The sequence below is a fragment of the Natator depressus genome, chromosome 8 (assembly GCF_965152275.1).
Source record: "Natator depressus isolate rNatDep1 chromosome 8, rNatDep2.hap1, whole genome shotgun sequence".
NCBI classification, from domain to species: Eukaryota; Metazoa; Chordata; order Testudines; family Cheloniidae; genus Natator; species Natator depressus.
Window position 1 is genome coordinate 26742609 of NC_134241.1, and position 144179 is coordinate 26886787.

A 144179-nucleotide genomic window follows, 5' to 3' on the forward strand; every position below is an offset into this window, starting at 1 on the left:
TGTGGAGGACTATTACTAGGATATCTGTTACTGTTACATCCTCATGCGTAGAATAATCGCTATCATCACAAGATATGTAATGACACTACTGAAAGCAGAAAGGAGCAGAGACTAAAACATACCACACTCTCCCGCCCCCACTATATATCTTAATTCTCACCACCTCAAGCCAGGTAAAGAGCACCACATTCGTAGAAGTGGTTCACCATGGCCTACAAAGGTGTATTTTCTGAGAGATTGATATAATTCCTGAATGTACAGCTTTTCAAGAAGACTCTGCTCATAAGAGTGAAATATACAAGTATTTTGTAGAGTGTATGGTCAACAGTCCTGTCCGAACCACCGCGCTGTGCTTCCCTTTCTTCTTGAAAGGGTGGAAGGAGGATGGAGCTTACTGTTTCAAGCCAAGAAACCTTTTGCTGAATCTTTATATTCTGAAACAGTGACCATGACATTGAATAATATTTTCTCATATAATAAGAATATAGTAGATCAAATTATTATTTGGAGCTATCAAAAGATACTTTGAATGCACACAATATAGTAGATCAAATTATTATTTGGAGCTATCAACAGATACTTTGAATGCACACTTCATTCACTACCTTAGGTTTTGGTCAGATTTCCAGTATTATTCATATTAACAATTTTATGGATGTATTACATTCAAACTATGTATTTATTTAGAAGAATATGTTCATTTTGCTTGAGGCAATCACTGAATACCTCTACATAGAAACATACTTCCTGTTTACAAAAGTCTCTAACACCATTTTAAATAGATGGTAATTAATTACAAAGCCTGTAAAATGAAGTGATTATTAACTGATCATACTGATTATCTCAGTTTTCAGTGAGCTTGAAATCAATCAACAATATATTTTCTCCACTGTAAATTCATCAGAATAAAATTAAAGCCTCAGTAGGTCCAGTAATCCTGTTCTTGACATGATAGTAGAAGGAGTGAAAGAGTGATCCAAGTGTTTGTTTCTTTAAGATATATTACTTTGGTTCAACAGACTACTATATCCTCTTATCAGTGGTGAAAGTAAGTTAAAGGACTTACTGCTACGCCGGAGTCCTGAGCAGGGAACGTGGCTTCACCCAGAAGAGACGTAGCCTCAACCGGAAGAGGCAGGGCCTTAAATCCCCAGGCCCTTTAAATGTTGATTTAACAGGCCCTGGGATCCAGCTGCGGTAGTGGCGGCTGGGAGCCCCAGGCCCTTTAAATCACCCCTGAGCTACCAGCTGCAGAGGCGGCTGGGAGCCCCCGGGTTTGGGGGCGATTTAAAGGGCCCACGGCTCCAGCTGCCACTAACACAGCAGAGCCCCGGGCCCTTAAATCACTGAGGAGCCCTGGGGGCTCCCGGCTGCCACCGCTACCCCAGGGCTCTGGCAGAGCTTTAAAGGGCCTGGGGCTCCACTGTGGTAGTGGCTGCCAGAGCCCCGAGCCCTTTAAATCCCCGCCTGAGCCCTGCTGCCTGAGCCCTGGGGTAGCAGCGGCCGGGCTCCACTGGGAATTTAAAGGGCCCCGGGGCTCCAGCCGCCACTACTGCCCCAGCCCTTTAAATCGCCCCCGGAGCCCCACCGCCGCTACCCTAGGGCTTTGGCACCAGGGCTCCAGCAGGGATTTAAAGTGCCAGGGTGGTAGCAGTGGCTGGAGCTCCAGTGCCCTTTAAATGCCCACCGGAGCCCCACCGCCGCTACCCCAGGGCTCGGGCAGCAGGGCTCAGGCAGGGATTTAAAGGGCCCCGGGGCAGTAGCGGGGGCTGGAGCCCCGGCACCCATTAAATCCCCGCCGGAGCCCTGCCGCCACTACCCCAGGGCTCAGGTGGAGATTTAAAGGGCTTGGGGCTCCGGCAGCCGCTACCGCACCCACCCTTTAAATCCCCTCCCGAGCCCCGCCGCCACTACCCTAGGGCTTCGGCAGCAGGGCTCCGGCAAGGATTTAAAGGGCCGGGGCAGTAGCGGCGGCTGGAGCTCCGGGGCCCTTTAAATCCCCGCTGGAAACCCGCCACCACTACCCCAGGGCTTTCAATTGCCGTCTGGGAAAGCCGGTCCCGGTACAGCACACCGGCTCTTGCCGGTACGCCGTACCAGGGCGTACCGGCTTACTTTCACCTCTACCTCTTATTGCCAATTAAGGACACAGTGTAAGGCGTCCCAGTATGGAGCATGTTTTGTCTTCTTTTCTGAAATACTGTAAGTAGTAGACTTTCTGTGTTAGGAATGAAGCAAGTATATTAATAGTGCATGAGTCTTCTGTGTGCCTGAAATTAGCTATCATCAGAAAATGCCCCAAATTTGTAAGAGGACTACTTAAAACCTTGGGGTGATGGCAGGTATAGTGAAAAGTGCTAAGAATCTTTTATGGACGAGTAGGATGAATCTTTGCAAAGTTTATTCATTCCTTCACCCATCAGATGTAGATGAATTGATTTCCCTGAATTGTATTGTGACTCTGTATGTGTGTCTTTAAGATGAGTGGAGATTCAATAGCATTAAAAAAAAATAATGAACACATTCTCTTTCCTCTCAACCTGACTCCAAGGCTGCTGCCTTTCAGCAGTTGCAGCATTTCAATAATGAAGTAAATGTTTAATTTATAAAGCACTTTGGAATCCTTTGACATGGAAGGAATACATACTTACAATCAGCACCGGGTTTTATTACTGTACGCATGCAGAAGCTTGACATTGTTTTGTCAGGGGATAGTATAGAAAAAAACAAAGGACTTCATGAAAATGAGACTGTCCCTGACTGTAAAGAGTTTGAGAAGATTTCTCTATTTTTCTATGAAATGTCCAGTTAAATTCTAAATATCCATTTGGAGTGAAGTCCCTTGTGTAACGCTTTTGGTGGATACTGAGAATAAAAATGGAGTTTTCCCTCAAAAGTAGAGGTTTCAGGTCTAATGGTTGCTACTACCCCTTAAATCAGCCTTGTACCTCCATTATGTAACTCTGGGAGACCGGGTTTATCCAGGGATTCTTACAAATACCACAGTCTTAAGTTCTGACACTTCAAACTTAAGCTATGTGCATAACTTCACATACATAAGTAGTGTCATAGACTTCACAGAACTTTTTATCAGCATAAAGTTACACATGCACTTAAGTCTTTGCAGGATCAGGGCCTAAATTCTAATTGCACCTCATTCCTGAAAGAGGAGTAACTGTTTTGAAGAGTTGGACTAGTGGGGTGTTAAAATAAAATAATCCTCAATTATGTATACTATACAAATCATGCTATATTCTTCTGTCAGTTATACCAGTGTAAGGGCCAGTTTCTGCTGACATCAATGGAAAGAACCTAAGTGACTTCAATGGAAGTTGAATAGATAGGTTCCTAAATGTGGAGTAATTCCAGTGCAGTCAATGGAATTTGCATTGCTTTGGTGTAAGTGACAGAAGAATCTAGCCAATAATGTGTACTTGTTGGCTAATAAAGATGTATTTTTCAATAATTAAAAAGTGACATTTTCTACTACCTGAAATCTTACAGAGCAAATTTCATGAGAAATTGTATTGCTTAGCAATTTTAGGAAAAATAACAATCTCTGGGAAGCATCTTCATGACATGCTGAGCTTGTTTGCAGCTCTTTCAACCATTACTGGAAAGTCTGATTTAGAATGCCGAGGGGGCAACATGTCCATATATTAGTAAGACCTTTCATTAAAACTTTACTTTTAAAAATAATTGCTTCTTTTAATCTATAATGGAACATGGACTTACAGGCTGCCTGTGATTAAAATTAAACCTTATTTGTCTTTTAATATGGTGCTATGTTCTTCTGTAATTGACTAGGGATCGATGCCAGCTCTGTGATGGACAGTAAGCTTATCCAACATGACAGAGATAGATTTCAGGGAGGACAGACTTCGCTGTTTCTGTGTACAAGGGGGATGAGTAGGGCATATCAGCAACATTTAATTATTTTGTAGGTAATTATTCATTTGAGGGACCCAAGTTTCAGAGCAATATCAGAATAGAAGAAAGACCAATACAATTACTGTTTGTCTAAATGCACTGTTTGCATCGCTTAGTGGGAAACCATTATTAGTTTTTCATTATATTTGCATAAAATAATGTTTTATATAATGAGGAAGTTGAGTTTATGCTTAAATCAATGTGAAAAAATGTATTTTATTTTTCCACAATAACACTGCCTTGGGTGTGGGGGAAACAATAACAAAACCAGTCTGATTTGTTGTGGGGTGTTTGGTTGTTTGGTCAGTTTTTTGTTGATAGATATTTGTTTTTCCAGAAAAAAATTGATCATTGTAAAGGAGTCAGTGCTCGAAAACTAGATGGCATGTGGGTAAGGTCTACCAGATACAGGGTTTCATATCATAAATATGTTTTGGCTTCAGTAGACTTACTTGAGAATGTGTTTGTATATAGGATTATTGATCAGGAAAACTGGATTTCTTTTGCTGCATTATCTATGTCCCTTGCACCATAAACAATTGACATCTCTATGCTGGTTGCTAAGCTATAAATATTAATATACCACCACCACCAATATTAACAGAGGTAAAACTCAGCTTTATTGGCAGTGTTTGTGAACTGGAAGGACTATGTCCAAAGCAGTATGACTCAACTTTTAGGATTTCCATTTTACAGAACAGAGAATGTTGAGGCCCTCCATTTATCTTTTCCATAGTAAAATGCAGATGGATGCATTGGAATACACATGTTGTTAAATGAATGAATTTCAATCTTGGCTATATCATATATTCACTAGGGTTTCAGTTTTTCTATTCAGATATTTCTAAGCATCTTTGGACCACAGACTACCAACTCTATCTCTGTGTCTGTCTAACTACAATATCCACTGAGATAGCATACATCATTTTCTTCGTTAGTGCAATGTGGCATGTGATTTTGCACAATTTGTCATGCTGTCCTATGGATAATCTGAAGACCATTGTTCCCTTAGTTCAGAATTCTGTCACTCTTGATTCCTAAGTTTCTCTTATGTTATTTCTCTTCTATAATACTGAAAATGGGCATCATTAGCAGTACATATGTGATAAATGAAGGGGGGAGCTCCCTTTTTTGGACAGCCAGCCAGCCAGTAGCTATAAAATCCCTCTTAGTAGCTATTCTCTAATTGCTCTTCCTGTAAAGGGTTAAAAGTCTCACTGCTAGGCACAGAGAAAAGGAATTGAGTGGGCACCTGGCCAAAAGAGCCAGTGGGAAAGCTAAAACTTTTTTAAAATTGAAACAAGACTCCCCTTTAGTCTGTCGGTTGTTGTTCTTCTGGGGAGAGGCAGACAGTGTAGTAGTTATACTGTAAGAAGCCTGGGCCAGGTATGAAAAATCATCAGTATCATACCTACAAAGTACTCATTTAAAACCCCAGATATGTAAGTAGATCAGGAAATGTCTAGGAAGACACAATGAGGTTTATCCCTTTTATTTCATTATGGCTTGTGGATTCCTGTATGCTTTTGGTGCTTTTGTTTTGCTATTTCGTTATGGCTTGTGGATTCCTCTATGCATTTGGTGCTTTTGTTTTGCTTGTAACCTTTAAGCTGGACCTCAAGAAAGTTATTCTTGGTGCTTAATCCTTGTAGTTGCTCTTTTAAAATCTACCAATAGCCTGAGTTCCCAGATGTATTTTCTTTCCTTTTTTTAATTAATAAAATTTACCTTTTTAAAGAACAGAATTGGATTTAAGAGGTTTGTGCACATGTTGTTTAGTTAGCTGGTGGCAACAGCTGATTTCCCTTTTTTTTCTTTCTCAACTCTTCCTTCCTGTGGGGGTGAAAGGGCTTGAGGGTACCCCACAGGAAGGAATTCCCACGTGTGCCTTCCTGGGCTCTCAAAGGGGTTCTGTACTTGGGTGGTGGCAGTATCTACTAATCCAAGGTCAGAGAGAAGCTGTAACCTTGAGAGTTTAATACAACCCTGGAGTGGCCAGCATTAATTTTTAGAGTCCTTGCAGGGCCCCATCTTCTGCATTCAAAGTGCCAAAGTGGGGAATTAGCCTTGACAACAGAATAGTATAGTTATTAATCTGATTGTCCGGAGTACAGTTAATAAACTAAGTAATTTATTTTATGATGGTCAGAAATATTCTAATATGTGTTAGCCTGTGGATATGGGCAATTTAAAATTCTTGAGACATAACAAAATGGAATAGAATTTGGTTTTCCATTACAGCATTATCCTAAGCAACTTTACAGAGCAATGAATTAGACAGCCTAGTGCAGTGGCTCTGTATGCAAAAGCAGCCTTCAAATAATCAGGACTAGTTCATCTGACACGTAGCTCAGCCCACTACAATATGTTGTTTAAGAAGAAGCAATTCTGGGCAGTACTGTTACGAATTACACCTTGTAGGACACGCACACAACTGCTGCGAATTATACCTGGTAGGACACGCACACAAATGCTACGAATTACACCTGGTAGGACACGCACACAAATGCTACGAATTACACCTGGTAGGACACGCACACAAGTGCTACGAATTATACCTTGTAGGACACGCACACAAGTGCTACGAATTACACCTTGTAGGACACGCACACAAGTGCTACGAATTACACCTGATAGGACACGCACACCAATGCTGCGAATTATACCTGATAGGTCACGCACAGTTCGAATCTAGGCTGAGGCACAGAAATAAAGTCCACAACTGCAGAGTTCCCAAAAGACACTAAGTTTATTACGCTCGAGCGTGGTGCCCCCCTGCTAGCCAGGAGGGGACCCTGACTGCAAATTATACAAAGGTTATATACTTTTTAGCAAAGCATGTTTCCCTCGTGCATCGGAAACCTTAGCCAATAAACAAACCCTTGTCTTATTTACCACCTATCCCTGCTTGGTGCATTCCTCGTGCTATACCAGTATGTTAATTACACAGCATGGTCCTAAAGCCATGCATCAATAACTTTTATTATCAGGATGGGAGGCCTCACATCAAGGCCAAGAGACAGGGAGTTAGAGACTGACAAAAAACAGATACTGCAAATCAAGGCAGGCTGGAGACAAGGAGGAGGATTTTCACATGGATTCAGTATCTAAGGATTACTCCTCCTGGTGTATGATGTGCTGGCATTTAAACAATGGTGGGTCCCAAACCAAAATGGAGTCACATGTGCTAACTTTTCCTTAACAGTCCTCCCTTTCTTTTTGTATGTCAGTAAGCTATATTGGGGCTGAGTAACCGCGCTGCAGGGTTAGCAACTGCCGACAGCACATACTGCAGCATTGTAGGCATACAAAAAATAACGCAAAAACAATAACAGTCAAAAAAAGTAAATACAAAATACGCCGTCCCCAAGTCCCCACATCCAGTAGCCATGAGGTGAGCCAGTCCCAGACCTCCTGGAATCCGGCGCTGGTAGTGTCGAGGCTGATGTGGTGGAATAGGGCTGCCTGTTGCTTGAGGATGTGGATGTCAGTTTCCATCCTATGGTGCTGATTTACAAAAACACAACAGCTTGAGTTGACCAGAGCACAAACCCCGCCTTGATTTGCAAGGAGATAATCCAGGGCTAGGCAGTTTTGCAATGTAGTTTGGGATAGCTGAGTGACTTCAATTTGAAGGGCAGATAGAGCATCTGCAGTAACATTTGCCATTAATTCCAAAGCAGCTGAAATGTTAACTATAGCTTTTTCCAGCTCGCTTACTCCCAACCATGGCAGAAACCAACGCACAAAGGAGTGAAAGCCTTTGGGCCGATAAGAAAGGGGGTTTAAAGGAATACTTCGTCGGTCCCTCCATACCAGATTGCGGATCTCTCCCCGGGTCAGGTTCTGGTGTACTGTCACGGCGGGTACTATAGCCCCTAAGGTACATGTACCACACCATCCTGCTGGGAGAACCTTATAGGCTGTGTGATTGCATAACCAATACCAGCCAGACCCCTTGGGGACTGGCCACGGGGTTCTGGAGTAGGTAGAGGGGCCTCCCGCACCAGAGCTGATTTGGGTGGTGTCCTTGCACCCCACAAAATTCCCTACAAAAACTGTATTTTTATACCCTTACGTCGTGACACACATAAAGCATAATTACCCTGGGCCACCATATCAATAGACCATATTTGGATTGTAACATTTTAGTTAAATGTAGTGTTTGCCCATAGCTTAGCTTGGAGTGTTCGATTAAGGGGGATAGGTACCCCTACCAACGGGACCCCCTGACCTAAATACGTGGGGGTATGAATACAAATCCAACACTGCGTTCGATTTACACCCTGTTTGATAGCACGGGTTAAATTTAAGAAGCTATTGCCCTCCCATCCTTGTACTGGACTTGGAAATAGGGAGAGGACCCCCCAGGCAAACCATACCAATGTCGACATCCTCCCCTGTACCATACAAAAAACACTACCCCTAATGTAAGTCCAATAAACAGGAACACAAAAAGTCCTGGTGGGCTGTGAAGGTTCCAGTAGCTGGAAAGCTCAGTCCATGGGTTGGTTGTAGTGTTCATTCGTGAAGTGGCTCGTCTGCTGGCTCGCCAGGGTCAGGTGGGGGTTCTGTTGCCAACTTGACGTAGCTATGGTGAATCCAGGAACCTTTACCTGCAACTTTTAAAGCAGAATAAGTACATGACAGAACCTGGTACAGCCCCTCCCACCGGGGTTCCAGGGGGTCGGTGCAGGGGATCTTTTTTACCATTACCCAATCCCCTGGATTAAAGGAATGAACCTGTAACCCTAAGGGTGCGGTTTGAAACAACTGAGCTTCAGACTGGTTGTCAGTCAGCTCCTTTTGCAGTCTAGCAACATATCTGGCCAAAGTTTCATCTCCATCCAAGAGGCTAGCATGTACAGGAACATAAGTTCCCGGGACTAAAGCTGGTCTCCCAAACAGCACCTCAAATGGGGACAGGCCTAGGGGCATGCGTGGCGTTCGTCTTATATGCCATAAAACTATAGGCAGGGCCTCTGGTCACTTAAGTCCGGTTTCCTTACAAAACTTTGCTACCATTGTCTTTATTGTTCGGTTCTTGCGTTTCACCTGGCCTGCAGACTGGGGGTGGTACGGGGTGTGTAATTGTCGAATAATCCCCAAGCACCGGTACAGTTCCTCCAAAATCTTTGCAGTAAAGTGTGAGCCCCGATCTGAATCAATGACTTCAGGGACACCAAACCTAGGTACAATGTCTTTCATTAAGAACTTGACCACAGATCTTGCATCTGCCTTTCTGGTTGGTATTGCTTCAGGCCATCTGGAAAGTTGGTCCACTATAACAAGGAGGTGGTGAAACCCTGAGCATTTAGGCATTTCTGCGTAGTCCATCTGCAAGCGCTGAAACGGGAAGTTTGCCCAGGGTCTCCCCCCTTTTGAGTTGGCATCGAGCCGAGTCTTAGCAGAGAAGGCCAGGCAAGTAGGGCAGGAGCCAAGAACTCGCTTTACCGCGGGATAAACATGCGGTGCTGCCCAGAACTTTAGTATGGCAGCCACCGTGCCCTGAATACCAGCGTGACCCAGGGAATGAAAATAATGAGCAGCTGCGAGTAGATAACGACGGGGGAGAATAGGTTTGTTCCCGATTCGCCAAACCTTATCGGAGCCCTTAGATCCTTCCCAGCATTTCCAGTCATGCAGCTCCTCCAAGGATACGTCAGCATACAGCAGTGTCCAGTCAGCAGGTGGGAAGGACACATCCAGGGGGAGGGAAGCCGAAACCAGAAGGGGCTGTAGAGCTGCAGCCTTTGCGGCTGAATCAGCTAATGCATTGCCCTGAGATACAACACTGTTAGACTGCCTGTGCGCATAACAATGAACCACCGCCACCTGACGAGGGGCCTGAATAGCTTCCAAAAGGGCAGAGATTAGAGGGCCATTAGCGATTTTCGTGCCTGAGGAGGTTAAAAATCCTCCTTGCTTCCAGAGCTGGCCTGTAGCATGACAAACGCCAAAAGCATACTTAGAGTCCGTATAAATGGTAACAGTTTTCCCTGAAGACAATAAGCAAGCCCTTGTAAGCGCGTGTAACTCTGCACCCTGGGCGCTGAAGGAAGGTGGTAGGGGGGCAGCCTTGATAACGTCTGTCTGAGAGATAACCGAATAGCCCGAGACCCGGTGGCCATCTAAATAGTACGAGGACCCATCTGTAAAAAGAAGTAAATCGGGCTCAACTAAAGGGGAGTCCGCTAAATCCGGGCGGGGCTTACCATCCTGCGCGACGACATCCATGCATACATGGTGAGGGGTACCGTCCTCCGGGTGGGGTAGCATTGTGGCTGGATTGAGGACGTTACAGCGGCGTAAAGTAACGTTGTCAGCGGCCAACAGGATTAGTTCATATTTGTGAGCCCGCTGTGGAGACAATGCCTGTGTAGAATGCTGTTTTAAAAGAATTTCAACCTCATGAGGGACCCACACAGTCAGAGGGTGCCCCAAAACAATAGGTCGTGACCATTCAACCATGACAGCAGCAGCAGCAACAGACCGTACACAGGAGACAGAGCCCTGAATTACAGGGTCCAGTTGTACTGAATAATAGGCTACGGGGCGTGGGCGACCCCCCAGGTATTGCAAAAGGACGCCGCTAGCCACTCCCTGCCGTTCGTGAGTAAAAAGAGAAAATGGTTTACCGTAATCCAGGAATCCCAAGGCGGGCGCAGAGATCAGAGCCTTCTTGATGGATTTAAAAGCATTGTCCATTTCCGGGGTCCAGGAGACAGGTTCGAGGGTCAGTGTTGTAGTAGCTTGAACTAACGGTTTTACCAATTCCCCGAAAGCCACAACCCAGGGTCGGCAGAACCCCGCAGCCCCCAGGAAAGCCCGTAACTGCCTTTTTGTAGTCGGACGCGGGTAATCCTGGATTGCCCGCACCCTATCAGGGGATAGTAAACGCTCCCCAGGCCTAATTACAAAGCCCAAATAAATTACCTGATCTAGGCACAGCTGCAACTTGGATGGAGATGCACGATGACCCTTATTAGCTAATGCAGTAAGCAAAACAACAGAGTCAATTAAACATGCGTTATAATCTGAGGCAGCAATTAGCAAATCATCCATATACTGAACCAGGACAGACGAACTAGGCAAAACAATGTCTTTTAAATCCTCGGTGAGAATCCGGGAAAAAATAGTAGGGGATCCTGAGAACCCCCGGGGAAGACGCGTCCATGTTAGCTGCTGACCCTTCCAGGTAAATGCAAATAAATATTGAGAATCAGGGTGCAAAGGGATACTGAAAAATGCTGCACACAAATCTATGACAGTAAAGCAAGTGGCTGACTGAGGAATTAGCGTTAGAATAGTGCTCGGATCAGGGACAACTGGATGGGGGGCTATAACATAACCATTTATAGCCCGTAGATCCTGAACAAATCGATAGACTGGATGCCCGTCTGGTCCCGGTTTAGGCTTCCTTACTGGAAGAATGGGAGTATTACAGGGCGAACTGCAGGGGACTAAAACCCCCTGAGTCAAATAGCTGTCAATAAGGAGTGAGATGCCTTCCTCCGCCTCCCTCGGCAAGGGGTATTGTTTTACGGACGGAGGCAGTCTGCCCCCTGTTTTCAGACTCACTGGAACTGCTGATTTAAGAAGACCCACATCAGTAGGATTTGTGCTCCACAAAGTGTGGGGAACACTGGACAATTCAGAGGGCACACCAGGAATAGGGGTAACCGATGCCATAAGAGAAGCAACCGCCGAGTCCGGGACGGACATGCGGAGCCCCTCGGGGGCACAATGTATGTGTGCCCCCAATTTGCCCAGCACATCCCGCCCGAGGAGGTTCGCAGGGCCCTCCGGCATTACAACAAACCTATGTGATAGCTTTAAAGAACCAAGCTCGATAGGGACAGGGTAGGATAAAGGAGCCGGGCAAGGATTCCCTTCTATACCCTGCACCCAAACCCTAATATCGGACAGAGAGCCTGGAACAAAAGTTAAAGTGGAGAGGGTGGCCCCAGTATCTACTAGAAAAGGCACAAGGTGTCCCCCAACTTTCAAATAAATTTGTGACTGTAATTCCAAGTCCCATTCCAACTCTCCCAAAGTCCCCAAAACCTCCGCCTCTAGTCACTGGGGGTTAACAAGGTTCTGGGGGGCGTTAGGGGGAAAAGAAGGATTAGCCTCTACCTGGCTCTTCCAAGGAGCCCCTTGGGGAATCAGGGGACACTCCCTCCTCCAGTGCCCTGGTTGTTTACAATAATTACAATTCCCTTCCCTCATTCTATCCCAACCTCCCCCTCCTCCTGTCCCCCGTCCATGCCCCCTTCCCCTCATCTCTCCGCGCCCTTGCCACTGCTGGTTTCCCGAAGGAGCCTGCAAGGCAGCAGCTAACATACTTACCTCCTCCTTCTTCTGTTTACGTTTTTCCCATGCTTTTTCCTCATCCCTGCCGTTAAACACAAAGGTAGCCAGGCGGACAACCTCCTGGAGGGGTTTTCCTGGCCAATCGGGCACATGCTTAGAAAAGTATTTTTTTATATTTGATGCTGCCTGATCAACATAAAAGGAGACCATCATAGGACGGTTTTCCTCTGCCTCAGGGTTTATACCGCCCCCGTATACACGAACTTGTTTGGACAACCGGGCCAAAAAGGCGGAGGGGTGCTCAGTAAGCTCTTGCTGGCATTCACGAATTTTAGACCAGTTGGCCGTTTTACTACCAGCTTTACGTACAGCTTCTAAAAGGCCGTCTCTACCCGCCTTTAAAAGGCCCATTTGAGTGGGCACATTAGGATTCCAATTGGGATCAGTCAGGGGCCAAGAAGCCCGGGTACTATCCTCCCCTGCCCAGCGCCTATTAGCATCCAAAATGGAATATTTCTCGTCAGGGGTAAAAAGTGTGTCCAGGATTACCTGGACATCTCCCCATGTAGGATTAAATGCGGTAAATACAGACCGAATGGTTTGCAGAACCTTCTCTGGATCGTCACGCAGGCGAGGCATCTGCTGTTGCCATGTTACTAAATCGCCTGGGCCAAAAGGGCGGTGAACATAGGGGAAAGCAAACCGTTCACTCCCGTCTGTACCATGAGTAACAAGGGGTTGCTGAATGAGGGGAGCTTGCAGAGTAACCGGTGGGTCAATGGTGGGCCCGCACGGGCAGGGGGGTGGCGAGCAAGGAGATGATAGGCATAAGTCAGAAAGCCGAGAGTAAGCCGGGGGAGGGGCAGAAGCAGGCCGGGGAGGAGAAGAGACAGGCATAGCACAGAGTGGGGCTGAAGACCCCTGAGATAGATAGGAAAAGGAGGAGGAAAGAGGACGTCCTTTCGCACACGCATAAGCCCAGTTGTCCCATACATACCAATAATCCATCTGGGCTGGAGCTTTGTCCTCCAGCCTTCTTCTAAGCGCCGTTAATGTATCCCCAGCAAAAGACCCATCCGGTGGCCATTCAACAGAGGTCTGAGTTGTTAGTGCTGGCCACTCAACCTTATACAAAATAACAGCTTTTTTCCTACCTAACCCATGGGTTCCAGAAATATTTCCCCAATTCTCGAGAATTTCAGCCAAAGGGGTCCCCTTACTTACACTCTGCCCAGAACCCATAGTGGGCTACCAAAAGAACACAAAATGTGCCACCTTATCGCCTAAGCGACGGCTCACACCCCCCCCTCCTCGGAGTTCTCAAAGGTGAACTCACCCTGTGCCGGCTGGAGCTCTCCGAGAGGAGGAGTGTAGTCTCGCTTGTTGGGGCGAGCCTAGAGTCCCATCTGGGTCGCCAAAACTGTTACGAATTACACCTTGTAGGACACGCACACAACTGCTGCGAATTATACCTGGTAGGACACGCACACAAGTGCTACGAATTACACCTGATAGGACACGCACACAAGTGCTACGAATTACACCTTGTAGGACACGCACACAAGTGCTACAAATTATACCTGATAGGACACGCACACCAATGCTGCGAATTATACCTGATAGGTCACGCACAGTTCGAATCTAGGCTGAGGCACAGAAATAAAGTCCACAACTGCAAAATTCCCAAAAGACACTAAGTTTATTACGCTCGAGCGTGGTGCCCCCCTGCTAGCCAGGAGGGGACCCTGACTGCAAATTATACAAAGGTTATATACTTTTTAGCAAAGCATGTTGCCCTCGTGCATCAGAAACCTTAGCCAATAAACAAACCCTTGTCTTATCTACCACCTATCCCTGCTTGGTGCATTCCTCGTGCTATACCGGTATGTTAATTACACAGCATGGTCCTAAAGCCATGCATCAGTAACTTTTATTATCAGGATGGAAGGCCTCACATCAAGGCCAAGAAACAGGAAGTTAAAGACTAACAAAAACCAAATACTGCAAATCAAGGCAGGCTGGAAACAAGAAGGAGAATTTTCACATAGATTCAGTATCTAAGGATTACTCCTCCTGGTGTATAATGTGCTGGCATTTAAACAATGGTGGGTCCCAAACCAAAATGGAGTCACATGTGCTAACTTTTCCTTAACAGTACAGCATGTTTTTTTTTTCCCCTTCGTTCTTTTTAAACAATGCCACAGAAGTTTTCATATCCTCTAGATTTAGGCAGAAGGAGCCTCCATCTAATGTCTCATTCAAAGGATGGCACTATAAATATTACAGTAACTTTTTTGGATTCCACTCTGGCATTGTCACTGTGTCTCAGCCTAAGAACTGTTCAGAATCCTTGTGTGGGGGTTGAATGTACAACATTCTGGCTTAGAGGGAATAGTGCTACCACAATAAGAATGGTCTCAAGCCTTTAATAAGTAACAACAATCTTCACCAAATCAGAAAGAATTGAACGTATTGTTTTGGAGTTGCTGTATCTATCCAGAGACAGTACATGAAAACATGTTACTAACAGAGCTGGAGGAGTTGATTTTTGTATTGACTGAACAGAGTTCATTTCGAAGACTAAGTTTCTTCTGCTTTTTAGTACTGTTTTGTACACTGTTTGAGATTCTCAAAACCATCTCTGGGATTTAGGAGCATAGCAGTTATCTATTACAATGGGAACTGGGCATCTAAATCTCCCATGTGGCTTTGAAATATCAGCTTATGGACATAATTTTCTAAAGTGTGCACACACACGATTGCACACAGAAAAAAATACACGTGTGTCTGCACATCTTATTTGGGCAGGGTCTGCCTGCATGGGATCCATTTGCATGAGCTGCGTCTTAATCTGAATACATACAATGGTGCTGCCTTTGCTCTGGAGGTACTGCTGCTTTACTACCTCATTCAACTGTTACTGTTTTGAGTTGGAGTACCTTATCTGTATTCCGGATTACAGAAACCTGTGGTGGCAGAAAGTAAACCTGGAACTGTCCTACTATCTTAGTGCATTCAGTATAGTTGTAGCTGTGTCAGGCCCAGGATATTAGAGAGACAAGGTGGTTGAGGTAATATCTTTTGTCTCTACTATCTTGGTGTTTTTCATAATGATTCCAATTTTGTCCAGTTTTCTGTAAAGTCAGCATTTGATCAAACAGTGGCCTGGGTAACTCTGAATGTTGCACTTCTTTGAAACATTAATTGGAGATATTCATTGTCCAGTGATGAAAGAGTAAATCTTGAACCCACCTTGAAGACCAGTCCCTTATTTTATTGTTAATATGTCTAAGCAAAACAGCACCTTTTTCTAACAAAAGCTATAGTGCATCAGTAATTCCAGGGTATGCATTGGTACATTTTTGCATATTACCAGAGCTATAGTTTGTTAGCAAAAATGTTGTGGCAGTAACAGTAACCTTTCAGAAGTAGCTTTAGAACTTTTTACACAAATGGAACTTTCTGGTTGTCTGCCAGAGATGTCATTCCCCAACTCAGTAATCCCTGTTTAATGCATAGGTATGATTTCACGTCCTAAAATAAGTTCCATTTTATAATAACAATATGACACTCTGGGCAGTGCAATTCTGGGGGATTATTGCAGTTCTCGAATGGCTGAAGTCACACAGCCTTCACCCTCCTGTTTCCCAGCACACCTGAAGCTTGCAATAATAACTTAGAAGTGCACTGTCTGGAGTGTCTATCACTTAATATTCATTAATTCTGGTTATGCATATTAACTCATTCATGCAATTTCCATAACTTCCAAGGGATAAATTACCCATAATTTACACAGATAAATTGTAAGCAGATGTGGATGTTAAACACTTGCAGTGTTGGGCCAAGTTACTGCTGGAAAGATTCCATGGAGAAGTTCTAAAAAAAATTTCTTGGTCATCTTTCATGTGTTATGTGGAACAAGGACAGTATAACATGAAATAATACATGACAAAGTGACAATTCATAGGAAGGATAAAAAGAAAAGAACCAGCTCTTTTGGAAATTATAGCTGTAATATTTTAAGCAAACTTTGTTCTTGAAAATTTTATTGGATCGCTAAGCGCTTAGTTTCAAAGGCTTGCTAAAAGCAATCATTACATATTGCTTGTGCAGTTCTGAAACTCAACTACATTTCAGATTAATGTGAGGGGAGGTTCCTAAATACCACCTACATTGGAAAGATGTCATAGGGAAAGAGTGATTGTACACAGAGTTCAAATTCCTTTTGCAACCATCAAGAATTATCTAACCAGAAGCGAATTACTTTTGTAAATTCCAGCCTTGAATTCACACACTTTACCTTGTGAGTGACAATGATGTTTTTTTTTTTAAAGAATCAGTTATTCAAAGAGTTCATGACAACAGTTTGAAGTAGCCTAGATGGAAGGATGAATGCTTACACTTTCCTGGGCCTGATTCTCCATTATGGTGTTATTTAAACCAGTCAACATGAGTGTGAAGCAGATGTAGAAAGCTACCCAATCAGAATGGTAAATCATGATTCTCATTCATATTCAGAACCCTTTCCACACTGGCAGTGTAAAGGGGAACTTAAAGTGAGTGTAAATGACTGCCTAGGTGGCCTGATTCTTAGTTATGCCAATGTCCTTTTTTGCTGTTCTGACATTTTCCCCTTTAAAATGATGAGTGTTAAAGAGTTGTTAGTGTAAATGAGAATTAAGCCCCTGGCTCAGGCCAATGGAGAGTTGGGCCTGTTAACTTTGTTTATAAAGGAGTTCTGACACAGATCAGTTCAAATGAAGGAATTTTACAAATAGGAAGTTAACTTATTATTTTCAATGGGCCTACATGTGCCTAAAATTGGGAAATCCAGTGGTGAAACATACCTAACGTAATGAAACTGAAGAAAGCTGTTTTCCCCATGGATGTGATATATCTAATTTAGAGTCAGAAAAAATTTAAAGTTCTGGTAAGGCCCAAAATATTCATGTTTCTATCCATATGATTACAGCCTTCAGAGATGGCCCTTGGTCACCACACGGAGCAGACTGACTGTGCAACACTGTCAGTTTTCACAGAAGAAAACTGAGATTTTAATAAGGATTCTCAGATCTGTTCTTACGTCTAAGTCCAGTTCTCTAATGAAAAGGACCAAATGCCACCCTCAGATAGACTCAACAAACCAGTTGTAGAAATTTCCAGTAAAGTCAATGACTGACTATAAGATGTGGGGGTCTTTAAATTATTAATCAGAGCATTTTTTTTCTTTAAAGCAAACCAGCTTTTCACTCTGTGGTGTTAGTTCTCCCTCCAAAAAACAGTTCATTTTTGTTTTCATGGAAAATGAAAAAAAAACAACAACTTGAGGTGAAACCATAAGTATTTAGCATGAAAATTTATTTTTAAGAGTTTTACCACTTTCTAAACAGCTACAGTGCCTTTGGCAGTGCTTAGGGCTATTTTTTTTTTTTTGACAAGCTTTCAACACTAGATTACCAGGTCACCCAGGGAAATTCTGGTAAATTGCAAGGCAAAATAAAAGTAAAAAAGCCATCATGTAATAGATTTGGTAACTGAACTATCCTCTTGCCCTTTGAAGTACAACCTGTGGGCCAGAGCTGAGGAAGACTGTCAGGCTGGTGCAGGTGTGTCTGCTAATGTTCTTTTTTTGATAAATACAGGATTTCAGTTACCAACTAATAAGGGTAGCACATTCTCTAAGAGATACATCCTTTAAAAAATTTAAAATATTGGAATATTACCTCCTCTGTCTAAGCTGGCACATATCAGGCCTATACTTAAACATTCTTTTGTGTTTCACTAATAATGAAAATTCTATTGAATCAGCCTAGGGTAGAACATTGTCTGGGTCAGGTGCTAAGGTGGTCATTTAGCTTTATTATTTTAATCCGGTCATGATCAAGATACAGGGATTTTGTAAGGATTCATTAACATTTGATGGCTTTGTCCATTGATTAACAACTCCCCTCAGGAAAAATTTTGAATACTGTTCTCATTGATATTTTAATTTGAAAATGAAACCAATAAGCAGCCATACAAATCTGTTTTTCTGGATGATGTCATTTCACTTAGTTGGTACAGAGAGAACTGGTTGGAAATTTTTGAAAGTTTCATAATTTCTCTGGGAGGCAGAGAACATCTTTCATGGATTTCTGCTTCTCCCACACATTTTTCAATCAGCTCTACCTTCAAGTCATATCTGGAAACTTAATTCCTGGAACATAAGCAAGTCAGATTTTTAAGCCATCTGTTAGTATTCCATTCACGTTATAATAATGAATTTGTGTTGGAAGGCCATGTGAGTTGAAAGGTGGGGTACCTTCAGTTACATACTTTGAGGGATATCCTGCTGTACATCACCCATAACTAACAAGGTTTCTTCATTAAACTTTACAAGGAGGGTCAAGCCTATCACCCATTTGATTTAAATCAGTAAGTCAGGTGAAAGTTTGTGATTTTTCTAAAAACTTTGATAAAAGTTGGGAGGGGATTCTTGCACAGAGCATGGCAAAAATACATACTAGAAACAAGACTCAGAGGATATTGACAACAGAAAGCATGGATGAAGTAATTTTTTGTTGCACAGAAAGACAGTTAATTAGACAGGAAGATACAATATGTTCCATCCAGTTTTCTGGATATAGCTACTTGTCCCCATAGCCATTATAGTTAGGGGTACATTCAGCAAAATATGTCTCTGGACAATAACATGCAGTTATAAGAGAAATATTTTAGGATAGGAGTATAGTAACAAATATTGGGAGAGCCTCAGAAAAAAATGGAAGGTAAATCAGACAAGCAGTATAATATTAGACTACTTTCTTGACCACAATACATCCCCTGTGCCATTCAGGTTGCTGAGGCCATCCAGGATTCTTCCATCATAGAGACATCCCAAAGAATGGGGAGGCGCTATGCTACCCTGTCACATGTGGCCAAAGCACTGTGACACTAAGGATTCCTGCTCCAGAACAGCCCCTTAGTGAAGTTGGCAGTCAGGAGCAAATTAGAGGAGCCTCAAAGGTACTTATCTATATTTGTATGCCAGGGTCTGAATGAGCTATTTCCTGCCATCTACTGATGAACTTAGGTAAAAGACCTCAAGAGCAGACCATATTTGCCTAGATACGTATCAGCAGACTGACCTGCTTTGCCAAGCTAATCAGTTTTGGCTATTTGGGTTAAAATGCACTTTCAACTTGGATGCATGGGTAATGAAATGTTATCCTTACTGTATAACTAATGGGCAGCAGAACTGTACTTAATATGCCCTAATTGAGGGGAGGTCACCCTACCTTTAACCTCACTCATTAAATGGGGGGTAGTGATGCCAAATCAGAGTGAAAGGTGTACCTGGTGGTGTGGACTTATTTAAAGGATCCTAAAAACCATTTGACTCTCCCTCAAGATAGAGCTGACCAGACTCAACTGAGAGTCTTGGTTTCTTCTCAGTGCTTACTAGTGCTGATATGACTGATAAGCGGGCCTATGGGCTGAGCCTTAGACTTGGTGGTGTGGATGGTGTTGCAGTGAAAGACAACACAGAGGAGACAGCAGCAGTGATGTTTCCCACTACCCAGTGAATCAACAGGAGCCGAAATCACTAAGGTCTGGGGTATGTGGCAGGATGTGACGCAGAATGTGGCATCGCAGCTGAAGGCAGTGGCAGCTACTCAGGCAGGAAGTGGCAGCATTGAGCAGTGGCAGAGACAGCAGCAACAAAGTTGAGCAGTGGCAGAGGCGACAGTGACAGCGACAGCAGAAGCAGAGGTGGAGGCATTGCAGGACTACCCTTTCCCTCCGGAGTGGTGGGAGCTGAATCCACCTGAATGCACCACTGGACCCTAAGACTTTGCTGGCCTTGGATAACAAACTGTGAGTAGCCAGCAGTGGAGGGAAAAGGGAAGAGACATATGAAAAGGGACTTTGATCTGTCTGACTTTCATAACATAAGGTGGGAAACTGAGGCAAAGGATTACTGCCCAAGATATTGTGGGTTAGGTGTTTTACTTACAGTTTGCATAATTCTGAGACATTGTTGCAGTTGTGTTTTGTTCTCATAGTAAGTTTTCTTTTGTCATACACAAACTCAGTGCTTATGAGTGGGGAAATATGGCCTCTAAAGGTACCCACCAGTGGTGAGTAGTTTTCCCAGATTTATGGGTGGGCTTAAGCCTTTTCTGTTTTGTATGCTAACAGGAACCTCTAGGTATTAAAGCTCACCCTTGTTGCTGCTGATATTACCTGGCAGAAAGGTTACATATTTGTTACATTTTCAAGTATATATCGTAATATCATCAGTGACTAATCTATGAAGGCATCAGTGTGTGTATACACAATATATATATATTTTTAAGTGAGAAAGTAAAGAAACATATTATGAAAGTGCCATACTTCAGGCAAGAATTTAGTAGCAAGGGGCTCTGCACTAAAAAGGTTAAAACTATCTGACCTGCCTCCAAGCAGTAGTATTTACAGGATTCTAAAAGATAAATGTACCATGGTTGTGGGTTGAGCAAGATTTTTTTCACAAGCAATGTTTATTGTGATGTTGTAACTTATAAAAAGAGAAGAATAAATAAAACAAAGCAACTTGGAAAAAGAAAAAGGGGGAGAAGGAGCATTGAGACACTCAGAGTATTATTTCCAAAGTTGGAATTTTGCCAGGACTTCAGAGCCAACGATTTACTCTTAAGAATAAGAAACCCTACTCATAACATGTTTAATGATTACAACTGGAAAACCAGTACTACAGAATTATCCAGCTCTGTAGGGCAAATTAGCATGTCACTGTCATGTAGTTTCAGATATCTCATTTATCTACAGAAATTACATCGTCAGTTATTTCATCCTATGTCTATTACAAAGAACTGTTCTATGAGAGAAAAAGAGGAACAAGGACTGGATTCAGTCTTGACAAGTGCCTTTACCAAGGGGAAAACAGTTCACTGATGACCTTAACAAGAGAGGCTTGTAGAATGTGTAACAGTTGTGCATTCTACAGTTAAACTTGCAGTCTCCAATACCTGGCACCTACCTCACAAACACACACACACACACTGTTATCCTTCATTATCATAATTATATTCATTCTCTGCATCAATTAAATTTAAAAAAAGGAGGTGCCATATTCCTGGGAAGCATGAATCGTATAAATTAACCTTCATGCTCTATTGTGGGAGACTGATACTAACACATCTCTCTTGATTTACTTAAGGATTGTCTGTGTGTGACATTCTAGGACCTAGACCAAAAATGTTTTATTACAGTATGGTTTCATATAAACCAAAGAACTCAAACGTTTGCCTCTTTGTTTTGCGCAGTTAATGTAATTTGGACATGCAAAGCTGTTTGGAAAAAAAATATATTAAACAAAACCCGTAAACTTGGCTAGTATTCAGAGTCCACTAAGGACTGGATAAGCATTTTATAACACTCATTGGTAAAGGCATCTGGCCTGGTTGCTTATCAGCTTGGTAACTTCGTAAAACTTCAGTGTTTTTGTAAAGGCATATTGATTTCATCCTAAAGAGCACTATCAACATCAGTCTGAAGAGGAGCTTCCAAGAGAATCAGAGATAATGGGTATTTCCATGATGAGGGACACGGTTCATGCTTGTGCATGGATATTGTTAGAAATATTTCAAAAGCCGGCTCATCTCTCCAAAATCTCTGAACTTAGTACCTGAGTCATTTTAAATTGCAGCAGTTGTGAGATGGTCATTGTCCTGCCTAAGACTCTTGGATCTAAGCCTGCCAGTTTTAATGCCCCATTAGAACAGTGCTGGCTTTGCATATTATATAGAAATGTCTAAAATACTTGTTAAATATGGCTTCTGTTAAGGTTAATTTTGCAACAATGAGGGGTAATGTGGTTTCTCTGTCAGTCAACTTTCTAAAGGGGGGTCTCTATGCTCTTTTTTTCTTAGCTACTTAAAGCATAATTGAGTTTCTAATAGACTTTTATTGTAGCTACATCAGGCTAGGGGAGAAGTTAGGGGAGAAGTGAGTTTAGTAAAAGAGGGGCATTGTTGCTGGCTCAATAGATTTTTGTAAAGACTTTATCCCTTAAGAATGAATGATAGCTATCTCCACACACTGGTGAAATTGAAAGAGGATCCTTATTTGCAAAAGTCTTGAATACTGCAACATGATGAGATATAGATATTTTTCAGCCTGTGAAACATGGATTTTTTTGTTTGGTTGGTAGTGTGGAAGAGAGGAAAGGAGAGGGGGGTGGCAAGAAATGTCCCATACTTGAGTGTTATTGCTTTATTTAAAAAAAAAATCAGAGTAAAATGAAAATAATTGACCTCTTCAGTGTGAAAACTGAGCACAAAAGAGATCAGCAAGGAATCCTTCCAGGCACAGTTTTGCAAAATTGGCTCTGTTGCTTCTTTCCAGAAGTGACCCATATTGGCTTCAACCAGACTCAGTGCAATGGATTTCAAAGATCAGTTAGCTGGTGTGCTATGGCAAATTCAGTGCTCAGAAAAGAAACAAATCTCTCTCTCTCTTTTTTTCAGTTATACAAACATTCAATATGTGTTACACATGTTTAGGGCTGATCTTGAAGTTTTTAGGTGCCCCACATATCTCAGGAGAATATATAATGGATCATATTGTGTCTTTAAGTCACAGAGCAATATTACTGAGTTAGGTAGTCACCACCATCAAAACAGAAGCTCTTGGAAATTTAGTCCCCAGGCTGCTTCCCTATCAGCAGCCAGCTGGATTCATAGTATGGTATGAAGGCAGATGGCTTTTCCTTTTGAGGGTTGATTTGCTTCCCCTGTGGCACATGGAAGGGGTAGTCATCAAGTATGTAGTGAAACATTGTAGTTCCACTTATTAATGCAGACTGAACAATTTTCCTAGCCATTTTTGGAAAGTCCTTTTATGCGCTTGAGCATCAGCAAACATCATCATTTTCGGCCCTTAATGTTTGGGTCATATTCAGTGACAATGGCTGAAATTATAGGGGAAGTCAAATGGCCAAGGCAGGTAAATGGAAATGGCTGACGTCTTGATGATCACAGTTGGTCAAAAAACAACAAAACAAACAAACAAAACTTCCTCAAAATATTTGGATGAGAAAAAGGAAGATGTTTTGTTGAATTTTCATCCCATTCCTCCCCCCACCCTCCGCTCGCAGCTATAGGGTGAGCTGGCCAAATGTTTTTGAGTTTTAATTTTTTTTGATGAAGAAAAAGGGAAATATTTCGAAAAAAATTGCAAAATATTTTCCCATTTTCTGACTAATTCTACTGATGACTGTTCTGTACTCAAATTCATGTCACTCAATGTACATAGCAGACATATTTGCATGTGTGTGTCTGGCAGACAGATGAAAATGGCAAAGAAAATAGACAACTGGTAGAATAGGTTAATTTAATAACTTTCTGCAGGAAAGCTATCCTGAAAATTTGCACTTTATTTTGCACATTTTTGTTTTGAATTTTTAGCCCAAGATGTGTCATTTTTGCCTGGCAATAATTTTATCTGTGTAGAGGATTTAAATTATTAAAATAGGTTTAGGTTGGATATTAGGAAAAACTTTTTCACTAGGAGGGTGGTGAAACACTGGAATGTGTTACCTAGGGAGGTGGTAGAATCTCCTTCCTTAGAAGTTTTTAAGGTCAGGCTTGACAAAGCCCTGGCTGGGATGATTTAATTGGGGATTGGTCCTGTTTTGAGCAGGGGGTTGGACTAGATGACCTCCTGAGGTCCCTTCCAACCCTGATATTCTATGATTCTATGATTCTATAATAGTTAAGAATCCCAATCAGCATGTGCTTAACTTTAGTCTCATGACATTGACAGGACTACTCATGTGCTTAAAGTTAAGCATGCATTTAGGTGTTTTGCCAGATCAGAGCCAGAGTGATCAGCACTCTGCAGGATCAAGGATTTGGAAACTGCAAAATAGGATTTAGTCCATTCCTAGTGAAAATGGAAAATAAAGGCAGTCAAACACTGTTGTATCTCTAGAGCAGTGGTGGGCAACCTGTGGGCTGCACATGGCCCGTCAGGGTAATCCACTGGTGGGCCGCCAGACAGTTTGCTCACATTTGCACGGCCACCCACAGCTCCCAGTGGTTCACTGCTCCCTGCCAATGGGAGCTGCGGGAAGCAGAAGCCAGCACGTCCCTGTGGCCTGCACCGCTTCCCACAGCTCCCCTCGGCCAGGAGCAACGAACCGCAGCCGCTGGGAGCTGGGAGCGGCTGTGCAAATGTAAACAAACTCTCTGGCTGCCCACCAGCGGATTACCCTGATGGGTCACATGCAGCCCGCGGGCTGCAGGTTACCTACCATTGCTCTAGAGAAAGACTTAGTTCAAATTCTGGTTGAAGACTAAATGTCAACGAAGTATTAAAACCAACCAATCCAGACATGAGATGTTTGAATAATTTATGTGTAATATACAAAAACACTTTCACATTGGCAAGTAACAGGCTGTATTCCTGACATGTCAAATATAATGCATTGCACCTTGACAAAAGTTAGATGATTTTAAAATAATTTAAATGCAATAAGATTTTCAGTACATCAAAACTTCTTTATACTGTTTATTGCTAGCTACACCATTGAGGATGTTCCCATAAATACTGCACATTTTTGTGTTGAAATTGTATCATCTAAGTTCTGTATGATTTAAAGTTTAATCTTGGACCTGAAATATTCAATTCCATCTCACGTATTCTCTCTCAGCATCAACAAGGACAGTACTTGAGGTTTTATTTATTCAGCGCTGGTTAATATTGTAATTTCAATATCACTGTCATGTTACATTGCCACAAATATCACATATTTGATAAAGCAACAGCACATCCAAGATAGTTGTATTCTTTTGATTAATTAGAGAGAGTTGATAAATTGATTAGCTTGTTTGGTAAACAAGTACTTGACATGTAGGGAAATACAAATGAGTCATTAATGCACAATTCCTGATTTACAGTTCATATTATCTGGAATTTTGTTCTTTCTTACACCTATCTTCCAACAGACACACACACACATCCTTCCCTTTATGGTTCTCATTTACATTGCATGTTGCTTTATGAAGAAATAGTCCCATACTATTTGTGCATAATACTATAACTTCTTCTTGAACAATACATCTTAATAATATATGTACTGAATGGGTTCAGTAAGATTTTTCATTTGCATACTTCATTTGCCACGATACTAGACTATCAAGGTGATTCTAATTTCCATTTTTAATCACTCTTGTTTGCAATTTGCACTGGTTGAAAACTATTTGCTGAATAATTCATTTGCGGAGTCCTTCATTTTTTAAATTATATATTATTTAATTCATTTTTTCATCCTTTTCCATCTTATTTTCTTCACCCATTTGATATTTTATTCAGTTTTGTTTTTGTAGGGTTGCAGCTATGCATGAGAGAGATTGACTTGTAAGGAATATTTTTAAACATATGCGGAGATAAACACGGGCTATTCATAGATATGAGAGAGTAAGGGAGTTAAATTTGCTGCTAATCTTTCTTTGTGCTCACTATTTTTTGGAAGCAACTGGTACTGGCCACTGTAAGAGCAGGATGCTGTACTGGAAAGACCCTGATCTGACCCAGTACCATAATCTCTTTGCAATTATTTTCACTGCCATAATGTCCCCCAGAGTGCATGCTCTGAAAAAGAAGGTAAAAAGCTCCCAGGGTTGCTTGTCCCCTTTACACTGATTGGGGAGGGGGTGAGGGAGAAGCAGCAGAGTACAAGCAATGGGAGAATGGAAGGCCACCAGGAGGCAGGAAAACTAGCATATGCCTGCTTCTGCTGCACAGGCTCATCCCTCCTACAACCAGGAAAGCCACAGGTGCAATCCTGCATGTTCCTTTTCCAAGGTAACAGATACAACCTGTAGACATCACTCTGGAGCAGCACAGATAACTCAACTCAGTTGGGGCATGGAACAAAGAGGGAGGACTAGGTGTGACAGACTATACAAAGATGAATGGGACTACAAAGAGGGAAGTAGGTTTTTTTGGGTGGGAAAGATAGGGAATTAGATGTGTTAGGATTAGTTCCAAGTGAAATTTTTTGACAAAATATTTTTCACTGAAAAGAGCAGATTCAAATTTGTGTTGAATTTTTCAAATTATTTTGATTTAAAAACATTAAAATAAATCAAAACATTTCATCTGGTCATTTTAAAAACAACACATTTTTATTTTTCATTTTGAAATCACTTTTTGTTTCAAATTTATCTTCAATTTTATTTTGTAAAAAGCAAAAAGAACTCAAACAAAATATTTAGTTTCAGGCCAATTGAAATATTTGGTCAATCCAAAATGATTTTTGTTTACCTTTGGTTTGGCCATTAAACAAACAAATCAGTTATTCACACATCCCTAGTTAGGTGAGGAGCCATCAGGTGAAGAATGGGGTGTATGTAGATGTGAAGGAACATGGTTATATGAAGGAAAGGGGAATGAGGAAATAATGTGTGGATTAGGATGAAGAAGCAGCGAGCAGGAATAAGACCACATCAAATCTGGGGTGGGGGGGGGGTACATTTTGTAAATATGTGTTTGGTGGTCCATTTTGAGTGATCACCCATCCATTATTTTAAGGCAATTCTTTATTTGATGCCTAGTGTCCACATATCAGGTAAATATAGGATTCTCTTTGTCCCATATTTCCCTCAATGAACAATCAAAGGCTCCTACCCATTGGTTCAAATGCAGGAGTTTATGCCACAGATTGGGGGCTGCTGCTATCCCCGAAAAAGAAGTTTTGTGCTTTCCCTCTCCTTCCCCCAAACACTCACCTTTTCTTTTCTTCAACTATAAGTGGTCAGTTTAGTCCCATTGAAACACTGTTTCATGACTGTGCCCTTGTAACAGAAGTTAGGCTGCTTTCAATATAAACTTTTAATTGTCTTGTTATTTTCTATTATAATCGGTCCGTTTTATAAGTGAGCTTCTCCATATGTGAATAGAAATTATTCTGGTCCAAGCAGTGGTTTTAAAGATGTAAATGTATTGCAGGTTTTACAATAGCAACTTGTTCCATCGCGCGCACAGACACACACACACACACACACACACACACAAAGAGAAAGAAAGAAAGAAAGAAAGAAAGATATATAGTTTAATTCAGCAGCTTATCAAAGGAAATTTTAGACTACTACAACCCTTCCTACCCCTTCGTCCTCCCCCTCCCACACCACATATACAAAAGACACCTTCCTAATCCCAAGCCAGAGGTTGGAGCTATAAAGGCTAAATAATTCACACTTTTCCATATGATGTACCCAAATCTAAAGATAACCTGACTTGACTGTGAAAAGGGGTCATGGTTCATGCTTCAATATAGACCTGTGGTTCAGGCTACTGAGAAATTTATAGATCATGCTACAGGAAGGTCTGTCTGAAGTAAGAACCCTGACTCTTCTTCCTAAATAACTCTCAGCATAAAGTTTGATTCATTCTTGGCACGAGGGGGAATGTTTTAGTTTTAGGATTTCAAGCAGAATTTCCCAATGGTTAATAAAATTTTTATCATCCCATGTCTTTATAGCTGATAAAGTTTATGACCTTGATCAATAAATGATACTTAGTTTATCCCTAATTATTTATTGCCTCCTAATTACGCTTCCCTTGGATATTGTTATCTTGATCTATCGTTGATTGAGACATGGTGAAAATCAGCCCATCTTTTCTTCCAAGTGGCTCATTGTTCCTTTTTACAGAGATTTCTCTTGTAACAGGTGTAATATCCCAGTATTTTTTTATCTCCAATTTTTAATACACTGCTTTCTTCTTTCTAGAGTCATGCTAAACACCTGGTTAGATGGCTATCTTTAACATTAATATTTCTTACATATCTCTACCTGCAGTAGATTTTTAAAATCTAAATAATAATCCAGACTGGACGTGGCATCTGTATAACTCTAAGATACTACCCAACCTTGATTTAAAATGTGATGTACCTTTTTGAGAGCATACAATTTTATATTTCTTTATCAATGATCACTTTCATATTTCATGAAGTCATCCTGAGTCCAGTACCATTTTGCCACATTGTATAAGTTTCTGAGCTTGTGAAAAAACAATCTCTGCATTTAATTAGCTCTGTTACTACCAATGAACCAAAACCTGTCTACCTGTCTAAGGTACATATATTGTCCCCATTATTCAAGTATCTGAGCTTCTCACAATCTTTAATGTGTTTATCCTCACAACACCCTTATGAGGTAGGTAAATGATATGGTGGACTGAAGCACAGGGTGACAAAGGGACAGATTTTGAAGGTAGTTAGGCACTTTGTGGGGATTTCAAAAGCATTTAGGCCTTGAAATCAATGGGAGTTAGGTGGTTAGGTATCTGTCTGCATTCCTAAACACCTAAATGCCTTTATAAACCAGGCCCTAAGTAACTTGACTAAGGTCACACAAGAAGTCTGTGAGGGAGCAAAGAATTGAACCTAGATCTATGGCTAGTAACCTAACTATTGGTTTATTGTTCCTCTTGCTGTCTGCTCCTGTTATACACCTGGGTAGTAACACTGAAGCTGATGAACCTACGCAGTTAAATAAAGGATTTTCATCCTAAGACATTGCTAGCACTGATATATCTCTATGATGATTAGAAATGTGTTCGTTTTAAACATATATGGTTTTAAAGTATTTTCTAGAATTAAAAAAAAATGCCCCCAATTTTAGTGGATGTTCAACTACTACTTACCACAAATATGGTTGCTTCTTGGGACACTTCAGCACCTTACACAAATGAGAAACTTCTGTCAATATTATCAGCATGAGAATAAGTGCATTAGCAATCAGTAATAAACCCTGAAAACAACAATGCTAGATGTTTTATGCATCATTTATGTATGTGTCACTGCAGAAGGTTGAATAGCTCTTTAGTTCTGAATGCCAAGGGCATGAGGGGCTATTTCCCCTTCTATAATTTAGTGAATTTTGATATCTTTTCACCTTGCAGTAGTTGCATTGCAGTAGATATACAACCAGCAAATATTTCATAATAGAAGAGGAAGTAGTATTGGTACAAAACCTGCTTGAGAAAATTTGAGTAAACTCTGACAGAAACTCTGATAGAAACTACCTTTCCTTTTCTTGTCCTTTTTAATTTTCAACTTGTTTTACAGAACTAGGAGATAATAAAGAGAGAAAATATCCTGATAATTACTGAGGGTTCCTATTTCTGTACTAAGTATTAGAAGCCATGGTAAATTAAACCACCAAAGTACAGTGCCAACTTATAAAAGGAAAGAAAAAAATGAAGGCTGAATCAGTCTTGTTTATTGTTTAAGGCTGTCCAGGGGCAGTGAGTTGAATTGTGAATCCTCTTAAGCCAGTAGTAAGGCCCAGAATTAGCTTTATGGGTTTGGAACGTAACTGTAGGTTTCTTTTTTGAGCTTTACCTTAACAGATCTATATTATGGAGATGGACATGTGGACATCCCATTGCCTAAGATGATGAAAAGGGACAGCCCATATGCAATTAATTATTCTTTTTTTGCTATTTGGGGGCAAATCCTGTTCCTGTCTGAGCTACAGAAGAACCAATGTGCTTTCAATCGTGCAAGAGGAGATTTGCAAAACAACATATAGGGGGTCTACACTGCTGTTCTCCATAGGGTTTTCCTAGCCAGAAGCAGGGTTGAGGAGGAGGAGAGCAAGCCATAGGCAGGTATAGTTGCAGACTTCTCTGGCTACTCCCTGATCACTATGGAGCAAGGGCTGCTGTAGCCCTGAGGCTTCAGTAGTGGTGATGAAGTTACTTTGTTGCCACTCTGTGCTTCAGGGGTTAGTGTAAGGAAGGATGAGTAGGCATGCTTATTTCTTTGGCTTGGTTAAAGAGCCCTCCCCCACAGTTCCTTCTCCTTTGTGACTGGTGTGGCGGAAGCTTCCCCTCCTATTGCTGTTCTTTGTCCTCAGCCTCTGGAATTTCTTCAGTATATAACTAGCTAATTATTTGGGAGATGTTGTGTTATTGGGCCTTAGTGAATAAATAGTCCGCTCATATGATACTCTCTCAATACTAGTCCTTCACTGTAGGTGATTTTACTGATTTACAGGTTTCAGAGTAGCAGCCGTGTTAGTCTGTATCCGCAAAAAGAAAAGGAGTACTTGTGGCACCTTAGAGACAAACAAATTTATTTGACCATAAGCTTTCATGAGCTACAGCTCACTTCATCGGATGCATTCAATGGAAAATACAGTGGGGAGATTTTATATACGCAGAGAACATGAAACAATTGGTGTTACCATACACACTGTAACAAGAGTGATCAGGTAAGGTGAGCTATTACCAGCAGGAGAGCTGGGGGTGCGGGGGAGAACCTTTTGTAGTGATAATCAAGGTGGGCCATTTCCAACAGTTGACAAGAATGCGTGAGGAACAGTGGGGGGGCGGGGATAAACATGGGGAAATAATTTTACTTTTTGCAATGACACATCCACTCCCAGTCTTTATTCAAGCCTAAGTTAGTTGTATCCAGTTTGCAAATTAATTCCAATTCAGCAGTCTCTCGTTGGAGTCTGTTTCTGAAGTTTTTTTGTTGAAGAATTGCCACTTTTAGGTCTGTAATCGAGTGACCAAAGAGATTGAAGTGTTCTCTGACTGGTTTTTGAAAGTTATAATTCTTGAAGTCTGATTTGTGTCCATTTATTCTTTTACACAGAGACTGTCCAGTTTGGCCAATGTACAAGGCAGAGGGGCATTGCTGGCACATGATGGCATATATCACATTGGTGGATGCGCAGGTGAACGAGCCTCTGATAGTGTGGCTGATGTGATTAGGCCCTGGTGTCCCCGAACAGATATGTGGACACAGTTGGCAACGGGCTTTGTTGAAGGATAGGTTCCTGCGTTAGTGTTTTTGTTGCGTGGTGTGTGGTTGCTGGTGAGTATTTGCTTCAGGTTGGGGGGCTGTCTGTAAGCAAGGACTGGCCTGTCTCCCAAGATCTGTGAGAGTGATGGGTCATCCTTCAGGATAGGTTGTAGATCCTTGATGATGCATTGGAGAAGTTTTAGTTGGGGGCCGAAGGTGACAGCTAGTGGTGTTCTGTTAGTTTCTTTGTTGGGCCTGTCCTGTAGTAGGTAACTTCTGAGTACTCTTCTGGCTCTGTCAATCTGTTTCTTCACTTCAGCAGGTGGGTATTGTAGTTGTAAGAATGCTTGATAGAGATCTTGTAGGTGTTTGTCTCTTTCTGAGGGGTTAGAGCAAATGTGGTTGTATCGTAGAGCTTGGCTGTAGACAATGGATCGTGTGGTGTGGTCTGGATGAAAGCTGGAGGCATGTAGGTAGGCATAGGAGTCAATAGGTTTCCGGTATCGGGTGGTGTTTATGTGACCATCGCTTATTAGCACCGTATTGTCCAGGAAGTGGATCTCTTCTGCAGACTGGTCCAGTCTGAGGTTGATGGTGGGATGGAAATTGTTGAAATCATGGTGGAATTCCTCAAGGGCTTCTTTTCCATGGGTCCCGATGATGAAGGTGTCATCAATGTAGCGCAAGTAGAGTAGGGGCATTAGGGGACGAGAGCTGAGGAAGCATTGTTCTAAGTCAGCCATAAAAATGTTGGCATACTGTGGGGCCTTGCGGGTACCCATAGCAGTGCCACTGATTTGAAGGTATACATTGTCCCCAGATGTGAAATAGTTATGGGTGAGGACAAAGTCACAAAGTTCAGCCACCAGGTTTGCCGTGACATTATCTGGGATACTGTTCCTGATGGCTTGTAGTCCATCTTTGTGTGATTTACAGCATCTTATAATGAAACATCTACAGTGAGTCACTTCCAACTAACTTTAGAAACACCTGTCAGCTCTCCAGAATCACACACAATCACCATCCGTGGTGACCACTTAATATTATGGCTAAGAATATCAGATGTTATATTAGTCATTCACTGGTAACAATTAGCCAATTTATTACAGAAGCCTAAAATATGGATTGTATTTCTTTGCCATTAGCCTACACCTTGCCATGCAACCTTGTGGAACAATCCCTTCTTGGAGTCTGGCTCCTTATCTGAAGGTATGGATACTCATGTTTTCATCCCTGGAGAGTCCCCAGTTCAGTCCTTGGTGTTGGCCCAGATAATTGCCATCACATTTGCAAGCCCTGCGCACTAGCACTAGGGAATTACAGTACTACTAGTGGTGTCAGTCAGCTCAAAGGGTATATCATGATGGGTTGGGTTAAGGGCAATCAGAGCCTGGCAACCTTCCACACCATCTGAGAGCATGGGGTTGGACTGGGGTAAGCACATTTTGCCACTCCAAAAACGAATTGTAGGGGTGGCTCCTCAGCACTCCCCCAACACAGTCTTTTTGTTTTCTTATCCCATGAGTAGGTCGAATGTCTCTGAGGACTGCCATCGGTATGTTACTTCTCCATCCATCCTTTTTTCACAACACAGCTTTGGCTTCTAAATGTCACAGCATAGCTCTTAATGTCCTGATGCAGTCATGTCCAGTAGCAATAAGCCAAGGGAATGTGGAAGATGCATCAGACTGTATGATTTTCCTTCACAGTTAGTATCATCCATTTTTGAAGACTCTGACTACAGCACCTCATCGCAGAAAAGAGCCCTCATAAAATATATCTCCACTTGTTTTAATACCAGGTAGTAGCCAGGCTTTTCCATATGCCCCAATGTATTTCATGAGCATGCTTTCAAACATTTTTGTTGTACACGAAGACATGCAGAATTAGTAAATAATGAAAACAAATTAACACAAGTACTATATTCGGGACACTCACTGACATGGGAAGGAGACAGGCTAATTCTCTAAAATCCTTCACCATAGTTCAGAAGCAAAGCAATAAGTTAGATAAAGATCTGACCACACCTTTCACAAATTGTATCATTCAGTATGTGCTATTACTTCGTGTGAGTGTATGAAGGAAAAATTAAATTTAAACTTCAGTCGCCAGATTTACAGTAATTTTATTTTTAAAGAGTGATACCTTTAAGCCTTTGTTGGTCTAACTTATTTTTTCAGGTATCATCAGTGATAATACAGAAGATATAATTAAATCTTAATTCTAGCATCACTAATTTTCACTTTTATCCAAAGTAAGCTCTCCTGCCCTGCTCTCCCCTTGGGCCAGAGCTGCTCAGTAAGGAAATGTACCTTCTTGGACATCATAGGTTGCAGTCCATTTTTAAACAATTTTTTTAAATACTAAAGCTGTGTGAAATACACAATTTTTGTTTCATGGAATTTCACAGGAAAATTGTTGCTCATTTTTGTTTTTTCACACAAAATGACACACATTGGATTTCAAGTTTTTGTTTTTGCATTTAAAATGCCCAGAAATATGATTTTTTTCCTATCTTTATGATGTGAAAAATTGACCCATTTGGGTACAAGTACACTGTACTGAAACAGCTAGTCTAATGGAAGTCATGCAGAAGTTTGTGAAATGCTTAAAATTCCACTGGCTAAACCTGTCTGTTGAATCACTACTGATCAGGGTGAAATAATTTTGGCTTGCAAAACTTCATATTAATAATTGTTTTTAAAATTGTGTTTTGGGAGGCAGTAACATGCACACAGTTTTCTGAAACAGATAATTTCCTGGAGGATCATACAAGTTACATCCCTATATCCTATAATATGACTACTTTATAAAACTAAACTTACTCCCAAGGTGGAGAGTTGGCATGCCAAATTTCAGCCAAGAGTGAATTTTATAGCCAAGTTATAAACCTTTGAAAAATGGATTTTATAATAGAAGTGCTGACAGACTCTTAGTTAAAATGGCATTAGCAAATGCTGCCATAATAAAAGAAGATTTTCTAGTATTCAAAAATTATGCATTACTGTAAAGACTCTAGTAGTAAGCCAAGAACATATTTGCCATAATCAAAAATTCACACCTGCAGTATGAGTCAATTGGGTCTCCTGACTCCAATTTACTTAAAAGTCAATGACAGCTTTAGTAGAAGTGTTGTTATAATCTGAACAACCCATACAGTTTCAAACATAAACACTATCAGTGGAACATGAAATCTGGCATTTCTGTCTTTCCTATTACCCAAATCATCAAAGGTGAAGTATTAAAACCACCATCTTTTGTTACTGTTTTCAGGCATTTACTGGTGCCCATCAGGCACAGTGACCGTTACAGACTGTAATGATCTACACCACTTGCATTGCCTGACACACAAATGTCACTCAAGACAGGATAGATGGATGATTGCTGGTCAGAGTTGTGTACCTCTGAGAAGGAAAACACCACGAGAGATAAAAGGGATTGACACAGCTAAACAGAAAGTGTTGAATGATTGAAAAGATGATCAGGAAGAGGTGAAACTAACCCCTATATACATTTACTTCAATATTCTACAATAATGGACTCAGCACAGTATAGCTTACAGTACAGTGTTGGCGTACATTTCTGCATAATAATAATAATTAATAATAAAACCTACGTCTTTTATAGAATACTAATTTGTTTTTTAAAAAAAGAGGTGGTGTGGATAGAGTGGGGGAAGAGAGCTTTTGGCTTTAAACCAGCAACTCCTTCCTCAGTGCGGAGCAAAAAGTGCAGGGGTGTTGCACAATGCCACAACTAAGGTTTTGTGTTAAGCATATGCCTTAATATCCCTGTGTGCCCATTATTCTACTCTCAAAATTTCAGGGTAACAAAAATGGGAAAAAAGAACAGGAGTACTTGTGGCACCTTAGAGACTAACAAATTTATTTGAGCATAAGCTTTTGTGGGCTACAGCCCACTTCATCGGATGCTTCAGTGGAAAATACAGTAGGACGATTTTATATACACAGAGAACATGAAACAATAGGTGTTACCATACACACTATAACGAGAGTGATCAGTTAAGGTGAGCTGTTACCAGCAGGAGAGATAAAAAACGTTTTGTAGTGATAGGGCAAGGTGTTGGAAAAGCATGAACGTGTCTGAGACATAGATTTAAGTGTGACCTTCTACATGTAAATAAGGTGCTTAGCTATACCCCCCCCCCTTTGGCCTTAAGCCTCCTCCTAGAGAGGAGTACTGTATTAGTCATAAAGCAGCACTCTCATTAATACAGGGCTGTGTTCCCTGTGCTGCTCATAAACTTGTGTATACGTGTGCAGCACTCCACACCAGCACATTGCAAGATCAAGCCCTTGGAGGGAATACCTTTAACACCTTTCATAAATCATCACAAGTTTCTTCTTATTCTTGCCCACATTAATATTAATATGGAAGTGTCTAAATAACCAGCTTCACACATGATGAAACTGAAAGAAAGCTGGTATTTAAAATAAACATGAAATCTGCTTCAGCTAGATTATTGCCTGAGGAAAGTCAATTGGCACTTACTGAAACTGCCCAGTAAAAATATTCCTTATTATTCAGATGGCCAGTCACTGGAGTTTTGAAGCATTTGTAGGCCAGTTAATGCTTGAATATTCTTCCTTTTTAAAAATACAAATCTTTCAAAAATATGTTATTAGTTGTTCGAGAAATCCACTTACCTGACTCGCTTTCCATTTATAAATGCGCTTTTCATACACATTATAGAGCATCAGCAGTCACTCCATAGTTAAGACTGGAACTAGAGTTGGTCAGATAATGGGTCTTTTAGTTTGTTGGCAATTTTAAAAAGTACAAAAAAAAGTGTTTCAGGTCATACCAAAATGATTTTTGTAGAAAAATTCAGTAAATCTAAAGGTAGTAAAATCATTTTGCATTGAACAAAATATTTTGTTTCAACAAATTAAAAATAATTTGAGTTGACCATTTTTAAGTGTTGATGTTAAGTTGTTTCAGACTAAAAGATTGAAATGCTTCATTTTGAAAAAAACACTTCATTTAGATTTTTTGGAGGATGGGGGTTGGGCTTGGAAACAATTAGGCAAAATCAACACAAATTCATGAAACATGTTGGTGTTGCCGAATCTGTATTTTTCATACAAATCAAGATTTGGATGAAAAAAATTTGGCTACCTGTAGTTGGGAGTAACTTTCCAGTATAATCCCAATTTTGTCACTCCTCTGAAATACACTTAGATGTGGATCGAGTCAAATTTTAGAACAAAATGAATATAATGAGAGTTCTTTAGTTATGACACCCTAAAAATACAGTGGTGATTATAGATCAAAAATGTTGCCAGTTTCTAGCAAAAATGCTAAAAGAGGGAGAAAGATAAAACTTACTTCATTTTGTTTCTCCATCAGAGATCTAATGCCCAGGACTATAATTTTTACAGTAAACTCACCTATCAACAGTTAATAAGGTATTTAGTAAGTTTGTCTGGGAACATCTGGGATGGGAGAAATTAAGAGCGATGTGTGTGCGTGGCTTGTGCAGGTCCTCAGTATGTTAGTGCACCAAAGTAGCAGTGTTGGAGAAGCCAGGTGTCCATGGGCTAAAGTATTAGCATATCAATGACTAGCCATGGTACTGTTAAGGCAGTGTACCAAGGAGCCAACACAGCCATGTTGTGAGAAGCTCTGGATGTGCCAATATTTTAGCACAGTGGCAATGGGCTCCTGCTCCCCCCAGGCTCCTGCATAGCTCTAGTCTTTCCTGATCATTCACTAGGTCTCCTGCACATCACAGCTCAATCCCCAGTCTTCCCAAACTCCATTCACTCTGCCTGCTCTTCTACATATCCACTCATCTCTAGCATGTCTACTCCCACTGCCACTCAAACAAAGCCCATCCTCCCCTTGTAGGTTTCCCCACAACCAACATATAATTAAGAGTAAGGGCTTTTAGTCTCTATGATCAGTAGTAAAATAAGTCTTTGACAGGGATAGTATGAGTTTGATTATTCTGAGGACATTCCTGTGGAGGTAGGAATAATCTAGTTTGGGGACCTTGTTGAGAAGTGCAACCATAGCTCTTTGTTGCCTGGGTTTCTGATATTTGAGGTATGTGTAATGTCCCTAAAAGTGCTCACAACCTGATATATGCCCAAGAATTTAACTTCATCTGAGCAAAGTTTATAATATTGGAATATAGTACAGTAAAAATATCAGAGTGGTGCATAACAGGGCAAATCCAGTGCCCTTCCAGTGACCACGAAGAACCTCTCAACACGGTTTTGATGTGCTGTGATGGTGCTGTATGCGAGCACTCAGGTGATGCTCACTGTCTGCATGGTGCCAAATCCTGCTCTGTGTGACAACCTTAAGGGATCAGGACAGAGCCAGGGATGAAGCAGTATCCACAGGGCATGTGTGAATCGATTCTATGATTCAGGAAGTAAATAGCACCCTCTTCTAACCTTCTGCTCATCTCCCAAGTAAATAAGTTAACTGCTTTGGTTGAGTGCCAGGGTGCAGCTTTTAGCCAACGTGAAAAGGGCTCTGAATTCAACTCACCAGCTTAGTAAAACACCATGGGGCAGGACAATGCTATGTTTAGAAAGTGCAACACATTCAAAGGAAAGCTTGCAGCATTTTCCATAAAAATATTGGAGAGGTGACCATTGTAAAAAAATATACTGTGGATGGAGAATTAAAATATTGTTCTGTGATACAACTCTATGTTCCCTGGTTGCTATTATTACTATTTGATTATAATGGAGCTGGTAGTGCCACCAGAGTGGAGGAGGTAGAAAAGACAGATTGGACAAAAAATCTGAAAAATAAGCCTTTGGGAATTTCACACATGCAGAGGTCGAGTGGAGAAAACTAAAGACTGTATCGCAATGTGTGCTCACAAGTGGGTAGTGAATTAAGGCAATCTTAATTCTGACATGTCCCAGCTTTCGAGTCCTTGACTTTGCAACCCTAACATTCTTTTAACATAGGAGTGTGTGTATGTGTGTGTGAGAGAGAGAGAGAGAGAGATTGTATTTATTCATAGCAGGCTTTGTGCCAATAAAATAAAACTATAGAAGTTGCTGTGCTTGTAGGGTGATTTCAGCCCACTTTAGATTTGCTCTTCACCGACTTAGTGGATAATAACTAAGCAATTAAAATTATTTTAGAGTTGACATATAAAATGTGTGTCTGCTACAGTCCTCCTTTCAATACTAGGAAAAAATCCTACCGAAGCTGCAGCTGGAAAACAATTTGCTGAAAATCAGCTGAAGCGGGAGGTTCCAGCTCATTGGAACTCAATTTATTACATGCTTAAATACTCCTGGAACAACAGAATATGTGGCCAAGCACAGAGAAGACACGGCAAATTTTGTGCTGATAACAGTGTGCCAAACTACAGTATCTACTGGAGAACTGATAGCAGCTAAGATCTTATACTCCTCAACTAGTGGGATATACGAGCTTGTGAGATCAATACCATTTTTCTCATTAAAAAGATTTCTGACACTGGACATTCTTGCCCTTTCTAGAAATGAAAAATCTGAAAGATCCAAACTGGTAGAGAAGTTTTCAAGAATGGGACTCCATTGTGCTGCTGGGTGCTGTATAAACAGATAGCAGAAGATAGTTCCTGCTTTGAGGAGTTTACAATTTTAAATTGCACTATCTCCAGAATTGATTCAGCTGGCCAAAAGCATTCTGCAATAAACAGGATTTACTGTTTGTCGTACATCTCTTTATTCTACTGGAGTTCACATTTCCTCTTCATGAAGCCACAAGCAATTTGGCTAGTGGAAACATTATTTTGTTTATAGTGAAAATACAAGGAAGTACATTGATGAAAGGGTGTTTCTTCTTTTCTTTATGCAAATGAAATGTTCAAGGGTAACAAGTGGCTCAGGGGATTGATAGTAGGATAATAGAACCTTTAATCTTTGGCTCCCAATTAAAATCCAAAACTGTAGACTATAAAATACAATCACCTTGATGCTATTTTGTGGCCTATATTAAATTAATCTGATTATCTTTGTCCAGTTCCCAGTGGGCTGGTATTCCTTACACCAACGCACTACAACACTGGCACCAATCCATTGTTAGTAATCTCAGCAGTATGGCCAAGGACTCTTATTCCCAGAAGAGATCCCACAGGGTTGAGCAACACTTTCAGAGATGTCTCTGGAATGCTTCACCACTTCTCCCTGCAGTGTAACTGTTCTGAGGATAATAAGAACATGTAGCTCACCAAGCTATTGAATTACACACTAAAATTCATTTATTTATTTTTAATGCAAAAGTTTTGCCAGTCTTTCTTTGTAAGTAATGCTTTTCACGCAGATGCACAAGCAATTATTGTCTCTCAGACATTCCTTAACTTTCAGTAGCAGCAGTTCCCTTATGGTCCATCAAAATGGTTACCTTTTCACAATAAAAGCCGAAACATGGAACCCAGGAGGCCAATCCTCTGGCATTACTTGCAGTGGGAGAAGTTGCAGGCCCTGTCTGTGTAGATACCAAACGTCTTCTGAATTTACCTGAGTATATCTTTACAGTCTGCACACTTTTTTTCTACAGCTTTTCAGTTCTCAACACTAGTATGAGATTCAGGGGGGCAAAAAGCAAAATGCCTGCTCCTAAACTCTACCTTTTACTAATGAAAAGCAAACATTTTCAAATAAAGGTAACTTGCTCCCCAAGTCATTGGCATCTCCTTGTGTTATCCATCTCAGCATCTCATTTTGTTACATTATAAACTAAATGGAATGTCCAGCAATGCTTCATTATATAACTTATCAATATGGTACTGAATAAGATAATATAAGGCCTAATCTAAAGCCCTGTGAAGTCAGTGGAAGTCTTTTGCTTATATCAAAGAGCTTTACATCAGGACCTTTTGTTTAAAAGGGTTACAAAACTGCAGGGGTATCAAAATATCACTCATGTTTAACAGAATGTGAATAATGAACACATAGTTTTGGGATCTTGTCAGTTAGAAAGCATTCAGGTCTACAGTTCAGGCTGTTTCTGAAAGGAGGGATTGCTCTAGCAGTGTAAAATAGGTCGATGTCAACCTTCATCCCAGCCATATCTCAGATTTCATTTAAATGTGCTCTGTCATAAATGTGATTCTGACCTCTGTTTGCTAAATTTAAGAGGTCTGAAAGGAAGCAAGCATTTTAGAACTGACCTTTCCTAGATTAATTACCAACTTCTGAACATGATTATGTTTCATATGTCATTCTCCACTATTAATTCCCTGTACAACATGGTTGAATGCATGTGTACTTGTCAGTCTTGTTTTGTAAGAATTAATTAATGGGAGATGCATGTATGAATTTTAACATTTTTGCAACTGATTATCATCTTTATTTAATTTTATACTCGGCAACCCTTACCTTGATGCTTTAAATGTTCCATATATATTTGTATTTTTCTCTGTCCAAATTAAATATATGCTGTCTATATAACTACATGTGAAAATAAATGAAAAAATTCAAAATTAAAATGAAACACACTTGGCTTATTAGCAGCATTACACAAGAGGTTTTAAAATTATTTATCAAGATAAGTTGGGTTCAAATTAAATGTCAAATATAATTTGGTGTAAGAAGTTTGAAACGTATGATTGTCCTTAGAGAAAATCTAAGCACTCTGGTCTCCTTGCCAAAGTGTTACTTGCATAATAGTGAGCTACAAGGTATAGACCACAATGTGGCAGAATGCCAGACTATAAACTGCACGCTAAAGCTACTAAAACCTTCAATCTGAAACACATTCATCTTAGTAAGGAGTTTGAAGCTTCCATATAATATGAAGCGTATTGACATTTTCTTAGCTCTTGAGCAAATAGAGAGAGAGACTTCTGAATCCTATTTATTTCAGCATTCCTCTAGTTTAGCTGGGGCAGACACAAAACATTCATATACAAACGAATGCTGACATATTTATTTAACATCCCTGAACAGATTAGACTGCTTTAGAAGTTCTTTAGTAATCAGCCTTGAAAAATAAAAACTAACGCTCACATCCCTAGATAGATTAAATGGTTTCAAAATTTCTTCATTAATCAGCCAAGAAAAATGGTATTAAAAAAGTAACAGCAAGATCTTTGAAAATATTTTTAATTCACCCCCTGACAAAATCAAACAACTTCACCATCTAGTATCTGTCTTCTTACACATACACAATTTAAAAAACACCTTTGAACTTGGGAGACAAGGGGCTTTATAGTTCAATGACAGTGTCAGTCTGATCAGGAAACTACTTGTGAACCTGTTCAAAAATAACTGACTTGCATGCACATAGCTTTTACTGTCTTCCTTCCTTCCTTCCTTCCCTCCTTCCTTCCTGTGGATTTTCTACATTGTCAGATGGATGCATTGGTTGCATGTTATGCATCACAAAACACTCTCAAAATACACAGTAGAGTATTGGTTTCAAAGTCTTACCTACAATAAGTGGGATTTTGTCACCTGTAACCTTGAGAGCAGGTGTCAAGAATGGGCAGAGGGATTTTCCTCCTTTTGTTCATTTCCAATTCCATGTACTCCAAAGCTACTGTAAGACCATTAAAGGTTGAAACGAACCGGCAAAGGACAGGAGATTCGTGGTCAAAAGTATAACATACCATGTCCTTCAAGGGTAAGACATTATGAACCACAATAAGAAAACTGATTAGGTGATATCCTGTGGTTTAATCAAGCAATTAGAATGTGTGCATAGTGTGTGTATAATATGTAACATAATACACACACATAAAATGATGCACTGCAGGCAAGTCAGTTTCAAAACTTTTGTATAATATCAAAACAAAGATTTATTCATGTAATAGGCTAAGCAACTGGAAATTGTGTTTAACAGCTTTTGAGTGTAAAAAATCGTGATAATTTTGAGTTACTCAAAAAATCTGAAAATTATAGATTTTACTATTAATATTATTTATTATTGCTATAACACTGTGCTTTGCGCTGTAGGCAATATGTCTAACCAAAGATATCAAAGCATTCAATGTAAACACCACAGTACTTCTGTGAGATAGGGGAAGTCTTGTTATCACCATACTATAGAGGAGAAATTGAATCACAGAGAGGTTAAATAACATGTTCAGGGTCACAAAGAAAGTTTGTAGCACAGCTAGGAATTAAAACCAGGGATTTTTTTAAAATTTCCTGTGTCGTGATTTAGCCATGATTTTGTCATTCCCATCATAATAAAAAAAATCATCATCATCATCATCATCATCATCATCGTCATCTCAGGCTGAGACTTTCTATTCCTAGTTACGATATGAACAATGTTTTCAAACCTGAGTTATAAACCTTAGACAAACTTAAACAGGCTGTTCTAACAGAAATGTCTGCGTTTGTTTAGCTTCATTTTATGGAAACTTTAAAAGCCTGCACATTTTAACATTTAAACCTCTGCCATGCTTTGGAGTGAGGAATACATGCCATTCCCCTTCACAGTGTAGAGAACACAAACACTTCCAGTTGTCCAAAAACAGAATGCCCAAAATTCACTTTTTTAGGCAATTTTCAGACTTCCAGTCATATGAATGTTCAGGTGTATTGTGTCTTTATTCCCCTATATATATGTGTGTCTATGTCCATCAAAAGTCACATTCTGGTTCCAAAATAAAGGGGGAAAGGGGGCGAGGGAAGGAATCCTGGTTCTATTGAAGTCAAAAGCAAAACTCTCATTGAGTTCAGTAGGACCAGCATCCATTCCAATGTTCTGTATTGGAGTATTATAGTACTAGAGAAAGTAAATAAACTTTACTAGCTTTTAAATATCAGTTGCTTTTAGTTGAAGAGTCCTAACACAATATAAGATTTCAGCTTGCTATCTTTTTCACATTGGAAAAGTGCTAGTTTTATCTTTAGGGTAGATTAACTTGGTGAACTTGAACTACCATACAAGTAATTTGTTAAACAACATGATCCAAAACTAGAAATACTACCAAAAATATTTCTCTCATGAGACTACCAGACAAGCTTCTCAGAGGCCTGGATAATTTTGGATGAGCTTTGCATAGGTAGCCAAGCATCTAGGTGTTTAGCCCATCATCTGGGGTTGGGTAATCAGGCAAATATCCTCCATCTTCATTTGTCCAGGCAGCACCAAGATCCACCTGCCAACTGTATTCTTTGATGCAGTCAATCCATCATTTCCTTTGGCTTTTGGCAGCGTTTTTTCCCCTAATACTCTCTCCTGCTATGATATCTTCACTGGGTCCTCTTCATTCATTCTCTGTATGTATCCAAACCAGTGAAGTTGTGCTTCCTGAATTTTGTCAGCCACGTCGCTGACTTTGTAATTTAAAATGGTGTATAGGCCCAGTAAAATTTTTCCAAAATTCAATTTTCTGTCAAAAATTTTCATAATGATTTTCATGTTTTTCAAACAAAGCCACAGAGCTTGTGTGTCCCCTCTGACCCACCTCCAACTTCAGTCAGTTTTAGATTTTGACCCCCAAAATTGGGGGAGGGAATTGACAAATTTTTCACGTTTCTGACCATTTCTAATGGTGTGGCTCTTAAATTGAGTGTCTACAAGAAAGGAGCAAACCCCTAATCCTACTTTAACTTACACCTTCTTATAAATTCTTTTAGCTCTTCATCTCATAAATTGCATGAACGTAGACCCCTCTTCCACATACTCATATGTTAGCGAGTTGAAATAGTGCTAAGTGGCTGTGACTGAGGGGAAGGGAGTCTGTTAGGGTGAAAAAGATCTAACTTCTAATACACCAACTTGTTCATCACCTTTGGAATTTGTGCAGGTGACTAAGCAGGGATGAACGTTACCCCATCAGCACATGAGCCCAGGCCTTCCATGGATGTCATACCAGCTGACAGGCAGCAGTAGTGACTACTACCCCTCTGTGTGGTGGTTTTGTCTGAGTAGATACTCAAAAAACATGGATACAGTGGGTGAAATCCAACTTCAACTTCAGTGGGTCCAAGTTTTCACTCAGTAGCACCTCTTCATGTACTACTGTGTACTTGATCTATTCAAGATTGGGAAAGAATCCTTCTGCATTGCTCATGCAGTTCAGCGGCATAGTTCCTACCACTTATCACAAAGTAGAGGGGAATCATGAGGTTTAAAAGGCCTTCTAGAGTTCAGTGAATGTCACCACAAGTGTGCTCTGATATTACCAGTTTCTTGGGGGCAGCACATCAAAAGTTGTGTTGTGGGCAAAATGGGTCCAAATCCTGAAAATTGTTCTAATAAATATCTCTTTTCCAATTTCCTCAGTACGATATATCATGTTGGGCTGTTGACATCCAACCATACAATAGGTCATCAATTTTAATAGGACAAAAATGGCACTAACTAATTTATGGGTAAATTGTCCCTTGATGGACACCCCATTCATCCCCACTAAGCCAAATTCATTGATGATGTAATTCTATTGACTTCAGTGGATGTCTCCACACTAGGGAACAGCTGGGTCATTCAGCTTCAATGGAGTTACATGAGCTCTAGCTGAAGATTTATGAGCCTATAGTTACTAACCACCAAGAGTTCTGCAAGACTATGCTGGTGAAAATGATAATAGATGTTTAGTAATGCGGCATAATCTGCAGTTATTCACACATTTTGATTCTCACCTCTAAAACACTGTTGTCACATATTCCTACTGCAGTCATTGCTCAAAAATAAATAAATAAAAATAATCCTCAACACTTTCAATTGTACTAACCTTGGTTGTCCAGAAAATTAGGTTATTCTCTTTCTTTATTCTGGCAATTGAATAAAATGTTAACAATGATATATGGCTCAAAACTATCTATTTCACAGTTAAAAAAATCAAGAATATTTTACATGGACAGAAAACTCCATTAAAAGTCCTTTAAAACATATCAAATTTATTTCAGGAATTGGGAGTTACTTTCGCTCAGAATGAAGACATAGCAGCAGGTGTCTTATACTGCACTGTTGCCAGGAGTTATTAGTATTTTTCCAAATAAGTTAGTTCACTTGTTACTTTAACTACAGTAAGTTGATAACACACCTAGGATATCCAAAGGCAATTTGAACTCTTTATTCAACAGCAGTACCACTGAGATGTGTAATTATATGGAACAACTTTATATCAATTCATTAGGCTTGCCAGGAAATTCTAGTATTAAGTACATCATGGTTGAACCCTTTCAAGAGAGGTTGTTTAGGTGTTTTTTTTAATTAATGATACTTTCTAGAAAGATTTATGCACATTTAAGCTTTTGTAATATTTTAAAAGAGAATTATGTTTTCTCCAAGGTAGTTAAGAGACTCTGCATTCAAAAAATAATTATTAAAACTTTAAAAAAAATCCTTTTGAATCAAAATTTAGCTCTTTTACAGAATGTAATTGCAGAGAAGGAGATGCTGTGGTAAGTTCTTTAAACAAGATTAGTGCAATTCTTTGTCTATTAGTACTGCCTTACCCATAAGTTTCAGGACTCTGCAGTAATGTGTACCATTTCAGAGCACTGTTTTTTTTAACAAAATATATATACTTTAAGAGTTATTTCAAAGTTTTTAAAAATAAAATTATTAAAGTCTGAATCTGATTCAAATGTAAAAGACTTAAAACAATCCTATTCATAGCGGAGATGAGCCAAACTGGTTAGAAAGGGTCTGAATTCTTTCAAATATTATTAAAGTCAATGAAAGATAAGCTAAATATGTGCTTATACATGTTACTGAACTAAGACTTCAAACCTTTCAAACCAGGGCTCATGCACACTTTCCTAGAAAATGATCTTTTTTATTGGTCTTACTGGAAAAGACTTGCTGAGGTTAGTTTCTGAGCTGCTACAGTAATATCATCATCATCTTATATTAGTATAATAGTTTATCATTATATCTCATCATATTTTTGGTGACTTACATCTTGAACGGTCCCCAAGTGCTTTCCTGCCTTTATATACACAGTTTGTTAACCATTCCATAAATGATACACTTCTTTGACAACAAAACAGATTAAAACAGGAAGTGAAAAATAACACTGTAACCAGATGAAATAGCAGGTGACTTCTTTGAGAGGTAGAATCTAACTAGCCTGATAGAAATTTGTCAAGGACATCCATCAGATAGAGTTCAGTATTTCTAGGGGCAAATCTTTTTGCCTTACTGGCATGTGCAGTCCAAGTGGCTTGAGCAAGCAGATAAAATAAGCAGGATTTGATCTAAAGTTGCAGGGTATCTTGAATGAAGGTCACTATTGCTACCTCCAGATATGGGCAGATCCAACTGCATGCATATATCTGTGGTGGTGGCTATTGCTTCTATTAGCAGTGATAGTATCAGTTTGGATACAATAACTGGTTTAAATTGAGTCAAACCATTTTTAAGGCTTGAAAAGTTCAGTTAATTTCTACACACACACCACTCTACACATCCTGATTTTGGCTAAAACAGAAGCAGCAAGCTGAAAGAATGGCTACTCCTGCATTATTTGAGATGCAAAGTCCATCCTGTTCTGGTGAGCTTCCAAATGCACATTCTCTACCCAAACAGGTCTGAATATATTTCTAGAAGCTTTGGATATATGACATGAAATGTCCAGTTGCTCACCATATGACATCCACTTTTTGGCCCCAGTAAATCAAGTAGTTTAGACTACCCTATCCAAACAGGAAGTGTAGGAGTCTTGATTTTGACTCACGCTTCATCTTCTGACTCAGGTCAAACAGACTATTATCCCCCCCCATGACATACATAAATGTTGTTTTAAAGTGGTTTGTGATATTTATGGGGAAGGATATTGTATACACAGCAGATCCCCCACTCATACCCCAATGTCCCCAGTTTAGCCAAACCGTTTAAATACATGCTTAAATCTATCTTAACAAAGCACCTAATTCTGCTTAACTTTAAGGATATGCTCCACTCCTGTTGAAGTCAATCAGACATATTTATATGTAAAATCAAGCACATGCTTTACTGAATAAAGCTGGACTGCTGAGTCAGGGGCACAGTTTTGAGCTTGATTTCTAACTTCCACAGGTGATTGTCTGAGCAAAGGACAAAATACAACTTTAATAATTATCAGTTAAAGGCTTCCTTCTTGAGCTCAAAAATGAAGTTTGATGTCCAGTATATTGGTGCCCATAACTATCCCCAGACAAGATAAACACACTCTCCCAGTACTCATAATTGCTTCATCCAAGAGTTTTGACACTCTCCTTTCCATCTCATGGTGACTAAGGACACCATAGCCTGTTTTGTACATCTTTGCAGACCCCAGCTTATTCTTACTGATTGTACACTCTTCTTCTGAGTGAGATGGCTGCCACAAACAACCAGCAGATCTGGCCTAACTTGATAATTTGCATAAACTGTGGTCATTGCCACTCAGAAAGCCTCAGATACAACAAACTGAAAGAACAAGCATTCTAATCCCTCACTGCAAATGCTCCACTGCTTGCACTTTCTCTCTCACACACACATACAGCAGCAAAGCAATATTGCTCAGAGGTCACCATAGGTTTGTGATGTCTCTCAAACATGTGCTGCGTCAGGAAGTTTCTGTACAAACTGACTTTCATGACCAGGAAAAACATCTTAGTCATGTAAGGAATGGGCAGTTGAATTCCAGCCCAACACATCCTTTTGGGATAGGCCACTGAGCTGGCAGCCCTCTCTGAAGGCCACGTGCTTCCTAGTCCGTCAAAGTACTCATGCTACCAGAGAATTCTCTGTAATCCCATGACACATGTACAGCAGGGAGTATTAAACTCAGCTGGGTTTTTCTAGCACGCGGACAGCAGGATTAGCCCCCTGACTTAGCTCCCTTTTCCCTCTTTGTATGTCATCTTAGCATTGCTCGGAGCACTGTGTGGTACTTGTTAACATTTATTTTTAATACAATTTTTTGAACTCAAAAGAAGAAAAAATTCAATTAAATGTAACTTGCAGAGTTAAGTAGACAGTGATGTTAAATAAATACCAATTGATTATTAAAACATGTTTGAGCATTAATTATGTAATAGATGGATGTCAGTGTCCATTAAATTGCTGTTAAACCTTAATAAGTATGTTTTCAAAAGTCAATTATAATTCTGCTAACATAAAACACCTGTCTTATTAGATCTGAATTAAATGCATGTTTGTGAACTTTTATTCAAATCTTTTGTTCTTTTCTCCCTCTTGAAACGTGATAACTCTAGTAACTAGTAGTTCTGCAAACAGCCTCTAATAAGCCATGCACATCGTCTACCTCACCCCATCCTTCTAATTGAGATTTTTTTCAAATAAAAGCTTCCACCAAAGGAAACAGTAACCAAGTCCAAATCCTAACATCTCTAATACATACTTCTCCAGTAGAAGGGGAGTGTGTCTGTGTGTGTGTGTGTTTTGAATTACTAATTAAAAGCCTTTTAATGAAAGGCAGCATGAGTCTGAATCTGTCAGTTCTCCCCTTGTCCTTGATACATACAAAAAGAGAGAGAGAGAGATTTTACTTTTAAAGAAGCTCCAGTTTCTTGAGACATTTGTATTCAAATATTACTTTCTCCTTCCCTCTCTTTCTCATGGGAGCACAGCTCTACTCTCCAAATGAAAAAGAAATAATAAAAGACATCAGGAACAGTGGACCTCAGACCTAGTGTTTCTCTCCTTGTCTTGGAATGTTATTTCCATATAGAAAGCTACTCTAATGGGACACTTGTAAATGGCAGGGAATTTAGCCCTTGTGGAGCCTTCTCCAGAAATTGGATTTTTGCTTAAGCAAACAGTAAGCCATGCAGCAGGGAAAAAGCTATTTATTTGGCTGCCTGTTGAAGAGCCTTACAAAAATACAATTCAGTCCGCTATGATCAGCCAAGTCAATCTAGCATGCACTGAAAACAGGAATCTAGCTTCTTCAGCTAGATTTGAGGCAGCAGTTTAAAGTGCAGTGAAAGTTAATATCAACAAGTCCTACATTTAAAACTATTTCAGTGTGTGCATTTCAGAGAGATTGTGCAAACTATCTTTTGACATTAAGATGAAGATTACATGAACCTTAATCAACAACTTGTTTGCTGCAAGGACATTCTTAGCATCTGTCCAGTTTATGGAGCAAATTATAATTTAAAAATCCAAGCAAACAGGAAAATCTGGTTCCTTTTCCGTCTTCATGCTTTTTGTTGAAATCTCCAGTAAGTTAAGTCTGAATGATAAGAAATGGACATTTCTGTGCATCAGGGAATGCAGTTAGTATGAACTATCTACAATCCTTACATTATTTTTATACTCCAAAGCATAGTTTTGCTTAATTTAGGGAACAATGCTGACTAAGATAGTTGGGGAAAATGTTGATTTTTTTTTCAAAAAATTCAGCTAATCCAACTAATTAAACACCTGCCAATGTACACAGATAGTACCAAAGACTTCATAGCCTATGACACAATCTGGAGCCCTTCCTCAATGAGGACTGTGAATGCTCAGCATCTCTGAATATCAGACCATTTCCCCCAGGTTTGTAAATACAGATTTAATCCTCAGTCTTGCCAGTTGTTCTACACTGAAGAAACCTTGTGCCATGAAGAACCTTATTGAAGTCAAAGGTTCCCCCAAGCTACATGGAATATTTTTCAAAATCGTCATGTAATATGCTCAATTTTTGACACCAAACACTGGCCCTCAGTCTTTTTAGATATGGAAATACAGATCTTAATTTATATTGTTTTAATTGACTGGTATTTAGGGTGGAAATCTGGCCCCATTAAAGTTAATGGGAGTTTCGCCATTGATTTCAAAGGAGCCAGAATCTCACCTTTCGTCTTGGAAAGATCATACTTTGTTGGGAGTTCCAGAATTCGTACATGATATTGATACACATTAGGTTTCATTAAATTGGTACAACAATTTATTCACTTTCACTCTGAAATAGAAGAATGTCCTACTGACTGTTAAACTCTGTGACTATGAATATGATACATAATGTAGTTTGTCACAGGCACTACAATTTTCACTATTTTCTTGTGTATATCTTGGGTGACTCCTACGCTGGAGATTTTTACAAAGGAGAAGAGATGTTTAATATAGTTAATCCATAGTGAAATTTTTGTATATATATGTAGGGTAATTATTGTTGGTTACAGTGAGATGTGCATAAGTATGGCACAACAAATATATTTTTTCTTTGAAAATATAGTTTGCTGGTACAATATTTCCAGGTTGTAAATCAATTGCTATGAAAACTATAGTTCAATCAATTTGGTTTCAGGTTCTGCTATCTAACAGAGACTTGTGCATAAACTTCTGCACAAGTAGAGATAGACATACTGTATTCATTTTGCATTGTTTATTTATAAAGCAACCTTTTCTGGTGGATGTAAACAGAATGCATCTTTAAATGTAATTTTTTACATAAAGATTGGTTGGGTTGGTTGGAAGGCAAAATATTCTAGCCATTCGGTTCTGTGCTCATGTGAGACCTGTGCATAGGGTCTTTTTATGAGTGAGGAAGGATAGGCATAAGAATTATATCCTGGGTGTTTTTCTCTCTAGCTGCTTCCAAACATACTAAGTTGTGCAGCAGACCATATAGTTGTAAGCAATGTAAAGTTTTTCCTCTTCAAATATTAAAATATAAAAACTGATATTGTCATGACTGAATTTGATCCAGGACCAAATGCTGCCATTTCCAGCATTTTTCTGAAGGTAAATATGGAGAAAATGCTTCTCCTTTGCAAAACAGTGAATTTTCCCATGCCCATTTCCTGAGGAGAAATGTCAGCATGTCATGGAGTCAAATCCTGATGTTCTTCATCAGATCTAACTGCTTTTCCCGTATTAATATGCTCAGGACTGTGTCTGATCTCCTTATAGGGACGTTCCCCCACGTCATTCCAGGCAGAATTAGCCCTTGTGTGAAAGCTGGGAGGTCAGTAATCTACACAGAACACTATTACACAAGCTTGGGCACCTGACCTCCCGCTTCCATTTCTTTGCAATCTCTCTCTTGGCTATGGCTGCCCTTGAGCTGTATTACCATGTCTCTGTAATTCCATAAGGCCACTGTATAGATGTGTTTCACTCTCTGGCCACAACTCGATGTGAACCCCCAGCAAACGGTTCTCAATCCCCTATGCAGATCTTGATTCCACCTTCAACCATGGAGGAGAGAAATCTGAGTAGTCAAGTCAGTCCCTTATGTGCATGAATTATAGTCAACAGTCTGGGCCCCAGTTTTTTATTGATTTTGTTTTTCCTCAAGAGGAGTCTACAGAGTAAGGCCTGAATAAAACCTGAGTAAGGACTTCTAGCACATACAGCTTTTTGAAGTACAGATGACAGTTTATCTCTTGTCTTTCATGAAGAATTGGAGGTGGAGAGGAAGAATCTTTCTCATTTACTGTACAGTGAGGTTTCCCTCCCACCTAGTTCCACTTTAGTACTGCCTTACATGCCACAAACAACCTAAATTTTCAAAGATGTGAATGGTATGTTAATGGAACCCCAGCAATCACTGTGAGAGTTAACATCTACTTCTTGTTCTTTTGCTTTTGGGCTGTGAATACAATATTACAAACACAGGTACTAAATAAGGCAGGAGCACCCATCATGAAGTTACAAAAATCTATCTATCAATCAATCAATCATCATTTGCTAATACCTTGCAACTGTAAATGAGCTACCATGCTAAAATATTTTTATATACAGTACCTCAAACACTTCATTTTATGTATTAAATGAAAAAAATCCTATGTTAAAAGAACATTAAGATGCTAAGTCAAGCACTCAAAAGTTGGGATATGAAAGAATTGAGGTAACCTGCCAAGCCCAGCCTCACACTCACCAGCCAAATTGCTGCTAGGTAGTGCAGCAGCAGCAGCACTAAGCCCTCTCCCCTCTCCTCCCAGGGAAGCTGTTTGACAGCTGATGAGCAGGGAGAAGAGCTTCGCTCTCCATTTTCAAGTGGCAGCCAGCATGGGGAGTCAGAAGGGAGAATCAAGCTGCCCTCTTTGCTGGCTGCATTCGCAGGGATGGAAGGAAATGTTCCTGCAAGTCTGAGGCACATAGCAGATGGTTGAGAACACCCACCAGCCTTATTCCAATATGGGGGAGGGAAGATAGTGCTGGGATGGGGGGAGAGAAATATCCTCTACCGGGGAGACAAGACCCAAAGGGCAAAGGACAGAGACAGTTGAGGAAGGGGTATGAGTGTTCACAGAGCACTGGTGTAATGGGAGCTGGGGGGACACAGGGACAAAGAGGGTTGGATGGACACAGAGCTGTTAAGGAACACAGGGGTTTTCAGAGAACAAGGGCATACCAAGTACTACGGGACTAGAGGGAACACAACATTGGGGGAAATACAGCAGGGGGACATAATAGAGAAGTAGAGAATACTGGAGCACAGTGCTGTAGACTCACAGACAGGGCCATGCACACATTCACTTCAATGCACACATGCTCAGATTCACACTTATGGTATAAACATGGTGCTATTTGGGGTGGCTTTTTGGACAAGAGGAACTGAACTCTTCTGTGCAATTGCTTGTGCAAGGGTCTTGAAAATCTGTCCCAAAATATAAAGCCCAAGTTTTGTCTCTCTCTCTCTTTCTCTCTCTATGAGTTGGAAAGTGCAGAAACGCCTGTGGCTCTCTCCCTTTATCTGCATCAACAGTACAGGCCAAGTGCCCCAGCCCCTAAACTATTAGCTTCTTAGATAGCTAGTAAATACATAATTAAAGAACAATGTGCTAGATCTGATCTGTGCAGAGTTGTATATATGCCATTGCTGGGACATCTGGAAAATGCACAACATGCCAGTTCTATTATTTATCTTGTATTATGAGTGGAGAAAGCCAATAGTCTAAATAAGGACCTATCCAGGCCAAAAAAGCCTCTGTGGCTACTAGCTCTCAGAAGTTCTGTAAACTTCCAAGGATCAGAAACTGCAAACGTCTGCCTGTCCTCCTCAAAAACAGCTGCATAATGCCACCATGGCCAGGTTGCCATGGTTGGAGGCATAGAGATGATATTACAATCATGCTCACTGAATTTAAATGGGAGAGACACATGAAAATGTGTTCATTGAACATTCCTGCCTCCTAATAAAAGGGATGGTCCAGATTTTGCTCTGAATTAAAACAGTGTATTTCCTCAGTAATGATCCATTAACTTCAGTGGGGATCGATGGAGGTTACTTTGAATTTACACCAGGATGACTTTTAGCAGCATTTGATTTGGAGGGCTCTTCTCTGTCTGACATTAGTCATGGAAAATATCACAGTGACTGTGCTACAGTTGGTCCAGTATTGGCTCTCTTAGATGGAGTTCTGAAGCAAAGCTGTCATCAAGGAGCTGAAAAGGTAGAAGGAGCAAGCACATTCTTACGCTGTATAAGTCAGCCTGTTGCAAAACAGCCATCTGTGGCCTTTTGGATCTTGCCCACCTTAGAAGTGCATAGATATTTTCTGGTGGACTAGGCTCTTAAGAAACAACTTGCTTGTGTTTCTTCCTAATTCTGATCTATTGGGGTTACACTTTAGAGGGTAGGTTGTTTCCCGGATCCCACAGACCTACTAAGTATTTTTTACATTAAAAAAAGACACACCTATTAAAAAAGGTACATTAACATGATACCCATCCGTGCTGATATTGTATATGTAGATATTTTGGTGGTATTAAGCATACATATACATGACATTTCTTGAGGAAAGCAAACATCTGGCATTTTTTTTCTTCCTTACAACTACATAATCTGTATTGGTTTAGCTGGAACTAAATCATTTTTTTAAAATATCCTCTGTACTTTATGTTACTTGGTCTACAGTTTTAAAATAATGGCTATATTATTTGATTTTAAATTACTTTTTAAAAAATTTCTGAACCTAAATTTGTTCTATTTGATATTGTAATTTGCTAGTAGTCCTCTGATTTATTTTTTTAAATTGTCAGCTGCTGTATTATGCCAGTTTCAAAAACATTATGAAAAATTTATTTCATTTATTTTTCATGTTTTATATTAAGCTCCGCTTGTGGATATGCATTTTGTATTTCAAAACAGATTAGCAGAGTGAGAGCAATGACAAAAATCTCATTTCATTTCTAACTGTCCTTCCTGTATCACTTGCATTCCATCCATACACATTGTAACAGCAGTAAAAATGCATGACAAGTTTATGCTGTACATTGAATTTAAAGCAGAAAACATTTTAATGGGCGATGGAAGGGGTGACAAGCTGGGTATGGGGGAGAACGCCAAATGAGAATTGTTCTATTGTGGTATTTAAGTGCTTATTCAATTAAGGCGAAATGAATATTCACAATGAACAAAACTGGCCTTTATAGTTTTAACTAGAAGCCAGGTGATGATTAATTCTTTGGCATCTTTCTCTGCAGCCAGATATAGAATTGACTCAAGTGCATTATAGAAGACTAAATGGCTCAGTGAATTATGCTTCATCTCCTTTATGGAGTGAAGAAATGACATTAAGTAAATGCTGGAGTGAAAGTCATGGTATTTGGGTGTTCTCTAAGCATTCAGTTCATGATCATTCAGGAATCATTCACTGGAGACAGTTGTACATACCCATTAATTTGTGGTCTGGGAGCCTCTAAGTAGTATGTGATTCCTACTTGATATTTTTCAATTACCCATACTGTGAAGGATGTGAAACCCTTTACTTGACACCTTTTTAGTGTTTGTGGAGGTTTGGCATGCTTTTCTGTCAATTAAAACTTTCACAGTGACTTACAATGATTATGCTGCTCTCTGTCTCTTAATATGTTGTTGTGAACACGTGTGTTTTTCCTTTGTCCTGTGTGTATCCATTGGAGGAGAGATGAATAATGATCCCAGAAAGATCCATTAGCAACCACACAGGAAAACTTTACAGGACCTACAGTATATAATGTGGTCATGTTTTGTCTATTCTATGTATGTTAAATGGAGCAACAGTGAAGCCTTAACACTGCAGCAATCATCATGTGTTTGATGATGATGGCATGTGCTATAAAGTATGGAGTGTAGGTCAGAGAATCACAGAATCATAGGACTGGAAGGGACCTCAGGAGGTCATCTAGTCCAGTCCCCTACACTCACAGAAGGACTAAGTGTTATCTAAACCATCTCTGACAGGTGTTTGTCTAACCTGCTCTTAAAAATCTCCAATAATGGAGCTTCCACAACCTCCCTAGGAAATTTATTTCAGTGCTTAACCATCCTGATTGTCCAACTTAAACTTCCCTTGCTGCAATTTAAGCCCATTGCTTCTTGTCCTATCCACAGAGGTTAAGAAAAACATTTTTTCTTCCTCCTCCTTGTAACAACGCTTTACGTACTTGAAAACTGTTATCATGTCCCCTCTCAGTCTTCTCTTTTCCAGCTTAAACAAACCCAATTTTTTCAATCTTCCCTCATAGGTCATGTTTTCTAGACCTTTAAACATGTTTGTTGCTCTTCTCTGGACTCTCTCCAATTTGTCCACATCCTTCCTAAAATGTGGTGCCCAGGACTTGACACAGTACTCCAACTGAGGCCTAATCAGTGCAGAGTAGAGTGGAAGAATTACTTCTTGTGTCTTACTTACAACACTCCTGCTAATACATCCCAGAATTATGCTTGCTTTTTTTTTTTGCAACAGCGTTACACTGTTGACTCATATTTAGCTTGTGGTCCACTAATACCCCCAGATCCCTTTCCACAGTACTCTTTCCTAAGCAGTCATTTCCCATTTTGTATGTGTGCAACTGATTGTTCTTTCCTAAATGGAGTACTTTGTATTTGTCCTAATTGAATTTCATCCTATTTTCTTCAGACCATTTCTCCAGTTTGTCCAGATCATTTTGAATTTTAATCCTATCCTCCAAAGCACTTGCAAACCCTCCCAGCTTGGTATCATCCGCAAAATTTATAAGTGTACTCTCTATGCCATTATCTAAATCATTGATAAAGATATTGAACAGAACTGGATCCAAAACTGATCCCTGCGGGATCCTACTCGTTATATCCTTCCAGCATAACTGTGAACCACTGATAACTACTCTCTTGGCATGGTTCTCCAACCAGTTTTGCACTTACCTTACAGTAGCTCCATCTAGGTTGCATTACCCTAGTTTGTTTATGAGAAGGTCATGCAAAACAGTATCAAAAGCTTTACTAAAATCAAGATAAAGTCAAGATGTCTTTATACATGTTCAAGACATACATTAATCTTAATAATTGAAGGTTCAGGATGGTCCTTTAACTGTGGAAGCCTCGCAAGGGAAATGGCCACTCAAAGAACAGCCGATTCAGAGAGAGCACATCATAGAGGAGGGGACAGAGTAGCTTTGTCTGCACTAGTCAACTGAACCACTGCAATTTGAACAAGTGGGATTGTTTCAGTGTAATTTTGCTTCATTGCTGTGGGTTTACACTATTCATCCTTTTTCAGGTACTGAACACGCTGCACCCACCATACACCTTAAGAGTGACATGCAAAAAATACAGGGAAATAAAATAAATATACAAACAAACAAACAGAAAGAGATAAGGGCATAAAAGCTGCAGATTTGGGGATGTGTAAGATTTTGGGTGCTCAGCTTGAGACACTTTAAAGGGACCTGAGCATCTCTGAAAATCAGTCCTGGGTTATCTAAATGTAGGCATACCAAAATCAGTGGCCAAGTTTCTTGGCCCAAAGAAACTAAGTAAGTAATAGTATTTACAGTGTTGGCTAGGAAGGTAGTAAACATCCAGGAGATGCACTGATGCAGTGCATTTGGCAGGAACACCCATTAGAAACAAATGCCACCCTTCCAAACAGAACACCTGAGGAAACACATGAATACCTATTTCAGTGTGAATCTTCCAGCATTCCCCAGAGAACAACGGGTTGCACTGTTTTACATCCCTGACCCAAATGGGATGAGGTAAACCCTCCATCTCTCCTCACTATAGTGAATCAGTAGAAAAATTGTGTCATAATCTGGACCTCACCTGCATGACACTACCCCTGGAAATCAGAATGAAATAGTATTTTGATTTTTTTTTAAATTATGTCCTTGTAGGGTTTTTGGCTACAAACATAACTGCTGAATGTATATTATCATCTTTCTCTCTGACTTTTTGTATGATGTTACTGAAAAGGCCCAGTGGCAAAGTGTTATGTGGTTTCATTATTGCTGAATTGTAACATGCAGTTACTTCATGGCTAGTGGGTTTAGTTAAAATTTATTATTTTAAAAGAAGGAACAGGACTAAAAAATACTCACATCAACCAATTCAAAGGAGAACTCCAAATCAAGCCAACCATAACGCTAATCAGGAAATTAAAAGGAAACACAAGCAATAATTCCTGACCCATAAAAACATTAAGCAACAAAGAAAAGAAAAGTGACAAAACCAGATCCTGTGTGTGTTCAGTTAACCAGACACGTTATGGTACCAGCCATAGTGTGATACCAAACAATATTACAGTTGTTTCAACTAACCAATGATGGGTCATTGATGACAATGTGAATTTTTACCACTGGCTTCAGTCAGAGCCTGAGCAGACCCTAGCAATTAGAATGTATCTTTTCTTTTCTTTTTTTTTTATTACAAACTTTGGACCTGCTCCTGCAAACACTTTCACACATTAATAACTTGAATAATCAGCTCTGTATTTTTTTGTCATGATTGGATTCTTCCCAGGACATACTGATACTGTGTGTGATTTAGTACATTCTGTGCTCAGAGTGCCATACTTGTTTTTCTTTAATGGTTTATTTAATATATATGATGTTCTTTGAAACTGTTAGGAGGTAAATACATAACATTACTGATTGATAATAATGTTAATGTGACTGTTGGAAACCTTAACAATGGGTGACTGTTTTCATACCAAACACAGTACAGCCATAGGGACTTAAGAGTCCATTTTTCCAAGATGATGGGCTTTCACAGATCCCATTGAAGTCAACTGATGTTCTGAGTGTGCCATAGCTCTAAAATTATGCCTTTAAAATTCTACCTGACCTCATACACTGAGACACCCAGATGCTAAAATGATGAGTATGCCACAAGGACCCAGATAGAATAGAATCTTGTAAAAAAAATAGACTCCCTTCGTGTGGGACAGAAGGAATTTTAAAGCTCCAGGGCTATGTGTCTGTCTGTGTGAAACCACGCACTAACTTGATGATATTGTCTTCACATATATTATCAGACAGATAATCCTATCTATCTATCTATCTATCTATCTATCTAATCATATTATATATGAAAACAATATAAATATATGTGTGTAGTTTTAATTAACATTTCCTGATAGAACTAAAACCTTTCCAACACTTGAGGACAGATTTTCCAAATGTGAATGTCAGAAGATTTTACTTCAATAACTTTAACTATAATTTAGAGCGAGAATAAATGTGAATTCTCAATTGCACTGAAAAAGCACCTCCAAAGACAGTAAATGTATGCATTCTATGGTTTAGGGGAACAGCAGTGCAATTACTGTATAACACTGCACTTACCAACCATTTTAACCTCAATTTAATGTGCATAGTAACTCTCCCAGAATGACCTTGATGGTACTGAATGTTTTACATTTTTAAACAGGCTTGTTTAAATATGCAAATATAAAGAAGTGTAATTCCAATTAATGCAACATTCCATCCAATCCTTATTTAATGTTTTACAAGTGGTATTTACAGTATCATAAATGAGATTCCTTTGCTGAGAGTAGTGCCCCTTTCCTATTGCATTGTGTGTCTGATCAGTTATTAGTCTGAACATGGAGTGATGCTATTTAAAGACTTACAAAACCCCCTTGAAGTAAAAATTGTATCCTCTAGCTAAAACCTGACATGGTGCAAATAATACATACAATAATCTATATAGTCTTCAGTGGCAGATTTCTGTTTCTGAAATCCCTTGGAGGCATCTACATCCTGAGTGTTTGAAACATACTTTCTGTGCATTGGTACATTTGGAAACTTCAAATGCTATGCAGCACTATCATGGCAGTGGAAGAGCTGATCTCAAAGTCCACTATTTAAAACTTCTTCAAGGACATTTTCATTAGAACTTTGTACATGGGCAGTTCAAAAGACCCAGATATTGATTTTTTGCTCAGAAGACTTCTCTCTTCTTTCATATTGTTCAACTTTTTGACAGAATTTCAAAAACCACAAACTGTGGCTGCTGAAGACAGGAATTTATGCTGCTCATTTGATTTCTTCAGGCCACATCCTTCCTATGTCCTTATCAACACTACAAGGAGAGGAGCTGTCTTGGAAGATTTGCTAAAAGGCAGAAGCAATTTCACAGCAATCTAAAAAAAAATCTGACCTTTACACATACAGAAAATCTCTCTTAAGTAAATAACCTTTTTACCTGTAAATTTTTGCCAAGACATTCATTTATCAAAAACATAGATAAAAATCACAGCATGTTTATCTCTTTTCAACATTTAAAAATTGCATTAAAAGGAAACAGCCACCAATGCATGTAGACTGTAGTAGAAAGCCTCTAGCAAATGAGATCATTTTATTTTTAAATAATATTGTCAATTTAAAGTTTGTGTTGCTGAAAGCCAAGCAATTAATTATTACCATCTGCATTTCATGTCCTTACCTCATTTATCACTTTCATGGATACTGTGTAATAAGGTTCATTTAGCCTCAGCTGCACTTCCAGGATATAGTGGTTCAAAACTAATAGAATGTATGAAGAAGATAATGAATGAGCAGTGTAATTACTTATGTTTAAGGAAAACCATGATCTACATGATCTTTATGAAAGACACATTGGTAGATATTTTAATTGCTAGGCTCTCAGATACCACAGTGACATACAAACCTAGACAGACATTTTCCACTGTTTTCCTCCTTTATTTGGTTGGGCCCATTATCAAATGACACATTTAAAGAGGAAGATCCTCATCAAGGCAGAAGTGGTCATATTTGCTGATGAGGAGGGATTTTCTGGAGTCTCACTAGGCCCTTTTATTCTAGTCTAGTCTAGTCTACACAGGTTCTTGTACCATCCTCTTCACCATGGTATCTAAGTGCTTAAGCTTAAGCTAAACTTTAAGTACATACTTAAGCCCATTCCTTTTTGACAAGAGACAAAGCACATGTTTAACTTTAAGCATGTGCTTAAGTCCCATTAACTTCAATGGCCCTAAGTACCTGTTTATGTGTTTTACTGTATAGAGATGGACATAAGCACTTGCTTAAATTGCTTTGTTGAATTGGAGCCTAAGAAAGAAACACTTCCACATGTACATGAGTTGATTCAACTCACAACTACCAAAACACTTCTTGTCCTGCATCAGATTTTGTGGGAAAGGAAGGAGCTGGTCCCTGCTGAATGTAAGATCTGCTGCTTTTTTTCATGAAGAAGGAATGAGAGGTTGTCATGTATGAAAGGCTTCGTTTATGTATATAGTATATAGGGAAAATTCAGAGTGCTAAGCCCCAGTGACGTACTGTTTTATTTTGTTTTTTTTATTCTGCACTTGAGCCTTTTGCCCAGGTCCTGTAATGGAATGCAGTGACAAAGACGATCTTCAAATACAACTAAACTCTTTCAGTATTATTATTTTATAAATCAGTAGTTGTCATTAGTCATTATGCTTATGGTACATAACTATCATCCTGGGAGTGGTACAAATGTAGATAAGTTGTACCATTTGAACTAGGCCTGAATTTCATAAGGTAAGGAGAGTGATCCATTCCTACTTTTGTGTTTGCATGCGTAATTTTCATGTACACTTAACCACCCTCCCCTTTTGTGTGCCCACACAATTAGTTAAGTGCTTTTCAACCTATGTTAACACATAATACCCACCATTTGCGAATGCAAAAGTAGTTGTTCAAATGTACCAGCAAGACCAGATGGGAACCTCTGATTTCACTCTGAAAATCAGACATTCATAGCATAATGCTTAGATAGAAGTGAACTATCAAAACCATTTAGATAGCAGTTGTTACTGTAAATTGTTCCATATGGGTTCTTTGCTTCAGGATTATTTGTTGCTGATATAAATAATTTAAAGAGGGAAGACTCCTACTATAATAAAATGTTACATCACTTTCTCATCAACCAATCATAAATTTCTCTCTGCTCCAACAGCTTTTAAAATCAATAAATAAAATACCCACAAAGCCAGGTCTTTTAGCAAACTAGAATGCAGAGGAATTTTGGACTTTATAATGGCTGGTTTCACAAATATTGGTTATCATTCAGCAGATTATTTGAAAATAAGTACCAGTCCAAACAGACATGTTGTCATTATGAACAAAGAATAATTATGAAGGGGAGGGAAGGAGGTTATTAGTTGTTTGATAAAGTTCATATCATCCATCACATGTGGCAAAATAGCTGCTTAAAATGACTGGGAGCTTGATTTTCTTAGCAGACCTGTTTGGGAGGAAAGAGGCAAAAGGATACAATTAACTCACATAAAAACCTCAACCCAGCAATATGAGGAAGCAACATCTATGCTGCCACACTTTGGGACACAGAGATATGTACCCATTTCAGATCATTTGGAAAACCTTTAAGACTTCCTGTTTCCACACAGTTCTGCTGGCAGGATTGTGAATTCTTACATGGGAGGAACTGTACATCTGAATGAAAGAGCATCAATGTATTGCGAAGGTTCAGTCACTGGCTTTCTGTTACATGTTCATTCTTTGAATATATTTTCACAAATATCCTGCAGAACTAAATAAGAGCCAAACAAATGAGGCTTGGCTGTTGTAACCTGTTGACCTTCTCCTGCTATTTTTCCCTTTCAATAAAATAGGGCACCTATTTTTTATGCTTCATTGATTAACAGTCAACGTTCAGAATCAGACACCTCACCATTTTGGTATTGTCTCTCAATGCATAAAATACTTTCAGCTGATAAGGTTAAAAATCAATACTGTGTGAATTAGGTGCTTTCAATTATGGTAAAACCCAAGCAATAGATAATACCTTTGTATCTTTAAATTTAAGAACAAATGCCAGCAGAAAAGAACCTCTGACACAGTCGACGTAATTGTTCTAATGCCATACTTTATGTCATGGACAAAAAGCATATTCCCCTTCTCTCCCGTGTTTTACATTTTGTTTGCTATTTCAGCATACTACAAAGCTGTTTAAAAACCAGACATGGTTAAAGTGTATAGTGCCAGTGATAGCAACTTTATATTCATGCTTATGTCTGAGATATAAATCTAGATATAATTTGCACTGGTAGAGCTGTGCAAAATCTGCAAGCTTCGGTATGAGAGAGTTTGGGGAGAACCTTAGCAGTAGCTCAGCATGCCATAGAATGCAACTCCCCAATATATGCTCTGTGTTTAGGAGTCATTTGGACCTGAAACACAAATCAAGGCTGTCTCAGGAATCTTTAGCCACTGTATATGGATTAAGAAAAGGAGTACTTGTGGCACCTTAGAGACTAACAAATTTATTTGAGCATAAGCTTTCGTGAGCTACGGCTCACTTCATCGGATGCATTCAGTGGAAAATACAGTGGGGGGATTTATATACATAGAGAACATGAAACAGTGGGTGTTACCATACACACTGTAACCAGAGTGATCACTTAAAGTGAGCTATTACCAGCAGGAGAGCGGGGGCGGGGGGAGGGGGGAACCTTTTGTAGTGATAATCAAGGTGGGCCATTTCCAGCAGTTGACAAGAACATCTGAGGAACAGTGGGAGGGGGGAATAAACATGGGGAAATAGTTTTACTTTGTGTAATGACCCATCCACTCCCAGTCTCTGTTCAAGCCTAAGTTAATTGTATCCAGTTTGCAAATTAATCCCAATTCAGCAGTCTCTCATTGGAGTCTGTTTTTGAAGTTTTTTTGTTGAAGAATTGCCACTTTTAGGTCTGTAATAGAGTGACCAGAGAGATTGAAGTGTTCTCCAACTGGTTTTTGAATGTTATAATTCTTGAATAGATATGTGGACACAGTTGGCAACGGGCTTTGTTTGAGACAGAGGTTTAGACTCAGTACAGTGGGCACCCAGAACCCAATTCTCTGTACAGAGCGTGGAAGGCAACATGAGAAGATTTGTGGCAATGTGATGTCCATGCCTCATCTGCTCCTCTGTTAGGGTCTGATCTAGTGCCCACTGAAGTCAATGGGATTCCTCTCATTGCCTCCAGTGGGTATGTGATAAGCCCTTGTAAGCCGCTCTAGGGAACTTTGAAGAGGGATAATGGTAAAATACCAAACAAAAATGGTTTGACAGAGAGCAATTTTCATACCTTTTAGGACATATCTTTGCCAGCAACTTTCACACTTGTTTGTCTACTCTGCGACATCACTTTAATTCTGTTGTACCTCCACTAAAATGAGTGGAGTTACTCCCACAAGAAAGTGCCTTAGCAGAGTGCAAAATCAGGCCCTGTAAATCAGGATGTCATAATTTTAAATTCACACATTTTCCATGTGACTAAAGCTAGAAACTGATTCTCAATATCATTTAATATATCAGTGGGGAATTCCCAACTCTATAGTGGGATAAGACAGGTGCCAGTCTACTCTTCTTAGTTTATGCGATATAGTTTATGAGACTATATTAATAATATAATCATGATGATTTTACATGGCCTACAAGTGTGCTAAGCAACATAAAACTGATCCTGGTTTAAAACTAAAAGGTATCAGTCTTGGACCATGAACTAGGGAGTAAATTCCACATTTTGTGGTAATGTTTTTTATGAATGAAAAAACACTGAACTTCTTTGAAAGCTTATCAGAGGTTTAGAATGAGATTCCCAGTCAACATGGCTCAGTGGGAAGAGTGCAGGTAAGGAGATCAAAGCTACAACATAAGCATAGTTTACAAAATGGCTTAGCTATATTCTGATTGCTTGATAAGGCCAGACCAAGTCTTAGAATTTTGGGGTGAGCCACCATGTCAAATCCTCACCCCACATCCCTCCCACATTGACCATCCCATTCTGCACAGGATTTTGAGGAACAACTTAGAGATGGATTCCTGGTGTCCTCATAGGCCTTCAGGTGACCATAGCTTCGTCCACTGGAGAAGGGGAGCACAGCTGCTCATGCTGGAGTCTGTGCATAATTATTAAGGGACTGTTTTCCAAACGCAAGCTGGCAGAATAGGGGGCTGATAGGTCTCTATATACGTTAGGATTGTTATGTGCCTGCTGCTGAATTTTATTTTATTTTCTCTGACTTATCCCTCTAATTATTCAACTAGTGATTCACAGCGTTCAACAGTATTAATGTAACTTAAGTGCTCAGAAGCCTATCACTTTACCCCAGATATATATAAAAAGAAAAGAAATAGGCTCCTTCAGGGGCACAGAAGAATATACATGAGGGATGTAAAGAAAGTGAAACCCACTAACATAGAAGCTGTGTGCACCTTTACTTCTTTCTTTCTTTCTTTCGTTCTTTCTTTCTTTCTTTCTGTGCACTTTTTGACTTTCTGTATTATTCTCAGCTTCTCTGTATATAGGGTATGGATCAGTTTTGCTGAGGAAGCAGCTACATTCCTCCTCTGATTACCAGACATTTTAATGTGGAACAAGTCAATTTTACTGTTTTTTCAGCCCTATTTTGCATGGTGTTATTTGTTAGTGAATTTTGGGCCAGTATGTGTTTGGTGAGCTATGCGTGAAGTACCTATGTTTCCTTTTTTTTAAAGTGCCTTTGCATAATCATCCTGAATGATCAGCAAAGGCCAGTTCAACAGGCAGGAGAGGGGTGTCTGAGGGAGGAAGGAGGCCGGAAGTATGAAGGGAGAGGTACTGATGAAAGGTCAAACAACAACTCTCCAAATTGAGGATTAAGGTAAACTAGAAGTAGGGGATCCAATGGATAAATCGGAGGCAAGTGCTATCAGCCTTCTCCCAGATTATTATCCCAGGAATGCATGGAGAGAGAGGACTAACCATCTGGCCCCCTCCCCTGAAGTATGCATATTGGCCACCCAGTCACTTCTCTCTAATTCAAGTTAAGGTGAGAGCACACTGACAAGCCACTGAGCTACCCCTACAAAGATAGTTGGAGGTAAGGAAAATATCCTGGAGACCCTCTTTGCTCGGGGATGGAGCATAAAGTACATTCCATATACACGGTTTTAGAGTAGCAGCCGTGTTAGTCTGAATTCGCAAAAAGAAAAGGAGTACTTGTGGCACCTTAGAGACTAACACATTTATTTGAGCATAAGTTTTCGTGAGCTACAGCTCACTTCATCGGATGCATTCAGTGGAAAATACAGTGGGGAGATTTATATACATAGAGAACATGAAACAATGGGTGTTACCATACACACTGTAACCGGAGTGATCACTTAAGGTGAGCTATTACCAGCAGGAGAGCGGGTGGGGGGAGGGGAACCTTTTGTAGTGATAATCAAGGTGGGCCATTTCCAGCAGTTGACAAGAACGTCTGTGGAAGAGTGGGGGGGGGGATAAACATGGGGAAACAGTTTTACTTTGTGTAATAACCCATCCACTCCCAGTCTCTGTTCAAGCCTAAGTTAATTGTATCCAGTTTGCAAATTAATTCCAATTCAGCAGTCTCTCGTTGGAGTCTGTTTCTGAAGTTTTTTTGTTGAAGTATTGCCACTTTTAGGTCTGTAATCGAGTGACCAGAGAGATTGAAGTGTTCTCCAACTGGTTTTTGAATGTTATAATTCTTGACGTCTGATTTGTGTCCATTTATTCTTTTACGTAGAGACTGTCCAGTTTGACCAATATACATGGCAGAGGGGCATTGCTGGCACATGATGGCATATATCACATTGGTACATGTGCAGGTGAACGAGCCTCCGATAGTGTGGCTGATGTGATTAGGCCCTATGATGGTGTCCCCTGAATAGATATGTGAACATCAGCCAATCACATCAGCCACACTCTCAGAGGCTCATTCACCTGCACAGGCTGATTACCCATTGTGGTTAGATCTGTTCAGACACAGAAAATGACAGTCCCTAACCCAAAACATTTTCACAGTAAAGAAGCACTATAAAATCTTTATGGCCTTTCATCCATACATCTCAGTGTGTTGCAAAGACTGGTAAGTATTCTTTGTCATTTTACAGAACGGGAAGTTGAGGCACAGTCATGCTGTGTGCCCATGGGAGAGACAGGAAAAGAATGGAGATCTGCCACTGGACTGTACAGCTTAAATGAAAAAATATGATCTTCTAATATTATGATACACACAATTTAGACACAAGATGGGCCAGTTTAGAACAGAGTTGCAACCTTCACTGAATTTCCTGGCATTTATGAGTTTAGCCAGACCCTTAACCTCACAGTAATGCAGTTTTCTATCTCTGAATAGAATCACCTCCCCATTATAATTTTCTTGCCAATGCCTAAATTACCATTCTTTTGTTTAAGCACTCGACTTCAGACCCTTTGATCTCATACTCTCTGATCTGCTAATTGTCTCATCTATCTTCTGTTTCTGCTTTGCCTCCTTTGAATTCAGCTTGTCACTTTTCCCCATTCACCCCTTAATGCCCCTTCTCTGAACCGCTTTCAGTACACAGAGTATTGCCCCACTTCTGTTTCCTCTTCACCCTAATCCTCTGTATTTATTCCTTTCCATTTCATGCAGTGTGACAAACACTTCTCAGCAGTCACCTTTTATGTTAGTTTCTAATTCTAGCATGTGTTTGAGTAACCCCTTTTTCTTAACAAAAGCTTGATACATCTGGCTCAGATCTGATTGATTCAGAACACATCACCTTCAAGGGAACATCTATTTATGCCTAACAATTTCACTAGGGAGTAATGCTCTGGATGCAATGGGGAGTTGATACCCAAAGTGTCCATCATTTAGTCAGAAAAATAAAGACTAGTGCACAATAAACAGCGTCCTTGGGATCCAAATAAATTAAGCTTCTGACAGATGGCAGTCTCAGGTAAAAGGGAAACACAATATAAGGTCTTAACCACGTGATTCCCATTAAGGTGAATTAGTCATTAGGCTAAGTCCTTGTTTGTTGTGCTAAAAATGGGCCTCCAAGTAACTGGATCTTCTGTTAACCATGTAATCATCTGCAGATGGTCTACCCAGTGCAACTTGTGCATCTTTTGTGTAAAATAAATCCTTCCCCTTTGGGGCATATTCATGGAATACACTCATGAAATACATCTGGATCACCGCTAGGTGTCAAAACATTTCCTACCAGTTCACATTAGGGAGCACCTCTGAGTCAGCGTAAACTGACTCTTTCAAGTATTCATAAGGATCAGAATTCCAAGGCGGTTGTGATTTTCTGAAAAGTTTTTGCAAAATGGTGGTTGATTATTTTGTTCTACTTTATATCTCAGGACAGAAAGCTCTCCTCCCATCCTCAGTGATTAGATGTGAAAACCTTTATTATTATTTATCAAGGGTTGGTAGTTCAGTGATGTATGAAAGAGGTGATTGCCCCAAGGAGTTACCAGTCTACCACTGTCTAATAGACACTGACACATAATTCTCTCTATGTTCTCTTAGGCTCAGGTTTCTCTTGTTCTGAACTAAACTAACGGAACCAATACAAAGAGACAGTCTGCAGCTGCACAGGTTGTCATTGGAAAGCCTCAGTAGATGGGGTGTTGGAAAGACAAAGAACCAGAAGACATGGATGTGAGGCGGATGGATATGGAACAATTCCAGCTAACAGTAGTAGGAGTGCCAAAAAATACAGTGCATCTGTGGAGGAGAAGAGGGTGAACTGGCAAAAACACAATCCCTCCTCCTACCCCCAACATTCTTCCACCATTATGTCCACTGAAGGCTGAATGAAACTGCTTGTTCATTGAGAGGTGATGTGATCCTAAACTAAGCCTGTTCCACCTCCCTGATTCGCAGGGCCCGCCTCAGCCAGGATGCAACTTAGAGCTGCTTGTAGACAGTTCCAGTTTCCATCACTGACCTAGGAGCCCCTGCTGGGGAAGGCAGAGATGCAGACTTAGAGTGGGCACACTTGTACCCAGCAGTTTCTTTATGCCAGAGGAATTTCTTTTGCGCACTTGAGGTCATATTACAATCTTTTTATGTTGCAAGGTGTGTTTTGAAATCAGTAGCAAATCTGGCTCACCATATTTTCAGAGTGAAGACTCATTGTTACCATCTCTTTCCCACTCACTTTTTCCCACCAGTAACATAATGTTGAGCCCTGACAGTAGGCAGGCAGGCAGGCTTTTAAAAATGGTTTATTTAAGGTGTCAAACTCCCCCCACCTGTCTCATGGCCACTTTTAAGACTGTATAATAGTTAAATAATAATACTTAGCATGTCTGTAGTGCCTTTCTACCATCACAGGATCCGTGCTTTATAAAAAGGGTGTTATCAGATGGGGAAAGTGAGACCCAGAGAGTCCAAGAGCCAGACTTTTAAAGGTATTTAGTCATTGCTGCACTCTGTATTGCAACACCTAACTGATTTAGGAGTCTGAGTCTCACTTTTAAAAGTGATTTAGGCACTAAGGAGCCTAAATCTCATTGACTGTCAATGGGATTTAGGCTCCTAAATGCCTAAATCACTTTTGAAAATGAAACTTAGGCTCCTACAGATGTTGCATGCTGAGCAACCTAATACCTAATACCTAATACCTTTAAAAGTCTGGACCTTGTGTCTTGTCCAGAGCCACATTGTTCATGAGTGAGTGGAATAGCATGGAATAGAACCTAGAGCTCATTACCCCCATTTGATTACCCTGTCTTTGGGATCACATCACCTCTCAATGAACAAGCAGTTTCATTCAGCCTTCAGTGGACATAATGGTGGAAGAATGTTGGGGGTAGGAGGAGGGATTGTGTTTTTTGCCACTTCACCCTCTTCTCCTCCACAGATGCACTGTATTTTTTGGCACTCCGACTACTGTTAGCTGGAATTGTTCCATATCCATCTGCCTCACACCCATGTCTTCTGGTTCTTTGTCTTTCCAACACCCCATCTACTGAGGCTTTCCAATGACAATCCGTGCAGCTGCAGACTGTCTCTTTGTATTGGTTCAGTTAGTTAGTTCAGAACAAGAGAAACCTGAGCCTAAGACAATGCAGAGAGAATTATTCTTGGTTTTTTTTAAGCTTCGAAGGCCTTTCCCTGTACCTCTACTTTACAAGCAGTGCAGGTCATCTTTATACACTGACCAGTTTTTATGTCAGGATGTGCAGAAATCATGCACCTAAACAGCCTGATATTTTAGACGTGCCGCACACCCGCATCTCCCACTGACATCATTGGACTATTATTTCATTGCAGGAGGAATTATAGATGGGTGTTTTATTCAGGAGACTGTCCTGTTGGGTAAATTCCAATATTCATTACCCTAAACATTAAAAAATTAGACCTCAAAAATCATGAGATTGGCTCAAAGATCATGAAATTTAAAAAATAATATATTGTAGGTACTTTGTATTTGTTGGAGCACTTAGGGTCAAATTTTCAAGCTTTTTTCTGCCACTGTGAGGGTTAGAAACTTATATTTTAAATGAAAGGTGAGAGTTTCATCTAATCAAATGAATCCAGGGCATGGGCTTTGAGGGGAAAAAAACTTGCAATACAATCACGATAATTGTCAACAATTATTTTTTTAATATGCAATATTGGAGTTACACAACATATTAAGTCATGTGTTCACCACTAGAGGGAGATATTGCCCTAATGTAACAGAGCACTAGGTAATTTAGTAATATGATTAAATAGAAAGCCATAATTCAAGCTCAAATCTTGACAGCAGCAAAAGAAGCACAGGAAAATACTGGCTAAGTAAATATACAATACACTTCTGTTTATCCAAATGGCTTAGGGGATGTCGGAAAATTTCAGATAACCAGGCATTTGGCTAACCAGAAGTGCTATTGACGAATTTAGGGCTACATGGGGGACACACTGTAGATTTGTATAACTAGGGTTTTCAGATAAAAGGAATTTAGATAACTTGAATTATAGTGTATTTATTTAGAAAGGTTCATTTTACTCTCTCTTCCAAGTTAGAGAGCCTCACTTACAAATTGCTTATGTTTATTCCTTGTTCATTAGGGTTGGAGAAGTGCTTTGGGGTAACTTTTGAGGCAATTTAATAGTTAGGCATGGGACTTGGAGACCAGAGTCCTCTGTTGACTCCTGATCCTGACAATGACCTGCAATTAAACCTTGGTCAAGTCATTTAAACTTTCTTTGCCTTAACTTTCCTCATCTGCAAAATGTGGGTAACTGGTTACAAAATGGAAATTTTGGGCACATTTCCTCCCCAAAATGTCAAACTTATTTGAAGTTTTCCATCCAGCTTTAATACTTACCCACCTTTCTGAAGTGCTTTGAGATTCCCTCCTTATTATCTAGGCAGTCAGCCTGCATCAGTAAAGCACAGAGGCACTAAGCTACAGAATTGCTATTAGTTTTGCTTACCTCTGAAAAGGCTCTGGTTCATAAGGCTAAATTAAATAGTATGACTACACAGCTCAGGAGGTCAGAGCTGGGGCGTGCTACAGAAGTTGGTTTCTAGCTGTTTCTCTCAGTCCCCCACAGCCTGTACATATGGTCTCATGCTAACAAGACCGAAGATGCTTCATCAGGTCATAATGCTACAAAGCCTTTACAGCAGTGTTTCCCAAACTTGGGATGCCGCTTGTTCAGGGAAAGCCCCTGGCGGGCTGGGCCAGTTTGTTTACCTGCCGCGTCCTCAGGTTCGGCTGATCGCGGCTCCCACTGGCGGCGGTTCGCCGCTGCAGGCCAATGGGGGCTGTGGGAAGCGGCGCAGGCCGAGGGACGTACCGGCTGCCACTTCCCGCAGCCCCCATTGGCCTGGAGCAGCGACCCGTGGCCAGTGGGAGCCACGATCGGCCAAACCTGAGGACACGGCAGGTAAACAAACCGGCCCGGCATCCCAAACAAGCGGCATCCCAATTTTGGGAAACACTACTTTACAGTATTACCAACTACAAGGATTCAAAAATCACGAGTAATGTAATCAATCATGAGATTGGCTTCAACATTAAATCCAAAATGTGTGTGTATGTATATGTGCATGCACATATGTATTTGTGTGTACATTTTGGATTCTTTAGCTTTCTGAGCCTTTAGGGTGCAGTTGGATCATGATTTCAAGCCTTTCTCTGCAACCATGAGGGCTGGAAACTTAATTTTTAAAAAAATCTTGTATTCATGTGACTCAGAACTGGTGCTTCAATAAATACATCAAATACCTTGAGGTGCTGACAACACTGCCTTACTCTCATGTTCACTGATTATGGACCACTCCCTGTCCAGTCATATGTAGTTTAAATTAAACGTTTTAATTAATGAAGGTAAATTTCTGTTTTGATCCTCTATCTGTTCTTCCCCATGGGCTCCATCAGTTTTCAGTGGTGGATTGTTTTTTCATGTTGTATTTATTTTTTCACCAAATTTTTCTCTGGCCTTCCTTTACTCTTTTGCTTCCAGATCCTCTGATCTCTGTTATACTTTCACCTTGTGTTTTTTGTTTGTTTGTTTTTAAATTGGGTTTATTCCATTTTCTAATTTTCACTGGACTTTTTTCTCTGCTCCTCCTTTCAACATCATTTTTCTGAGCCTTTTCATAGATGTACATTCAACCCAATGTCATTCAAGAATGGGTCTATTTTTTAAACTTTACATGTAAGAATGGGTTGAATATGAAGCCAAAAAGCTTTCTCTTCCCTAGTTGTTGTTACCACTATTGTTGAATTATAATTTTAGCCAGTTGAGTGAAACATAGATCCTCAACTACATTTTTCACTGTGGTTGGTGCGAACAGAAATCACATGTACATAGGAATTTATGTGGGTGGGTGTGCCTGCCTATATGCACAAGGTATAATGAATACTGATAAACTCAGTGCTCAGTTGCAGCAAACAAATTCTTGTCTCCTGCTGGTTCCCTAATAGCTTTTATTAGTGGTCAGTGATGGCAATAGTTAGTTTTTGGTTGGTTGGTTGGTTGGTTTCATCAGAAGAAAGTGTTCTCATCTCCTTCCCAATACGGACCATAGATGCACAGTTCATTTGCCACAATCCTATTGAGCTGTACAACAGGGCAATTTTTTCTTATAATGATATCATTTGCATCCCCTTTAAATCTAAACCTCTAGTTTTTCATAGTAAGTTATCTATGGTTTTGGTTTTCAGTTAATTCACGGTGATTTTTTTTAGCTTCACAGTATCAGAACTCAGGCTGCTCATCCCCCATCCCCCAATGCAGTCTGAAACAAAAAACAGTGGCTTCATTCTTAAAAAAAAAACTTGTGAAGTTTCAGCACCAAACTCTAGGAGGGTAGAGTCTTATATCCTCATCAAGCTCCTGGCTTGTAATATCTCCCCATATTTAATTTTACCTGACAAAACATTTGCCATAATCAATAGCTCTCCCTATAGTTTGCTTTTCAATCCTTCCCCACCCACTTTCTCTATATTACTTTTATGGCCCCCTTTACCATAAAATATGAGCACCTTACAATCTTATAGATATTTATCCTCACAGCCTCCCAGTAGGAAGTACTGTTATCCTCATTGTTGGGAAACTGAGGCACAGAGAGGCTAAGTGACTTGGCTAAGGCCACACAGGAAGCCTGAGGCAGAGCACAGTTTATTCTGTGTCTCCCAAGTCCTAGGCTAGTGCCCTACTCTTTATATTCCTCTGATATTCAGAATTACAAATACCTTGTTATAGTGACCTGAAGGCATTTCCCAAAAAATGATTGCTATAGAAAGGTTACAATATACAGAGTTTACACGAGTCAAACAAACTGTGTAAGCATGAGTTGATTCTAGGCAACGTTTAGTATCTACACATTGACTGAACTGCTGGTGTGTGGGCTCTGTTTAAGAAAGCTGAACAGACTATTTTTAAACATCCCTGATGTTTACACTGACTTTTGATAGAGGCTTGTCTCTCTACTATGCTGTAGTCTGACTTACAGGGCCACATGCTGCCATCTTAGAAGTACCCCGCTCCCGACATTGACACTGATGGGAGATTTGTGTGTAAAATGATGGGCAGATGTGACTTTTAGTCATTATTGCACCTATTACAAAGAGTCTCAAGTTTGAGCTGTTTTTCTTATAGAGTGTGTGTCATCTGATGACATCTTGGTTTCTTATTTTCCTGGTTATCTCATTGTGTCCTTTTAAATGTCAGAGCTACCAGTAGGCTGCCTTGGCTGTTCATATCATCGATATCTTTTAGATGCCAGATAAACCTTAATAGATTTCTTAAAAGTACTAATGGTCTCTTTTCCTAGCCAATGAGTGAATAGAGCTGTTGGCAATAACTCTTCCCCTTCCACCCCTCCAAACGTCAACCAGCTGTTGCCTTCACTCTGCTTTTGACATCTGACACAAAGCCACTCTCGTTTAATTTATTTGTTACCTTTAGTAACTTAAGTAGAGCAGTAAGTAGTTAGGACATGGCTGGAAAATTAATCCATATCAATTTGTCTAGATATTTGATGCCATAGAAGGAAATATGGCCGGAATTCATACTAATTGCAGCTTTATGGATTTTCTAATTTTATGCATTCTTCATTAGGCACATTGCTTATTTCCTTTTTGATGACCAAGAAGATTAACTCTAATCATGGGAAGTTCATATATTTATATTTGAAGCTGACATAAAAGCAAGCATGGTAACATCCCCAGATAAAGTGACTGACTAATAATAATTTCAGGCTATTATAATTGTTCTCTGAATTTCTGTTTGGTGACAACTTTTGTGATAATTACACACCATCAATGTTCTAATGAACTATGAGACTCATAATGCTCGGACATGATGCACAGGAGCTTAGAAACATGTGTCACTAGCAGCTTCACTGCAACTAACATGCCAAAATGTAGGCTTCATTAACAGTGTCCAGAAAGACAGATGAATCCCAATCCTGCTGAATCCAGTAGTTAATTTATTGATTGACTTTAACAGTGACGGCCCTTTGGTGGATTTTTAATAGTTTCTAAGTTGCTTGCTGGGGTTTTAATAGACATTTGCTTCACTGAACTCAATAAATACAGAGTGCAATTTGAAATCTTGCAAACTGAAAAGGAAACAACTAACTGAATGAGGTTAGAAGGTTTATGGGTTTTTTTTCTAAATGTGCCTTTGAACTAAGGTCTAAGTCAAACTAATTTTCTGTTTCTAGATAGGAAATAATACTTAGCTGAAGACTGTGTTTGCTTGTGGGTTTTTTTTTTTGTTTTTTGTTTTTTGTTTTTGAGGGAGGGTTATCTACAACTTCCATTAAGACATTTATTTCATTGAAATTAAGTTTCAGAATGCAAGTAGCAGAAGAAAAAATTTGCTTCATTTAATCATATCTATTGACATGCTCTGGGTGAATTTTGAACAGTTTTATGCAGATACTGTATTTGTTTTAGACTATTACATTCACACTTAATCCAGGCTTTGGCTAACCTAAATATTTAACAATCTTTGGATAATCAATTTTTTCCCTTTTCAGTATCTCTCAATTTGAAAAAAAATTATAAGATGATGAAGTTTCATATCTTCTCTCATGGAATGGTCCGTCAAATCATAACTTTGAAACATAGAAAAGTATAAATTAGGGACAAATTCTTAGTTTAAGATACTTATAACTTCATAGTTGTATTTCTGGTTGAGTAGGAATTGCTACACAAAGTCCATAGTTATATAGAGGACTGTTTCTATGTCAGTGAAGTAAGAAATATTTGTCCTTCCTCTGCCTCCCTCTTGTACCTTCCCAGCTAGGGCTTTTGTTTGCTCATCTCCATTCTCAATAGAGAAAGCTAACACCCAAATCTTGAACCAGAAGCCTTTTTAATTTCAATCTTTGAATTAGTTTCTAATCTAAATTTGTCACTACAATTTTTTCGTTTCAGTTTCCTTTCACTTCTGCACCTTCTGCTTGTTGTCCACTTAAATTTTGGGCAAGCACCTTAACACCTGCCTAACATACTTAGGTGACGTAAAATAACAAACAGGTTGGATCCAAATCCACAAAGGGCCTACACTCTAATGTGAATATGGATAAAATCCTAAAATGACAGGTCACAAGACATTAGTGCAGTCAAAGCCATCTCTAGATCCTAGGCTTGAGTTGTCTGGAAATAGAATCCCCTACTGTATCCTAACCCAAATCCATACTCATGGACTTCCCTTCCTTAACTCATGTCTAGTTTTCAATAGTATTTCTTCTTGATGAATAACAAGAGACACGTGTGTGTAATTAGAATGCACGTGTTTTCGAATGGGATTTAGAATATGCTAACGTTTCCAGCCTAGCTTTCTGAATGGTTGTGCATGAACAAAGGATAGGTATCATCACTGGTGTCTGTTTAGATAGTATAAGTAAATCTGAGGGAGCTGTAGCTAGTTGTGTTGCACGTGAAATAAACACAGAATACTAGAAAGTGTGTTCATTAAAAGGGCAAATATGTCATGCTGGTAGAAGGTAGGTACAGATGTGCATGTGAACTAAGCTCTCTGGATGTTCCCCCTAGGTATAAATGGTTTAGAAAGCCTGAGATAGTCAGCTCACTGTAGGATTTCTCGATGCTCTTAAACTGTATATCACTTGTTCTTTTTCAGCTTGATAACCCAAGGAGAGTCTTTTCTTTGTTCATCATCAGTTGAGTATAGAGTTTATTTCACTAATACTGCAGAGAACTCAGGTTACTCACACACCTACCATGTGTTACTAATTTTGAGCCATGAACCAACTGCAAGTTGCAAAAAAGCATTCTGGGTTTGCATTTGTAAAATATTTGTAGACAGGTGTATGAAATTATTTCAAGAAAACAGCTGACTTGGTTCTCTGTCTATCTGTCACTCTGGATGAGCATTTATTTTAAAGATTCAAAAATGTTTCATTAAGGAAAGAGTGAAGGTCTCATCAACCAATTGTATCATTCTCATCAGAGACTTATAGATTGATTGAGGTTTCTGGTGCTTGTTGGTTTTAGTCACCGAATTGCATGAAAACAGATTTTGTCATGCTGTTTCAACCAAATTAGAAATAAAAGACAAATGCAAAATGTTTAACTTTCACAAGGATTTGTGGTGGACCTGAGGAATGGTTTTGAGTCAGTTCTTATGTTATCTCATCCAGTTTGCTTATCCCCTATTACATGCTGTTCCAGTTTAGAAGTTTCTTCTTTTAGCAGTACTCAATATTGGATATTTTGCAGTAATGTGAGATGCTTTGTGTAACAATTTGCATAGTAGTACCCAGAATGCTTTTCTAACTCAGAAATTTCATAGCATTATTGGTGTCACAGTTCAACCAGTAAACCAAAATGTTTGAGAGATATTTAAGATGTACCTAATTCTCCTTGGAATATATTATAAATTTTTCCCACGTACATAATCTAGCTCTTTGTTTTGTTTAACTGGAAACATTGTAGTCCCTTTGTTCCCTTGTGTGATTATGGAAATTTGGTGGGAAGCATGTAATAAGAGGAAAATTGTCTATCTTTCTTCTTCCCTCTTTCTACATATACGCACAATAGATATAACATAAATAAATATAAGATACCTGATCATAGAATCATAGAAGATTAGGGTTGGAAGAGACCTCAGGAGATCATCTAGTCCAACCCCCTGCTCAAATTAGGACCAACAGCAACTAAATCATCCCAGCCAGGGCTTTGTCAAGCTGGGCCTTAAAAACCTCTAAGGATGGAGATTCCACCACCTCCCTAGGTAACCCATTCCAGTGTTTCAGCACCCTCCTAGTGAAATAGTGTTTCCTAATATCCAAACTAGACCTCCCGCACTGCAACTTGAGACCATTGCTCCTTGTTCTGTCATCTGCCACCACTGAGAACAGCCAGGCTCCGTCCTCTTTGGAACCCCCCTTCAGGTAGTTGAAAACTGCTATCAAATCCCCCCTCACTCTTCTCTTCTGCAGACTAAACAAGCCCAGTTCCCTCAGCCGCTCCTCGTAAGTCATGTGACCCACCCCCCTGATCATTTTCGTTGCCCTCTGCTGGACTCTCTCCAATTTGTCCGCATCCTTTCTGTAGTGGGGGGCCCAAAACTGGATGCAATACTCCAGATGTTGCCTCTTCAGTGTCGAATAGAGGGGAATAATCACTTCCCTCGATCTGCTGGCAATGCTCCTACTAATACAGCCCAATATGTCCTTAGCCTTCTTGGCAACAAGGGCACACTGCTGATTCATATCCAGGTTCCCATCCACTGTAATCCCCAGGTCCTTTTCTGCAGACTTGCTGCTTAGCCAGTCAGTTCCCAGCCTGTAGCCTTTCATGGGATTCTTCCATCCTAAGTGAAGGACTCTGCACTTGTCCTAGTTGAACCTCATCAGATTTCTTTTGGCCCAATCCTCCAATTTGTCTAGCTCATTTTGGACTCTATCCCTACCCTCCAGCATATCTACCTCTCCCCGCAGCTTAGTGTCATCTGCAAACTTGCTGATGGTGCAATCTATCCCATCGTCCAGATCATTAATAAAGATGTGGAACAAAACCGGCCCCAGGACCAACCCCTGGGGCACTCCGCTTGATACCGGCTGCCAATTAGACATCAAGCCGTTGATCACAACCCATTGAGCCTGACAATCTAGCCAGCTTTCTATCCTCCTTATAGTCCATTCATCCAAGCCATACTTTTTAAGCTTGCTGGCTGATCTGTCCAGCCTTTAGAAATCTCCTAGATGAGATGGAAAAGTCTCCTTTAAGTCCCTGCATATATTTATTTCTTAAAGATCATACTAAAACCTTCACCCAACCCTAAAAGGCAGTGTGTATATATGTGTGTGGACAAGAGACAGAGGGTTTCACATTCTGGTGGGCAGAGAATGGAGGTAGTTCTTAAATATTAGAATAAATTCCTGAAATTTTGGATGCACATCTGCAGCAAACCACCCAAATTCCAAGTTTTTAGTGGGGCAGTCATAGATAATATAAAGTTTACGTGGATATTGAATTATACATGCTCCTGAGACCCAAATAATTGACACATAAAGAATGATGGGGAGGAGATGGGGAGGAAATGGGGTAAAAAAAATGGGATGGAATTCAAATATAGAGACAGAATGACCCCTTTTCTTCTTTCCCTCCTTCTCCCAAAAATGGTAGGCCCAAACTGTCAGGATATATTTGTGAACTACATTTTTTGTACATGTTTAAGCTGGGCAAAATGGCACTATGCAGAGGCATGTAGCTAAGACTGCAAAGTGATTTCTCATAACCAGCTGAGGTTTGCTCATTACATCACGTTGACTGGCATCAGTATGCCAATTTACAGCCAAAGGCAATGGTTGTCTAACTGTGAATTTGATTGCCCACTCTTTGATCAGTGTTACATCCAACCACCATTTATCCAGAAAGACACTAAGCAATTTCATTGTGGTTGAGAGGTAAAACTGAAAAGATGAACTGTGCTCCCGCTCAAGTGACACCTTGTGAAGTGCCACTTACTGTGGTGATGTGATTTGGGCAGGCAGTGCAGTGGCAGAAGGTTTTCATCTTTGCAGGAGATAGGATATTTTAGGAAAAAGGCAGAATGCAGTAAACAATGAAAACAACAACATAAACTCCAGGCTAGAATTATTGTTCCGTGGAAATATCTCTTCCAGACATTTGAAAGCAGCCAACCTGAAGATTTTAAGGATAATGCCGATCCAGTATAGAATTAACCAGCAGAGGCAAATTGACTATTTGTTTGAAAGTACAAGTTTATTATGTGGAACCCTTTTTGTTTCAATTAATATTAGTGTTACCAGATAGCATGAAACAGGATTTACATTTTAGGAACATCACTCATTTGTCCTAGAATTTGTTTTGTTACATTTATAATCATCATCCTTAAGTTCTTATGGCTCGATAGTCTTTCTTGGATTGAAACTGTGTCATTGAATGCACAGAGATATTCATGGTTGCTTTTTTGTCACTCAGTGGTACCAGAACAATGACCAGTACCTGTGTAATTCAGTTTAGCATTTACTATGTCGGGAGTATGAACATGCTGAAGCATTCACTGTAAGGGGAGTAGGAACACAACAACTAGTAATATTAATGAACAGGCACTGAAAGCTCAGCTCCCTAGGTACTGCAAGGTAGCTGTATCCCCCAAAATGTCAAGTTCACCATTAATGACATTTCCCCCTTGGAAAGATACACTTTTATTGTCATAGGAACACAAGTGAAGGGCCAGGGAAATCAAAAAGGGAACTTCCCTGGAGCACAATAGTAAAAACGATGTGATTAGGTCAGATAAAGAGCTTTCCCCAACAATTTTGCGCTATGCATACTAGCATACAGTATCCTGAATGCAAGAAAAGCGTGTGTGCATTGCACAACACTGCATGAGGTGTGAGAGTAATTTAAAAGACGATAAGGTAATTGTGGTTGAAAACAGCATGTGGATGTTTTTTTCTCTTTGCTCAAGCTGAAGTCATTACTTCCTCATCCCATTCAGGATAATTATCCTGATTAATATAACTGGAAAGTTATTTGTTACAACCAATATTCATAAAAAAAAGTTTATATGAAGTAAGCTAAGCTCCAATTCTTCTCATATATGATGGGAAATAATGCAACATGCCACTCTTGAATGATAGGAACATATATCATAGCTGTATGAAACAGGAAGTGTAGCAGCAACAGTTTTAGAATTGTATTCAGATTTCTCCTTGCAGTGACAGTCGCACAGCTCTCAGGAAAAACACCACTTTTCAATTGTCTCCACTGAACTTGTCACAAATATTACAGCATGGATGCCATCATACCCGGAGGTCAAAGGATGCCCTGTTTTTGTCACTTCTTAATTAATCATTGGTAGGCTGGCACATCTCTTATCAGATAATACTATGCAAGTGATTTACTTTACCTCTCAAAGCACATTTTCATTTGAAACTAATACCTCAACTTTTAACTTTCACTATCATGTAAAGAAAGTTGGATGGAATTGAAATTTACCAATGGATTAAAGTACATCAAGATTAATATATGAGAATCAATTAAAGAGAAAATGTCCATCCCACATTGGTATGCCCAAAATACCTTTAGATGCTTACTATTGGAGGGAGCTGTGTTTTTCTCCCAAGCACCATATAGGAAATGAATACTTATAAGAACTATACCATGGTGACAGACAATAGATGATGTGATTTAAAACTGCACAACCCACTAGTCCTGAGGTAGACGGAACATTCAAAAATACCTACCTATTGGTATCTAAGAGGAAAAAACTTCTATTCAAAGTCACTTCAGAACACAGGTGGCCAAATACTTTAAAAAATAATTGAACATTCATTTGAATAAAACATACATATTCACATTACTTTTAGTTGTTTTCCACAAATATTTGTGTCAAGCTTTCTGAAGTGACTCTGGATTGCTGACCTCAAGTCAGACTGTCAAACCAGGGAACAAACCCCCAGTGGGTTGTATGTTCTATAATGAGATTTCACCAACCCAGTATCATCTGTGAACTCTTCAGGCACTATAGCAGCCTTGACACGGAGTCACAGATAGTCCTCCTGGGTACTCCAGTACATCTTTCCACCTTGACAACCCTGCCTTTCTGACAGATTGTTCCTTCCACCAAAAATCACAATGATAATCAGGTTACTCACAGTCCTAAAGGACCAGTCACTTACCCCAGGTCAATTGTACTGTAGGTCTCTCACCAAAGACAATGTTTGTAGTCAATAAATTAACTGAAGATTATTAACTAGGAAAAATAAATGATAGTTATTTACAAGGTTAAAGCAGGTCAACATATACACACACAAACAAGTTACAATCTTAGGTTTCAAAAAGAAATAGAAGTTGCTGAAATGTGCAAACTCTATATGCCCTTTAGGGCCAACCAAAGCTAAGCTGCTTGGGGATCCATTGCTTATGTTTAGAAATATTGCCCTCTCCAAATTCCAAAGAGCATAGTAATACAGTTCTTCATGGTCATGGATTTTTATAACCTCTCCCTTGAATTCAAACTGTGATCGAATGAAGATCTGTGCACATCTCCTCTTCATGGGCTTGGGGGAAGCCATTAACAAAATATTTTGTCCACTGATGTTCCACAATAGTTTATCTTGTGTCTGTAGGCCTCCTTTTGTTGGGCAGGAGATGATACCACTTGTGGTAAACAAGTAGTTCATGCTTGGTAATGCGTCTCTCCTGACTATCCCTTATATACTACCTTATAACATGGGATATAGATATTATATATAACCCCGTTGGGGTTTAGAAAGCATAACCCCTTTAAATATTTTTCCTGAGGGGGGAAGTGCTGATTGTTCCAGAAGGAGGAAGTGTTATTGGTGGGAGGGGGAGCAGAGAAAGAGGGGTGAGAGCAACAGTGGGGGAGTGTCTGGAGCTCCCAACAGAAGGGCTGCAGCAAGCAGGCCCTCACAGAGTGAAGCAGTCAAGAACCTGCCTGAAGCCTGGGAGGGACAGAGAGGCTGATTGGGGGCACCCCAGGACAGGAGCCAGAAGGAGCACTGTTCCAGGGAAGAATCTCCCGAGGAGGACAGACCGGCGCTGGACCCAGTATCACTGCTTCCCAGAGCTGCATAGGGCTGTGTGTACTGGGGCTTGTGACTTTTCATTGGGAATAAGGAGGGAGACTGTTAGCTAGTTAAGTGGGGAGGTTGTCGTTCTGTGTCTGTTTGCAGAGAGCAGCAGAAGAGGGCACAGGAGGGGTTTGCTGGGGGGAAGTTTACTAGTGCCAAAGATGACCAGGAGCACCCAGGACTCACCAGTGGACTGGAACTTTGCCCAGGACTCCTGAACTCTGTGTGTAGACACATTGCTCAGTGTCTACCCTTCCAGACTGTGGTACCACTAGGCCTGTGGGGCCTTGTGTTGAATGCAATCCTGTTTTACCACTCCCCCTATATTTCCCCCTGTTGTTTTTTTTCCTTTCATCCCTCTGTAAATAAACATTTCCCTTTCCTATATTCATTGTACTTTTCCAGTGTGTGTGTGTGTTCACTCTGCGGGGTTTGGAACAGGTACCCCTTGGGTGGAAGGGATTTTCCCTGCTGTGTTCCTGTGCGTGCCTTCTCTTGGGCAGAGCTGCCTGCAGAGCAGACTTCATCTTGGCCACGAGGGTGCTAAAATTACATATAAGTGCAGCAACTCTCAAGCATTTTATAAAGTTCAAACACTAAACACATTCATGTAAACTTAACAAAGCTAAAATACTGTTGAGCCAGATTAGTTGCCAGCTATGCATTTGTCATTTTTCAGTGAGGCCTCTGGGCCTATGCATGAACTATCACCTGATCTGCCAGCATCACAATTTGTAGTGTTTTCAATACTGGTGTGAATATATATGCACAGTGAAAGAATTGTAAATACTTGTGCAGCTGTGTCTGAGCCACAAGCAATTTATGTAAGCCTACCTAGTCCTCTAATGAAGGAGAAGAAACATCATCATAGTACATATATAACTAATCCTGCAGTGCCAACAGTAAATACTCTGAGCTATGACCATCATCATCATGGCAAATCCCAATAGAACGTAGACTCCTTCTAGATTGAGCCTCCCCTGGATCGATCTCTACCTATGTCCTTAAAATGATCTGGTTGGATGTTCACTTTATATCCATCATGGGCCCTCTTATTGTGCCACCAAACCTTTTGGTTACCCCATGATTACTAACCATGTAGTGACAGTCCTTGGAATTCATTTGTTTTCTATACTAATAATGTATCCATACCAAAAAACCCACTGAAACTGAATCAGTGCTGATGGAAGAGAATGCTGGTTTTGGCTATGAATATCCTCACTGCTGATCTTGTCCTGCCACTTTACGTGGAGCTCCTGATGAAGACAATGGGAATTAAAACCACCAACCCACTGCTCTTCAACCTCCACCCACATTTCACTGCCATGCAATATATAAAAGTAGTTGTATAGATCCACAGCTTTCTGATAAGCTTGATGTCCCAATGTCTCCACATAGACCACTAATGGGCATGAACATGGCTGCAGCTGCTCCTATGTGAGCATTCATATCTTTCAAACTTCCTTCAGCACTGTCAATGACAATCCCTAAGTATTTGACAATAGCCATTTGCTTAATATGCTGTCTGAACAGGTTAATACTAAGCTGGTTGTAATTTGAATTGGAGGCTGCTTTTGATTTTAATAGCCGAGACATAGTTTTATCTGGATTAATAACCATACCGACGTGCAGTGCTTCTTGCCCAACCAGTTTAGCCATCAGCTGCAGTGATGCACCATGCCAAGCTGACAAGGTAATGTAATCAGTGTTTTCGGGATCTCAACAACTGCCTCCTCAACTTATCCATCAATCAAGTATTGCCAGTATTTAACAATGATGGTGACAGGACACAGCCTTGCTAAACTCCCGGGGAAATAAAAAACCATGTTACGTATCTACTGTTAACTCAAACCCAGCTTGTATCACCAATGCTGTCTTCCCAGCCATGCTGAATCACCGCAACAGATCTCACAAGTTTGCTCAATACACTAATCAAAAGCCTGGCAGAAGTCTATAAAAAGTGCTGTATGTAGCTTATTAAATTCAGCCATCTTCTCCAAAAGCTGTCTCAAGGTAAAGATCTGGTTGACAGTGGAATCAGGTATAAAGCCACACTAGGTATTCGTGTCTTTGCTATCAAGTGCCTCACTAATTTGAGACATTAACATGGAATCAAAGACTTTTCTTGGGACCAAACTAAGTGGTCTTGTTGCTACATTTGGTCTTTATTGCCCTTTTTGACCTGAGGCAGAATAACCTCCTTCTTGCAGTCATCGGGGATGATTTTAATGCACCATATGGTCTGGAAGAGCCTATGCAGCCATGTACAACAATTTAGCAACTCAGGGGTGCCTTCCCAGACTCAATTTATGGACTTTAATCAGGATCTCTTCTTCATTCAAGGAAGGTGGCTCCACCAGAACTTCCTGTCCCACCACAAACAAAAGCAAAAAGTGGACAATCAAGGAGCATCTTGAAATGATCTTCACATCAATACAACTGACTATGCAGACTCTGTCTGATGCTGCCATCCCTATTCTTTACTGGACAAGCTGGAGCCTATAGTGGGGCACATAAGCCACTATGCAAGTCAGAAGGGGTTTATGGGGCACTGAACGCCCAATCAGTGCAAATTGAGATACCTGGAGCAGAAGGCAGATTCCCAGGGAGGGAGTCGAAAAGATGAGCCCATGCTCATTTGGAGAGGAGCAGACAGAGCAAGCAGATGTGGGACTCTCACAGTGGAGAGAAAGTTGGCTAGAGCTAAGGATTGGGAAAGGCTGGTGCCTAGCAGAACTCCAGAGGAAAGGAAAGAGTTTGAAGATTGTATTGTCATAGACTTGTTTTACATTTTGAGTGCCTTGAAAGTGATGTAGCCAAAGAGTTAAATCCCTGCAACCCAGAAGGCATTGAAGGCTCGGCAGAGCAGCATAAGACCAACTGGAGAGCAACAATCAGAGTCTGATTGGGTTTGACTTTGGGATGTCATGAAGTCATTGTGTATGCTGAATGAAAGTCAGAGCAAATAGTTTGTGGCCAATCCATAGGCTGCAGTTAGGTTGCATAAACCATTTGGCAGTCAATTTTTGAGTAATGAACATATTCCTGAATGTTAAAGTCTGTCTGTGGATACTTTGTGAACAGAAAAAGAACGTCTTTGCTATGGACTTAGAATTATTGGCTAGGCTTCACTTCAGAGGCCCTTATCTGAGCCAAAGCCTTCTCTAGTTGGAAATTGTTCACTAATTCTTTCTGAGGGGAGTTCATTCATCTGTGCTGCCAGGGACCTGGTAAATCAAATGAGCTGGGACACTGGACAGTTTGATGCTATTTCAATTCTCAGTAAAGTACTGTGCATCGTTTTTTGTTACACAAGCAGGAATCCAGGAAAGGCAGGACACGATCAGTGCTAGAATGTCTGCTAGATTACTTGTTTCTCTGAGCACAGCTTCACATGACAGGTTCTGCAGTGGCAGGCTTAGTGATCTTTCTCTCTCTTTCTCTCTCTATTAGACCTTAATCTGGGTGGTGCTGAACAGCTCCATATCCCATTGACTGTGCGTGTTCAGCATTGCTCAGTGTTAGGCCCATACTGTTATTTTCCCCCTATAACTATACAAAGACTTTTACCTCTCTAAAGAAAGACTGGATTTTTGTGTGTGTGTGGTGTTTTTTCCCTCCACATAGAACTTTAGTTTTCAAGGCCAAGTATTTGGAGAGCTAGAAGGTACTGCGAGTGCTTGTGATTACATTTACTAACAGCATGACAATGCAAATTTCAGCATATCCAACAGAAAAGGTAATCAGGTAGCCAAAGGAGAACAATTATCTTCCCTACTAATTGGCAAGTTCCTTTTAACCTTTAATTAACTGTGAATTTTCAATGGGTCTGAATGATGTTGCTAGGCTTCTTGCTGGTAGAAGGTCATAGAAATATCTTTTTTCCTGATTTCACAGATACAGTATAAATAAAATATAGGTGCATATAGAATGTATAAGGTCATAATCTTCATTTGCACTTTGAAGTGCATAAAGTATGAAAATATTATGCTGCTGAAAGGACTGGGGCTGCCAGGAGATTTTTTTCTTGTAGCTTCAAAAGAAAATTCAAATGGATTTACATTCTCAGTTTGTTTCTCTTGGCACATTTTTGATACAACCAGCAGCCATTACTTAAAAAGGCTCAAGACTGATTAGCATAGAGCCTATTATGCCTTCTTAAATGCCATCCTACAGAATATTCCCTGTGGGCCAAAGGTTAAGATACACAGAAGAAACAAAACACTATTCTCCTGTGTGCCAAATTATTCAGCATTCTGGAGATGGCATCTTTTCAGATGTGCTGCTCCCTTTTGGTAATGGTTTACCATAGAAAATACAGTGAGGTATTTCATTAACCAGCACCCAAGCAAACAGATAACTGAGCATGCAAAGCATTCATTTGCATATACAGTTCCCTGTTTGCCATGTGTACATGCACATTCTGCATGTACAGCATAGGCAAGGATATTTGAAAAATTTTCTGGCCCAAATCCCCTCAACCAGCACATGGATCAAGCATTGGTTGTTGTGAGGAAAGCAATCCTCCCCTGCAAGCTGCAGAACACCTGTTGAGCTGCTGTTTAGCTGCCAGTATGGCTACAATGTTCACCTCTGTAGTGCAGATGAGGTGGGAGATGAAAAGTCCATGGATCCATGCCTTCTCTGCCCCTCTCCTCCCTGGCCTGTTCCCACCTTTGGGAGTGCATACCATGGCATGCCACCCTCTGTGTGGCTCTTCCTAGACTTGCCCACACCTTGTAAAACAGGATCTCACCTGTTCTGCTGCCAGGGAGATCTCTGCTCTGGAGAAGAAAGGGCAGTATTTAGAATAATTGAAGATTAGGGTTGGAAGAGACCTCAGGAGGTCATCTAGTCCAACACCCTGCTCAAAGCAGAACCAACCCAAACTAAATCATCCCATCTGATTTGGCCATTGCCCATGAATTTCTACAGGTGTATTGTTTTTCCTACCTTGGGGCATTTACAAGATTCAAGTCACGTTTACTAACAGGACACTGTAAAAAAAGAGTGTCAGGCTTAGCTGGGATAACTTACAACACAGCTCATAAATCACCAGGTACAGCAGCGTAAAGAGCACCTGCTATAGCTAACAAGGGGGTTCTCACACCTTCTCGCAGCGTTAATCACTACAGTGTGAAGTGACACCTGCTCACTCATTCACAACTATATGGTAACCCATTTCTTCTCCCAGTGGTGGTTGATGAAAACCCCTATAGCACTACAGTAATTATTTACCTGGAAAACAAAAGCAATATTAAGAAAATAGTTAATGCATTTTAACTAATTATAACACACTTTAGCAGCTGGAAATGATGAAGAGACATAATGCCATGACACCAGCTGACTGGGCACCATCCGCAAGTACTTTGTTGACCATTGCTGGTCCACAGATCACAGTGTGGGAACAAGTGAACTAGCTTATTTACCAGAGGTGACAGCTATGTGAAATAACAAAACCTAAAACAAGATGAAAGTCATCTACCTTGTTTTTGGTCTTGATACAATAAGACGCTCATCCCAGCTGCACTGGAAGATTAAGGGAAATACCAATAAGAACCATCACCAAAATGACGGAGAATTGTAGGGCAAGAATTAGCCACTAGAAGGACAGGTTTCAGAATAACAGCCGTGTTAGTCTGTATTCGCAAAAAGAAAAGGAGTACTTGTGGCACCTTAGAGACTAACCAATTTATTTGAGCATAAGCTTTCGTGAGCTACAGCTCACTTCATCGGATGCATACTGTGGAAAGTGTAGAAGATCTTATTATATACACACAAAGCATGAAAAAATACCTCCTCCCACCCCACTCTCCTGCTGGTAATAGCTTATCTAAAGTGATCACTCTCCTTACAATGTGTATGATAATCAAGGTGGGCCATTTCCAGCACAAATCCAGGTTTTCTCACCCCCCACACACACACAAACTCACTCTCCTGCTGGTAATAGCTTATCCAAAGTGACCACTCTCCTTACATTGAGTATGATAATCAAGGTGGGCCATTTCCAGCACAAATCCAGGGTTTAACAAGAACGTCTGGGGGGGGGGGTAGGAAAAAACAAGGGGAAATAGGCTACCTTGCATAATGACTAAGCCACTCCCAGTCTCTATTCAAGCCTAAGTTAATTGTATCCAATTTGCAAATGAATTCCAATTCAGCAGTTTCTCACTGGAGTCTGGATTTGAAGTTTTTTTGTTGTAAAATAGCGACTTTCATGTCTGTAATCGCATGACCAGAGAGATTGAAGTGTTCTCCGACTGGTTTATGAATGTTATAATTCTTGACATCTGATTTGTGTCCATTTATTCTTTTACGTAGAGACTGTCCAGTTTGACCAATGTACATGGCAGAGGGGCATTGCTGGCACATGATGGCATATATCACATTGGTGGATGTGCAGGTGAACGAGCCTCTGATAGTGTGGCTGATGTTATTAGGCCCTGTGATGGTGTCCCCTGAATAGATATGTGGGCACAGTTGGCAACGGGCTTTGTTGCAAAGATAGGTTCCTGGGTTAATGGTTCTGTTGTGTGGTATGTGGTTGCTGGTGAGTATTTGCTTCAGGTTGGGGGGCTCTACGTACTCTCTGGTCACGTGATTTTTTCATGCTTTGTGTGTATATAATAAGATCTTCTACACTTTCCACAGTATGCATCAGATGAAGTGAGCTGTAGCTCACGAAAGCTTATGCTCAAATAAATTGTTTAGTCTCTAAGGTGCCACAAGTACTCCTTTTCTTTTTGCCACTAGAAGGATTCCTTTAACCTCCATGAATGAAAGAGAAAATATACGTCAATGGTAAAAATCAGATTTGCTTGTGTTCAGACAAAGCACTGACATGCTGGGATGTGTCAACAGACAGCATCCTATGCTTCTAATAACAAATTACCCTTCTGCAAAAAGCCAAAAAAACCCCAAAACCCAACCCCAAACAAACATAAAACAAAAAGCAGATACTATAGTTTCCTTCCTGCTCCCATTGAAGTCAGTGGCCATTTTATGACCAATTTCACCGGGAGCAGCATTGGACCATGTATGTTATGTTTCCATTCTCAGAAACAGTTAATATTTTCATTAAATGATGAAAATTGATATTTTTGGATGATAAAGATCAATTGAATGTTGAAAATGTAGTGATCTGTTTGACTCAGAGAGATCAAACGATATGAAGAATTTTAAATAAAATTATGACCCTGACAGCATTTGAACTCTACCTTTGAAATGTTAGAGACATACTTTAGCCACAACAAATCTTGGATTACTCTCTGCGTGGCAATTTTCCCTCTGTATAACTTACTTAGAAAGCAGAGAAGGACTTAGATGAACTATTAATGCTTACAGCTGGTCTTCTTCCCCTTGGAGTTGAATCTACACTTTGAAAACTGCTTTGCCTACCACCTAAGGAGTAAATTGTAGAGTAAGCGGCAGCATGTAGTTGCACTCCTCCAAGAGCAGACCAGGGACTATATTGCAACTCCAGGAGGTACAATATGGTTCTTGATCCCCTCCTTGCTCTAGAGGGTAAGTATGACTTTTTCCTCCACACTGATTTGGCTGTATAGGCTAGTTTATTGGGGGATAGAGCCAAGGGTCTACCCACTCCCCTTCTCAGGCTTCTGAGTCACTGCAGGGGCTGATGAGCTTTAAATTACAGCATCCTTTTTAGAGCAGCTCAGAATTCCCACTGTGTTGTGTGCTGTGGTCCTACCCACTTTGTGATCAGTGGAAGACCTCCTGCACTGGGATTTGTGAGGGCAGAAGTGTGGAAGATCTCCACTGTGCCTGAATGAGGGGTATTTACCCCAGGACCTTTCCGTCACAGTTCCAGCCTCTATACACCACTGGATGATCTGTTCCCCCTCTATCCCCATCTTAGACATAAACTAAGACACTGTTAATAGTTTGGGATCCAGCTATCTCACATCATCCCATCAAACTCAGCCCTCTGACACTGCTGAACTCCACAAGTACAATACAGTGGGAGAGGCCCACATAGGTGCAGGGGGCGGAGCATTTTCAAGATCAGGATGAATGTTATGGGACATTTGCTAGATGAGATTAGGCTGTTTTGTCAGTAAAGACTCCCATCCAGAAGAAGAAAGAATTGTCATGCTCCATGGAACCTAGTGTCAAAGGAAAGAGGAAAACATTCTTGGGGGCTGGCTCAATTAGTTTTCTTTCTTTTTATTTTCAACTTTTGTTTGATACCGAGGTACTAATATCCAGAGTGTGACCCCACCCCCGATTCATATTGAGCAGTGCCTCAAAGTAAAGGAGGATATTCATAGTCCTGAGATAATAAGCACCTTACAAATACCAAAGTGATAGACAGAGAGAGATCATCACCACTTAGCATCATCATTACCAGCCTTTCCTTTATAAAGGAAACAGTGCTATTTAGAATAACACAGTTGTGGACACGAGCTCCCAAACCATATCTGGTGAAATATGATTTAGCTGCCCCTGCTTCTTTTTCAAGGAAGACCCAAAGATTATGCCTGATTGTTATGGCCTTGCTCCTGCACATGCAGATTGCTGCCCCCATACAGGCTCCATTTACTTAAGTGGGAATCCACATGAGTGAACTGGTGTGTATATAAGAAAATTTGCTGCCAGGGAGACTCGTGCCTGAAGCAGAAGGGGCAGGATTTGCCCACCTGTCCATAAATTGCTATGGATGTGTTGTTTTTACTGCCATGGTTCAAATCTTAGCTTACCCATACCATTGACTGCCATTCTTCCCTGACCACTTGGGAATGTATAGCTATATATAAAAACACAACATAATTAGAAGAATAAGATGGTCAGTCTTGCTGAAGAAGAATGCCTCTCTCCCTTAATTAATCTCCCACAGGGGATTAAAAGTACCTAGAGATGGACAGAATCCCTTTCTAATGATGCACGCAGTCTGCACAGCCCTCAGCACTGAGAATGCCATCACGAATCTCAAGTAGTGGCATCTCCATGGTTTATGTGGCAAGAATCAACTCGTACCTTTTTTTGCCTTTCTTACGATAAGCTTAAAATGGGAACAAATAGTCTTTCTCCTCAAAGCTAATTAAATTTTTAAAGCCTCCTGCCCTTGCTGCTAATAAGCCTTTCACTGTCCGAAAGATTAGCAACATTGCTGCACTAACAGCTTCAAACCGAAGGCCCTTATTTGCTGGATCACACGGACACCAGCAGAGCCATTCACATCCGCAACACCACCTCATTTTTCCTGCCATTTGACACTAACCATTATTAGAAATGCACGGTTGGGCAGCAAAGGCTCTGAAAGTGGGTTTCTTGAGCCTTTTTGTCACAAACATTTGTACAATTCATCTCTTAAAAGATTGTGTGAATCAAAGTTCTTGCGGGCTTTTTCAGCAGCATGGGTAAAATTCTTTTTAAAGTTGTGTCAAAGCTTTTTGTGTCTGTGTATTATTACAGCAGAAAGTTCCTTAGAGTGTCCACTTACTCTGTACTTCTGAACATGCCATATGTTTAGTTGAAAACTTTGTTTTTCTGATTAAACCTGTGACTTTTACCGAGTTCTACACAGTCACGAGGTCAGATCCTCAGCTGGAATAAATCAGTGTAGCTCCATTGGCAACGGTAGTTTACACCTGCTGAAGATCTTGCTCACAGTTTAATATGAATTACCTCTATTATACAAACTAGAATGCCTTATGTGTTATGCTCCTAGCAAACCTAGGTCTTGCAGAGACTCATTCCAGTTTGGAGAATGAGAACAGAAATAAACACAGATTCATAAAAAAATGCTACTTAGTTGGGCATGTGATGGACTTCCTAAGGCATTGTTAGGTTTGTAGCTACTTTTAGTGAATGCTTGACACAGAATATAATATAGTTTATAGAACCCCCTCTTCCATGAAACTAACAGAGCTCAACTCCACTTGCTGGAGGCAGAGGAGTCTGGGGACTGATTAGTGAACAGCAGCAGTCTTCAGATGTCAAACAGTAGTCAAAATAGCATTTTTACTCTAACTCTCCTTTCCTATGTGGGAATCTATGTGACCAGACCTTATACAACAATATAAAGTTAACTTGGAACATATTAAATATATTAGAAATTGGCTAACAGATAGGTCTCAAAATGTAATTGTAAATTGGGAATCGTCACTGAGTGGGTGTGTCTCCAATGGGGTCGTGCAGGTATCAGTCCTTGCCCCACGTTATTTAAAATTTTTATAAATGATCTGGAAGAAAATAAAACAATCACTGTTAAAGTTTTTAGATGACACAAAAATTGTGGGGAATGGCAATAATGAAGAAGTCTCTGATTTAGAGAGATCTGGATCCCTTGGTAAACTGTGTGCAAGCAAACAATGTGCATTTTAATAAGGCTAAATGTAAATGTATACATCTAGGAACAAAAAATGTAGGCCATACTTACAGGATGGGGGACTCTATCCTGGGAAGCAGTGACTCAGAAAAAGATTTGGGGTTTATGGTGGATAATCAGGTCAATGTGAGCTCCTAGTGTGACACTGTGGCCAAAAATGCTAGTGTGATCCTTGGATGCATAAAGAGGGAAATCTTAGGAGGAGTAGAGAGGTTATTTTACCTCTGTATTTGGCACTGGTGTGGCAGTTGCTGTAATATTATGTCCAGTTCTGATGCTCACACTTCAAGAAGCATGTGGATACATTGGAGAGGGTAAGAGAAGAGCCATGAGAATGATTAAAAAAAAAAATAAAAAAACCCTGCCTTATAGTGATAGACTAAAGAGCTCAATCTGTTTAGTATAACAAAGAGAAGGTTAAGGGATGACTTGGGTACAGTCTACAAGTATCTACATGGGGAACAAATACGCAATAGTGGGCTCTTCAATCTATCAGTGAAAGGTATAACATAATCCAGTGGCTGGAAACTGAAGCTAGATGTGCAGTTTTATTTCCGTTTCAGAAAGCATCAAACAGCAGGTTAAAAAACACCAGCTAGCTAGTTTTGCTTTAGTCTATTCTGTTTTGGAGTTAGTGTTTTGAACAAATCAAGTGATCATAGAGCTGTTTTCTTTACATGTAACTCACACTCACTGAAAGTGCTGCATACTACGGGTGTTGGCTGAAAATTAATGAATGAATGGCAGTGATAGGTTGTGAAAATATCGTTTACTGGTAGCTATGATAATCTACCTTGGTATGGTTACCTCTCAGGTAACCTTTCCTTTTACAGAAAGGATTAGTCTGAGGAAAAAATAGCACTTTCTTCATGTACTTTGAAGTGAACCTTCTTCTGTTATGTAGGGCTGGTGATTGTCCTGGAGGGAAATAATGGTCAAAGATGATACATGTAATATTTTACTGTAGTCTTTTTGTTTCATTCTTAAACTGAAAGAACATCTTGCACATCATAAAAACAGGTGTTCCCATTACCTACTAATATATTTGGTCCCAGTGCTCCATCAGACTCAGTGCTCTTATTGGTGTCTAATTTCATGTTCTTGGTCAACTTTGGAATGCATATCAATCTCTCTTCAAACCCCGGCTGTACATTAACATCTACAGGATGGTTCATCAGAATTACCAGGGAAAAGTGTCAGGTCCTCAGGCCCACTGGCAATCAGCCAGTAACTGTTTGCTGTTATGGTGCAATGCTCCCATTGAATAGGTTTCTTTATTGGTTGAGTGAGGTAAATGGATATCCTTGTTCTGGAGACACGTGATTGCAGTTCTGTGAAAGACATTCTGAACTGGTCTCTTGCTTGTATGATGCTCCAGAATTCTTGCTCATGAAGTTGATATAAGCTTCCTTCCAAAAAGCTACTTCATTTCTGAGCTCCTAGTAGCTGCTACTCCAAAAAACATCAGAACATACAAACCATGACTTCCATCTTTATTATTCTGTTTCACTTATTGCTTTAAACTCCATGATATCCCCTTCTTCCTCTGATTTGCCAGTACTGGAGATGAAACCAGTTATGGGAAATCTGGCCTGACAGGCAAGCCACTAGCTGATATTTCAGTCCTAAATCACCTTTATATGCCCCCATTTGCACAACAGTCTGGGGGGAAGAAACTTCAGATTTTTCTGTGTGTGTGTGGATGTATGTGTGTTTGAGAACATAATATGTTGTTTATTTATAAGGAAAATTGCCTTTATTTGGAGGAGTTCAACAGTGGCATTATATTACAAAGATGATCAAGTTTTTCTGAATTTTCATACAGATTGAAATTTTCACAGCGAAGTCAGTAAAATAAAAAAAATGGCAAAATTTTATCCCTTGTACACAATATGTGAGTTTGCAGCAGTATAAGTAAATCCTTCAGTCCTTAGTCAGCCGTCACTGTATCCCCTAACAACCCAACACTATCTCCTCTACCCCATTTCTCTGTGCAAGCTACTACCTGTTTGCCAGTAAAACTCAGCCTTCAGTTCAGACAGCACAAAGTAAATTAAATAACGTTTAAAATATACAATTGCATATTACTTATAATGGTTATAATTTATAAAAAAGAATTAACATATTAGTGCAAGGAGCTGAATAAAGGTTATTGTATGGGCAGATGTTTGCACTTACCTTACTTATTTGCCAGCACAAATACAGATTTAACTGTGTTTTTCTGTATTTTTTAATTTAAGTTGCCATTTATTTCCAGGGCAATTGACATTAGAGCATTGTACTATGCTGTTTTCAAGCCCAAGAACTTAGCCACATATGATTCGAGAGCTGAAGGTGAGTATCTTTGCTTTATACTCCCCAAGCCTTCCAGCACACTAGCCTGCATTCCTACATATCCTGCAACTCCGAAGCTCTAAAATACTCATCATTATACTTTTCCTTCACAGAGATTGAGCTACCATATTTCACTGTGCATGTACGTCTAATTGTGCCCAGTTATTGCCAGTCCGATACCATCTAATGTAAATAGCCAGTTTCTTTTCCCCTTAACTTGCTAATTCCTTGAAGATCTAATTTACATAGTAGTCCAGTGCAGGATAATTCCTGTAGTCAGCATACATCTGCTATCATGCACCTTGATATAGGTTGCCTTCCTGAAGACATTATGCTGTTGCATCAGAAACAGAGTCTGGGGTCTCAGTGGGCAAAATTCCTATGGAGTTCAATATGGCCAGAATTTCACCCTAAAATCCTGTCTTTGGCTTCTCCTGAGTATGTGGTGGGCCTTTGTAAGAGCAAACTTCAGCTCTATGGGCCCTGTTCTTATCATAAGTGGTTATTTTTTTCTCTTCCCAGATATTGGTGGTAGACAGACTCACCAGCCTGGTGTTCACAGCAGTGTTGACCAGTCTCCCAATATCCTCCCTCTTACTATTTTGAAATCCTGTGCTGATACCTTATCCTGCTACTCAGGTGTGATAAACTCGCTTGAGACAATCAGACTGTAGTGTGTAGTTTTGTCTATTATCCCTCCACTGAAGCTTTTCTTCTACTTGTAATTTTCCTGTTTTTGGCTTGCTTCTGAATTCCCTTGCTGGGTTTAATTCACTGTCAGTGATGCTCTCTGCACTAGCAGGAGCCATTGCACTGCACGCAGGACTCATCCCAGGGAAGCCAAGTGGTATGAGCATCATTTCTCTTGCTCATGGATTCCATCAGCGAGGACCTTTTTAATTTGAAAAAGGACATTCCGAGGAGCTCTGCTGGAGGAAGCTGCCCAGGAGAGGTACTGATCCAGCATATCCCTTGGATATGCCACCTCCAGGGCCAGTGCCCTCTACGTTTGAAGATTAAGGCTACGTGGGGGGGGGGGGTCCCTCACAGAATTACGGGTGCAGTGTCTTGCATTGCTTCAGCTCCCACTTTTGGGTAGACTTTCCAAGCAGAAGCTGTGTAACACAGAGCTGAATCTTCCCACTGTCCCTGTGTTCCCTTCTTACCAACTTGTCTTCTGAGCTTCTTCTGCCTCCGCCTTTCAAATAGAACAGTTCTGTCATAATTTCTGCAATGCAGACTTCCCAGGAACTGATCAGACTTTTACCTCAGGCCCAGCGACATCAAAAAAGCAAACCTCCCAGTGGTTGTTAGTATGGGAGGACATTCTAAAGGTTCAGAAGATCAGTTTGAATAAGGACCTGATAATAATTCAAACTATCTGAACTTTGGAGGCTGTAAAAATCTTGAGATTTCCCTTTTCATGAGATTTCTATTACCACCTGCTTTTAAGAAATCTGGAAATACCACAAGTGAGGTGTAAGGATACCTGGTTATATTTCCATTTCAGCCACTATCCTGCTGTGTGACATTCTGCAACATATTCAATCAGTCAGAAACTCTGTTTCCTCTCCCACCCTTTGTCTATTTACATTGTAAGCTCTTTGGAGCAGGGACTATCTTTCACTATGTGTATGTATAATGCCCCATTACTGGTATCTGTGCATTGTGATATGAATAATAACAACACAACTTTCCTTTGCTTGGGCAGAAATGCTGGTATCTATGCACTACGACACACATAATAATAGAACTTTCCCTTGCTTGAGCCGAAAGTGCAGTGCTATGAGTATTATCTATTTAGAATCAGAGCGGTAGCCGTGTTAGTCTGGACCTGTAAAAGCGGCAAAGAGTCCTGTGGCACCTTATAGACTAACAGACGTATTGGAGCATAAGCTTTCATGGGTGAATACCCACTTCTTCAGAATGCATGCATCTGAAGAAGTGGTATTCACCCACGAAAGCTTATGCTCCAATACGTCTGTTAGTCTATCTATTTAGAAGTTATTTGGATGCAATGTATCCTCAAACAACTGTTCAGCTCAGACTGAGTTATGGTCAATGTTTTTGGGGTTTCTTTTCTTTATCATTCATTCATCATTGTGATTTACAAATGCTTTGTTAGAAAGAGTAAGTGCCCAAAACCTTATAAAAATCCTCAGTTGCCAAAAACAACACATTTTAAAATGTATAGAATGATATCAAAGGGAGGGAAGAAAAAAACAGTAACAGGGAACCATACTGCGGCACAGTCTTTGAATGCACACTAATGCCAATACCAGACTTCCCGACCTCAGAGTGCCAAATTGGAACTTGACTGAAATCCTCACATCTTCCTAGTGTTAAAATCAGCAGACAAAAAACTGGAATGAATGGAAAGTGCTGACTTATCACGAAGGAAATGAGATGGTTTGATCCTAGCATTATAAAGCATTTAATAAGACGATCAGGAGAATGCAAGGTAAGGGGAAGGAGAACAAAGAAAGAGAGGAAAAGGGCAAAACAGAGGAGGAAACAAGATACTAAGAGAAAGACAAAAGAACAAAGAGTGCATGGGCAGGTAAGGAAGAAATAACAGGAAAGAAGATTAATTATGGAAGCAACAGTTACACTCAATGATTACTTCAGTTACTCTAGTGTAAATGGCAGCCGGTCATGGGATACTCAGTGCTCTGCCCAGCATCACTCTCCCTACTCAGCATTCAGATTTTGGTAAGAAGGCAGAGCATTTTGTGGCAGAAATCCAACAGTTAACACCAAAAAGAGCCTGACTGTGACCAGTTTCCAAATACCAGAACCACTGCTTTGATAAGGCCTATCTCACTCCTGGTTTCTTCAAGGCGGGGCGGGGCGGGGCGGGGGGGAGGACAAAAGAAAACAAAAAGGGCACCTTCTACCCAAACATGCACACCTGGAGCAAGGGAGGCTGGGAGACTGTCCCCATTGAGGGCATAATCTTTAATTGTGGAATAGCATTAGGATACCATGGTGATAGGCTCCTTGGATATGGTGGGACTGGACAGATTTTACAGTGGTGTGTATTGTGAAAACCCAGTACCCTTTCATAGACAGTGGCCAAAACCTGGTGCTTCTGAAGAAAATGAAGACCTTCCACAGTGCACCTAGTTAATTCTGTAGTGCTGTTTATGGGGCAAACATCCTTCCTCACTCTCTCTGATGGCCAAATTTTATGCCTTGAAACATGAAAGATATTGCTGGCTCCATTTTGTGTTTTCCCATGTAAGCAAAATTGTAAGAATTATGGAAAGTACAATACAGTTTAATTGTTTTCCATTGTCATAACAACTGATGTATTTTCCTTCTGGTAAAGGTATATTTGTGGTTCTCTACAGAGTATGTCAGAGCAGCTCTGTGCGCTATCCATAGAAAATCACTGAGAGACATGAAACACATGCTCCCACATGCTCCCATGTAGGAGACCAAGCTAGAGATTCACACATTTCTCTCTGTGGAAAAACATTGTATTGTTTCTAACTATCTCTAATAGGGCTCATTGGAAAATGTTGGGTTTTTTTCTTTTTTCACATAGAAAATTTTGGCTTTTTTTGAAAAAACAAAACATTTTTTTGGCCACAAACTGCCAGAAACAGATAATTTTTCAGTTTCCAGACAAATAGTTTGAGGCTCTCAGACACTTTCCATGAAAAAGGGGAAAAGCCCTTTTTCCTTTTCTAGAAAAGCCAATTTTCTGCTAAAACAAACGAACAAAACAAACAAAAAAGTGTTAACAATTTTTTTGACCAGTCCTAATCTCTACGGCACCTGTCCCTCAGGTATTTTGGTACCAACACACTTTTACAATACAGCAGTATTTTGTCCAAAGAACTGTAGTCAGTCTCTCTCTCTTGTATTGTGACATACGTATATGTGAGGCTATTTCTCATTTTATAAGCTTTAGCTTATTTCTGAAGTTTAGCTTGAGGAAAATGTTACCAGACTGTTTTCCAGGGTTGTTGTAGCAGTATCTTGTGTTTTGCTCTGAAGGCAGTGAAATCCAATGTCAACCTGATTTCTGATGAGAATTTCTAGATCTCCAGTTGGCCCTTGTGAGCTTTACTCTAGGAACTGCTAGTTCTAGATACCCTGTTGAAGTATTAAAAGACGGGGAGAGGAAGACCTTGAGATGGCTATGGGACAGTCCTTTGATTTCTTTGAAGATTAAGACCAGTGTTAGACTGCTGGAGGACTAGCCCAAGCAATTTAAATTTCTTTCATAGAGTTAATTAGGGAGCTGATAAGCCTTTGCATAAGAACAATTCTAGTAGTAAAGAAATAATTCATATTTTGGAAGGAAAAAGGAGGGAAAACACATCTCAAAACATTCTTGTTGGCCTTGTGTTACACTATAAGGTAGAATCTAGAGATGATAAATACTGGTTAGCCTGTATCCAATTTGCTATGAACAGTTAAAAACAGGTGAGTGTGTGGCTGTAGGAGACTGCTGAATGTTACAGTACTCAGAAGAAATTTTAATTCTCATAAGAAAAACTAGCCATGTTAGGTGGTTTATTTTTCCCACAAGATACACATATACACACCTCTCCTTTTATTGGAAATTTTGATGACTAATTACTTTGCTTCTACTATTGCTACTTCTTCCTCCTCCCCTTTTTGTAATTAAAAAAATCCGGTTAGTAGAATAAGAACAGATAAGGCAAATGCCAAATTGAGAGAAAACTGCTTTCCCAGTATTTGATAAATATGCTCTCTTAGTCTGTCCTGTGACAACTGCATTTCCCTCCTTCATTCCCTCTTCAGCAGCAAAATTGCATGCAGCTTATGGGAATGATCGAGACTGTTTCATGATGAAAATTCTAATTTTGTGCATAGAATATAACACAAGGTCAGGAATAGGGATAAGTGCAGATGACAATATAAATTGTTTTTAATACCATTTAGTTCCAGGGAAAATCTGGGTCTTTAATTAAGACTGTGCTCTTTTTCATCTCAAGAAGATCTCACAGCCTCAAACACACTGCTACATGTTAGATTGTACATGGCATACTGCTTACTGCCTCATTGCATTACCATTCCGTTTATGAAATTTATGTTTGACGATCACTTCACTATGATATTTTATTCTCTTTTGAAATCAAAGTTTAATTCTGGGCAGGTGGCTGTTATCTGAGAGTAAAGGGGGAAGGGACAGAAAAAAAGTCTTCAGTTGTTAGAGTTTTTCTGCCACTGTTCTGTTTGACAAGGGAACTCTTTGTAGGTGATTGAAATAGTTCACTTTGTGTAGGAAATTTGTAATATTCCTGTCATTTTCTGCATGCAGATGACAAGCTGCTTCGAGGACTGTAGTGATTCCCATCCATTCAAATTCTTCCAAGCCACTGGACTATTCTCATCTCCAGCATTTCTAGAGCCAGAGCAATTTGCCCTTATCACAACAGAGTTTCCAAAGACTTTGTGAATTACAAGCTGTTTCTCATGTTTACTGATGGACTGATATTTGGGAAAGGACTGAAATAAAAAAAAAAGTGTACAGTTCATTTCCATTGGAACCATTTCTTTCTTTCTTTCTTCTGTGTATGCACACACACACACACACACAGATCAGTTTCTGAGTGTGAGACCTCTGGGAGAGGAAACTGAAGTAATTGAATTGGATTAGACAAGCCAGCAGAACAAAGTCACATTCCATGAGACTTTTCCAGCATTGAGTATATGAATAGTAATTATTTAAGGATTAGTGCAAGTCTAAGATGTGGTCCACTCTGAATACTCTTCACCATGTATAAACAAAAGCAAGACATAATATAGGCTGTTTAAGCTTCTTTTTATCTGTAATAGATTTCTTTTAGAGCTGTGAGAACTTGAAAAAAATCCTGCTTGGTGAGTAAGTGCTCTCTTATTGTTTTTCAATAAAGAATTAAGCCCTTTAAGCTTACAATCCTAAAGAGAGTTTAATTAAGGATACTTATTCTTGCTTTAAATTATGTCCACTCCCATTTTGATGGCTGTTTCTTTGAAGTGCATCAAAGAAGGAGAGAGGAATATTTTAGAGTGACAGGTCCAGCTGACATTCTGCTTTTCCTTATGTCTCCCAGCTTCACAGTTCTGTCCACTTCAGGCACCACTTGAAGGTGACCTGCAAAAGCTAAAATTCGAATAGATTTGGACCCAGATTTATTGGCTGACAGTTCCCCAGTGACCAGGCTGTTGAGAATATTCAGCAAATACATAACATTTTAACTAGTCCATCATTAAAAATAATTCTCTTTCCTTTCCTACTGCTAACTCTAGATGTGCCAAAAAACCACCAGTATGTATCATTCTGTGACATCACACAAATCGGAAGGCTCATGGGTTGCAAGAGACTATGCTGTAACTTGTAGTTCATTTGGGGGGTGCTACGTGAAGTATCGGATTAGGAGATGGATTAGAATGACACTATGGCCTTGTCTCCCTGCCCCTATTCTGGCTACAGTCTCTTCGGAAATGTGTTTTTCTTTCCTTAAGAATGGATTGTTTTTGTTCCCAAAGGGCCTCTGCCATTGCTGCTCATTGTCTTCATTTTGCTTAATAAAGCTTGTGGCTTTACCACGGTTGTGAAACAGATGCGATAAGGTGTGGTACCCAGACAGGTAATTGAAGCACAGTGTTGTGTGTGGATGCTATGATGAAATCAGTGGCATAATGCTCAGGCAGGGGCTGAACAAAACCACACAAACCCCATTCCCTCCACTCCTTAGCTGATCCTCAATAAGCAAAGGGTTTTTAAAAATGTTACAACTTGTACACGTCTAGAGGTTTTGGTGATTTTTGATGCTAGGTTCTAGAGTTGGTCAAACTGTTTGTTGCTAATAATTTATTTATTGGATTTGACTCTTTTTTTTGGTTTGTGGAGTCCACAAATTGTTTCAATGGCTCAGTCCATGGTTTGTAATTGTTAGATAAGTAACTTTTAGAAATGTATTTCAGCCTACTGGTTTTCACAGGTTGTCCTCAGCTAGTGTCCTTCTGAGAATTCACTATCTGGAGTTCAGTACTCAGTGTGTGGGTTTGGTTGCCTAAGTCACATAGACAGGTTTCTCTCCCTGATTGGATGACCTTACCCTTATAAACAGATGCAATGCCTGAGGAAATCACTGGGGCATTGAATCGGTCAAGGGACAGATGGGCTCATTTTCCTATTCCTTCCACAAAATGTACCCCCTCTGTCAGAGAAAGAATTTTTTATTGGCTTATTTCATTACTGTAATGAGTATACGCAGTCAGTCAGAACCAGAACCAATGTCATACATCTCATAGGACCAGCCACAGCCAACCAACCGATTTCAAAAATTCAAAAAAAATAAAATGAATACTTGTCAGAAATCAGAATCTTTCACAGTCACCATGGCAGAAAACAAAGAAAAACAAAACCATCATATTTTTTTTAATTAAGTCATTTTTTAAGTCAAATCCAATCATTTATTTGAATAGTTCACCCAGCTCTTGACAAAGGAAACCCAGAGGTATTTAATTTATTTTATGTCAAATAACAGTTATGTTATTTTAAAGAGTAATCAAGTTTTCTTGACTTGATTTCCCTTTCATAAATACATATTCCCCAGTATTTTCCCTAAAGGTAAAACATTCCTGTTTTCAAAATGTATCTTACTTTTCTTCCTGAGAGTGCCTAATAGCATGTCTTTTAATTGTATGTAATTATCGGGTAGTTTCTTTTCAGTCCCAGTGGTCATTTCCAACTGCTAGGTCGTAGTTATGTCATGCACTAAGTAATGTAGCTGGAGCTATTACACAGTTTATAGTATCATAACAGTTTGTCCTCACCTAGCCTGTCTGCATGCTTACTAAAGGTAGCACTTTAGGGAAGCAGTAGAGTAGCAGCTAAGATCTCTTGCTTTTTTTGTTGTTGTTTTTGGTCTTTGTTTTAAACAAGTGTCTTCAAGGCAGAGAGAAACTTTGCTGAATAGTCATAGAATTATAGACTTTAAGGTCAGAAGGGACTATTATGTTTGTCTACTCTGACCTCCTGCACAACGCAGGCCACAGAATCTCACCCACCCACTCCTGTAACAAACCTCTAACCTATCTCTGAGTTATTGAAGTCCTCAAATCGTGGTTTAAAGACTTTGAGATGCAGAGAATCCTCCAGCAAGTGACCCATGTCCCACGCTGCAGAGGAAGGCGAAAAACCCTCAGGGCCTCTAACAATCTGCCCCGGAGGAAAATTCCTTCCCAACCCCAAATATGGCGATCAGCGAAACCCTGAGCATGTGTGCAAGACCCCAAATATCTGCTCATTCAGATGCATGAGATGAGAACTGCCTGTAGGTGCCAGACAATGAACATAATTGACATGCCAGGACATCCAGTTGCTGGCCCTGGGTATTCTGCATGTGGTTGGGACTGCCCAGCTTGTCACCTGAGCACAGGGAAGACACAATGTTCAGGTTGGCTGGAGGGAGGGAGATGCCAAGAGCGGGAGATGCAGACCCTCCATTGCTCTTAATGGGAAGGTGAGAGAGTACACAGAGACCCCTGACCCATTGAGCCACTGAGAGGGAAGAGTAAAAGGTACACTGGACCAAGAGTGCTCCAGGAAGGGACTCCAGAAGGAATAGATATTACCAGAAGCAGATTACTTCCCCTCTCATGGAAGCTGTGCTGGCAGATAAAATTGGTGAGGCAGAGCCAAGGCTCCACCCATTCGCTGCCCATTTCTGCCAGCTTCCCAATCATCTGTGCAGGGGGAGGAATGCCCCATAGAACTTGCTTCTCCTCCTCGCGAAGGAAATGGCCTGGAGGTAAATGAACAGGGAATTCAGAGAGAGCCCTATGTCAGAATCTTATGAGTAGGTGTCATTGAATGATGTTGCATTTAAGATCTACCCACCGTTTCAACAGGTATTCACCTGAGGGCCAAAGCCACATCACTTTACTCATCCAGTGGTAAGATGAGCAAGATTTGACCTTGTGATAGCAAGAAGCATCTTGACTATTATTTATACAGGGAGTCAGGCTTTTCTCAGTGCACACCTCAAAGTCAGCAGGCAACAGTGCAAGCACTAGCCCAGAGGAGCTGAGATTTGTTGTCGTGCTAACAAAGTTATGAAGCATGTTTATTTATACTGAAGCTAAGATAATTGCCTAGCTAGATGAAAGGACAGGACACTACCCAACATGTTGCACTAGGAACATGAAAAATATTAATAAAATGTTACAACCTTTCATTTGTGCTCCATATTGTAACTTGACTTGTTAGCTGGTGCCAGTTCTGATGAGTGAAGGTCTAAGGCACTAAAACTTTGCACCAACTCCACTTTGATCAAGAGATGTTTCTTCTGCCTGTATGTATCAGACTTTTGCTATAATTGGCCCTACCAATTTTCTTCACACTTCAACTGTGCAGAATATGTAGCACATCGGTAACAAGCTGTCTTGTGTTGATAACAAGCCTTTTTAATAAATCACTCATCCTTCCTATAATAATAAGATTTTCTGCTATATTTTCCTCCCAGAAGTTAAGGAGAAAAATAATTCTGCCAGCCGTATTGTCATTTTCTTGTCTATTATTTTGGTTTCATTCCTTTGTGGCATGACATGGCGTACATAACACGTAGATAGAAAGGAAAACACGCTATTTTTTTTAACACACCACTCTCACTTTCTGCCAGAATCAGCTCAAGAATGAAGTCATTGGACCAAAAAGAGAATCAGTAGGGGGAGAGAAGGAGTGGAAGGGGCAAGCAATGAGAGGTAAAGGAATAAATGATACAGCATCAAACAAAAAGAGGAGGAAATAGACTATTAAAGGTCAAGTAGCATTTTCTTATTCTCAAAAGTATTACATTCCTTTAGCTTTCTTTTAGGGCTGTGGAAAATGTTCATGTTTATTGATTACCTATGTTTTAAATGTGAATATTGGGAAAAAAAAGTGATTCTGGTGGTCACAAATAATGGCAGATTGGCTGCACAGTTCAGCCATTGAATGAGCACAGCCGAAGTACAAGTTTCCCCATATGACCACAGTGTCCCATCAGTGTGTCTAAATTCCTACACAGATTGAATCTCTTCTAGGAAACTAAAAGGCAGTTCATTGCCCGTGCTCAATCAGTGCCTCATCCAAAGCCCTTTGAAAGCAGTGGGAATCTGTCCATTGACTTCAATGAGCTTTGGATGTGGCTCTCTGTCTTCAGTCTCTCTGATGAGGTTGTTGATGAGACTGCCAATAAATACTAACTGGGATGATGGGTTTTGTGATGTGGTCTATTGACCACTAGATAGTGGATTGAGACACCTCCCTCCCATGTGATCAATTTCACATACACCATCAAAGAGCTGTCAGACAATAATAACTTTTGGCAGCTGCTGAACTAAGATGGATTTGAAATGGTGACCTTTATTATTTTTAAATGTGATTTTAATTACAACATAGGGTTTATGTTTAATCATGTAAAACAACATGTTTTAACTTGCATTGCAAGGTAACAAGGATAGAGCTGGTAAACCGTGCTTTTATAAGAAACACAAGAATGACCATACTGGATCAGACCAAAGGTCCATCTAGCCCAGTACCCTGTCTCTGACAGTGGCCAGTGCCACATACTTCTGGCAGTTGGAGGTTTAGGGACACCTGGAGCAAGGGGTTGTGTCCCTGACAATCTTGGCCAATAGCCATTGAACAGCCTATCTTCCACAAACGTATCTAATTCATTTTGACTCCATTTATACTTTTTGCTTTCGCAAGATCCCCTGGCAACAAGTTCCACAGGTTGACTGTGCACTGTGTGAAGCAGTATTTCCTTCTGTTTGTTTTAAATCTGATGCTTATTAATTTCATCAGGTGACCCTTAATCCTTGCATTATGTGAAGAGGTAAATACTACTACTCTATTCACTTTCTCTATACGAGTCATGATTTTATAGCCCTCTATCATATATCACTGTTAGTTAGTCATCTCTTTTCTGAACTGAATGGTCCCTGTCTTTTTAATCTGTCTTTGCATGGAAGCTGTTACATCCTTCTATCATTTTCATTGCCCTTCTGTGCACATTTTCCAGTTCTAATATAACTTTTTTGAGATGGAGGGACCAGAACTGCACACAATAGTTGAGGTGTGGGCACACCAAGGATTTATATAGCATCATTATGATACTTTTTCTTTATTTTTTATCCCTTTCCTAATGGTTCCTAACATTCAATTAGCTTTTTTTCCCTTGCTTTTAACTGATGCTACACATTGAGGACTATGTACAACAACTCCAAGATCTCTTCCTAGAGTGGCAACAGCCTGTAATTGCCAGGATTAACTTTGGACCTGTTTCTAAAAATAAGCGTTACTTTCCTACCCTCCAGTCATCTGATACAGAGGCTGATTTAAGCAATAGTTTATATGCTACATTTCATAGTTCTACAATTTCATATCTGAATTCCTTCAGAACTCTTGGGTGAATACTGTCTGGTCCTAGTGACTTATTACTCTTTAATTTATCAATATGTTCCAAAACCTCATCTGTTGGCCCCTCTATCTGGGACAGTTTCAGATTTGTCACCTGAAAAGAATGGCTTGTGAATGGGGATCTAACCTGCATCCTCTGCAGTGAAGATTGATACAGATAATTCATTTAGGTTCTCTGCAACATCCTTGTCTTCCTTGAATGCTCCTTTAGAAATTCAATTGTCCATTGTCCCCTTTGACTGTTTGGCAGTCTTCCTTGCTTCTGATATACTTAAAATGAAATGCTGGGGGGGTGGGGGAGGGGGGTCCTTAGCTAGTAATTCTTCAAATTCTGTCTTAGCCTGCCTTATTCTACTTTTTACACTTGACTTCCCAGAGTTTATGCTCCTTTCTATTTTCTCCTCCAGAATTTGACTTCAATTTTTTAAAGGATACCTTTTTGTCTCTAACTGCCTTTTTATCACTGCTGTTTAGCTATGATGGCCTCTTTTTTTGGACCTCTTAATTTTTTGTGTGTTTTTTTTTTAATTTGAGACATATGTTTAGTTTGAGTCTCTATGACTCTATGATGTTGTTTTTAAATACTGTCCATGCAGTTTGCAGGTATTTCACCCTTGTAATTGTTCCTTTTAATGTCTATTAACTAGCTGCCTTATTTTTGTGTGGCTCCTCTTTTTGAAGTTAAATACTACAGTATTTTCCCTCTTCAAAGATGTTAAATTTAATTATATTATGGTTACTGTTACCAAGTGATTCAGCTATATTCACCTCCTGGATCAGATCCTGTACTCCACTTAGGATTAAATTGGTCTCTCTAATAAATAATTAAATGAGTATGAAAGAAAGGGGTAGTCAAGCCAGTAGGTGACAATTTAGTGAAAATCCCCATGCCTTTTTTCCGCTAGTAAAATATACTGACTTTTAAATATGAAAAATTGACTCAAACATCAAAACACATAAGGTAAAGTTGTCAGATATAATAAAAAATACACTAAGAAAAAGGTAAATTTATGTAAGAAGATATTGAAAAAGATATTTATTAGAGCTGGTTGGATAAACTTTGATGGAACTGTATTTTGTCAGAATATGTGGTTCTGTCAGAATCAAAATGCATCATAAAACTGGGTCAAATTTTGTTTCAGAAGAAAACCTGGGGGAAAAAGAAGTTTTGATTTTCTTGGAACAAAACATTTCTATTTTTCATTTTCAAACAACTTTTCATTTTGAATATTTGGGAAAAAAACTTATACACCAAATTTTTAAAAGACAAAATCTAGCATTTGATTTTTTAAAAATGAAATGCTTTGAACAACCTGGTTTTTTTTCCCCTTCCCAATTATCCTTCATGGACAATTTAAAAAATTCCAATTTTTCTTCCCATTCAGAAAAAAGCCAAATTGTGAAATCTAAAAATTGTGTGAAAAATGAAACTTTCATCCTCCATACAGCCCTAATATTTATAGATGAGGTGTTCCCTTATCTTTTTAATACCTCTATTGTGTGTCACAGGAGAAGATTCTATAAGTTATTAAGGTTAGGTTCCATTTATACCCTAATACTACAAGACCTGCCACATGCTTCATTTTGACTTTTTTTTTCAAATAGTGTATCTTGGTTTAATTTGCTCAAAGCTACAGCTGAGTGAATGGCTAAGGAATGAGTTAGACACAGAATGAATTAGAGCTAAAGCATGAGTTGGAGCTGAGTGAGACACAGCTATTTGTCTTATTGCTTCACCTTTGCAGGAAGTGTTGGGCTAAGTTCCCTCTAAGCTGCGTGGCTGCACAGCTGCCTATTAAGCCCTGCACAGGGGCTCAGGGCTGTGGCAGGGAGAGATGCCTCTCCCCCAGCACAGACCTGCCATTGCGGGGAGAGGCGCCCCTCCCCGCTGGCCGCAGCATGGACCTGCCCTGGACTTGCCATAGCCGGGGGAGAGGAGCCCCTCCCTCAGCCCAGCCCAGCCCTGCCAGAGCTGCCGCAGCTGGAAAGAGGCACCTCTCCCCCGGCCCCAAGCTGTTGTGGGGGCTGGGGGAGTCCTCTCTCCCCACTGCAGCCCCAGGGCAGCCTGCACCCCAAACCACTCATCCCTGCCCCCCCCCCCAGAGCCTGCACCCCCAAACCCCAGCTCTGAGCCCGCTCCTGCACCCAAACCCCTCATCCCCAGCCCCACCCCAGAGCCCTCATCCCCCCATACCCCAACCCTCTTCCCCAGCCCTGAGCCCTCTCCCAAACCCCTCATCCCTGGCCCTCCCCACCCCAGCCAGAGCCCTGACCTCCTCCCGCACCCCAACACTCTGCCCCAGCCCTGAGCCCCCTCACACACTCCAAGCCCCTTGGCCCCACCCCCACCACATGAATTTTGTTATGTGCACCAATATGAAGGTGATGTGTCACACATCACCTCCATATTGGTGCACATAACAAAATTCATTCTGCACATGGACATAAAAAATTAGAGGGAACACTTGTGTCGGGTGATATTTCTTTCTGATGCTGATTAGTTTTTCTTCTACATTTGGAGCAGCCCCAATGCCTTTGTGGATTACAGTACACACAAGTGTACCCAAGAGGCAGCCAGTGCTAGCACTCTGAATCCCTGCCCATAGTGTTATCAGCAAGATAAGGAGAGTCTGAAGTACCAGTGCTGGTACATCTATTAGCCAGATTTTCAATGATAATTAAGTGACTAAAAATGCAGATAGGCACCTCGTGAGATTTTCAAAAGATACTAGGCACCTAACTTCCTTTAAATCAATGGGAGATTTAGGAACTTAAGCATTTTAAAAAAATCCCATGCCTAAATACCTATAGAAATATGACCATAACTTTCTGGGCACGGGCCTTAGGAATTCTCCTTATCTACCACCTTTCCTTTGTACCAGTTCTCCCATGTCTCTCTAGCCCTGGTTAGCCAATGGTTTTGCACAGGAAGAAAAGCTAAACAGATTTTGTTGAATTTTGGAAACCATATTTGCTTCCCATGATTTTATATATATAAACAGTTGTAAAGAGTTATGTTAATCAAATAGGTTTGGGATTTACTTCTTTATCTGCCTAAGAAGCTGTATACTTTAGGCATAAGTGAACTAGATGATAGTCTTCTCAGTGAAATCTAAGGCTTTAAGAAGCTAATCTTGAACTGATAGCTTAAGAACTGTTGACCGGACAACACTGGAATTACTTGTTGAATAGGTATTTCTTTGCTATGAAGCCTCCAGAGTTTGAGGCTGAGTGGAGCTGTAGGCTTCAGCAACTGTAAAATTTTAAACACTGTAAAAGGAACAGAGGAAACTTAAGGTGCTGGGAGTCAGAACAACATGAACAGTTTTATACTGTATACATAATTTGTCTTCAGGGAATTAAGTGCTGATGGTTTCCAGAAATTGAGATTGTTGGTATTGCATGAATGTCAACCACGGGAAATTATGATATCTGTGCAAGATCTGGTGCATCCCAAGGGGAAATGTCTTGTTCGGGAGTTCTGACATTTTAACTGATCTATTTTTACTTTCAGCTGTTTTCCAGTTATTAAACTCCAAGCTGATAGTACAGCATATATTATGAACACTTACTCTCACTAACAAAGGATCCATGTGCTCTTTTAGAAAACCTTAAACCCAGGATAAATTGGGGACAAATTTGTGGCAGAAAATTATATTAGAAATTCCTGAAAATAGAAGGTTATTTTAATTATATAATAGCCCAACTTGAAGTTAATAGGTTTCCCTTCCTCCAGTTAGTAGCTGTCTCTTTGAATAAGCATCCAAAAGTATGTATGCTAATCTGTAGTTTACTATACACACATGGTCTGATGCACATTAAATACCAAAATGCACATGGCCTTAGAATAAACAATTACTGAAACTGGAGAAATGTAAACCGGACAGAGAAGCAGAGGGATCAACACTCTCTTCTTAAAAGTTAGGATGATGATAGGCATGAAGGAGATAAGAGTTTGAGATTGGGGATCCAGTGGCTGGTAATTAAATCTGATCTGTTTTAACTGTAGTTACTATAAATTGGAAGTACTAGCTTAAAACTGCGATATAATAGTAAAGCATGAAAAAGAGGAAATTGCATTTGAAAACATGGAAAACTGAAGTGAGGTGTCATCTCATTTCACCCCAGGTTTTCAAAAATGGACCAATTTCACTGAAAACCCATTAGAAATATTCTGATCCTCACTCAAAAGTAGATTTATTTTTAATTTTAAAAAATCTAAATTTGAAATATCTTCTGGATAAAAATAATCTTGCATGGGAAATATGTAGAAATGTTCATTTGTGGAACAGTCATGTAAGGGGAGGGCAAGGAATGGAGGGAAATTTCCCTGTCATATAATGGCCTGCAATAAAATGATGAATATGTTTCTATACAATTTTATGAAATTATCATCATAACTTTTGTACAGCTCTACTGCATAACATTAATATTATGGCACTATATTATGTGTCACTCAAAAACAACTTGCAACTCTCGTCCAAAAAATGAAACTGAGAAAGAATAAAGAGAAATACCACACAAATTATTCTTCGAATAAAAGAAGGCCCACCCTTCCACCCCCAACCCCCCCAAAAAAAGATTGCCAATGCTCGTACAGCATTTTGTCAACAGTATATCAGTTGATGAGTATAAAATGCTTCCTTTTACAGGCTGTGATCTTGCAATGGGCTTCAACAGGGAATGTTGCAGGGGCAGAGGTCTGAAGGTCATTGTAGGATTGGACTACACAATTGATTCAGTGCCCACTGATGTCGGTGGGATTTCTTCTATCGCTTTCAATAGACCCTGGATCAGGCCCATGGTGAGGTGACACAGGTTAAACAAGACTGGGTCCTTTTCTGATTGTCTTTTCCAGACCTCTGTGGCAATCATATGGTGGTATTGCTCTCTGAAGCTGGTCCTTTCTCTCTCTATGACATATTCGTTTCTTCTAGTTTAATTCAAATAACTCTTTTGTGGTACTTGCATGAAATTCTTAAAGGGGATTAACTTTAGAGCATGCTAGAAATTGCTCGCTGACTTTTATGTGACTATTGGGTGCTTCTGGCGAGGCCAGAAACATGAAGAGACCACCTGACCAGATCCAAGAAATGTATGAAAATGAAAAAGAAAAATAAGGGTTAGATGTTTTTTAAAAACTTGTCTGGGTCTCTTTAAAACTCAAAGGCATAATTTGTGTTCACTTTGAACTTTAGGTTCAAAATGGTCATAATTACAGCTGGTCAAACTGAGTGAAAACCTGTTTCCTACAGTATGACTGAGCTTATCTTTGCATGAATATTTGCAATACCTGTTAGTGACATTTGATGCATGTCACTGAGATTCATATAATCCAAAAAAAAAAAATCTGTTTCATGGCTAAACTGACCTAATTTTGAGCAGAAGCAGTTTATGAAGGCTAGACCATCCAATTAAGAAACAGATGTTTTGCCTTTTCACATTGGTGACCAGTACCAATTGCCTCGAGCACCAAATTCTGAATATTGACTATTTACCCAAATAGTTTCTGAAAAAGCAGTTCACAAATAATGCTAACCTCAAACACGGTTGTAAACACTACTCATCAAACAATTTTAAATAACAAAAAGTTCATTGAAAACATTATCTGTTTGTGGATAACTCACAAATAGAAAAGGGGTTACAATTATCAAGTAAGTTGCAACTCAGATTTCAACCAGCTCTATTTATTATCAATGAGTATATCTATCTGTGTGTAAAAATATCTTTGGCATCTGTAGGACTAATGTTAAAAAAGATTAGTATTGGTATGTAATAACCATTGGTAGAATAAGGTAGCTAGGTTTAGAACTGTGAATGTTGGTATCTAGTCAAACCTCTGCAAAACTGTTTTTCAATGGAAAATTGTTTTTTCAACAAACTTTTTTTTTTTTTTGAAGATTCAAGGAGCTTGGCTTGTTTAGCTAACCAAATGATGGCTGAGGTGAGATAGAGTGCTGTCTATAAATACATCAAAGGATTGAATACTAGAGAGGGAGAGGAGTTAAACTCCAATGTTGACACATAGATATCAATTGGCCATCAACTTGTTTAGGCTTGAAATTAGATGAAGGTTTCTAATGAGTGAAAATTTCAGAGGACTGAAGTTCTGGAACAGCCTTCCAAGAGGAGTACTGTATGCATGTGGGGGAAACAAAAATAACTGACTTCAAGACTGAGTTTGATAAGTTTATAGAGGGGGCGGTATGATGAGGCTGCCTACAATGGCATGTAGCCCATCTGTGACTACGAGCAGCAAATATCCTCAAAGGCCAGAAGAGGGATATTATATGGGGAGGGCTCTAAGATACTAGAGATAATTCTTCCCCAGGAGTCTAGCTGTTGGGTCTGGCCAACATGCTCAGGATCTAACTGATCACCATATTTGGGTTGGGAAGGAATTTTACCTCTGGTCAGACTGGCAGAGTCCCAGGGTCATGGGGTGTTGACCTTGCTCTGCAGCATGGGGCGTCAGTCACTTTCAGGTTTAAACTAAAGTAGATTGTGGATTGTCTGTAACTTGAAGTATTTAAATCATGATTTGAGGACTTCAATAACTCAGAGGTCATGGGTCTATCGCAGGAGTAGGTGAGTGGCCTGCAGTGTCCAGGAGGTCAGACTAGGTGATCACAATGGTCCCTTCTGGCTTTAAAGTCTGAGTCTATAAAATATGAATACTTGAAAACAAAAAAAAAATCATCTGAAAACTGGAAAATTTATGATTGAAAAAAGTTGCCGTGATGCCTTATTGGAGTTATGGTTGGGTGCCTGGACTGTGGCCAGGGACTCCCATGACAGCTCACCAAGACTGGAAACCACAATATACCTTGAAATGTAGTCTCACCAGGGAGCCTGGCCACGGGAGGAGAACGGAGGCATGAAGCACCTGAAATACAACTCCGATGAGGCACTTTGACAGCATTTCCAAATCAAAATTTTCAATTTTCAGCCACAGGTTTTTGATGGAAAATTTTCAGGTTTCGGTTTTTCACCAATAACTTGATATCGTCCACTCCCTGCCCATCTACTCCCATTTTATAACTAACTCTACTTCTCGGTTCAGTGATGGAAAAGTTACAAATTGCACTGTATAGGTTTGTTTACAGAGACTGGCATCAAGCCAGCCCCTACAGTTTCCCTGCTAGATTTCAATTCAAATAACTGAACCCTCTCAAATTTCCCTCTTAGCTGGTCTCCCTGCTCTTGTCTAGCTCCTCAAGCTCTACCAATATTAGCATTGACATTTTCCTGTCACCACAAAGACTCCTTTTGGTATTAAAGGAAATTGCTAATACTAAGAAGCCTGAAAGTAGCTGCTGGTGTGCTGTAGCCACCTGGTGCCCCTTGTAAAGCCAAGTAGGGGTCCACCTGCCCACAGATACAGAGTGGGACAGGGAAAAGACCATGGACAATCCTTGGAAAAATGAAAGGGAAGCTGATGAGGGAAGGGAGCTTTGCATCTCCATTCAGAAACCTCAGCCCAGGTTTGTGAACCCTTTGAGGCTGTAGTATGCAAATCCAGAGACTCTCAAGCCCAGACTTTGCTCAGAGTGGTTTGAGTTATGGTGTGAATACTTTGCACAGCCCTAGCGTTGACCAAAAAGCAGACTAAACTGTCCTTTCCACTATTGCCCACATTCAGCTTCTTAGTTCAAAGGAGCCTTGCTTGGTGAATACTGCTGAAACATCAATTTTTCCACTTCTCATCATATAGAGGGGCTTTTATAAATACCCTCTGCACTTTAAAAAAAAGTTGCACTTGTTTTGTCACTTGCAAATAAGTCTGTATCTTTCTCTGTGAGAATCTGCAGCACTACCTCATTAATCTTATGATCAAATTTCTTTACTGATATTATAAAGGATGTAAAGCCAACTTTGCTGGCATTTTATCTCAAATGCCAATAGCCATTTCTTCTTGTCTGACTTAAGCCTTCATGCCCTGAATCCACATAAGAATACAGAGAACATAAGCAGTTTTATCAGAGTAATCTCTGTTTTGATGCTGCTGTGACTGTCTTTGAAGAGACTCTTTAGTTGCTGTAGTACTGCATCGATTAAATCTCACTCGTCAAACAGGTGTAATGAGCGATCAAACTCCGAAGTATATGACCTGTGTGTTTTCAGATTTTCCATTACCTCCACCCCTTTCTCCATTTCTGTTTTCTTTGTATGTGGAATACAGTCACTGCTCTGCATTTCTTATTAAAACAGTTCAAAGCATCCTTGTTCTTTTTTTCTCACCAGACTTAAGAAAACCACTAACATTCCATAACCTTTAAAAGATATGATCTGTCTTTGTGAGTGAGGAAACTTAATAGCAGGAATACTTAAATATGCAACCTATAATTCAGTCTGACTGACACATTAAATCATAGCCTCCAACTGCACTGTTGCTCTTTAAGAAATATGCTACCCTCAGAAGAAACATAATTAATGGATGATAGAAATAAGACTGTAATATTTAGTTTGGTTGCAACAGTAAAGCACATTTGGGAAACATTTACTGGAGCTCAAAGAAGATGGATAAAAATCAATACTGCCTGTTGCCTACATAGCTGTTTCATTCTCCAGTTGCCAACAAGCCATAAATTGGTGCTAGAATTAGAATTCTGACATATCATTAATCAGAGAAATAAATATGAAACAGCTTGATGAACCTTGCTATAAGAAACACAATTTCAAATAAAAAGTCATCCCATATGTGTCATTTCTTACCGGAGCTTTATGTAATTCAGCATATTGAATCATAAAGTCTTGCAAAAGGGATACCAGCAGTGTTGACTTTATTTTTTTAAGAGGAAAGCTCTAAAGATGACATTTGTTCCACATCAAACAAATCAGTTCTGCCTTAATGTGGTTTTAAATACTATTACTGACGGAGGTGGGCTCCTGCAGGGGCAGTTGTGCACTTAGTATGCCACTTTAAATATTTTATTTTTTACGTCTCTGTCTATCTTGATACAGCTGTCTGGTCCTTGTCCTCCTTTTTCTTGGCAAGGCATACTATCCTGATTCCATGCTGCTAAATGCACCTCTCTGATACCAGCTAAGTAACATCAAAACTGAACTTGGCTTATTGAAATGAATGGGAAATTTACCATTAACTTCCACAGGGGGCAGGGTTGAGCTCACTTAATGCAGGCACTAATCCTTCTGCACAGATTTCTTGCCAGTTTGAACCACGACCTATTTTTTAAAGAGAAGTCAATATTTTTGTATTAAACTGCTACAATTCTGTGTTTTTAAGAGTATCACATCCTTTATTGTTTTTCAGAAACAGATAGAATATGGATACATAATTTTATTTAAAGAAAGCAGCACATTTCAGAAAACAAGCCAAATGACAGTAAAATGATGTGGGGAGGGGAAATGAATGAGTTTAAAGGCCATGTGAGCTTTGGTGTAAAGCTGTGGTCCAGGTTAAGAGAAACATTTGATGTTGACCTGAAAACAGAAAAATAAGTAACTTGGCTACTTAAGGCTAAATTCTGTCTACTCTTGCATGTTTGCAGACAAATGACAAAGGAGAACCTACGCTCTAGGCTTATCAAAGGGCAGCCAAATTCTTGATCTTAGGGATATCACTATGGGAGGAGGCATGCTGGCTTCAGACATCCTGAAGTGCCTAGGATCAAGGACTTGGACCCATCCTCCTTCCATACTGACTGACATACCAAGGTTGGTGCTGGAGGGAGTGGATGCTGCAACCTGCCACAGTGTATAGCAGTTGTTGTACCTGTTTGTAATTTCCGAGCCTCCCTGGAGAATTTCTGCCCATGTGTGTCTTCCAGAAATCTTCCAAGCCCTGCCACTGTTACTCACGGAATACTTCCACTATAGCAGAATTTCACTCTTTACACCTTGCTGCCATAATAATCCAGTACAGTCTCTCTGTACTTCTAAATTCTTATGTTCAGTGCACTGTATGTATTTATAGGCTGATTTACAGAGGTGCTGAACACTTAGTACTCTCATTGCCTTAACTGAAAATCAAGACATTAAGTAATGAAAGAGGTGTACTAGTTAGAAGTAACTAATTGAAACTGTATTGAGACACCAAAAAAAAAAAATCTCCGTTTTTATTCCTACCAAGGAACTCATTCTTAAATTCTTAAAAATTACAGGGGACAGGGTTGGGTGGGAGGCAACTGTAAAGTAGATATGTAAATACATTTTGGGATGCTTGCATTCTGGATTCATAATGATCATGCTGTATCTCTCTGAGTAACTCTGAAGCACTGTTTCATCATACACATGTATGATGAGGAAGATTCTATCTGAAAGTTTTGAAGCAATTTTGCAGTATTTTCTCTCTCTTTTTTTAATTGGCAATAATCATCTCCACATAAAGAGACAGTTAAAGTTAACACTTTGGCTGCTAGATGGCTAGTTTTCTTACATAGCTGATGTCATTCACAGCCTGGCTGTGTACTAACAGACACCACAGAGGTAACAGGAGAAGTGTGAGAGCTATTGAATGCTGTGAATCTTCTCTGTGTATCAGTTTCAAAAACACCTGCACTAATCAGTGCTGAGCTGATCTACTCTGAAAATGGCCAGAAAGTGCTCAATAGTCTTTGACTTTCCTAATTTCTGTAATAGGAAAGAGCCATGGGTTGAGTGTTAAAATATAATCCATGACCATTCTGGCCCCAATCAAAATATGCAAAGTAATGTTTACAGATGGAAGAAATCCAAGATTTGACCAAATTTGTGAAAAGACAAATGTGCCATTTTTTTAACTAAAAAATTTACTAGGGCAAAAGCACTTTTTTCACTATCAAAAGCAGTTTTTCCATCTAGCAAAAAAATGCTGCAAGGTGCACTTTGTGGTCCTGCGCCTTCCAGAAAGACATAGGACAAAAAATTACATTTTTGAGGCTGGGGTGGGGTGGGGCATCCCATCCTACATGGTCTCTCTGTACATCTCTGAATCTCTGGACCATTAATGGGTATCCCACAGCATGATTTACACTGGCGATCTCCTTGTTTCTACAGCTACAACTCTTGAAACCTGAAGAAATGATCTGTATAGCTCAAAAGTTTCTCTCTCACCAACAGAAGTTGGTTCAGTAAAATATATTACCTCACTCACCTTGTCTCTCTTTTTAAAAAAGTTATTGTTTTTTTGTTTTATCAGTTTTTTTTAAGCTGATAAAGTGGCATGTGGCACCAGTGGCTATTGGGACTCTTAGAGCACTCTAGAGAACAGCTCCAGAGCACTGGGGGTCTGCAGTCACTTGGCGAATCCATAGGTGGTCTCATTGAAGTCTCTAGCAAAACTCCCAGTGACTATAATGGGGTCAGGATTTCACCCCATAAATCTCCCTACAGAAGTTGTTTTTTACTGTGTTTGAACCTAGCCCACTGAGGTTGACAAGGCCCACACCTTGATGATTATATGTACAAAAAATAGGCAGGAAGTGTTGCATAAATAAAAACCTCAACAATTTCCTTTTATATAGTGATACAGTCCTAGAGTTTAAGGCCAGAAGGGACCACCAGATAATTTAGTCTCACCTCCCTTATATCACAGGCCACCAACACAAACTAGCACCCACAAACTAAACCCAACAACTGAAATTGGACCAAAGTATTACTGCCCACAGGAGGCTAGACTATTATGTGGCAGAGGCAGACAGTAGGATGCAGCAATGCCTGAGGGAAATGGCAGGGGAATGGTTAAGTGTGATATTCCCAGATAGTCCTGGTAAGCCACCCACACTCAAACACTGCATAAGAAAGTGGGAAAACACCCAAGGTCATTGCCAATCTGACCTGGAGGAAAATTCCTTCCTGACCACACATACGGTATAGACCCTGAGCATGTGAGCAAGAACCAAACAGTGAAGCACCCAAGAGAGAGAGAAAGCTCAGTGCTACCTCTGGCCCTTTGCAAGTTCCCATGTCAAGCTGTGGCCATCTCTTGATACTTCAGAGGAAGGAGACTAATAAAATAACAATACATTGGTGGAGGGAAAAAATCCCTTCCTAATCCCTGCAGTTTTCCAGCTGAAATCCTGAAGCATAAGCTTTTAGGAACATAAAACAAGCTGGGAGTGAGCCTCAAGGTTGCTGAGTCCTGTCCCCTTCCTTCACAAGCAATGCCACAATACAATGATTCATAAATTTGTCCAACTAACTTATTGTTTGCCCCCATAGCTCCTATTGGGAGGCTGTTCCAGAACCTCTTCCCTCTGATGGCTAGAAACCTTCTTCTAATTTCCAGACTGAATTTCTTCGTGGCCAGTTTATATCCATTTGTTCTTATGCCATTTGTATCCTTTAGTTTAAATAGTTCTTCACTCTCCCTGGTATTTACCCCCCTAATGTATTTATAGATAGCAATCATATTCCCTCTTGGTCTTCCTTTGGTAAACTAAACAAGCCAAACTCTTCCAATCTCCTCTAATAATATAAACTCTCCATTCCCCTGATCATCCTAGTATTGGTTCACTGCATCTGTTCCAGTTTAAATACATCTTTCTTGAACATGGGTGACCAGAACTTTACACAGTATTCCAAATGAGGTTTTACCAGTGCCTTGTACAAGGGCTGTCATAAATATAAAGGGAAGGGTAAACACCTTTAAATCCCTCCTGGCCAGAGGAAAAACCCTTTCACCTGTAAAGGGTTAAGAAGCTAAGACAACCTCACTGGCACCTGACCAAAAGGACCAATGAGGAGACAAGATACAAAGGGAAACAAAGGGTTCTCTCCGTCTGTGTGATGCTTTTGCCGGGACCTGAGCAGGAATGCAGGTCAGAACTCCTGTAAAGGGTTAGTAAGCAATCTAGTTAGATATGCGTTAGATTCTGTTTTGTTTAAATGGCTGATAAAATAAGTTGTGCTGGATGGAATGTATATTCCTGTTTTTGTGTCTTTTTGTAACTTAAGGTTTTGCCTAGAGGGATTCTCTATGTTTTGAATCTGATTACCCTGTAAGGTATTTACCATCCTGATTTTACAGAGGTGATTCTTTTACTTTTTCTTTAATTAAAATTCTTCTTTTAAGAACCTGATTGCTTTTTCATTGTTCTTAAGATCCATGGGTTTGGGTCTGTGTTCACCTATGCAAATTGGTGAGGATTTTTATCAAGCCTTCCCCAGGAAAGGGGGTGTAGGGCTTGGGGGGATTTTGGGGGGAAAGATGTTTCCAAGTGGGCTCTTTCCCTGTTATTTTTGTTAGATGCTTGGTGGTGGCAGCAATAAGATCCAGGGACAAAAGGTAAAATAGTTTGTACCTTGGGGAAGTTTTAACCTAAGCTGGTAAAAATAAGCTTAGGGGGGTTTTCATGCAGGTCCCAAAATCTGTACCCTAGAGCTCAGAGTGGGGAAGGAACCTTGACAAGGGCATTAGTACTTCTCTATTTCTACTGGAAATGCTTCACATGATATATCCTCAGAGCACATTAACCTTTTTCACAGCCACAGCACATTGGTGGCTCATAATCATCCTGTGATTGACCCACACACTCACTGAATTTCATCCCAGTCTTCAAGGTCATCCAGATCTTCCTGTATAATATTCTGAATCTACTGTGTATTGACAATGTCTTTCAACTTTCTCGCATCAGCAAATTTCATTAGTCCATTCCTACTTTTTTTGCTAAGGTCATTAATAAAAAACATTGAATATGATTGGTCCCAAGACCAGCCCTTGAGGAACTCCACTAGTAACCTCCCTCCAATCCAATGAATCATTTTTCAGTATAACCCATTGCCTTCTCCCCTTTAGCCAGCTCCTTATCCACTTTACAGTTCTCAACCTAAGCCCCATCCTACCTAATTTAACTAATAATTTCCCATGTGGTACCATGTCAAATGCTTTATGGAAGTTCAAGTAAATTAGATCTACTGCACTTCTCTTATCTAAACAACAACAACAACAATGTTATTTTCTTAAAGAAGGAAGTTATGTTAGTCTGGTATGCTCTACCTTAGATAAATCATCATGCATTACATACTCTTTACTATTTACCTCTGTGAATTTAATTATTTATCCTTCACAATTTGTTCTAAAGCTTTGCATACTACTGAGGTCAGATTAACAGGTCTTCAATTGCCTGGATACCCTTTTTTCAATTTCTGAAATACAGGTATGACATTAGCTGTTCTCCAGCCATATGGTACTTCCCCTGAATAGACAGGTTTGTTAAAAATCCTTCCTACCAGACTTGGAATTCCATGTGCCAGTTCTTTCAGTATTCTGGGATGGAAATTATCCAATGCCTCTTATCTGAGCGCATTAAGCTCTTTAAGATTTTCTTCCCCTCAAATATGGTACTTTCCATTTCTAGACACTCATTTTCATCAGCCATGCACATGTTCCATACATCATCCTTAATGAAAACCAAAACATTTATTTCCTATGACAGTTATACTTTGGGTGTGGAGGATGAAATGTCAAGAAAATCAGCATGTTTGAGGGGGAGTAAACATGGGTAATCCTGCACAGGTCTCCTTCAAACAAAGCACAAATATACATGCTATGGGCAGTGGAAATGGGATCTTTAGGGGATGGAGCTACCTTTGTCTCCATTATGAATTCTAAGATGGTGTCTACACTTGGGTCAGTGTGCAGAATATGAGTAGCTACATGCTGCAGCGGTAGGCAGGTTGTGTCCACACTCATTTCAGCGTGTAGCTACATGCAGAAATGAAAGGCTATGGGGAAAAGCTCTGGGGAGAAGGAGCTCCTAGAGCCTTTCCCCACAGCCTCCCCACACCAGAGCCTATCCCTGCTGCTGGAGTCTGTCACTGCGACAGGGAAAGGCTGTGCCAGTGGGACAGTACACCACTAAAAATATCAGTGTAGACATGGGAATCACTGCTTAGGCTCGTAGAGAGCCATGTAGGATATACACTCTGGGGATTCAGGCATGTAGCGCACTTGATGCTATCACAGTACCAGCAACTAATACCAGCAACATTTTTAAGTGACCATTCTACTGTTTATGTTACTCCATGAATGGTCCTGTTGACTTCAGTGGGGCTGCTCAAAGAGTAATGTATTGTTCCATGTCGGGAAAGCTATCAGAACCTGGTCCCATATACTTAGGTAGGTCTCTATTAGCCGGTGAAAGATATTTATGGAGTTAACAGTGAAAATCAATTAAAAAAACATAACTTATTCTAAACAGATTCTTTTTCATTTCAGAAAGACAGGAATGTTTGCATTACTTGGCTATAATTAGATGAAGAGGAAAAAGAATTAAGGACATTATTAGTTGAACAAAGCACTGGGAGAATCCTATAGTCAACTAGGTGTCACTGTGACAAAGGGGAGAGGGGATCTGAGGGTCTAATGTATACAGTTTTAAGCCAAAATGAGAAATTTGGAGAAAGGTAGAAAAAATAGGTTTTTTTACTGTAAGTCAGCAGGAATGATTTTTTTTATTTAACCCCTTAACCGTATTATCTTACATTATGTATCCCACATGCAATCATGGAGAATTGTTATAAAAAGTTTTCTATAATAAAAAGAAAAGAAAAAGAAAATGACAATGCAAGTGGCTTTCCCCAGATTAATCATTTGCTGTTCCCTCTTTTCTACTGGACTCTACAATGAGTTTTGCTTTTAACATGTTGGGGGATTAATCCAGCATATCTCTCTGGCTTTGCTCTCTGTGATCTCACAGGATAAACTCAGAATTAAATCCTCATACCCTTTCCGATGCAGGAGATAAGCCTTTAGATAAAATGTTATTTCAGTTGCTGTCTTATCCGGATGTTTGAGCTGCCAGTTAAATTGTAAATTAAAGGCTCAGAACTCTGGATTATGGACTCTAGCTTCATTATTAATGAAAAATATGCCCTTTTCACAGTTTGTCATTTTTCTTACAAACCCTCAAAAATATGGTAAATCTTTTTTCCCCTCCCTGTTTAACAAAACAGACACAGTAATACAATTTCCCCATTAAAGGACCAAGATTCTAGCATAAATAATTGCTTTCTATCTATTCAGTCCACTCCACTGACCAGCCTATGGCAATGAGAGGTTGTTTCAAAGTGCACTTCATTTTGGAATAGAAATAGAATAAATCAGAACTCCCTCATTTACAGTGTTTTGCATTGTTTGCTTCCCAAACTATAACCTGTGACCAGACGCTTCACTAATGTGGTTAACTTTTGTACACAGTCTATCATTTTGCCATTCTCTTTGGCTCCTTTTCCCAGTTATGCAGTGGGAGTTTGTAATCTCAGATATTTCTCCACACTCCCAAATTAAGTCAATTAAATAAAGACAGATCACACTACAACACAGCTATATCTCTTCTGATGCCTTCTTGTAAGGAAATGTGTTCTTCATGGCAAGTTCTATGTAATTACCAGAGGAGATGAAACCCATCCTTCAGGCAAAATCTTGTTTTCTTATATGTTTGGTTTGATCACTGGATATCATGTTGATTTTCTATTGTATTTATGGTTAGAATGATAAATGAGAAGAGTCCTATTTATGCAGACAGAAATTAGTGCCCAAAGTTTAAATATTGGTCACTGGTTTCCTTTTAAAAAAAGCTGACATCTTTAGTAAGTTATGGGTGAAAATCAAGTGGTGGTTCATTCAGATGCAAAGCTAAAAGGAACACCTTTGGTCTTAGGAGCTAGGATAGAAATCTCCCAAGAAAAGTCTTACAAGATTTATAGTACTTCTGACTGGGTCAGCTGCAAGAATAGCCTTTCACATGGCATTTCCACTTCTGGTCCCAGCAGAAATAAGTGTAGAGGTATGTAGCAATGAAAAACAAATGTCAGAAGAGAAGGGAAGTTTTTGATCTCTCCTCATCTGAACTGATTTGTCCTTCTGTAATCTCAATGTGAGTATAGTTAATCAAAGTAGCCCTGCATATATTTCCACTGCTGCATTACATATACACACCTCCAGTAGAAAAATATCCCCATTTCCCTTAGGCTGACAGCAGAATTACATTGAAATACTCATGTGTACACCTTAGCATTTAAAGGTACCTTGTATATCACATCAGAGGTAAATCAAGTACATGATTTGGTTATTTGCAGTGTTGGATGAAATATGGCTAGGTATACAACTGGGAGCCAACATGCATGAGGGTTTTAACCCACAATAGAACCACCATTCTGAGAAATTATTGATATAGATGGACTGAAACTACATATAACATTTGGCAATTAATTGTTGATGATGCTGGTTTAATCACAGAGCTTCTAATTATCTCCCCTCTGAGAAAGACTAAACAGGGCTAGTAGACCAACTAACACATGACATTTATGGTTAGCTGGGCCAAAAATCTGGGAGTATTAACAAACCAGTTCTGTGTATATTGCTGTATATTTTATTAAGCCACAGAGGGTACTGCTTGAGGTTACTATTGATTAGCTCTTTCTTGCTAAATGAAAAGTTCTTCAGTGTCTGATCCTGCTCTCATTGAAGTCAATGCTAAACCTTGTATTGACTTCAATGAAAGTAGGATTGGTCCCCAAGGCAGAATGTCCACTGACCCTTACTTATGGGTCAGGTGTCTTTCCCTGCAGTTCAAGAGATAGTTAGAGTTGTCAGTTTGTTTGGTGCATCAGTTAGATGCATAACATTCTCATCCAAAATTAGTGTTGCTGTGTACTGTAAGCCTGTTGTTGTGATTCAACACATAGGTGGCTGTTCCTCTGCTTACTTTATACACCCTGATCCTGCAAATGCCTCAACAGGCCCCTGCACCCATGCAGATCACCATGGATGTCAAACGGGCTCCTGTGGGAGCAGGGGATGAATTTGCAGGATCATGGCCATACTTCTATGGTGCTTTGGGATGAAAGGCACTATATATATATTTACATTATTAATAACAGCTGAGTCTTCTATGTAGGTGCAGGTGTGTGTGCATATTGAGGAATGTAACATGTGAATTACATTGTCAGTGAAGACGTATGACAGAGAAAATAAGATTGACAGAATAGAAACAACAAACTAAACCTCATCTGTCAGACAAAGCTTTTACAACCCATCCCTCTTCTGTGAGAAAGAGTGTGAGTTGTTATACAGTCACATTGCCACCTTGCACCAAAGGGACTCTAGTAAGAAAAGGTTGAATTTTCATCTCAGTGCTCATTTAATCCTAGGTGGTGCTCTGTTCATTCCTCAGGGCAAAAGAGAGTGAGATATTTTCTTTTTCTCTTTCCAGAAGATGGAAATGCAAAGAGTCAGAATATGTGAGGGAGTTTTCAGTAATGCATCTCAAAGATGGGATTTTTATTTGATAAAACAGGAATAACAAACATGTTAGATACATAGCCCTTGATCAAACAAAACAATAATGTTAAAAGGCAGCATTGGGCCTGATGGTTACAACAGAAAACTGGAATTCAAGAGACCTGGCTTTTCTTCCTGACTCTGCCACAAACTCCCTATGTTGCCTCCAGCAAGTCTCTTAATCTCTCTCCTTTCCACTTTTTCCATCTTTAAAACTAACTTAATATACTGTCACAGATCCTAGCGAGTGCCCCATCCTGGCCACCCACTGCTGTGAGGGGAATCCAAGCCTCTGTGCTCTGCATCCCAAGGGTGCTTCCAGCTCTTGGAGCCTAAAGAGAGTCCACTGCCCCAGTCCTGGAGTCCCCAGGCACACTTTCAGGGATCAGACCTATCTGGCACCACCTTCCAAGTGTTGGAACCTGCTATCTTGTCACCTAGCCCCTCTGGGCACATAGCTCCCTAGTACTCGAACACACAACCCTCTTCCAGAACTCCACCCAAAAGGTATGAAGCTTCTCATTTACAGTTTAACTCTTCCAAAGGCACCCAGCAGTTGTGAAGCAGTCCAAACACACATACGGTTTGTATTGCCTAACATCTTTATGCTCTTTTATCCTTAATCATGTAAATAAAGCACAGGAGAATACGGATAATAAAAAACAATAATCATCTGAACCATATCCTTCACTTCTGATCTAACCCTTCTCTCAGGAGTCCTTGGGCAGCCACCTAGATACAGGAATGAAGGCAGACAGGCAGAGTATCCCTGCCTCATGCAGGCTGATTTTCCCATACCACCTGACTTATTCACACCTTGTCTTTGGCCCCACAAAGTCTCAAGACCTTCTTGTCAACCACCTAGCTACCAGGAGGAGGGAGATGGAAGGGGGGCTACTCTGTGACTGTGGGGCCTATTTCTGATCCCTCCTCAGGTCACAATTCAGGGCAGAGTCCCTCTGGGCCATGTCCACTGCCTCCCTTGAGGCCTTCGAGGAGCAGTGGGCACTGTCCAGGGTTCTCTGCTCGGTGTCCCCCTCTGGATCTCTTGTTTTCTCCCTGTGACCCTCACTCCCATTCCTGTTTTCTTCATTTATTATCCCCTGAAATTATTTGATGCCTGGGTCTAGTGGCTCCTCCCCTTAAGTTAGAATGGTGGGTTTAGTTATGGACCTGCCTATGTCCCAGCACTTCAATAGTGCTGGTACATAGTGAGTGGTCTCTCCCTTATGGACTGGAGAAAATGGCCCCTAAGCATACCAGCCTCTGCCCTAAAAACCAACAGTACCATAAGACAGGTGACACCCTTGCCAGCTTCCCTACATGAGCACAACCTCTGTCAGGCGACTTTGTTGCCAAGGTGACTTCACACCTGTGAAACCCGTTCTTCTGGGCAGGGACAAGTCTTTAGTCTAGAATGAATACATTTCCAATGGCTTAAGAGTTAACTACCCTCTATTGTTATTTTTTTGCCACTATCCTTTGGACTTCCAACCGAACATGGAGGCAAACAGACCATAGTAAAAAGCAAAAGGTGGCATATTGAAAATAGAGTTGCAGCCTGCCAGAGACACATAGGGTTCATAATCTTATATACAATTAATAATTTGTACAGACATATTCCCATTTCATCTCATATACTTACCTACCTTTTGACAGCCCTGGAGATCTTTTTGGTGAAAGGTTTCATGGGGCGTGGTGCTTATTTAATAAATACTGCTTATTTATCTTAGAATTTTTATTCCTCATAATATTCACTTGGTATTTAATATAAAATGTATCCTTTTAGACTGAATGTTGTCTAGAACAATTGATTCTTGAATAGATTTTTGGTGTGTGAATCAACCATCTAGTTGTTAGACATTAATAAACAAAAAGTCTAATCCATTGGGCCCAGATCCTGGGGAGCAGCCTGAGTAATGGCCCAGCCCAACCCCTGAAAATTTTCTGGAGCAGGGCCTGCTATCCTGATCGTCACCCATAAACTCTTTTTTTTCCCCCTTTTCCCCAGGTCTATCTTGTAACAAAAGCACCACTAGAATACTATATACAGCAGTTTCTCCAGTTAGCTTGTCAGCCCAGTTGCAGTGACAAGTGGTTGGCAAACTCTCCAGGTCCCCTTGCTCTTCCCTAGCAAAAGTGTGTCTCTGCTCACACTTATCCATCTACCCTAGAAACTCTCCTCCCAGGCTATTGTCTCCCACAGTCTACACAAGCCAGTTGGCCGTGCTTCCCACATAACCATGCACACCACTTTCACTAATTTCCTCCTCCTTATTCCTGACTTTAAAACAAAACAAACAAACAAAAAATAACAATGAAGGGTTCAGGAGGGGAAGATTAACTTTGGAAATAGCACCACAGTGATGACTAATCAAATCATACCCAAGAAGCAGCATCAGCATCAGAAATGATCCTGAGAAGGGGTTCTGAAAGTTGGTGGGTACCTTAACGTGTGAGTGGAGCACAGATTCTGTAGCAGAGGTAATCACATGATCTCTATTGTTTAGATTTCAGAGTAACAGCCGTGTTAGTCTGTATTCGTAAAAAGAAAAAAGAAAAGGAGTACTTGTGGCACCTTAGAGACTAACCAGTTTATTTGAGCATGAGCTTTCGTGAGCTACAGCTCACTTCATCGGATGCATCCGATGAAGTGAGCTGTAGCTCACGAAAGCTCATGCTCAAATAAACTGGTTAGTCTCTAAGGTGCCACAAGTACTCCTTTTCTTTTTTATTGTTTAGATTGTATGTTTATATTTTGTCATGAATTCTCAGGCTTACACACAGATGTTCTGAACTGAGGGTGAAGAGGTTGTGGGGAGTAGAAAGGAGGTGCAAACTTTTGAATAAGCTAAGTATTTTTCATTACACTGTACCTGAGAGTACTGAGTTTCCCACCACATGCTAGCCTTTCTTCATGAAGAATCTTTTTAATCAGCTGCAAGAAACTTTACAAAACACAGCAAGCAGGTTTTATGTCATGTAGAGCAGACAACAGCTTTCAACGTGCTTTTGTCATCTCAGTTTTCTGTTTTTGTTCCAGTTGCTGTAAATTACACAATAAGGAGAATATCATATTTATTTCACTCACCACCCAGGCAGAGGGAAACTTTGTGATTAGAATGCATCTAACAGTGAGATGCCTTTGGTTTGTTGCCAGAGTTCTTTGACAAAGATGCTCATTTTCCTTACAAGTAAAACTAGGTGGCATATCTAAGAATAACCACAACGTATGTCCCTGGGGAAAACATGAGTTGCTGTAGAATGTACAGAAGCAATATACCCAAGATCGAGTCCTGCAAACTCTGATTTTTGCTTTCTTAAAATTGGTGCATTGTATTTGGAGACAAAATATTAATTTAGGTAAGGCTGAAAAAGCTGACGTGTTAATTAATCTCATCTGCTATTATTATTGTCAGGGCAGCTGCAATCTGTTCACTAGAGATTCAAACTCTGATCAACGAGCCCTTGTAGATTCACCTAAAAATAAAACTCTTTGGTCCATTACACCCTCTGCCCAACATTCTTGCATCTGAATTGTACCTTTAAAAATCAGTTTGTTCTCCTTAGTGTCATGTTCCAATTAATGAGATCTTATTCACCCAAGTAGTCCATTCAGTCCCATTGGACTGTCCAGATGAATAACTGCTCATCAGTGTGAGTAAAGACCACAGTCTGGACTTTAATCACTGTTTAGGTTTTTTAAAGACAATTTACATCACAGTTCTACATATTCAATTGCTAAACAGTAAAACAAACTCGCTAATGAACCACTAGTATGTGATTCAGTAAACCCACTAAGAATTTCACATTGAAAAAGGAAGGAGAGAGGCTATCCTGGAAAAGCAATGGAAGAAGTCCATAAAGAGAACGGGCCGAGTCCATCGCTGGTGTAAATCCACTAACATTTATCACCAGGGATCAGTTTGTCCTAATTTCTCTTTCTAAAGTGCTTTACTCCAACTGAGTTTTAGTTTGCTTAATTGTGTTGGCATTTAAAGTGCAGATGTACTCTGAGGAGAGAATGAAGAAATGACATCATGGGGCTTCATATTGATCCAGGTCTAATGACTTCCAAATCAAATTTGCTCAGTTTACAAAACAAAAGATATTTTTCTTTTTATTACTTGCTAATGCTGCAAACTGTAGCTAGATCATTTCTGATGATCAAACTATATCTTTCTATCCCTTACCTCCATATCAGTAAATAAGATTCTGGAATCAGAATTTACATGACAAATTTTGTACATTTTAGGGTTTGGATAGCATGGGAAAGTCACAATGGTATAAGGCAAGGTGTGAATTTGAACCAATGTAGTTATATGTAATAACATCCCATGTGGACACCCTTGTTATTCTGATTTTGAGTGTCTTTTTTGGTTTAGTTTAAAGCTTGTCCAAAGCAACATAAGCTAAACTGAAAACAAAAACAAAACCACTCTTATACTGGAATAAGAGTGTCCACACAGGGAGTTATATATAATGATATCAGTTTAACTATACCTATATAACTGGTCAAACTTTCCTGTGTAGTCAACCCTTATTCTTATATGGCTTTATTAGGGTATTGAGATTAGTATCTCAATTACACTAATGTAAGCCCCAAACAGAAAGTAGTCCTTTGTCTGCAAGGTAAACAGATGTGAGATGTTCCAAACATTGCTGGAAGAAAAGCAAGACACCAGGAATGTGATTTCAGTAGGCCGCAATCTTATTAAGTAACACATCTGGGAACTATACAGCAAAAGTTCATCAAAATGTTTTTGGTTTTCAGCAACTGAAAACTAAAAATTTTCAGTTTTAAAGTTTTCATTTTTGTGTCGGTTTTGACAAAAACCTGAATATTTTTGGTGAAAATGATGGGTTTTTTTCATGAAAAACATTATTTTCAATGTACTCCCTTTTTTAAAAACCAAAAACATCTAGCTGAAAATATTTCTACCAGATCTAGCTGTCATCTAAATAGTTTGACAATGTATTGGGAAAACTGGGAAGTTTTTCAAGGGAAAGAGTTCTTAACTTATGGCCTGACTACTTCAATGGGAGTTCCCAGTACTCAGAATCTTTGTAAATCAGTCTGCTGTTAATCAAACAAACAAAATCTAAAAGGTTAGGCCAACGTTTGCAGCCTGACATGTCTAAAGTTAAGCATCCAAATCGATGCACTGTAATAAGTGCCCAGTACCTTTGCAAACTGAGCCATTGATTTAGATACCCATGTGACGCTCGGTACCTCAGGAGAACTCCCTGCACCCCTATGTTCATCCTTATAGTATGATTGTGTGGTATCCAATGCAGTTTGTCATGTTGGGTGTCTTCAGAAGGCTCATGATGAACTGAGTATTGTTGTTATAGTAATGTTATAGGTTGTAGTTTCATGTATATAGTTATGAGGCTGAAAATGTGTCCTCATGACTTAAAACAAACCCAGGCAAAAACTCTCCAGGAGCAGAAGCCCAGGCAAAACTCTCCAGGAGCAGAGGGGCAGTTCATACCTCATCAGGGCATGTATGGAACAAACCCAGCCCAGCCTCACAAGAACAAAGGACACTGGCTTAGGCAGCAACAAAGGATCTGTTGAACTCTTGAGTGAATCACCCCCCTTCCCTTGGTCAGTTTGGGACTACAATGAGGTAATGCTCACCTGACTCTGGGCTGGGGGACAAAACCAAGAGGGATGAAAGGACATGATAAAAGGGAGAGATGTTTGCCATGCTCTTCCTCTCTCTTCCACTTCCATCTACAGACACCACACCAAGTGACTGAAGTGCTGATCAAAGAGGAGAGCCTGGCTGAAGGGCAACCATCCAGCCTGTGGTGAGAAGCATCTAAGTTTGTAAGGGCTCTGAAAGTGTTAAGATCAGCTTAGAATGCATTTTGCTTTTATTTCATTTGATCAAATCTGACTTGTTGTGCTTTAACCTATAATCACTTAAAATCTATCTTTTGTAGTTAATAAATTTGTTTGTTTATTCTACCTGAAGCAGTGTGTTTGATTTGAAGCATGTCAGAGACTCCCCTTGGGATAACAAGCCTGATACATATCAATTTCTTTGTTAAATTGACGAATTCATATAAGCTTACAGCGTCCAGCAGGCATAACTGGACACTGCAAGACAGAGGTTCCTAGGGTTGTGTCTGGGACCGGAGATATTGGCTAGTGTCATTTGGTTGCACAGGCCAAGCAGCAGCTGGCCAAAAGTGCTCACTCACGTAGCTGGGACAGCTTACATGCTAGAGACTGTGCGTGAACAACCCAGGAGTGGGGGTTCTCACAGCAGAGCAGGGTAAGGCTGGCTCCCAGAGTCAAAGTTTGGAGTAACCTAGCAGATTACCACTCCAGATAACACCAGGGAAACGTCACAACCCAATATGGATTTTTTTTTTCAGCTTTAGACCAAAGATGTTTGGCTTTACATTTCTCACCAAAACATCAGCATTTTCCACAGGGAAAACAAAATCAATTTTCCAACCAGCTCTAGTTGGAGAATTTGGCAGAGTTGGTTAGGGAAGTTTGCACTGCCCTTACCTGCCCTATGCTGTAGTTCTTTGGATAAACAAAGGCCTGCTACCTCTCGGGATTTTGATTCACTAGCATTAAATTGAGTACATATAAATACATTTTAAAAGCCTAAACAATTATTTAGCCTTCTCTGAGGGCTCCCTCAGGTTCTTGTTGGGAACTTATTACTTAAACAGCAGCCCTTCAGCCCTCAGGCATGCTGAGAGCACCCCATTGTGGTGTTTTACCTTTGGATCCTCATCTTCTTGTCCGTCTTCATTTCAAATGCAAAAGAAGAACAGGCTTACCCCTCCACAGGGTAACACAGCAACTGCTGCACAATCAATTATTTGAATCTCAACTTTGGATCAGATTCTATATGAAGTCAAAGGAAAGGCCCACAGTGACTGTAATGTGCTTTGGATCAGGCCCTGAGAGAGAAGACATGAGACTGCATTTTTCTTTTTACCCCCAGGAGCCCGGAGAATCTTACCACCAGAGTTTACATCACAAATGAACAGCTTGCTGCCACTCTTATTATCTAACAAAGTGCATCATAGTTCTTGGGGGCATCTGTTATAATTATAATACAGTTATAAACAATTTTGAATCTATGATGAAACAGTGTGCAGCCATAATTACAGTCTGTGCATTGCATGCTTCGTCTCTGATTTATTCATTTGCCAATAAACCATTTTCAAGTGATAATGTTGTAGCTGTTACACTGTCACGTGAGCTGCTTAAATAGCAAGTGTTTAGCAGATATTCCAAAATCATTGTGGAGCATGCATTCTAAATAAATTCTTTGCAATTATAATGCTTTCAAAAAATCTGATATAAGCCCTAGGTAACAAGTTTGAGTTTTTCAAATGTCACCCATCTGCACTGATGAGAAGTCGCTTATTCACTAGCACTGCCGTACTGTTTACATCCTCCTTCTGGGGTTAACTGGCTCATTACAGAGAAACAGAAGGGGAAAGCAGGCCACCGCCTTAAATATATAGTATTTACAGTCCCCAGCTTTTTAAACAAGACTTTTTTCCCATTCTTCATTGAACTAATCTCATTGCAGAAGACGAGAATTCATTCCTCACACCGCCCCTCACCCCTTCTTTCTTTTGCAATGAGACACACTTGCAGACAGGATTTTAGCACTCAACAGGAAAGGTTTGAATCCAGTAACTCTGATCTTTGAAGATAGGAAGCAGAATCTTATGGGAGCACATAATGGGTGGCTTTCAGTCGAATGATTAAGCAAGAGTTGTGAGATCTGATTTATTTATTTTTAAAGCATGAGGCGATTACAGGAAAGATGTTCAGAATGCTTTTATTCTGACTTTAATAACATCAGGGAGAACTGAACTTCACTCTTAATTGAAGCTTCCCTTTCTTCAGGATTTCAAAGAGGGCTTACTAGACTGGTGTGAATAAATGACAGTCTAGCTGTCAAACACCACAGACCACCTTCATTTTGTTGCAGCCGGGTCATCCAAAAATGCCAACTTTTTATAAAAGAATCAATCCCCTGAAAGCACTAGATGGTTGTTAATAGATATTTTTCCCCTTAAAATCTGATTGGTTTGCTCTTGGTTAAGAACAGTTTCATCATGAATCACCGATAAAATGAAGGGCTGAGTAATTCACAGAAAGGGAAAAATATGTAACAGCATATGAAGATTTAGAATTGGAATTCAGATCCAATCACATTATGAACCCAAACACATTTTATTAAGTGATATCTAGAAAACTGGCAAGAGGATCTTGACAGCATCCCATCATTTTAGATGTATGTAAGAGAGAAAGAGAAGAGAGTTTTTTTTTTCTTCACAAATCATAAGGGTCATTTGATCAGCTGCTCCTTACAGAACAGAGCGCACGCGTGTGTAATCAATATATATATTGCTTCTATAGTTGAGGTGTAAATTGAATTATATGGTGGCTGAACACTTTGAAAGTTGCCTGGTATGAGCTTTTCTAAGGTTCACATTGACAGCATGGTTGTAGTGCAGTGTACAGTGTATAGCACAGATTGTTCTAATGTTTACAAAACAGTTCATGAAAATACGAAGTTAGTGCATTTACATTTTTTTAAAAGAAATTTTTGTTTTCCCATCAAGAAGCTCAGATCATGATCATGTGTAGAGAAGGAAGAACTGGAGTGGGTGAAATAGGAACTGTGTGTGTTATCTCTGTACCTCCCTTCTGAGAATCTTTATCCAAAAATTAAGCTACTTTAGAAAAACATGGATAACTTTCAAAGTAGGATTTGGTTTGAGGACTGGATCTGAACACCACCTATCTCTGAAGGTGTTCTAAATCCAAACTTAGATTTGAATCTACTTTTTGCAAATGGCTCCTGGGTTTACAGTGAGCTGAATGAAAACTTTAGATCTGACCACATTCTTATTTTGGAGTATTCAAACTATGGACCTGATCTATGCCCTTTTCTTGTCAACTGTTTATATATCTATAATTTCAGTTTTTTTGTGCACCTCTGCTTTTCTGGGTTTCAGTGCCAAAATACAGTGAGAGATGCTACTTTCCCTGTATTTCTGGCCCAATGAGAGGCAGGAATTGCTGGAGTACATGAGAGAGCCTAAAAGCCCTATACGCTTTTAGTCATGCAATTTGTTCTGAAATGCACAATAATCCCATTGACATCAATGAAAGGTGAGGACACTCAACACTTCTCACAGGATCAGGCCCCAAGTTAACTAGGCTGTCCCTGTTGGCATACCCATTATGATCCAAGAACTCAGTCTTACAAACCATTACTCATGACAATAACCCTATAGAACTTCTATAGGAGTAGCCACATAAACAAGGATTTATTATTAGGCTCCAAATTTTGCAGACCCCAGAGGTTTGATTACTATGAATAAATATCCAAATATCTGGATATAGCTGAATGAATCCCAAGCACTAAACCTTTGGAGGCTCCTTTATCACTAATAATTAGGTGGAATGATACTTGAAGTCCCAGTCTCAATGCTTCTACAATCAATGGATTTTAGCACAAGAATTATATTCAGAAAGTTCAGCTCTGAAAAGTATTACTCATTCTGACTTCACTTTTTATGTTGGATTCCCCAGTGCCTGTTTCAGACTACACAGTGGTGATAGCTGTTGCTAGTGTCTTGGGCACATGAAGTCATTTCTATGTGTTGCAGAGTACGTATTAAACAATACCAGTTCTCATTATGGAAGTGTTAGAAATTCAAATCCATAGAGAGCTAGATAGATCAAAATATTGGCTCTTTCTTCACTTTCCCAGTCTGTCCAAACATCAACAACAGTAGCATGTGTGTGTGTGTGTGGGGGGGGGTAATACGTGGTGGAGGGAGGAGATGGTAGCAGTAGACTAATATAGCTTCCTTCTATCAGAACAGAGAAGTCACAAGGGCACATCTTGCGCATTAACAATGTGTAAAGAAAAAAAATCAAATGCTGTTAACGTAGGAAGTCTTAGAAAATGTAGAACTATATTATTTTGTTTTCAAAATCTAATCAGAGCCTTGGTGTAGTGAACACTAATATTTATGTTCCACTCCCATCCAATCTCCTTTCAACCCCACACCATGCTTGTCAATGCCCTACATCAAATACTGAATTTAGTTTAGTCAAAACTGGAAACAGATTAGTACTGACATTCCTGACCCATACAGTCAATGCCCTTGTAGATAATTCCAGAATACCTTTGCGTAATCTGGTAACCTGACCTACCTGATACCTGTCCTGAAGAAATTTGAGCTTACTGTTTATAAGGCATATTAAATGGTTGCATTCCCGGTAGAGCCAGATTCACAGTGTTTAACCATACAACAGCCCTATTATTAATTTGCCAGGTCCCTAAGGACTGTATATACAGGATTAGAGCTGGCTGAAATGTTTTGGTTGAAACTTTTCACCAAAATATACAGAGTTAAAGCAACAGAAACATTTCATGAATTCATGTTGACATCTCTAAATGATTTATGATGGAATTTAAAAAAAAATCTGAAAAAGTCTTAATGTTTTGTTTCAACATTCTCAAAATGAAACTTTTTGATTTTTTTCTATTTGAAATTACTTTTTCAGTTCAAAATTTCCTTAATTTTTATTTTTTTAAAATGTTTAAACACAAAATGAAATGTTTGACTTTGGTTTGAATGAAATGTTTCATGTGACCTGAAATGGCATTTACTTTACTTTTTTGTTTGACAGCATTTGTTTTCAATTTTTCTATATGGCCAGCAAACCAAAAAAGCAATTGTTTGGACAGCTCTATACAGAGCAATATCAGTGGTGCTGCCTGAGGGCTCCTCTATGACATTGAATAAAGACAAATACAAAGTACTTCACTTAGGAAGGAAAAATCAAAATGCACAACTACCACCTGGGGAATAACTGGCTAGATGGTAGTACTGCTGGAAAGGATCTGGGGGTTATGGTGGATCAAAAATTGAATATGCGTCGACAGTGTGATTCTGTCGTAGCAAAAAGGCAGATATCACTGTGGAATGTATTAACAAGAGTTTTGTAAGTAAGACATGGCAGGTAATTGTCCTGCTGTACTCAGTGTCAGTGATGTCTCAGTTGGAGTACTGTGTCTAATTCTGTGCACCACCCTTTAAGAAAGACATGGAGAAATTGGAGAGAGTCCAGAGGAGAGCAACAAAAATGATAAAAGGTTTAGCAAACCTGACCTCTGAGGAAAGGTTAAAAAAACCTGGGCATGTTTAGTCTTCGGAAAACAAAGATTGAAGGGGTACTCATAACTGTCTTCATATCTGCAAAGGGCTGCTATAAAGAGGACAGTGACAGATTGTTTTCCATGTCCACTGAAGATAGGACAAGAAGTAATGGTCTTAATCTGCAGCAAGGGAGATTTCAGTTAGATATTAGGAAAAGCTTTCTAAATATAGGGGTAGTGAAGCCCTGGAACAGGCTTCCAAGGAAGGTTGTGGAATCCCCATCACTGAAGTTTTTAAAAACAGGTTTGACGTATACCTGTCAGGGATGGTCTAGGTTTGCTTGGTCCTGCCTCAGAGCAGGGGGCTGGACTTGATGTCCTGAAGTCTCTTCCAGTCCTACATTTCTATGATTCTATACTGCAAAATTATACCATGTTTGAATGTGGTTAGGAAGACGCAACCTAGCTGACATGTTAACTATGACTTCACAGTCAGGGTACACCAGGATATATGTTCAGTATCATGTCTGCTAATCATGGTTTAAACTTCAGAGTTTAACCATGATTTGTCCTGGTCTATCTTGGCAGTAAAATTATGGTCAGTCTTGTATCAGTTGACTTGAGTCTTCACAACTACATTGAAACATGGTAACTTTTTGCAGTGAAGACAAATTCTGATGGGAGCAAACTTTTATCACGAGTCCTAAAATTCAGGAAATACCACTTGCCTCTTTGCTGTGGAGGTATAGCACCCATGCATACACTGCTCCTTTTTAATTAGAATAACTTTCCCTTGTGGGTAACCTCCTTAGGCAAAAATTATGTCACTTCCAGCATCCAGTGAGGTAGGTTGCTCTCTAATCTAGCCAGGTGCTTGATTATCTTTGTAGCCCGCAGCTCTGTATTAAAAGTGGTGGTGCTGGAGAGCCACCCACGTTTTAGGATTCTAAGGATTGCATATTATTTTGTTTTCATAAAATGTATAGTTTCAGCTGGGATTTAATCGTTTCTACTTCTGATTTTCATTTCCTCACCTCAGGGCATCAGCTGTCATCAGGAGCCCAGAGCAGAGGAGATCTTTCCAAGGTCGTCACAGACTGTGAGTGAAATAATTTGATTTAGTGTTATTAGAAGTTGATTTTGCCACTGCTGCTGCTCCTGTTGTATGTAGCTTTTCTCTGGATAGAGGCATAGGTGCTGGAACTGGGGTGCTGCCGCACCCACTGGCTTGAAGTGGTTTCTATCACCTACAGGATTTACAGTTTGGTTCAATGGCTCTGAGCACTCCCACTATACACATTGTTCCAGCACTCATGGATTGAGGGCTTTGGTCCCCAGGCCCGTCACTGCAGCTCAATCCAGAATACTCGTTTTAACAAAAAGAAAAGAAAAAATAAAAATATTTTTAGTAAGCGATGTCTTAATTACAAAGTACCTACAACTGTTTTATGGCATTAGACATTAAGCTCCACTGGAGACTTTTTTATATGGCTAGTGATTGACGTGACAGATTAGAGCAACTCAAGATTTATTGTCTTTAGGATAAATAACATGTTAAAAATAAACAAACAAAATTCCTTTCAGTACTTGTGGAGAATAGGGAGCCCTCTTTCTTTTCCTGCCTAGGTCTGTAATCCTGCACTGAGGCTAGCTGAATTTAATAGCCTGAGAAATAAAATTAATGAGCAATGCGGAACCATTGCAAATAGATCCTGAAGGTCTGCTTTGACACTGCTACAGAGGGCCTGAATCTGACCTTTTTTCCTCTCCCTGTACCACAAGTGACTCCAAGTTCCTTGAAAATGAGGCTTAAGACTAAAGAAAAAGAGGCTTATGCGCTAGCCTGCTACCACTTTGTTAACTATTATATTGATGTTGGAAATTAAGCTGGTCTACCATCCTTACTAAAACAAGAGTGGCAGAGTGTAACGGGATGCTGACTCACCACTGCAGCACCTCCTGCTGGTTGCTCCAGCAATTAGCTCTGTCCTAGCCATGGAGCGCCCTCTGCGGGTGGTGTCCCAACCGTTGCCTGCTTGGCTGTGTTGTCTGGGACCCATGTTGGTCCTTGGCTTGTGGTATCCTCTTCTGGACACAGCCCTCTGGCTGTTCCCCTGCTCTATCCCCACCCCCTTTCCGGGGGGTATCAGCAGTCCTCAGTCTGCACCTACCTTCGTGGCCACCTGCTGTCCCAAAGTCTAGTCCCTTGCCTCAGGGACAAGGCACAGTCCATTGGCCACACTTCTCCATGGTAAGGTGCAGTGTAAGGGGGGAACCCAGGCCCACCCACTACTCTGGGTCCCAGCCCAGGGACCCTCTGGCAGCAGCTATGTCCTGCCCTCCTTCTCTCCCTTCTACTGCTCATGTTCCCTGGGCCACCTCCCCTTGACCCTTGCACCTTCTCGGACCTTTCTTTCAGGGGCCTTAGCCTGGCAGGTATTAGGCTGGAGATTTCTCTCTGCTCCCCTGAGCCAGCCCAGCACTGCTCTATCTAACGTGCTATCTCTAAAGGTAGCCAGTCCTTTTCCCTTGCTTGTCAGGAAGAGAATCCTGTCTTTGCTGCTTTGCAGCCTTTATATAGGGCCCAGCCTGGCCCTGACTGGCTGCTTCTGATTGGCTGGGCTCTGCGCAGCTGCTCCAAGGGCTGCTGTTAAACCTTTTTCTGCCAAAGTGGGGCAACTGCCCCACTACATAGAATGAGGGATTTGTTATATAGTTTTGGAGCTGTTGCTGCTTTGCCTTGCAGAAGGCAGGCTAGCTGTGTCAGGGAACAGCAGCTTTCTGGGGCACATGGGGACATGTGGAATGGCTTTGGTTATGTTGTCAAGAGCACATGGAATGATCAGCTCTTTGTTCTGTGAAACTAGGGTTTGAGTAATATTTGCGTAGTCACATCTAGAATTTATAGTTCTGTGGTTCAATAGGATTAATTTACACATTGTTGGGTGTCCTGCTCAATCAGATTTGTTCATTAGGGCATATAGTAGAGTTTTTCTGGGGAGGAGGATGGATGAGGAAATGGCCATTTTGATGTGTGTGTGTATCGGGGTGGGCACTTGGTTCAAAGCTAGGAACCCCGCCTGACAATGGAAAAAGACTGTTCCTGCTTTAGAAAGGCTTTGGGTGGGAGCTCAGATTCCAGGGCCTTATCTAGTGGTTAAACCAGCAGAACAGAGACCTTCCCCCTAAGGAGGCCCCCAGGCAGTGTATGTAAGTGGGGAAATACAGCCTTTTAAAAAAATGTTGCTGCAGCTTAAACTGGGAGAGTAAAGCCAGGGCTTGCTAGGCAGAGACTGAGCCATGTAAAATACAGAATTTGGACTGCATGAGCAGTCCATGTTTAACTCAACTCACTGTACTACACACACTGTAATAATCAGTTTAAAGTGTAAAAAGCAAGGAAACAAGGGAGTGAAAATGCCACTGATCTGAAGCTCAATCAGGGCCAGTGCCCAGCAGCTACTGCAGCTGCTCCCCAGGGCTTGGCTTTATGCTCCAAGTTCAATTTGCAACAACTTCTTGAACAGTGGTAGTCAGACCACCATATTGAAAGCTAGGAGCAGCTGTTTCCAGCCTTGGCAAGTAATCCTTTCATTCTAATTACCATCTTGCTCCTTTTTCATGTACATTCTGCATGAATTTTGTGACTAGCTTATCTAGAACTGCTAAAATCAGAAACCCAAGCTTAATACTTTTTGGATCTTGGGGCTAAGATTCACAAGGACAAATCTTTCCTGGGATCATATCCTGAGGTATCTATTAGTCCAGATTCTCCAGCAGAAACACACACATCTGAAGCTGGTAGCAACCTCTATATTTTGGTTGCCTAAAATTTTCCAATTTTTTTAAAAAAAGTGAGAAACTCTAACCCTCCATTGTCTGTGGCAGGCTTTTGAAATTCACCCCCCAGAGCTAGAGAAGTGCCTTTTCTTGGTCCCATAAAATTCCATGCAGGTTTAGCTGAGACATAAACATTTGAAAATTACTGTTTCTGATCAAGTGTTTGAAGTATAGAAAAATGATAGCTGAACATGAACGTTGTAATCTAAGGCCACCCTCATGCCACTCTCAAAGCAGGAATATCATTAAGAAACCTGCGAGCAGATATCCCTTCTGGGAGGAAAGAGAAGCAAGGTGGGCTGGGCTTCCCCTATAATAACATTCTTTGGACCCAGAACTCGACCTCCCATACAAATTTTTAGCTGATGCAGATTTTTAAAGGGCAAAGACAACAACTGGAGCACTGAGACTCCAAACAAATAAACAATTTTATTAATTTTTCCATCTTCTAAGATCATCATGGATTTATTGACCCAAACTAACTAGTTTAAAATCCCATGTAATTACAGCGTTGTCTGTGCTGGGTTTGCTTTCAAATTAATTGCAGTCAATGTTGTGGCAAATTAATTGTGGGAAATCGTTACAGATAAAGTGCAAGGTGCTCAATACTTTAAAACAATCCCTTCCTGCTACGCTAGCCAGAATCTGCTTGTCTACCAGACTTATCTGAAAATGCTGAAGGGTTAATAGCAGCCTCTGAAGGGCTAAGAGGACTTTCATTGAGTCACTACTTGACCAGGCAAATTATATCCCTATTCAGCATGTGTCATTTGCACAACTTTTCAGTGATTTCTTTCCCAAGGTAATAGGCCTAGCAGCTAGCTTGCTGGCTGCGCTGCTGCTGTTGCTGTGCTTTGGCAGCTGTCATTTTGACATATTTTATGCTTTCTTTAAAGAGAGAGGTTGATTGAATGTGAGAAAAGTGGAACTTTGACAGGCTGTCAGAATCTCTTGCAGCGTAAACCTACCTGCCAGCTAACTTGTTTCAGGTTTATTTCAAAGAAGGTTTCCAGCACATGAACTTCCATTACTAATCCTAGAAGTTCTTAAATCAGTAGTTTCCATTTTGTCAAAGTCTAAATTAAATAATTTTCACCTCAAATTGGGTTAGGTTCCAGGAAATCCAGATACGTCTGAGAGAGCAAAAGCATGTTCCCCTCTTTTATTCCCCACTGCTCCCCAGCTCTCCCTGAACGGGCTGGATTGATGGAAGGATAGCTGGTCTTCTTTACTACCTCCCTATTTTATTTCAGTCAGTTTTCCCCATTCATAAACACCTTTCTGAAATTAAAAAAACAAAAGTTCATGAATTGGTCAGGAGCAGGCAAAAATGAATAGAAATGAGCTGATTTCAAAGATAGAGGCCTATGACCATCTTCTGACTTCATCCTCCAGACACTGTTAATCTAATTCTTTCAAAAATTATTTAAGCTCTTCCATTTTTCATCTGTTACTGTTGTGCCTGCGCTGTCCTGGTTAGTTTCTCTGCTTCACAAAGGACCATTGCATTATGTTTCCTTGTGTATTGTTTTCATTTTCAGAGGTGGCATGCATGAACTGTGCTTTTACAATAGTCTGCTATATTTATTCAGAAACATTTTCAAAACTGCCTCCAGAACTGTGTCCATAAAATTTGTGTGGACTCTTACTTGCATGCATAAAATTTTGCATTTGTACTTTGTTGAATTTGCATAGTCCATAGTGTATATATCGATATAGAATAAAAACTATCGTAAGCAAGGTAGTTGGAGGTGTTGCAAAGCTCACTGTATAATGCCGCTTTTGGACAGGCATTGATCTGGGTCCATATTGCTGAATATTCTGTTGCTCAGTCTTTGCCATCCAGGTCAACCTGAGCACATGTCATTAGTGTGGAGCTGTACAGAGTAGTGAGCCAAGCAGATTTATTGACCAGTTCCTAAATAAGTAACGGGCCATGTTCACCATTGGCCATAACATGGTAGAAGTGACAAAATAGGTATAACTTATACTGACTTGGATGTACAAAATGAGTGACAGGCCCAGGAAGCAGAAGGGGCTAAGTAGAAGCAAATAACAGAATGATATATATTAAAGCAAAAAAAATCCTCTCTCTCCACTTAAATTGAGTTACAGTTGAACCATCCCCAAAGTTCCTGTGATCAAATTTACTTAAACAGGATTAAATCTCATTTACTCCAATGGAGGTTGCACCTATTTTTACAGAGTTTGAAACTGGTGCCCAGAGAACACCTCTAACAGGTGTAAATTACACTCACTTTGCACATGCAGTTGATGCAATCTGTATTATTTTGACCCAGTTATATCAAAGTCTGTTGAGTTACCCAGGTGTAAATGAAGAGGAACTCCTTTGAGAGCAGAATTTAACTCACAGTGTAACTCTCACATCACTGCTGGATTTGTTCTTAAGCCTTTCTTCAGGAAACATTACTATAATCTACAGTGGGACACAGGAGACGCACAGACCAGCTTCGCTTGGTCCAATCCATCTGATCCAATCAACCTGGTCTGATAGAGTATGTCTGCATGCTGCTGGAAGCATGCCTCCCAGCCCAGGTAGACCGTCATGGGCTGGCTATGCTCAAGCTACATGCTAAAAATAGCAGTGTGGATGTTTTGACACAGGCGCTGGCATGGGGTAGCCCTCTGAATACAAGCCTGTCCAACCCCTTGGGTCCATACTTGGATGGCTAGCCTGTCTGTCACCACACATGCTGCAAAGTCCATGCTGCTGTTTTTGGCATGCTAACTAGAGCAAAGAGAGAGTGTCTGTGTCTGCCTGGGCTGGGGGCACACTCACAACTGCAATGTAGATGTGCACTAATTATCTTGTGTACTACTGTTTTATCTACCTGGTAGGAGCACAAGATACTAGGCTAAATATCTGAAGATAAAAAGACCCTTCACAGAACCTTATAGAAGCCAATACTTTCGTGAGGGAGGAGTGTTAATGCATATGTAAACATGCATAACAACTCACCACATAAAATATTCCAGCCAAAATGTTATTGGTAATTACTATGCTCAGCTGAAAGGGACATGAATACATAAGCAAAATGGTAGCTGGCTCAGTTACCTACTGATAGTGCTCTGAACTGTCTCCAGGGAAACATGCTTTTCATTCCTTGTTCTTACCTCTCTGGTCAGCAGTGCCTGTTTTTACTGAGTGCAGAAGCAAACTCATCTCTTAGGAACAGGGAGCGCCTTGGGAGGGAGTCCACTCTGTCTGATCAAAGTGAAGCTTTGCTGGGTTCAGAAGGAGGTGCCACCCAATCCAAGGTTAGAAGGGTGAAAAGTCTTAGGAACATGTGAGATAGGAAAGATACAAACCTACTAATCCATGTTATCTATGGCCATGGGAACCTTATGTGTAGAGTAATTTGATCCGACTGAAAGCCTCCTGCTCAGTGGTCCAGAGGATAGTGAGACACCCACCGGCCCCCTCCTGGGTGAAATTTTCTTCCTTGACTGAAAATTGACAATCAGTTTTATGCTGTGTCCAGTAGCAAGGATCCCTCTGATAAAGCACCTAGTTCCACTTAGACTCAAGGGCCTTCTCTACACTACACGTTTTTGCTTAGAACATCTTCCTGTTGTTACCATCAGTGTAGTTCCATCGGTAGCCACAACTGTCAGAGCACTAATGGGACCAAGGCAGCCACTGCCATTTTAAATACTGTTACCCAGACCTACACAGAGCAGAGATTAATTGACACTGTGATTACCACGGATGGTCACCTGGACACCTGGCAGTACTGGTGCTTCCACCTTTACTATCACAGGTAGTAGCATCGGTGGGAAATTTTAAGGGGAACAAGGCTAATGTGGAATGTGGTGTCTGGTTAGTGTATGAAGCTTTGACAACAGTATGTGCATAGCAGTTGTAAAGGATCAGCAGTGTTCAGAAAGGAATATGAGCAAAATTGGGAGAAAAATGACCCCTAGGGGCTTGGTTGTAGGCAGTGTTGGGCACATTGACTTCATCAGCAGCTGTGGGAGCTCAGCTCTTCTGAAAAATCTAGCCATAGAGACCACAGTCTCAGAATCCAATGCATCTCCTCTAAGGGCAAAATTTGGCTCTGAGTGGACTTTGAGATTAAACCATAGATCTTAAAGAAAACTCAAACCTCATTGCTCCAGCCTAAAAGTGATGGATATGTTAATATTGCTCAGACTAAGCACCTTTTGTTATGTGCGCGTACATTGGCTAGTACAACGGAGCCCTCATCTCTGGCTAGGGTTTTTAAGTGCCGCCACAATACAAATATTAAATTAGAATATTAATATTTCATTTAGTTGTATTGAAAAATCTCCCTTTTTGGAGATATTTGTATTCTGAAATTATATGCAAGAAGCAGTTTCTAGCCATGAATTCATTTAGCTCTTGCTGTTTCCTTTCTTAATCCTACTTATATTTAACCACTATATTATCAGTTTTATTTAATAACATTAAGAGCTGACATGTAAAGAGTAGAGATACATTAAGAGAAACTATGCAGGCTCTACAAGCCTAGCACAAGAATCTATCTGTATGCAGACAGAATCCAATGCACATACGAACAGGAGTTGGCATAGAATATTAAGGACCATACTGGGAATGTGAGAATCTGTACAGAGTTTGTTTGAATGCTAATAAATCATGGGATCACTGTGTTTTCTCACCACTGGGGCTTGCTGCATAAAAAATCCACAGTGCAACACAAAGAAGTGTCCCGTGTGCATCTCATGCTGGCTTAAACCAATGCAGTCCAGGCAAAGAGGTGAAGGATTATCTTCCACGCCAATATTTTGTAGGTGAGGTGTGCTATTAATTGTTTCAAGTATATATGTGTAATGGAGCCTTAGTTTCAGTGCTGTGAACATAGTTCCTAAAACCTTTCTGCTTTTAGACTTAAACTGATCTTTTTCGAAATAGCTCTCCCCACTACCTGACACGTGTGCTGTGTTTGTCTCCCCTATCATGCATTTTTCTAGGGCTGTCCACCCCTCTGAATCTAATATATTCAGACCAGGATTCATACTGAAAGGCAGGTTCTGCAGCCAGCTATGCAGAGTGGAACCACATGAGAGAGAGCTCATTTCCTTCACACTACTAGGCACAACTAAAGGCCACGCCACTGTGTCCCCACCCAGTAGCACATAAAAAGTAAAAGAAGAGCAGTGGAGGCAGAAATATGTTTCCAGGTGGGAATAGAATAGCCCAAGAATAAGAGAACTTTTCCTACCCCTTCCCAATTTTTAAGATTCCGCTACCAAAATGAGCCAAAAAATTCAACGAGCACATTCTCTTCTCCCTCAGCTCCGTGGCCCTGGTATTCCTCAGATAGGGTTTCATTAAGATGGAACAAAGAGTAGCCATCATACCTGTGAAACAAAAAGT